The sequence below is a fragment of the Miniopterus schreibersii genome (genome assembly GCF_964146895.1).
Source record: "Miniopterus schreibersii genome assembly, chromosome: 5".
Taxonomy (NCBI): domain Eukaryota; kingdom Metazoa; phylum Chordata; class Mammalia; order Chiroptera; family Miniopteridae; genus Miniopterus; species Miniopterus schreibersii.
The window spans coordinates 90,045,231-90,188,032 of record NC_138106.1 but is presented as its reverse complement, the minus strand read 5'-3'; the positions used below and the strand labels follow the sequence as shown (position 1 = coordinate 90,188,032).

The following is a 142,802-nucleotide window of genomic DNA, read 5'->3' as shown; positions in this document are numbered from 1 at the left end:
CAGTTCACTTTCCCACCTCCAGTTCTGCCCAAACTCCGGGGTTGGCTGCGTTGTTTTTCAGCTGCTCTGTGACAATGACACAGATGCCACTTACCCTGACAGGCTCAGAACTGTGCCCTTCCCATGTCAGGCAGAGCACTGCTTTTTCTTAAAAAGATAGGAAGCAAAGAACAAAAAACACAATCAGCTGTCAAAACAATTTCACAGACAAAACACCGATACATAGTCACCCAGCTGACAAAAAGTGATGATGCTACAGACTCGCACCTCTGGGCTCTTCCCTGCGTCCCAGAGTTCCCGGCCTTCCCGCGGTACGCGCGCACACACGCACACGCGCGCACACACACACACACACACACACACACACACACACACACCCCTCCTCGGGCACCGCAGGCCAGAGCTGAACCCAGAGGGGGAGGCAAAAACGTGCTGGATGAAGAGCAGGTCTTGACGTCACCACACACACGGCTGCTCGGTTTTCTCAGCCTGAGCTAAAGCCTTCCCAACGCGCGTTCCAGGCTGCGAGATAATGATTTGCTGAGCTTGTCAGACGGCTGGGAGGAAGCGTCAGAGAAACCCTCTCGCTCTCTGCGGCTTCTACCATCTGCTAGAAAAGTAGGGCCCGCTCACCCTGCTCCCTGGAGTTGAATACATTTTGACCGAGCAGAGCAAGCCTCAAGAGCATGCTGCCATTCCCGGCTGAGGGACATCCTCCTGGCGCTGGACACTCGGCTTTATCTCGGCTGGGAGAGCAAGAACATTATCTCATGAAATGTGAGCGCAGACCTCCCTCTGCCGCCCCCACAGCCCAGCCGCGGGCCACACACAGTCCCCGCCCTTCGCTAGGCGGTGGGCAAGAAGGAGCGTCGGAGCTCTCGGTCTCAGCTGCAGTGGTCCCAGCCGCTCTGAATAACAACATGGTTCGAGGGCCAGGGCCCTCCCAGGCACAGCCCCTCGTGCCGTCACCTCCAGCCATCCGTCCTCCTGGCTGTCCTCCAGCTTCCCTCCAAACCGGTGCAGCTGTCACGGTTAATGTCACCATAGGCCTGGGAAGAGACTGCCACTGGAAAACTCCCCAGAGTCACCCACTCAGAACTTCAGAAAAATGTCCTCTCTGAGTGACGTGACAGCACTCGAGGGTTGGAGGGCGTGAGGACGCCAGGGAGTCTGCTCCACGGAGCTCTCCTCTGTGGCAGCTGCAGGACGCCATTTACTTCTACCAGAAACTTCAGAGAACCAAAGTCTAGAAGGGATCCTCTGGTTCAGTCCTTGCCCCAGCTCACTGCCACCTCACTGGCCCATGCAGGACAAAAGCCCTGCACGGTGGGCTTCCTCCAGCACTAAAGGCAGGACCCCAGGAGGTTGTCTGGTCACTCCTCAGCATGGTAGGATGAGAGCAGGGGGCCTGCTACCCGAGTCCCACTCCTGGCTCCACCACTGGCCAAGTGGCGAACTCCAGCAAGTCACATAACCTCTCTGAGCTTCAGTTTCCACATCTGTAAAATCAGCGCCCAGACCTGGAGTGGGTGCATCCAGGGTGCCCTCAGCAGGCGTGGCTGTCACGACGGCACCTCTGCCTCCGGGAAACTTGGTTCTCTCTGCTCCTCAGCCTGCCGTGTCCACTAAAGTTCAAGCTAACTCTCTAGAGGAAAACACAGTGGCCCTGATCTGTCCCCCACCTTCACCCACTTAGCAAACATACACTGAACACCTACCATGTGTCTAAACCCCTCATGCGAGGGGCTCTAGCACCATCATTAGAATGCAGCCCACTAAACACTGGAAGTGGATTCTGATGTCACAAACTAGTTAAATAGCCCAACCACCCAAAGGTATTCGATTTCTTCCCTGCTAACTTCCTGTTTTCCCCAAAGCTAAGAGATTCATGATGGCATCTTTCAGGGGTGGTTGAAAGAGCACTTTCTGAGAAAGGGCTTAAATGTCTCTGGGTTGAAAATGCCCATCATGCCCCACAGCCCCACCCCAGGACTGCGTGGGTGAGGTGGTACCAAGATGACTTGTCCCAGCATGAGGCGTGAGCCTGTTCCCTTGCACCTCCCTATCCCCAGCAGGACACTACCTTTCAGGTACGCAGGGCATCCTGTCCAGAGGCAGCAGGGAGCAGAGGACTCCTGTTCCAAGCTGGAGCAGCGAGGTTGCTCAGGAAAAGGAAAGCCAGGCCTAGCTTAGCCGGGCATGCTCCCTGAGCCCTGGCCTATGAGGGACCCTGTCTGCAGACAGCAGGGCCCAATGGTGGGCACGCCAGCACCAAGGGAAAGTGGAGCCGAGTCCCCCAGCAGGAAGTCAGTCTGGCGCTGTGGCCTTGCACTGCCTGTCGCCTTGGTGAGCTCATGCACAATGTTCCTATTTCTCTCAAGGATGGTCAACCCCAACCCCACCCCAACTTCTGGACAGCAGTTCTTCATGGCGCCATGTTCCCCACTCCAAGTCTCCTGCACCAGGCCCCCAGAGGGCTCACCAGGTCGTCAGGAAGTTCACTCACCTCCTGCCTGTGCTCAGGTGGCCCAAAAGAAATGAGAAACTGATTGACAAGCGGAGAGTCTGAAATGCATTAAGCACCTGTGCGCCAGTCTCCTCAATACCCATTATCTTCCCTTAACACTCAGCAAGCATGGGAGACAGCTATGAACATCTCAGTTTTGGGGGAATTTTTAAAAACCTGAGGCGTAGAGAAGAGGCTTGATGATCGCCTGCTGGGAAGCGCCAGGGGGGCCATAAGACCCTAGTTTGTCTGCCGTGGCCCGTTCTCCACGGGGAGTTGTTTCTTCTTTTCCTCTCTTCTCTGCCTTTTCCATGTTTCCATGCCCATCACTAATGCATACAGAAGGCACTTAGTAAAAGCTGCCTATTCTCAGGGGGTGGGTTATCCCATGCTCCTCGGGCATAAAATCACCTTGCCCCATGGATGAGCAGTGGGCACCTCAAGTCCAGGTGTGGGAAAGCAGCCCTCAGCCCACTCCCCCCAGGCTCAGTGACCGGCCCCTAGCCGCCCCCACCAGAGTGCCCTGGAAAGGGAAGGGAAGCAGATGCCGGAAGATGAAGTCTCAGATGACCTGCTAATGTGCCAGTGGTCCAGGGCCAGCAGCACCTGCCTCTTCCAGGAGCTTGTTAGAAGTGCAGGCTCCCCAGCCAGCCCCAGGCCGAGGCCAGAATCTGCATTTCAGTACAACCCCTAGGCACTTGGTGTGTGCATCTCAGTTGAATAAGCTCCCCTGATCCACAACCTGGGTCAGGAACCGAACTGCCACCGTTTCTCTTGAAGGGGTGCTCTAGCTAAGGGAAGCCAGGCTGACACAGAGCTGGGGACAAGTGAAGCCCCGCATCCAAGGCCCGGCCAGGATGCGACACTGAGGCCTCCCCCGGCAGGCAGGGCTCACTGCCTCCCAGAATCTCCCCATCCCCAGACTTGGTCACCAGAGGTGACTTTGACAGGAAAAAGGAATCCATCCCCCTGGACAGTGCTGTGAGGCCCTGGCCAACAGCATGTGTCACATGTCCTATGAAAGCAGGGCTCCCCACCCCTGCCCGGTGTGTCACCTCCCTCAGCTGCCGAACACTTCACCTGCAGCCCCCAGCTTTTCCTTAGGCTGCCTGGGGGATAGGGGCGCAGACCCCTGAAAGTAGCACTAGGTGACCCACGACTACTGTGGAAGGGACCCGGTGATGACGCAGGTCTCAAAGACCCCCGCCAGGGGCAGAGCACAGGAAGGCAGTGGGGAGTCTCTTCTTTCTCAGTGACACCAGCGAGGAGCTATCCACAGGCCGCACTGCTCCTTCCCGGGGTAAAAAGCAGGAAGGGGGGCAGTTAAGGACAGAGCCTGCAGGCTCACCCACACCTTGACCCACCCTCACAACTCTCCTCCTCCGGAGCCCACCAGAGCCCCAGCAGGGTAGGCGGCGGGGACCCTGTCCCATGGCCCGCGTGGTGCAGCCTCTCACGGGCTCTCAGGGGGCCCCACCTGGGCTCCTGGGATCAGGAGCATCCCCCACCCTCTCGGCCAAGCGCATCTGGGGTCAGGGTTAACTGCGGACCACCCCCCGGCCCAACACAGTTCTCCCCTCACCCCCGTCCACTCGGGGCGGTCCCGGAGACACGGGGGGAACGCGCACAGTGCGCGAGCGCAGGACCCACCCGGCATCGCCCGAGCGCCCCGCGCCCCGTCCCCCGCCCAAGACGGGCGCCCAGGCGTCCGCGGGGAGGGGCGCGCACCCGTCTTCGACACCCACGGCCAGTGACCCGGCCGCCCGCCCGCGGGCTGAGGACTTGCGGGGACGCCGGGCCCTCGGACCCGGCAGCCCAGCCCCACCCGGCCCCGGCTTAATCCGGGGTCTGAAATAGCCCCAGGTAATCCCGGGCTGGGTGGGCGGGGTGTTAGCGCGGAGCCTCAGAGGAGGACCTGGCGGCCTCCAGAGCGAGGGTCTCGCGCGTCGGGGGGCCCCGGGGTCGCCTCGCGGGGGGCTGGGTCCTGAGCGCCCCCGGCCCGGGCGGGGGCTCCGCGCCCGCCGCGCCCCCAGCGCGCCCGGTGGGCAGCGCGCGCTCGGCGCCCAGCGCGCCCCGCGGAGGGCCGGCCGCCGGACCCGGGACGCGGGAGCCGAGCCCTCGGCCGTCAGCGGCGCGGAGCCGCCCGGCGGAGCCCTGGGCCGCCCCGGGGCCCTTTCCGAGGGAGGCCAGTGCCTGCCCCAGATGAGCCCGGGCAGGGGCCGGGCCCCAGCTGCGCCCGGCGCTCCGCAGATGGCACCCGCCCGCCGGCCTGGGAGAGGAAGGCGGCCTCGAGGAAGTTCGCGCGGCCCCGACGCGCCCGCCCCCCCCGGGCCCCGCTTACCTGTCGCGGCGGCTGCCGAGCTCCGGGCGGGCGCCGAGGGGCTGCGGGCCGGGGCCGGGGCCGGGGCGGGCGCACGCGGCCAGGTGCCGCCGGTGCCGCTCCAGCAGGCCCGCGTTCTCGCGGCTCAGCCGCGCCACTCGCCGCTCCAGCTCCGCGATGCGCCGCCCCCGGCGCGCCAGCAGCTCCCGCTGCGCCGCGACCACCCGGGTCAGCTCCCGCAGGTCCTCGGCCGCCCGGCCCGGGGGCCCCGCCGCGCCCGCCATGGTGCCCGCCGCGGGCGAGCGGGAGGCGGGGCGGCCACGGCTGCGCGCCCGGCTCGGCGCAGGGCTCGGCCGGGGGCGCGGCGCTCCGACCGGCGCGGCCCCGCCTCGGCCCCCGCCGGCGCCGCCCCCGGCGTCCCGAGCCTCCCGCTCCGCGCTGCGGGCTCCGTGCCCGCGGCCCCACGCCGCGCGGGGACCAGCTGAGCGGCCCCACGGCCGGGGCGCGGAGAGGAGTTTGCAAAGTGCCGGCTGCGAGCCGAGCGGGAGGCCGAGCCCGAGCCCGAGCGGCCGGCGCGGGGGAGGGGGGCGCGGGAGGGCCGGGGAGGGCCGGGGAGGGCCGGGGAGGGGCGCGGGAGGGGCGCGGGAGGGGCGCGGGAGGGGCGGGGGAGGGGCGGGGGGGCGCGGGGGCGGGCCGGGGAGGGCGCCGCCCGCGGGCCCTGGGACCCGCGCCCTGCCGCCTCGCAGGCGTCACTCTCACTGCATCGCCACCACGCCTGGCCCCTTGGATATGTGAATTTAATAAAAAATAACTTAGGCAAAAAATATATCCTCATAATACCATCAGCCTACGATTTGGGTTTGAACAGAAAAATAATAAATTCTTAAGGACTTTGAAGTGTTTAACAGATCTATGTCTACCAAACGAGGGTTTGTTTTGTAGATGTACCCCCCAGGACAAGTTTTCTAGACTGACTCTTCCACATTCTAAGCAGGTGGTGGCCCTGAAGCCTCCAAGATGTCCAGGTGGACCAGCTGCCAAAGCCCAGGCATCGGCCTTCCAAACCTCACCCTCTGTGTCCTGGGAACTGATCAGCTTGTAGCACAAGGACCCACCTCCATACTGGAATTTAGGTCTTCACCAGTTCATTTTGCCTCTGAGCTTCAGCTTCTTCAGCAATAATGTTTTCTATTTCTTAGCTTAAAAAGAAAGTCTTTAAATTGTCTTACTCCAAATTTCTTTGACACTAAATTTGTTTTTCTGCCTTCTTGACTTGCAGAGTTAAGTATTTCCATTGTTTCTTATTTTCTAGCAAATGCATTTTTAAGGCTATAAATTTACCTCTGGGTGAAGCTTTAGCTACATCTCATAAGTTTCTAAAGCTTTGTAATAATGTTTGTTTTGATGGTATAGCTTTTCTTTGTTAAGGCTGGCATTACACTGGCTTGGATGGCACCTGGTATCTCATACCTGTGTTTGTTGATATGCCCTCCACCTCCAGGAGAGGATGAGCCCTGCATGCTGAGACCTCAACCCTGCAGGGGCCCTTAAACCCTTAATGAAAATGCCCTGGGCAGGACCTAGGGGGAAGGAGAGAATGGCAGTGGGGCCATTTAGTGGGGTGCTCAAATTCACCAAGGACTCTCATCAGGATGAGATTAACAAACACCATGCTGAATGAAACAGTTAACACTTAACTTTAAACACTTAACTTTAAACTTCTTAACACTTAACTTTAAACTTCTCGCTCATTACTAGGCCAGTAAAAGTGCTCTAGAAATGAATATTATTTTTATAAGCCCTGTAATTATCTTGTGAGAGCACAATTATATTACACCCTATTTGTGCGTGTGTAAAAGTGTTCGTCACTTCAGTTTGTACATTTAAAATATGCCAACATCTTTGTAAACCAATTCTAATATTTCTTCATGTTATAAATATACCAGGAGCCACTCTAGCCAGTTTGGCTCAGTGGTTAGAGTGTTGGCCCATGAACTGAAGGATCCCGGGTTTGATTCTGGTCAAGGGCACGTACCTGGGTTGCAGGCTTGATCAGGTCGAGATGCGTGCGAGAGGCAACCAATTGATGTGTCTCTCTCACATCGATATTTCTCTCCCTCCCTTCCACTCTTTCTGAAAAGCAATGGAAAAAATATCCTCAGGTGAGGATTAAAATAAATAAATAAATATATATATATATATATACCAGGAGCCTCCCAAAAAGGGATGTGGTACAAACTTCTCTCAACTTTTTGGAGAGACCTGAACCTGGAGTCACACATGGAACCTCTGTCAATATTTGAGAGTGAAAGAAATTCAATCCTAAATCCTGGCCCATGTCAGTGAGGATGGTGGGGAGCAGAGCAGATTGAGCAAGGAGAAGAGTCTGGGCCTCCCCTCCAGGGCCACAGCCCCCACCACAGACACCCCCTTCCAGCTATTCCAGGTTGAAGCCGACCTCACCTTTCCATCTCCACACAGCTTCCTTGCTCTCTGAGATTTGCTACCTCTCCACGCAGCAAAGGGCTCAGCTGGTGTGGGTACTAAAGACCTGGGCAGGGAGGCTTCATCCCTGCCTCCTGAGAGCAGCCAGGCCAGGTCAGGCTAGGGCAGAAAATGGCAATGGGCAGACATGTGCTGTGGCAGCCTCAGGGGAGCTATACCACCTACACCCTAGGACTGGGGGGCCTGCCCTTCAGGGCCTGCCACCCTCCAGTCTCCTGAGCCAAGCTGAGATATCCACAGAGCATTAGTGGAGAACCCCCCAGGTGGCATGAGTGATGGCGAACCTTATGACCCATTTCTCTGTTGCTTCCAGTCCCTAGCATCTTGACAGTGGGAGGGGGGAGGGGAATGAGCCTCCACCAGCTTGCCATCTGCCTCCCGTGTTATTCATTTTCCTTGGCCTCCGTTCCTGGAATTCTGGGGTACTCCAGTTATAGCCAAACCCTTGGACCTGGCAGTTATAACCAAGTCTGCCACCCGAATGAGATCACATACACCAGCCTTCACGACTCACAACTGAGGCACACCCCAGAACAAAAGTTGCCCCCTTCCCCAGAGAAGAGCATCGGCCAGCCACTCGCTGAGCAAATGTGACTGAGCAGCAAGTGGGGCCGGGCTCTGACAGAAAAGGGCCCTGTTCTCTTCGAGTTCTTCTGTGGAGACAGACACTGAAGGACCGTGATGGGAGGGCCGTCTCCCAGAAAGACTTGCTCTTGGGTTAATGTTCTGCTGTCGCCATCTTGATAATTTTTGGACAAGGGGCCCACATATTCATTTACACTGTGCCTCCCAAATCACGAGGCTAGTCCTGGAGGAGTGCAGTGATGTGCTGGTGAGGGCTGAACAGCCAGAAAAACACACCACGTGTAGCATTTGCCACTTTGCAAGGTGTAAATACTTCCACCATGGCTGACATCATGAAACCGCAGTGACTGTGGAGCTGGGCCTAGGTGCACATGGCATATAACCGGTGCTTGGCCTGTTTGAGATTCAGCGTAAACCAAACAGTAACAACAATGGCATCAGCAGAAGAGTTTCACCTTTGGGTCAAAGAAGATGAGAGCTGGGAGCAAACCTTCCCACAGGCTAGAGAGCACTTTCCATGGCAGCATTCACTGGGGGAGGAGGGCACTGACATGCCTACATGCCTCCGTACCCCCAGGCCAGATTCTGGAAGATGGTCCAGCACAGCCTGCCTTTTGCCACACTCTGCTGCCACATACTCGAGTCTCCCTGGCTTTGATCCTGGACCCCAGATGTAGTAACTGACCTCTCTTCTGGACAACTGAACCCTTAGCCACCCAGATATTGCTTATGGTTTCCCCATATGAGCCTGGACAGAACGCGGAGGGCAGAGTGGCAGAGGTGGGCAGGTGGGGGTAAAGCAGGGTGATTTAACACAGCTGACAACCAAATTTAGATGGTCCAACGTAGGCACGTCTCTTCTCTAAGTTCCAGTGTATAATGAAAGAATTGGAACTTTCCAGTGGATGTCGTGTTGGCTGACAGACTCCCACTTAGGAAGATGCTCTCACCCTCCAAGGCCAGGCACATTGGCATCTGACGGCTCACAGGCGACACCGAGTCCCTCTCGGGAAATTGCCCTGTGCCGATGGCATCTGTCTCACCAAATATTATGCCATCCCCTTCCTGGGGCAGCCCTCACCCATGACTGGTCCATGCAGGATCTTGAACAAGATCTGAGCCCCCTTGCCTAAACTTGGACAGCTCTGCAGCAGCATCCCAGCTCTGGAGGTCTTGAGAGGAGCCCTGGAGGCTTCTGTTGAGACTGCACCCTCTGCTCACTCCTGCTTCCCTCCTTCTCTAGTGCTGGTCCCAAGGGCACTCTCCAACAGAGTTCCTGCGTGCCAACCTCCGTCTCACAATGTGTCCCTAGGAAACAGCTGGACGCCCTCTTCTCCTGACACTGTCTTCACACCACTGCTTCCACCGTGCTAGGATTTATGAGTTTACATGCTGCTTTGTAACTCTAGTTAAGGTCTTCCTGCTTTGCATGTAGATAAATTCTAAGCCCTACAAAACCAATAATTGGTTTTTCCAATATTATAATCACATAAATACAAGGCCAAGCTGTTTAAACTGAACTGCAGGGGGGGGGGGGGAGATGTAACTATGATCTCAAAAGAAAATAAAGGTAAAAATTGGAGGAGGAGACAGGGGAAGGAGAAGCATATTATAACCACTTACTAATTTTTACTATTACCGTCCACATCTATCTTCTTAATATTACCATTTGTTGTACAATATTCAATTTTCTTCTTAAAAGCCTTCCTCTGAGAGCTCCTTGACTCACTGTTGGAATTTGAGCTGGCTGCTGCTTTGGCCAACTACACTACTATCAGTGGAGATTCCTTGGCCTTACGTTCAGGTTTGGGCCCATGGTTTCTTGGATCCTATGCATTCTCTTTCTTGGATTCATTTTGCATTTTGCCATGTATATCTTCAGCAGAGACAGTGTGTGGAAAGGTCTTTGAGTCCTGTGTATCTGAAAGAATTTCTTTTTTCCGCACACTTGATGGACAGTTTAGCTGGACATAGATTCTAGGTTAAGAATTAATTTCCTCAGGACCTGGAAGGGTTTGCTTCCTTTTCCTGCCACCTAGTGCCACTCGTGCTAAGAAGAGATTCTCTTTGGGCAGGGAGGGTAGGTACTTCCCCGCCATCAGGGCATTTGGAAATATGGTGAGGGGCATTTTTGATCATCACAGTGACTGGGTATACTCTGGTGTTCAATGGGCAGGGCCTGGGATGCAACGGGCAGGGAAGTCCCACCCAACCAAAACTGTCCCCCTTAAATTGCCAAAAAGAGTAACAAAGTTGGAGGACCCACACTACCTGATTTCAAGACTTAATACAAAGCAAGAGTAATCAAAACAAGTGATACTGGTACAAAGATAGTCATAAAAAGCAATAGAATACAAGAGTGTCCAGAAATAGATCCACACACAGTCAATTGATTTTCAGCAAAAATGCCAAGGCAAGATAAAGAGCGAAAGTATAGTCTTTCAACAAGTGTTGCTGAAAAATCGGAGATCCGCATACAAAAGAATGGACCTTGACCCATGCATCTACACAAATTAACTTGGAATAGATAGTAGACCTAAATGTAGGAGCTAATTAATAAAACCACCCTGGCTGGTGTTGCTCAATGGTTAGAGCATCGGCCTATACACAGGAGGGTCACAGGTTCAATTCCAGGTCAATGGCATGTACCTGGGTTGCAGGTCCGATCCCTGCCTCCAGTCGGGGCAAGTGCGTGGAAGGCAACTGATCAGTGTGATCAGTGTGTCTCTGTCACATCGACTTTTATCTTTCTCGATCTCCCCCTGCCCCATCCCACTCTCTCTAAAAAAATCAATGGAAAAAATATCCTTATTCCTCAGATGAGGGTAAAATAAATAAAAATAAAACTTCTAGGGAAAAAACATAGGAGAAAATCTTAATGGCCTTGAGTTTGGCAAATATTTCTTAAGTATGAAACCAAAAGCATGAATGCTAAAAGAAAAAATCAATGAAGTGGACTTCATCACAATAAAAACTTGGTCTTCAAACAACACTGTTAAGAAAAGAAAAGGCAGTATTGGAGAAAATATTTGCAAAATATATACTCAACAAAGGACTTGTGTGCAAAATATATAAAGAACTCTGAAAAATTAACAAAAAGACAAATAACCCAATTAAAAGTAGGCAAAAGATTCAAACAGGTATTTTAGCAAAGAAGATGTACAAAGGGCAAACAAGGCTTCTGGTCGAGACAGAGGCTTAAGTAACCACAGTACCTGCTGCCTCCCACAACCACATTAAAATTACAACTAAAATACGGAACAACTATCATTCAGAACCACCTGAAATCTAGCTGAACAGAAGTCCTACAACTAGGGAATTAAACAAGAAGCACGTCAAGACAGTAGGAGGGGAGGAATCACGGAACTGGCTGGTCTGACACCAAGGTGCCACGGCTTAAACCTGGGAGGGAATCTCGGCGGTGGAAGTTTCCCTGAGGAGCGAGGAGTCCCAGCCTCACATCAGGCTCCCTAGCCCAGCGTTTCAGTGCTGGGAAGAGAAGTCCCCACAACTTAAGGCTGTAAAAACCAGCCAGGATTGAGGCTGAGAGGCTGCTGGACTCCCAGGCTTTCCTCTTAAAGGGCCCGCACATGGACTCACTCAGATGTGCTCCCTCTGAGCCCCAGCACTACGCAGCAGCTTCAAAGGAACCTGGGACATTCGGGGAGGAACTAACTTGCCTGGAATCAGGTTGAGAGGTGGAGGAGCAACTTTCTCCCAGACAGAAGAGCTGGCAGAGGCCATTGCTCCTTTGAAGAGCTTTCCCCCCACAGAGTTGGCAGGCAGGCACCAGATCTGAACCTGGCTAACACGTTTTGCCCTGCTCTGGTGATTCCCTGAGACCCTTCCCCTGCCAACTTTCAGGCCCATCCAAGCCATTTCCAGTGGCTTTTCTGTGCAAGTAGCGTCTCTTGCCTCATTATTCAGACTTTCCTAAAATCTCTCAAAAAAGCAGCAGCTGGCCTCAGCATGCCTCATACCTCTCAATAAGTGACCCCAGGCATGGCACTAGTGGCAGCCTGCATTGGTTCATAGCTTGGCCTCTTTGGGGCACCTCCAAGCCCAGCACAAGTAGCAGCCATCTAAAGATTGCTATATAGCTCATGCTAGGTGGCCCTGGGCAAGGCACAGGCAGAGGCTGACTTTGCATGCCCTGGGAGGCCCCAGAGACAATGCACCTGGTAGTCAGCTTCAACCATGCTGTATTATAACCCTACCACATCCATGACTGACACACTCAAGGGGCAGACTCGGTCAACACCAAAGCCCCACTGAGGCAAATCCTGCTCCATAGGGGTGTCTTCTGCACAGCAGCTCTCCAGTTATAGTTGCAGCTGGTCCTCACAGCCAATTGGCCAGGGTGTGTGTGTCAATTTCTCCCAGTGATGCCAACAGCAATCAAAGCTCAACTACAACAGGACAGTGCACACGGCCCACACAGGGCACCTAGAAGGCCCAGCTCAGGTGACTGGGGAGGCTGAGCCATTGGTCCCTACAGGACACCTGCTGCAACAAGGCCACTCTACCAATTCCAGGAGACATAGCAGCTCTACCTAATACATAGAAACAAACACAAGCAAGCAGCGAAAATGTGAAGGCAAAGAAACATGTCACAAAGGAAAGAACAGAAGAAATCTCCAGAAAAAGAACTACATGAATAGAGCCAAGCAAGCTACTAGATACAGAGTTCAAAACAATGGTTATAAGGATGCTCAAGGAATTCAATGAAAATTTCAAGGAAATTAGTGAAAACATCAATAACATTAAAAAGAACCAGTCAGAAATGAAGAACAAACTAACTGAAATGAAGAATAATTTACAGGGAATCAACAGTAGAGTAGAGGATTCTGAGAATTAAATCAGCAAGTTGGAACATGAAGAAACAAAAAACACCCAACCAGAAGAGCAAAAAGAAAAAAGAATCCAGAAATATGAAGATAGTATAAGGAGTCTCTGGGACAACTTCAACTGGCCTAACATTTGCATTATGGGAGTGCCAGAAGGAGAAGAAAGAGAGCAAGAAATTGAAAACCTATTTGAAGAAATAATGACAGAAAACTTCCCCTACGTGGGGAAAGAAATAGACTTACAAGTCTAGGAAGCACAAAGAGTCCCAAACAAGAGGAACCCAAAGAGGCCCACAGCAAGACACATCATAATTAAAATGCCAAAGGTTACAGACAAAGAGAGAGTCTTAAAAACAGCAAGAGAAAAGCAGTTAGTTACCTACAAGGGAGCATCCATACAACTGTCAGCTGATGTCTCAACAGAAACTTTGCAGGCCAGGAGGGAGTGGCAAGGAATATTCAAAGTGATGAAAAGCAAGAACCTACAACCAAGATTGCTCTACCCAGCAAAGCTATCATTTAGAACTGAAGGTCAGATAAAGAGCTTCACAGACAAGAAAAAACTGAAGGCGTTCATCACCACCAGACCAGCACTACAGGAAAAGTTGAAGGGTCTTCTTTAAGAAGAAGCTAATGAACAAAAGAATCTGATGAACTAAATAGATCCAGATACATTGACGCATGCAATAGACTGACGTATTTCATTGGGCGGGGTGGTCGGAGATTAACCAAAGAACTTATATTGCATATATGAAAAACCCATGGACACAGATAATGCAGTGAAAGCCTGGGGAGGGGGCAGGAGTGGGGTAGAGAGGGTCACTGGGGAGGAAACGGGGGACATCTGTAGTACTTTCAGCAATAAAGACAATTTTTTTTTTAAAAAGGCATATAAGCACATAAAAAGATGCTCAACATCATTAAGCATTAGGGAAATGCAAATTAAAACCACAATGACTTATAAATGACCCCAAAACCATAAGTAACAAAAGAGAAACTAGATTAGCTGAAATTAAAAATGTTTGTTCTGCCCAGCCAGGCATGGATCAGCAGTTGAGCATCAACCTAGGATCCAGGAGATTGCGGCTCAATTCCCGGTCAGGGCACATGCCCAGGTTGTGGGTTTGATCCCCAGTCAGGGTCCTGCAGGAGGCAGCCGATCAATGACAACACTCTCATCATTGATGTTTCTATCTCTCTCTCTGAAATCAATAAAGATATTTAAAAAAAAAAAAAAAAAAGGTTTGTTCTACAAAGAACATCAATTAAGAAACTGAAAAGTCACCCCACAGAATGGTAAAAAAAAAAAAAAAGTTTTGCTAATCATATATTTGTATAGAGACTTGCATCTAGAATAAATAACTTTTACAACTCAATAATTAAAAACACAAGTAACCCAATGTAAAATGAACTAAGGATCTGATAGACATGTCCCGAAGAAGATAAAAAAAGCACGTGAAACGATGCTCAACATCATTAGCCATCAGGGTAATGCAAATCGAAACCACAGTGAGCCCTGGCTGATATGCTCAGCGGATAGAGGGTTGGCCCATTCACCCAAGGCTTGTGGGTTTGATTCCCTGTCAAGTGCATGTACCTGGGTTGCAGGTTCAATCCCAGGCTCTGGTCGGGGAGCGTGGGGGAGGCAACCAATGTGTCCCTCTCACATCAATGTCTCTCTCTCTCTCTCTCTCTCTCAAAATCAATGGAAAAAATATCCTCAGGTGAGGATTCACAACAACACCACCCCACAGTGAGACATCACTTTACACCACCAGGACAGCTGGAATTAAAAACACAGAAAATGATAAGAACTGGAAAGGATGTAGAGAAACTGGACTGTCATCCATTGCTGGTAGGAATGTAAGTGGGGCAGGGGTTTGGAAAATAGCCTGGCAGTTCCTCAATCATTTAAACATTTGAACTCTATGACCCAGAAATTCTACTCCGAGGTATATAACTAAGAGATTTAAAACCATGCATTCATGCAAAAACTCGTGCACAAATGTTCACAGCAGCATGATTTACAATATCTAAAAAGGGGAAACAAGCCCTAGGCAGTTGTTCAGTGGCTAGAGCATCGGCCCGCGGACTGAAGGGCCCCAGGTTCCATTCTGGCCGCGGGAACCTACCTCGGCTGCGGGCTCATCCCCAGCCCTGGGCGGGGGGTGTGCGGGAGGCCACCAGTCAATGTGTCTCTCTCAAATCCATGTTTCTCTCTTTCTCCTCCCCCCCCGAAAAGCAATTTTTAAAAATCCTCAGATGAGGATTTAAAAAAAAAAAAGAGAGGGAACAACTCAAGTGTCCATCAACTGATCAGTGGATAAAATGTGATATATCCATACAAAGAAAATTATTTTGTAATAAAAAGGAATAAAATACCTATGCCTGCTACAACATGAATGGACCTTGAAAACATTATGCTGAGTGACAGAAGCCCATCAGAAAGGCCCGCATATTCTATGACTTCACGCATGTGGCATGTCCAGAACAGGCAGCCTGTAGACGGAAAGTAGATTAGTGGCTGCTCGAGGCTGGGAGGGTGAGGTAGGATTGGAGGGTGAAAATTTCTTTAAGGGGTAGTGACAATGTTCTGAAATTGGCCATGGTGATAGTTTTAGAACTCTGCGAATATACGAAAGTATGTTAATTATATCTCAATAAAGGTATTTAAAAATCACAGTATCTAGCAGAGTAGCTTCAAGTACAAAGACTGACCATTCTTCTCCCAGAGCCCCCATTAGGGCTCATTGGATGGGGCAATGGGGGTGGGAGGGGAGGGGGTGGTAGCCAGCCTCTCCTGGCTCAGCAGGGAGCCTTTACAGAAGCCTCTTGCAGGGTGGGGCCCAGCTGTACCTGCCCGGGAAGCTGGCCTGCCTCCCACCGTGGTGCTCCTCTCTTCAGCCTCCAGCCCGGCATGGCCTAGACACGCACAGATCATTGCATTTTTGTCAAAAGAAGAGCTGTGTCAATTGTTGCCATGGATGCAGCTGAGACATGGCTCTCAGTTCTCAGGACTGCACTGGACCCCAGGACAAAGGTCGCAAATGGAGTGGCGGCCGTTCCAGCCCAACGTGGGCAGCACAGTAAATAATGGGTGTCAGCTGCCAACATGTGTTTTTTTAATCTATCTTTATTGATTTCAGAGAGAGGAAAGGAGAGGGAGAGAGAGGTAGAAACATCAATGATGAGAGAGTCATTGATCGAGCCCACAACCCAGGCCTGTGCCCTGACCGGGAATCCAACCCCGATCGCCTGGATCCTAGGTCGACGCTCAACCGCTGAGCCACGCCCGGCCGGGCTCAGCTGCCAACATTTTAAGGGTGGGGAATTTAATGCGGAAAATCTAATTTGGGGCTCCTCCTGGACAGGCCTCTCTCGGCTGCAGTTGTCACTGGTGGACGAAGACCACCTCCCCTTCAGAGATTACACACAGCCCCGGCTGCCCCAGGCTAGTCCATCCTCTCCAGGCCTGCGCATTGCTCACTTGCCCCGGGGGCCTCCGAGTTTCCAGTCTGGTTTCCCAAGAACCTGCCAGCCGCTGGTGTTGGGCTCCAGAGCAGTCCTGGCACTCAGCCACTGCTCATTCGGGCGGGAGTGGGCCGCGCAAGGCTCTCTGAGGCCACACGCCACTCCTGTCTGGTCACCAGCCAGCCAGGCGCAAAGGGAGGGTCAGAGACTTCACCGCTGTGTGGAAAGAGCTGCAAAGCCGCGTCGCAAAGGGTGTGAATGTGGGCAGCAGGCAGACGTCAGGGCCAGAGGCCACGTGCTGCGGCAATGGCTGCGTGGCTGTGGTGCCACTTGCCCTCACTCCCTCCCTTGTACGTAGAGGCCCCGCTCGGCAAGCCAGGGCATGGATTGGTGGCGCCTTACAAATGAGGAAGTCGAGACCCCAGCCTGGAGGGACCTGCCCACGGTCGCTCAGGGAGCTAAAGACAGTGGGGACCGTGACCTTGCATCGCAGGCTGTGTGTGTCGTTTCTTCCCTCCCTGCGCCATTTCCGGCGGCTCAGTGACGATTCTGCTCTGGGTGAAGGCCTCTGCCGCACCTACCACGGGGTGCAGGGAGAAATGGGCGTGAGGCACAGCACCAGTGTCCCTCGCTACTGGGCACCCTCGTTCCCTCCGCTCCCGTCACCACTCGGCACCCGTGCCTGGGACACGTCACACGCTCCCATGAATCTGCACTTCTGTGCGTGCTGTTCCTTCTTCCAGATGCTCCCTCCCCACACTCCTGAGACTGGCAAACTCCTACCCACCCTGGTGCGGAAAAAAGACTGAGCCCAGGCCTTCGGTAAAGTTCAGATTTTGTTTTCTAGGCACATGCACGACCTTTTCAAAATATAGCCATAATCAGTGACCTGGAAGAGGACAGGTAACCTCACGGTACTGCGCCCTCTCTGCACCTCTTCCTCTCGCTTCAGCCCGGACTCGGAGGGCTGGGGTCGTGTCTGAGGCCGGACCGCGCCCCCACTCCGCGGCCTGCCTCCAGGAAGGGCTCAGAAAACATCTGATGCGTGAACAAATGAGCGGGAGAATGAACGACTGGGCAGGGCGGTCCTTGAGCTTCTAGTTCAGAACTAACTGAGCACTGAGGGCAGGAGGACAGCCCACCCAGAGCTCCCGGAGGCTCCCAGGCACCCGAACCCTCACTGGCAGGAAGAGCAGAGCCCTCTCCCTCCGGCATCCTTTCTTGTCTTTACTCTCCAGCTTACCTGACCCTTTATTAACGAAGTACAGGCAAACATGGTGGACACTACAAACAGACAGACAGACAGAAAGTGGTGGAAAGAGCCAGGACTCAGACCCTGGCTGGGTGGCTCAGTTGGTTGGAGTGTTGTCCCGTACACCAAGAGGTGCTGGGTTCGATTCCCGGTCAGGGCACATGCCCAGGTTGCAGGCTTGATTCCTGGCCGGCGTCCCCGCCTGCCGCCTCTCCCAGCCCGCCTCGCCTGTCCTGACGCTCCAGGCCCCCAACCCTCAGAGCTGCCGTTGGCCCTTCTCTCTGTACGGCCAAGGAGCACTTTGCAGTCATTCATATGGGGCTGGCTGGTGACGGCAGCCGTCTTGTCAGTCAGCTCCTTTGCAAATCAGAAGGATGCTCATTCCTCAGTTGTCCCACCTTCCATGAAAAGGCAACTGGCTAAGATGTTGCTGTTTTCAGTGACTGAGAGCAGCTGCACACAACCCATGATGGGACTGAAGTCCCTTCTGGTCTCTCACCCCCAGCACTGAACATGGAGCCCATGTGCACAGAGCATAGTATTAGGATTTGGGTCCTTGGTCCACTGTCTCTTAGACCTGTGTGGAAGACTTTGATCTGACCTCCAGAGAAGTAAAAGGACTCTTCAGAGTTAGATTGTTAGCACTGGAGCTTGTCTGGGCCAACAATCCCTTATTACAAATGGGGAGGCCCAGAGAGGGGTAGTAATTTGTCAAGGATACACAGCATGTTAATGGTAGCCCACCCAAATGTAATTCCAAATTTGTTCACTCAAATGCTGCCTTCTTGAACTTTGCCATCACTGGAAACACACTAAACGCATAACCGTTTACTCTTGAGTGTCTCTGGTTTGGGGAAGACAGGATTTACTAGATGGCTGTGAACCGCTGTTTAACTCTCTCAGTTTCCCTGTCCTGCTCCTCCTGGCTTCCTGGCCTGTCTCGTCCTGGCCGCTGGGCGCATGGAGCCGGTACAGCCCTGTTCGGCACAGTGAACGTCTGAAACAACTTTCTCTTCAGACAAGAGGAGAGTAAAGAATTAAGTTGAAATAAAACTGTGTGATGGACAAGCACAGGATGCCTACGAGAAGAAGTGTAGGTGGAAAACAGACGCTCCTCCCCGCAGGTGCTTCCGGCTGGTCTAGTGGTCAGGCAGACATGAGGCAGATCGGCAAGAGGAAACAACCAAATTTAATACATGCGTGCGGGAACCCCGCATGCACGAGCGAGCCAGAGACAGGGAGGGAGCATGGTGCAGAAGACCCTCTCAGCCAGGGGTGAGGTGAGGGGCCTGGGGCTTCCGAGGGGCCTCGCAGGGAGATGAGAAGAGCTGATGCTCGGAAGTAAGTTTGCCCTGCCCCACAGGCGGGTCTAAAAGGCTATTACTGACAATCTCTCACCGTGGGCCAGGCCCCTAGTTCAAGCTCTTTCAGGTAGTTTAAGGGAGGGGCAGAGTTTCTCTTGAGCCTGAAGCTAAAGTTGCCTTTAGCTCAAAACAATCATATATCACAGAGGTGCATCTTGGGGTGACTTGTTCTGAAGTCCCCCAAAAGCAAGATGCTGAATGGAACCACAGTTACGTAAAATCATAAGAGTACACACACAAAAAAAAGTATTATTTTTTGGATGCTTATTAATAATAACAAAACTTGCTTTGGAAGGACATGCTGCAAATTTATAAAAGTAGTTGGCTCTAAGAAGGGAGGGGAAGGGATGGAAGGCAGACGTTAAATGGAACTTCATTCATATTTATAGGTTTGTGTGTGTGTATGTTTTTTAAAAGAACACAGCCAACACAGCCTGGAAGCCTGAAGACCACGCTGATGGTGCCTACACCAAGGGGGAGGCACGGGGGAGGAATTATCTCATTCTTTATACTTTTGCATATTAAATGTTTTTCCTTATGAAAAATGACCCATAAGATAGCCCAAAGCTGAGCCTCTCTGAGGGGAGTGTGTGTAGGCCCTGGCTCCCTGCCCACAAGCCTCCCTCTCCAGGGTATGCCCCCAGCCACCCATTCCAGGTGGGCAGGGGCAAGAACAGGGTGGACAGCAAACCCTGTCACCTGTCTGCGTGAATTCAAATCCTGGTTCTGCCACTTGACAATTGTGTAATACCAGAAGGGTGGCTTGTCCTTGCATACTTCAGTTTCCCTACCTGTAAATAGCTGTATCTACCTCATAGGGCTGAAGTGAGGACAAAGCAAACTAGAGAGTGGAAAGTGCTCAGCAGGTGCCTCATGGAGGAGTGCTGTAAATGTAGCTGCCTCGAGTGCTCACCCTGCTCCCAGGCCTCTCTGGCAGTCCACACTGGCCACCCAGAGCCACAGCTGGCTGAAAGAGGTGCTGGCTACTCTGCTAAGCTGCCTTTGCATGGCCCTGATCCAGATGGCTTCCAAGCCTACAGGCTGTAGGGGGAAGTGGTTTGGGGGAGGCTGGGACAGACTTCTTTGCCCCAGAAGCATTTGGAATGAAGTGAACTTAAGAGCTTCCGCTGCCACCTGCCTCCCTAGGCCCTGCTCTTGTCCTCACTGGTCCAAAGCTCAGGGTGTCCCACAGAACTAGAGCCCCATGAGGGAGGAGGCCTACTATCATTTATTCCTGCATGGAGACCCATTCTGGTATTCATTCAACAAACATCCTTTCTTGTATGGTCCCACCATGAAAGATGCAATGGAGGGTAAGGCTGGGGAGGGGATGATTTTAGTTTGGGTACAGGATCCAATTCGACAGAGCAAGGAGCCTTTCAGAACCACATTTCCATCAACCCTCACAGCAGCCTCAAGCATGCAGCTGACTGTGCCCCTTCCCAAGAAAAAGGGAGTTGGGGCTCAGGGAGAGGAAGACACTGCCCCGGACAGCACTCCTGTGCCCTTTGTCCTCCGAGGAAGCTCCTGCTGGAGTGCCTGGCCTGGCCTCTGAGTACCAGTGCCCTTCCAGCCTCTGATAGGGCCACTGAGGAGTCCCTGTCCCAGCAGACGGACTGAGGAAGCAGTGTGTGGCAGGGCCCAGGAGAGAATAGGCTGAAGGGACAGGCCCACCCTAGGGCCCAACTATGTCAGTCAGACTCTGTGACAAGTGGCAGAAAACTTGCCTTCATGGGTTCAGACAGAAAGGAATCCATGTAACACATTGTCACCTGCTGCCATAATAGCACTGCCAAACCAATCGTCCCCAAAGTCAGAGGTTTTCAACCACCATCGTTTATTCTCACGGACATGGGTCTGTAGGTCAGCTGGTCTGGGATAGGCAGGGATCATTTCAGGCCCCTTTTATGTGTCTTTCCTCCTCCTTGGGCCAACAGTCGCCTGGGCTTTCTTATTCTCAGTGGTAGAAGCACAGAAGGGTGAGTAGAAACTCACGGGGCCTTTTTAAGCATAGGCTCTGAACTGACACGATGGGATTTCCATCCACATTCTATTGGCCAAAGCAAGTGACATGACCACAGCCAGCTTCCATGGCAGGCGAGGTGGGGTGTACCCAGCCTCTAGTGGGAGGCACTGAAAGTCACGTGGGAGAGGATGTGCGTGCAGGGAGGGTGAGGGTGGGGGAGCCAGGCTGGGTGGAAGGAAAGGGAAGATGTTAGGGTGGCCACTTCGCAAATGACAGAACTACTATGGCCCAGATAGGTAAAATGATTTGCATTTTCCATCAGACTAGACCTTTGCCACCCATTCTGGATGCCCCAGGCTCTGGGCTCTCTCCTAGCTGGCATATCATTTTGAGATATAACATTTCCAGAATGTGCCACACACACGCAGAGTGAGAGACAGACACAAAGAGAGAGTTAATTTTTGGCCAAACTTAGGAATTTGGGAGAAGAAAAAATCCATATGCAATACTGTATTTTTAGCACTAAATGGTGCTAAAAGCATTTTTTGGCACCCTTTACAGAGCGAAAGTTGCTTGGTTAGTTTGGGAACAAAAAGCTGAACCCTGCTGTGTGTCACCTCATTTTGTAAATGCACTCACTTCTTTTGGCAGCATGTGCATTGGCCATCCCCAAATATGCTTTACAATGATGGTCACTTCTGGGGGCAAGAAAGCTCAGACCTCACGCCTGTGCACCTGGTTATCCAGCTCTGTCAGGCCCCAGAGTATTCGAGATAGGTAAAGGGGAGAAAACCAACCAGGCAAGTGCTGAGACTGAGGCAGGATGGTAAGAAGCTAGAAAAATTCCTTGACAAGTAGAATGGGGAAACTGAGACAGCTGAACAAACTGGCTGAGCAGTTTACAGCAGATACAGGTCACCTCCCTAGAGATAACATCTAGGACTCAGTTGTATTTCAGCTCCAGGCCCAGAAAAGCAGCAAAGGTGAGCTACGCCAGGACCAGCTGTGATGACTAACGACCCCCTGCCCTGGTACTGACCAATCAGTGGAGACCAGAACCCTGAAAGTGCACACGTGGAAAACTGATGGATATTCTATTGAAATTCTCCCCTGAACTCCCAGCCTTTAAAAACCCTCAAAACAAAGGACCCAGTGAGCACTCTCCCCTGGGAACATGCCTTTGCCTTTCCTTTCCCACTCTCCTTCCCCCACAGGCACACACCTCTCAAACTCTAAGGGACCCCAAAGCTCGCAACCAGTGGAGGAGTGGGCAGTGGCAGCTCCTCCTGGGCTGACCCTCTGAACCTGTCTCCAAGGCCCCCTTCTCTCTCTGATTTCTCAGTGAGCCAAAGCAGGCTCATTTCCCCAGCTCTTTCTAGTTGCACTGTCCCCAGCTTTAATAAATGTTCCCTCATAATCACCTGGACTCTTGCCGTGAAATCTTTCCTGCATGAAGTCAAGAACTCACACACTCCAGGCCAGCCAAGGCAGATCAGCTCAGGGCCAGGTCCCCTTTTCGGTAGCAAGACCTTTCTATTTTTGCTGGAAGAGGTTGAGGGAGTCGATATCCTGACACCCACTCAACCCTGAAGGATTACCACACATGGACATAATCATCCCATCGCCCTCACCTGACATGAAATAGAAATGGCCACGAGTGCCAACCCCAGCCATGTACATGACGGGAGCTGTCTGCTAAGGAGCTTTCCAGGAAAGAAGGCTTTAGTCCTGGGATGGGGACAGGGAGAGCTTGACTTTCTGCTCTTCTTATGAATGCTGCCATGTCTGGATGTGATGTGATGCCTGGCTCCTGGCAACCAACTTGTGTCACTGAGGGGGCCTGTCTGAGGGCAATGCAGACAATTACTGAGTGCTGTATGCTCAGTATGAAATTGTTAAAGATTTTGCTTACCTTGGTTCAGTCATCAATTCAAATGGAGACTGAAGCCAAGAAATAAGCAGAAGGCTGAGACAAGAAAGGGCAACAATAGAAAATTTTAAAAAAGAACACCAAAGCAAAGATGTGTCATTAGAGACCCAGGCTAAGATCATCCACACCCTTGTGTTTTCAATTACTATATATAGACGTGTAAATTGGACAGTGAAGAAGGCTGATAGGGGGAAAAAATGATTCGTTTGAAATATGATGTTAGAGGAGAGCTGTGTGGGATGCCTGGGCCGCCAGGAAGATGGACAAGCAGGTCCTACAGCAAAGTAAGCCTGAAGCATCGCTGGAGGGAAAAACGACAAAACCGAGGCTGTCCTACTTCAGGCACATCGTGAGAAGGCGGGGTTCTTTGGAAAAGACAATAATGCTGGGAACATAAAAGCAGCAGGAAAAGAGCAAGACCAAATATGAGATAGATAGACTTCATGAAAGAAGCCACAGGTATGAGTCGATAGGAGTTGAGCAGGGCTGCTGAAGACAGGGCACTGTGGACTTAGGGTCACTAACTAAGGGTCACCAGGAGGCAAAGCTGACTCAAGGGCACACAACATAACTGTGCACCAGGAAGACCCTGTGCTGAACATAACAGCATTGAATGCTTTCTAGGTCTTCCTGTGCCCCAGGTCTGGGAACATAGTAGAATCAGGCTTGTTCTCACCCTCAAGGAGACCCCAGCTGGGGAGGGTAAGTGGGGTCAGATGATGGCAATTCAGCATGGGAAACAACAGCAGAGGTCCAGGGGGCTGGAGGAGCACCCTCCCTCCTGCTCACCTGTCTGTTCATCTCATCATCATGTGAACAATACTTTCTCCATAGGGCTCCTCACAGGCCCTGTGCCACCTTACCCCACGCTGACAGCAGTACATGTGGACACAGAACCTTCCATCTATTGGCTCATTTTGTCCTCACAGAATCCTCATGAGAAAAGTTACCTCCTATATCCAGTTAGGGAAACCAGGGCAATGACAGTGCCTACAGGGGCTTTTTAGATTCTGCACTTAGCTTCTCAGCATGGGCAGGCCACAACAAGGGCTTAATGTGTTCTAAAGTTATCACTTGTCCCCCACTTGTTACAGGGGATATATGAAACCTTATGCCAATCAACAAAACAATCTTGTTGAATAAATAACATATAATGAACAATGTTTCTCTCCAAATCAGGGAACAGGCTGTATGCCTTAAAACAAAGGCCCAGTTTATCATGCATGCCATAAATTGCTAACAGCCTTTTGAGCATATTACAGGAACTAGCTTTGGGGAAGGAGGCTGACTCCAGGAACCAGATGTTCTCCTTGCTGACTCTCAATGGTAAAAGCTGGACCTCTGCTTGACCAGTTTCAAGATAATCATCGAAATGAACTGTGCTGACTTACACAGACTTTCACTACGCCCCCCCCCCCCCAATTTCTTTGTTCTACTCTCCCTCTCCCTCCTGATAAAAACCTCTGCCAGCACTGAGATGTTAAGATAGGTTTTGGGACAAGAGACCCCATCTCTTCTCAGGTGCTCAGTACTTGAATAAACCTCTTTACTTCCCACTAGCACTTGTCTCAGGAGTTTGGCTTCTGTTGTGGCAGGCAGCCAAATCTGTGTTCAATTACACAATCACTTCTGCATCATCTCCCATTCCCCCAAAGACTTCGGTGCAGGAACTGGCCTCCTCCCTGCCCTGCAGAGCCTTCCATATGGTCCTGAGGCCTCTTTCTCACCTTCTCTCTCTCCTACCCTCCCCGCTGAGAGTCAGATCAGCCGCTTCCTCCAGGAGAGGACACTCCTACTCACTGCCAAAATGGAAGGCCTCACACATGGTACCCTGTTTATTTTTACAGTAACTCTATAGGCACTACTGTGCCCATTTTACAGAGGAGAAAACCAAAGCCCAGAGTGGGTAAGAGACCAGAACAGGACTGTACAGGAAGGAAGGGGTGGATCCATCTCTGTCTGATCTCAAAGCCAGCCTTGTGGGAGGTGTGGGACAGGAGTGGGAGGGGGTTGGGGGTGTAGAAAATGGATTGGGCCTGGAGGGCAATTTCCACCTGCATACAAAGAGCAGAGGTGAAGGGGGCAGAGTCTATTTGGGAAACAACAGTTTACTGGGCGTGTACAAAGGAGCTGGGGCCAGTTAGGCCTGAAGGGGCCACACTCAGGCAGGGCTGTGGTGGGGGTGCAACAGTCAGATATTCCAGCAGCAAGGCAGGGGGGATGGCGACAGCTGAGATGAGGAGAGGCTGAGGCAGGGAGGCCAGTAGGGAGACCATGACCTCATTCCACCGGAGTGTCCTGGACTGAAAAGAGAGCCATGGGAGGCTGGACAAATGAGGAGACGAGATGGATTCATGGGAATTTGGAGACCAGCTGGATGTAGTGAATGGGACAAGGAGGACCTGAGGAGGGGACCTCAGTAGTGCAGGAACAAGTGTGTCCATCCATGATGGCAAAAGAACTCTGGACAGGAGGTAACTGGACATGTGGGTGTGGCCTGCAAGAGTAGGGCACAGAGCAGGGAGGGCTGTGACATATGGGCTTGCATTTGGGTGCTGCCATTGAGTGAGAGGAATTAGGTTTGGCTGTGAATGAAGATCCGCTTGATCGTAAGGCCGGTGAATGTCAAGGGAGGCTATCCTGGGTTGGGATGCAGGCTCCATGGTCACAATGGCCCAGTGACTTTGGTGGCCCGACTGACCTTGCTACGTGGAAACCCCACTTGGTCTGCTCGGCCAGGAAAAGGGACAATGAGGTGGGGACCATTCAGGAGCTGCTCATGTTCTGTGCCCAAACCATAGTGGCATACTGGCTCCTGTGCATGCTGGCTGCTCCTGGCCCTGCTCTTAGGGGTTTGGATCCTAAGGAAAAACGTGAAGTGACATCGGGGACAACTCGTCTCTATCAGAAGAACCTTTGGGTGGCTTGTGACCTTGGGCAGCTACCTCATTTCTCTCAGCACCCATTCCCAAGCCTGTGACCTGCCTCACCGGGCTCTCAGACACCTGTGTGTGCTCTGTAAGGGCAGAAGGGGGCACTAGAGGGGTGAGTGGGGGTGGGGAGGTGGGTGGGGAAGGGCCCAAGAAGACGGGCCCTGAGGGGCTCACCCCCCCTCAGGGTGGAGCAATCCAGCAGGCAGAGAGGGTGAGGGTGTGGGGAGCAAGGTGGAACAGCAGATGAGTTGCCCACAAGGCAGGGAGAGTTAACTGGGAAGTGTCCAGGCTGTAGAGATCAGTGAGAGGACTGGCTGAACAGAGCTGCTGGTCCCTGCGAAGATCAGCCTTACAGGAGAGTGGGGGTGGAAGCCAGAGTGGCAGGGAGAAAGGAAGGGCTGGTAGAGGGAAAGGTGCTAGAGAGGAGGCTGAGCTCAGTGGCATGTGGATGCGTGGGCAGGGCTGCCGTGTGCTCCTGCAGAGAAGGCATCTATGGGGGCCTGGGCTGGAAGCTTGGGAAAACACCATGGCCATGTGTCCTGGCCACTGGCTCGTCCCTCAGAGGTGGGAGGGAGGCCTTGGTGGCCAGCCAGAGGAGGGAGGTGTAGTACAGAAAGCTCAAGGGCAGCAAAACAGACCTTTCCCCCAAATCCACATAACCAGAAGCAAAGTCACAAGGGCCTGGGCCATTTCCAGGGAGGACTCATGCAATTCCAGCAATGATCACGCTCCTCTTAAGAAATTATATTGAGCTTTATTAAATAAACCAAGTAGAAATACGCCTGTTTACATCCAAGCTGTCAGTCTAAGCTCAAGTAATATGCAAGGCACAACTCTTCCTGTCTCCAACTTTACAAAAATAAATCACAGACCAGCCCCAAAGGGCAGAAGTGGATTCACACTGCAGCTCAGTCAAACCAGATCCCACACAGCGTCTACACAAGACTGGTCCTGGGCTGTCTCTGGGTCTCCCCGGCACAGGGCAGAGGGCTGCGCACTGGAGGTCTCAGTTGCTGAGGGAGTGAGGAGCTGGGGAGGGAGGGCTTTTCCCAGCCTCTCAGGGGTCCTGCTGGGCTATAATCCGCAGGGAGCTGCGGGTGAGGGGGGGGCTGCTTAAGGGAGGCAGTTCCCACTGCGGCAGGACAGCGGCTCAGATTTGCTGAGGTATGACTGTCGTACAAAAGGAGGGACATATGACACTGGGCCTTTGTGCTTGGGTGGAACATGGAGGCTTCTGCAAAGGAACAGAAAGATTCCTGCCTCTGGATGTTTTCCTAATGACGATTCCAACATCCACGCATACAGAGCTGGGACGTTCCCACGGTGAGGCTGGGTCCAGATGTCTCCACAGGCTAGGAGACAGAGAAGCACAAAGGCCAGCAATCTATTCACAGTGGCCCAGAGGGGCAAAGGCAGCCTGCTGGCGCTCCCTGCAGCACCTCCGCGTTCCTGCGAGGTGGAGCGGCCAGGCCCTGAGCGTCTTGTGCAGTTACAGATGGGCAGGCAGGGGACCGTCATTCATTCCCCTCATTTTCCAGCAGGAGCCAGATTGGGGAAAAGTAGTTTCCACAGGGGGGAAAAAGCCACAAAAGTAAAAAAGTAATTTAAAAGTCCTTTCCCTGAGACATCTACAGACACTACACAGAGTTCTGCCTGCTCAGTCTTGAAAAGGGAGTGATTTTCGAGACTCCAGGAAAATAGAAGCACTGTCCAGAGACCAAAAATAAAGGAAGTCTTCACCTTTGCAAGACTGAAGTCAAACAAACTCTAAAATATAAGCAGCAGCTAATGAGCACAGTCCAAACTAAAGATCTAGAACAGAGGAACAAAGAGATTGGGCTGGGGCTGGGGGCAATCAGGGGCTTGCTCCAGGCTGGACACGGAGTCACAGGAGTGCAGGGCCTCTGTGGGTGGGCGCTGACTAGCGGGAGTTGTAGGCAGGGCTCCACAGCCCCGAGGGAGGGCTAGCTCTGCGACCAGGAGGCAGCGCACTGAAGGGCATCGGGGAGGAGGCAGCAACATCTAGGGTGAAAAGAGAGACGTGTGAGCGACAGAGCCCAGGTAGTGGCACTTCCTGAGAGTCCCCTAAACAAAGGCCACCAGAGGCTTTCCCAGATATGCCATGGGCTCCTCTGGGCCACAGACCAGAATCCACCGGGTGCTTGCTGAGCTGGCCCTAAGAGGGAAGGAGCAACAGCTGGTCATGCAGAGAGGCCTGGGGTGTGACCCCTGACCTCCCGGAGCTCCAACAGAGTCTCAGGATGGCAGAGTAGCATCCAGTCTGTGGTGCATGCAGGGAGGGGCCATCCACCTGGATAGCAACAGCCTCCAGGGCAGAGAAAGGTACATGAACAGACTCCAGGGTGAGCAGAGGGTCTGGAGTGTTGGGGAGACAGTGCAAAGGCCCTGATGTGACTCCAACACACAGGGAAGGAGAGCGGGGAGGTGTGCGTAGCCAGGGTGAGTGCCCTGTGGCAACAGCTGGTTAGCTGTCCGAGTTATAAAGCAAACAAGCTGTTGACCACCCCATGCCTTTCATGGGCATTGGTTTGCAGGCCTAAGAGGAGCCTAGTAGGAGACTACGACTCTGGGGCCCAGCATGCATGTGGGAACTGGTTGCCTAGAAATGCACCTACATACAAAACTATGCCCTCTGTCAAAAAACTCACACCCACCCTGAGAAGCCTGGACCTGGTCAGTAGACACCAGTCCAAGGATTTCTTATATGTGGGGCAGGGAACCCGGAACGGAGAGCAGGGCTGCTGTGTACAGCTGTGCAGACTGGGCACTGCACAGAGGTGCTCCCTGGGGCTGTGCGGAGTCCCCATGGCCTTGGGGCCACCAGAGACCACAGGGCTGTTAAGGGGAATGGGTTCTGGCATTGTTGCCCACCTGGGAAATCCCTTATCAGGACTGCCCGGAATCCTTGTCCTGGGTCAGCCAGCCCAGGCCCAGCTTAAGAGTCCACTTGCAGTGGCCCGGCAGATGGGAGCCAGGCCCGGTGTGCACACCTACAGACAGAGCTCCCTGCCGCCAGCCCCTCCACCCTGCCCAGCTCTGCCTGAAAAAGCTCCCTGATGCAGCACCCAGCACCCAGGACCAGCATTGGAGCCCACAGCTCCCTCTGATGAGCTCCCGGATCTGCCCCTGGGCCTCATGCCAGGCTGCTCCTTGGTGCTCAGCACCAGGCCTGCTGAGACATGGGATTGAGGGCTTCAACTGCCACTTTTCCTAGGACCCCTCCCCTTCATCCCAGTTCTGTCTGGCTGTGCTTGCAGGGTGGCTACTCACAGTGGGAGCTGTGCCAAGGGCTGGCTTGGTGGGAAAGGGCTGGTCGTGGGGTGAGTTCCTGGGGGACGCAGATGGCGTGGTATGCTGCAAGACCCAATACGTGGCTGGTTAGAGCAAGGTGGGGGAGGGGAAGCAATCCAAGGGACAAAAGTAGCCTGCCTCACCTATGACCATGCCCGCGGTCCCTGCCAGCAGGGCGAAGAGGGTGAAGAACATGGCTTGGTAGGAATCCAAGAAGTGCTGGAAGAGGCTGGCTCCGTCTGCAATCAATGAAAGGCAACTTACCAAACTGCTATGTGGAACTCTCTTGTGTCCGTGTGCACTGTCAGAGGGCGGGATGGCCTGCACCAGGCCAGGGGCAGTGTCTGGTCCCATGGGGTTGGCACCCCAGTGCTGTCCCCTTCCCCTGGGCTGCCTGATCCCACCCTGCTCCTCCACACAGCCGCCCTCCTTGGAGGAAACGGCCTGTTCATGGAGAGATGCAACACCACTCCTCAGGGAGGCCTGAGGGTAGGACAGGCCCCTTGGGGGAGTCAGGGAGGTGTGGGCTGCCAGGGACCAGCCACATGCTGAAATGCTATGGCGTGAGCCAGAGCCATGGCAGCAGAGGTCGGGGCAAAGGCACAGAGCAGGGACTCCGCGGCTCTCAGAGCAAGGCTGAGTGCACCACAGGCCCAGCACCTTCTGCCCCAAAGCCGCTCCTCCTCTGGGGCCCAACTCAGCACGGCCCAGGCCTCATCCCCAACCCTGTCAAGGACCCTCCCTCCACCTCAATGAGCTGTCCTGAGCTTGGCAAGAATAAGGCAGTGGCCTCAAGTGTCCCTGACAATGGTCCTACCCCTTTAGTCCACTCCCAAACAGGCCAGACCAGGTCACTTCCCTGCCCTCAGAAGAAAGCCCAAGCCCCTGGGAGCATTCCAGGCTCCTTCCAGCTCCTCTGGCCCAGCCCCTCGCCCTGCACAGCACCCAGGGTCTGTCTGGCCACACCGCCCGGCCCCTGGCCACTCCTCCTTCCAGATCCAGCTGCAGCAGCCCCGTTGAACTGCAGCCCCTCCCAGCTGAGGGGAGACTGCCCGCCTGCTGCCCACATCCTCAGCCACATCTCTGGGCTCACTCCTCTCCTTCGGGGGCTGTGACCCCTGTCTCCCTACTGGGGAATGGGGGCCGGGGAAGCGCTCCTCAGGCACCTGCCCAGCACAGGGTCTGGGACACGGCATGTAGAGAATACGTACCTTCGTTACCGCCCTAACTGTACGTGAGGGAGGCCCTGCTCTAATGCTGTCCTCGTGCCCCTGACTTCTATCTGGGAAGACAGGCAGAAACCGCACCCCTCAGTGGGATTAGCGACCGTGCAGGTGGTCACTGAGGAAACACAGGGGAAGGGTGCCTGGACTGACGTTTGGATTTTCAGCTTCTAGGAGAAGGTAACGTTTGAGGAAAGCTTTAGAGGAGGTGGGAGTTTCGGCCAAGGGACTACCTGGGGAAAAACATCCCGGGCAAGGGAACAGCAGATGCCAAGTGCTCTAGCTGGGATCTGCACACATTCTAAAAACTGGAAGGAGGCCAGTCTGGGTGGAGCAGGGAGCACAGGGGAAACGAGTCACAAATGGGTCAAGAGGGCAGGCCATGTGGGGCCCTTTGGGGACCTTGGAGAGACTTGGGCTTTATCTCCCAAGGAGGCTGGAGCCATGGCAGAATGCTGAGCACAGGAGGGGTACAATCCAGCCAGTTTCACAGGCTCCCTCTGGCTGCCTGTCAAGAATGGACTATGGGAAGCAATGTGTGCGGGGCTGCCCTAACGGGTAGCTTTCATTTCGTGGGACATTCTGCATTTCTGACTCCTCCAGTTCCCACTCTTCCAGGTTCCCACTAAAACCCAGGGCCACTCCAGTCTGTCTCTCCATACCCAGGTCCATCCCAGCTGGTGCCCCGCCCATGACTCACAGGGACCAGGCCCTCGGCGGTCCATCACAAAGGCCACAGTTACTGGGATGGTGATGGCTTGGCCCGTTGCAGGACTGGAGAAGGTCAGGGTGGTAGACACAGGCCCCTGGCTGCCAGCTGCAGGGTCCGAGATGCCAACTGTGTATGTGATAAAGCTGGGCAGCCCCAAAGACTTCTCCTTCTCGAAGGCCAGTACAGCTGGGGATCCCGATTTCACCTGGGAGAAAGGCCAGGTTGGAGGGAAGCACCCACCGCCACCTGACGTGCTGTGTCCCTCCCTGAGAGCCAGCAGTGCTGGGCACGCTTCACTGCCAGCACACCGTCTGCAACCCTGGGGGGGCACACCGCCTATGCTTCAACTGTTTTTAAGCAAAGGACAAGTCAGCATCACTGAATTCTAACCACGTGCTCCTTTAAAAACGCTAAACTGACATGAACTGTCACCAAACACCAGATTTCAAGGCAAGCAGCCTGGCACTCTGTTAATGGTGGCTCGGTCGCAGCCCAAACCCAGGGCCTGGCGGACCTGCCGTCACCAAGCACTGCACTGAGACGAGAGGAGGAGGCGGAGCGGAGCCAACAACCCCACACATCAGCCCTGGTCCCTTCCCACGTGCTGGACTCCAGGACATCACTCGCCCACCATTCGGCAGATGGGGAAACTGAGGCTAGAGACAGAGACTTGTCCCCAGTTGTGCATGAGTCAGTGACAGGCTATGGGCTGGGCACTTCTTCCTGCCCCATGTCAGCAGCATCCAGGCACTGAACACACTCATTCAATCATTAAATGTTCACTGAGCACCGACTCTGTGTTCAGGGCCCTGCACCAAGTGCAGCCCTTGCATTCTTAGCTTCTAGTTGGGGGAGATCAGCAGAAGTCACAACAATTAATACAATTAATAGGCTAATAGAGACCAATAGTGCTATGGGGAAAAGAGTGAGAGTGTTAATTATTTTTATATTTTATTTTAAAAAGAGGGGATCTAGGATCTCCATGTTCCACCAAGCCCTCTCTGCCTCCTGGTCCTTCCTCATGCCCTAGGCTTGTGTGTCGATGCCACTTACCTCCAGGTTCTCCAGAACCTCCATGGCACCGAAGACCTTGACCTCGGAGCTGGTGTAGTGGTTGCTCAAAAGGATTTCAGCCTGGTCGGCATACAGCCCTGGGCTGAAGGGCACCTCAGCCCCGACCTGTTCTCCAGAGAAGCGGCTGCCCAGGAGGTTGGCTGTGACCAGCAGCGTGGTCTTCCTCATGCTCAGGTGTTTCAGCTGCTTGTCTGTCAGTCTGTGCATCACGACTGAGCACAGGTACCGACCTGTGGAGACGAGGGTGCTCCACTTTGTCCCTTTTCCCACCCGTGCCCTAACGCTATTCCTCTTTTCCGCTTTTTTAACTGGAGAACTCCTACTTATCCTTCAGAGCCCAGGTGAGGCGTCACCTCCTCCAGGGGTCTCCTAGGAAGTCCTTTGTCAGTATCTTCAGCCCAAACACCCTTTTAATAACCAGCACTCTCCTTCACTGCCTCAGAATCCTCTACTGCCCCGGTCCCCACTGGACGGATGCTCTCTGGGGCAGGAGCATCTGGCCCAGCTCTGCAGCTAGGGCCCAGCCAGCCTGGCTCAGAGCAAGGGTGACTAAACGGTGACCAGCAGGCCCCGTGACCACTGCAGGGCGGCAGGTCAAGCTGCAGCTGGCTCAGGGTATGCCGAGGCCCAGGTGCAGTCAGAAGTTCTGTAAAGGCCCGAGTGGGGCTATTCTGGAGTCTCACGTCCTCTGTGCCTGACTCAGAGCAGATCAGTGAGCTGAACAACCAACCTTGGAAAGCTCCCTAACCCTAAAACCCAGATGCCTGATTTAGAGTCCCTTCTATGCCCATGCCTGCCAAGGACCCCTAGAGGAGTCCCCTCCACGCCTGTGCCAGCTAAGCTCCCCTAGGCATGTCAGCTTCCTTGGTGTCCCTGTTTCTCTTGTTCAGATGCAGAGAACATCACTCCCCCTGGAACTGCGTCTTTGAGCAGCCAGGCCCGGGGTCACTGGGTGCCGACTCTGTGCTAAGCCCTGAGCGTGGCCCCCACGCATGCGCCCTCATGATGCATCTCCCGTTCTCAGACAGTGGCCTCGGTACCGAAGATGATTTGGTGCTGCTGCCAGAGGGAGAGAGATGCAGGGTGAGCCCTGGGCCACTGGCACTGCCAACTGGGCTCAGGCTCTGTCAACTTCTCCCAGTTAAGACTAGGCTGCATATTCTTAGAAAGAACTAAAAATGCTCACTGACTGTCACCAGTCATCACAACACGGCAGCTGCCACTGAGGACGCAGGACACACGCTGCTCCGCGTGGCGTCACAGAATCACCCCGAGCCCCCAGGTTGAGGTGGAAGCACACCATCCTGCCAGGCAGGCGCTCTATGATGCTGGCCTCAGCTCCACAGCCCTAGTTCCTGGCATGCTGCATGGCCCTCGACTATTTAATAAGGACCTTCCATCCCTCTCCGAGCCTGACCTGCAGGTAGAGCAAGGTGCCACCTCATTTCACAGAGAAACGCAGTCTTAACACCTGCAGGCTCGGAGCTAGGGAGAGCGAGTGGTCGAGCTCAGAGTTTCCACCTCTGAACCATGTCCTTCCTGCTGGGTAGGTGGCTGCTGAAGATGTCGACGCCCCACCCAGGAACACCCGCCTCGCGCAGAAGACACAATGCGCCCCAGAGCCAGTGACAGCGCCAACGCCCAGCTAGGCTCCTGACAGACAGCCCCTCTGGACAGCCAGCCACTGCAAGTCAAATGCACTGAAGGCAAACCCTCCATGCAAGTCAGTTTCCACTTTCAAACCCCTGGAGACTTACCCATAGCAGCATCAAACACTGGCTCTGCAGCAAAAATGTCACATGCCGGGAAATCAAAGACGTCTTGCTTGAACTGGACCTGGCAGCTGAGGAGGGATTCTGGATGCAGGTTTTTGATGACTTCCACCTGGGCCAGGGAGCACTCACCTAGAGATGGGGAGAGGGGGAGAGGGCGTGGGCCAGGCCTCTACACCTGCCTGAAGAGCCCCAAGGTAAGGAGCAGGGACAGGCCACATGGAAGCTGGCCGGGCCACAAAATGGCAACTGCACCCCAAATTCCTCCCACATGAGGCCCCCAAGATTGCCTAAAGCTTCATGATGGTACCATGGTTTATAAAAGCTAAGGACAAATTTTACAGAGGAGGGGATCATCCTGAACCCCAGGCAACTTCAGATCAGAATTTCAGCATGTGTTCTAGAGGTTGGGTCTAGGGTGTGGTAGGCAGGTGGGTCGGGCTCCTGTTAGGGGGAAATGGGCAATTTATTTCTGGACAGCAGGAGAGCAACAGCCCCATTAATTCACTGGCTGTCTTTTCTGCAGCAGCACTGTCTTGCTCACTGGCCTGAGGTAGGAAAAGGGAGGTGACCATGATGCAACAGAGCTGCTCATTAATCAGAACAAAAATGGTTCTGATTAATTCCACCGGTTGAGTCTCTTTTTAAAAAAGCCTGAATTGATGTATTTATTTCTGGCAGCTGCTTGTCCAGGCCTGTCATGGGCAGGGGATGGGACTGAATGTTCTATGTATGACCTGGGTGAGGCAATTACAAAACCCAAGGTCAGTGACGAGGCTAAGCCATTCTTCTCTGGGGTTAGTGGTGGTCAGCTGTGGCTTTCTTTACTCTGCTGCCACAGTACTGAAGCTGCATTCCCAGCTAAGGAATGACAGTTTCTGGGTGGCAGGCCCTTTTAGGAAGATTCCTTTCATGGCTTCTGCTTGTGGATCGCTCGAATTTCTAAAAAGCTGGAAGGAGAAGGCCAGTGGGGCTTCAATGTCCTCTTTGGAGCTGGCATGAGTTTGAGTAGGAAAAGCACACAAAACCCCAGTGGAAGGGCACACTCCCTGGGCCTGGCTGGGCCCCTACGCAGACTGCCCAAGCCCCACTCACTCTCTACCTCTCAGGTTAGAGCTTGTGTCTCCCATGGTGACCATCACTTTGGACGTCGTGACCTCCTCGAAGCTGGTATGGACAGGGCGGATATGACGGGCTATGATCCTCTGAGGGATGCCAATCACTATCTGGAAGGAAGGCAAGGGAACCTCACTGAGTGCTGTGTGCGTGCTGGCCAATGTGGCCTGGGATGCAGGGACTGCCCATTTCACAGGTGATAAAACTAAGGTTCAAAGCCTAAATGATGTGCTAGAACATGGCAGAGCTGGGGTTAGACCCGTGATGGTCGGACTCCACAGCCCAGTGGCTCTCCCACTGAACAGGTGCAGGAAGCTGAAGAGCAGGCCTGAATTCATCCATCAGCCTGGGGTGCACTGGACACTGGCTCCTGTGACAGGTATCATCACTTCTCTGTTCAATTTGATTAATCTTTCAGCAAAGAGAAAAGAATCTACTTTATTCTACCGCCGTTTATTCAAAATAAAGCAACCTGGCCTGAATGCAAACTCACCAGCCCTCAGTCAAGGGCCCTCAGTCTTCCCAGATCTCCCCTGCTCATCCCTTCGCCCTTCTTGCAACCCAGCTGCAGGCCCCCACCTCCTCTGCAGAGCCTGTCCGCCCTGTAGTCCAGCAGGCCCAGCTCCAAAGCAGCCTTCTCCAGCTGGAAGGCTACCTGCCCACTCTGGGCAGGCACTGAGCACTTCCTGCCTCTTCCAGATGTGAATTCTACCAGAACTTGGTCTCCTTGAGTGTGGGGATGGGTCCAACTCTCCTAGAAGTGCTCCCAGCCATGGCCGATGCAGGGCCATAGGCAGGCCCCAGGTCCGGCAGTGGTGACCTGCACCCCTGTGCTGGCACCTCCCACCCTCCCCAGTCTTCTACTCCTGTCTGTCATACTCCGCTCTCTCCCTGCTTCCTCTGTCCTCCACATTCTGGAGAGAGGGCCCAGGCCCTGTCCCCACTCCCCTCTTGCTGTGGTGTACCTTGCACTTTCCCACCCACTCCCAGGTCTTCAGGAACCATCTCTGTGCTGTAAACCCCCACCGTCATCTCCGGCCTTTTGTCCAGGAGCTCCAGGCACACCCACCCAGCTGCATCCCCACCAGCCCCACCTGGAGGAGCTCACGCCCACCATGCCTCAAAGACACTCATCACCTTCCCCCAATCTGGCCTCCCCTTCTGTGCTCCCTCTAGCAGCAAAGGACCAGCATTCACCTCGTCACCCAGGCCAGACCCCAGGGAGTCCTCTCCAAGGCCACCTTCTCTCTCATCCCCCACTTCTAAATAGTCACCAAGCTTTGCTGACCCTTCCTCCTGAATCTCTCCTAAACTCACCCTCAGTTTCCGCCCACCCAATGGTGCCAGCCGAGGGCCATCCCTGGTCTCTTGGCTGCTTCCTTTGCAGCCACTCCTCCTCTCTTGGGCTCTTAGGCTCTGCTGGGCACCAGGTGATTATTCCAAAACTTACCTTTGATCCATGCCAGTCTGATAAAAAAAAAAAAAACGGATGAACCTCTACTGCATCTAGCATAAGCTTCAGCCTCTTTGCCCCGGAACAGTGAGAGTACAGCTAATCCTACTGAGCACTTGCTGTGCGCTGAGCACCATTCTCGGAGCTTCCCACACGCTAACTCATTATGCTCCGCAGCACCACCACCCCCATGTTACAGGTCAGAAAACTGAGGCACAGGGAGACTAAATAACTTATCCAGATCACACAGCCTCTCAGCTGGGTGGTCCAGCTGGGTTTAAACTCAGGCAGCCTGGCCCCAGAGCCTCCATACTTAACCACTCCATGGAACTACCTACCCATAAATTAAAGCAGTTATGACTGATCACAAAGCAGGCTCCCTTTCCCCACACCTTATATTCCAGCCACCAGGACTGGGCTCTTGAACCCTGCACACCTCTGCCCATGCCACGCTCCCTCTGTCAGCATCCCTCCCCAGGTCCCTGCCCCTCACACCCCAAGTAGCTCATTCCAGGAGAGCATGGCTGTATTAGGCACGAAGTGTCTCTCTGCCACTGGCTACCCGACTGCAGAGCTGCACAGTCAATGTGCAGGCTCCGGGTGGCCCTGCGGGATTCGATACCAGCAGGCTGGCTCTGGAAACGAGGCACATGGGTGCAGCCAGACGTGCTCATCGATTCATTCTCAGCCGAAGATAATTAGGAGAGAGCAGTTTTGTTCGCCTCCAGAAAGACTCAAAGGCTGCTGGAGGAGGTTTACCTTTGCCAGCGATGCCAAATCGCTGTGCTGGCCTGCCCACAGCACAACTCCTGAGAAACGCCCACACAGGACACCCTGCCCTTCCAGGCACAGCTTGAGTCGAGTGGGAGATGGGATCAACCCTAGGAGATGACCTCTCATCATCACACCATTTGAACATGGGGAGACAGAGGCTGCAAATAAAAGGGCACTTGTCCCAATCCCAAAGGTAAGTGGGCGGCAGACCCCAGACTCATCACTCCCAGATCCTGGCTGCCTCCGAAGGCACTGACACTTATTTCTTAAAGAAAAGGGAATCATTCAGTTCAAATACTGAAAGTTTCACCCCAAGAAGTTCAGCCATGCCTCTCGGGCCACTGAGCCATGTGTCCTGAAGCCCACCTCCTTGTAGGTCCTCAGGTGCCCCGCAACCTCGTAGTAAACCATCACGGATCCCGCATCCCGGGCCACGGCCACTCCTGTCTTGGGGTCTATGTGGAGGACGTTGTTGTCTGAGGAGCTCCAGGTCCCGGAGACACCTGGGAGAGAACGCCCCCGATGTCAACCATCTTTCCCACATCTGACGCCTGCCAAACCCCACCTCGCCCGGTGACAGTGCCAGCCTTCATGCTGCCCCGCCCCGTCCCGCAGGACGGCCCACGGAAGCTCACTCACCCTCCTCAGGGTAGAACCGACGCTCTGCCTGCTCTGCCGCCTGGCGCGGCTGGCTGCACCCCGCACACTCCTGGCTGCAGCCGCCTGAACCACCTGCAGCTCTACCGCACCTGCTTACCGCACAGCTGCACCCTGCCAAGAACCAGCCCCCTCCCACCCCCAGCACCTCCCTGCTTGTCCTCTGTCACTCCCGTCCCAAGATGACCTGGGTCCTGGCCCTCCAGGCCACCCTCTGCATGCCCTTCCCCATTACTTATCAGTCCCTTTTTACCAAGCAAAGCAGGTGTCAGGCTCAGAGCTGTCACTAGACAGCATTTCATTAAAAGCCAATCACATTATACAATAAATACAATAAAAACTCAACAATCATGTTCTATTTATGGCAACTTATATTTGCTTTTCTTTAAATGCAGTGTTACTTTTCTTTTACTTAACTAAAAAAAAATAGGGAGCCAATTTGAAAAAAATTAAATAGATGGTTGTACATGTAGCACATGGGTGTACAGGTGGCCTGGGAAGGACTGGACTTTGTAAGCACTGAATCGGCTCCATGCTATTCTCTGTTTCAGTTTCCTTCCAGAGGCATGGTGTCCGACTGGGCGCTGCTGGGCACAAAGCTCAGTGAACACACATTCAGTTTCTCAGCTGCACGAGTCACATTTCAGCTATGCACCACCAGTGGCCACTGCGTCAGGTAGGCACAGGACACGTCCACAGGGGCAGGGCTCTACTGGACAGGGGTTGGCACAGGGTCACGTGGTGGGGGCTGTGTGTGCCCTAAGGTCTCCGATGCCACCATCCAGCCTGGCAGTCAGGTGAAAGTGGCTACCGACAAGTAAATGAACGGGTGTTGCTGAGTTCCAATAAACTTTTATTTGCAAAAATGAGGCAGCAGGCTGGCTGTGAACCAGGGTGGCAGCCTCCTGACTGCTGTTCAAAACACCATCCAAATTCTACTGGCACACCTCCTACAGCAGGAAGCTAAGCACCTCCCCAGGGACGCCCTTTCTGTCTTTTTGAGGGTTCCTCTGGCCAGCACCCCTTACCTTCCAGGCTAACCAGAACGGTAGCCAGACAGAGGACGTCCCCCACCACCACCGCTCCAGACAGCTCCGGGGAGATGGCATGTAGGACGGGCAGTGGGATGAAGTCAAAGAGGCCCGCGTGCGCCGTGTCCCACACGCTGAGCAGCGTCAGGCCCACGCTGAGGGTGCGCACAGTGCAGGTGTCCTCGGTCACGCCCTTCCCGAGCTGCACAAACTCCCCTCTAGGCACAGAAGTGGTTGGGGGCTCTCAGTCTCAGGAAGGAGGCCCGGACTCCAGAGGGAGAAACGCAGGCCAGTCCTGCGCCAGGCAACACCTTTTCCTGACTGCCGCCCAGACGTCGCTCTGGCTCTTGGCCACCCAGTGGTTGCTCCAGCTAAGAAAGCACCACAGGCCTAACAGGCCTGCCCTCACCTCATCCTCTGGAGGAACCTGGGCCTCTGCCACCCCCACACTGCAGAGGGGGCGCGGAGGCCAGAGAGAAAAGCGACCCGCGAGTGCTGTCCACAAGGAGCAAGCGCATCCCGGGGAGGCACCCCTGCCCTCTGCCGTGTCACCAGAATAAGCAAAGCCTCCGCCCAGGCCCTCACCTGTGAGACAAGTGTAAGAATGACCCCTCTTCACAGGCTCGCTGTGAGCACTGCGCCAGTCAGCTGTAAGTGCCCGGACTAGAGCTCTGCCCACACCAGCGGGCTGTCAGGTGAGGCTAGGACTGGGCAGGCCACGGTGGGGTCCCTGGCTTCAGACTTCCCTCCACCACACCTTCTGACTCCTGAGCCCCGACCAGTCCCTTGGAGAAAGGCTCCTCTCACAAAAGGGCCAGTGTGACTTCTGCAGGGTAGCCGAGGGGCTGCAACAACCCAGCTCCGGCTCTCCTAGGGCAGCCTACAATCCCGGACAGACGGCCAGGACTGTGCACAGAACTCCACGGCTGGCAGAGGCACTCACACCCACGGCCTCAGGTGATGACTTTTGGGACTAGGCCACGTTCCCATCCTGAGAGGTGTAAAACAGAAGTCTGGAAAGGTCTGACTTGCCCAAGTTCACAGGCCCCATAAAGAGCAGAGCTGGGCTTGAACCAGGTCTCACTCTAAACCCAGGTTCCTCTGCCAGGCCAGCCCCCCATGCCTGGCCTTGACTATTTCAGCAATAGGGGGTTCATCTGTCACAGGGCCCCTGGGAGGGCCAGGTTGCTATGGGCACTAGCACCTGGGCACAGTCTTCCATGCCCCCACCCCAGTGCTGCCTAGAACGACTCCCCAAGCCCTACTGCATCCTCCTGGTCTGGTGCCTCTCTCTCCTCTGGGCGGGGTAGTGGTTCTCAACCTTTAGAGTCTCGTGGAAGCCTCACTAAAATACAGGTTGTTGGGCCCCGTGAGCATACACTTCTAAGAGTCCCCAGTGATGTGGATGATGCTGGTCTGGGGACGACACTTGAGAACCACCTCTCTAGTGGACTCAGAAGCTTCAGCAGGCCAACTGAGGCCATGGTGCTCTCCTCTGCCCTGGAGACCACCCCTCGCCCCTCACATTAGGCCTGAGGCTGCAGCTGCATTTCAGAGGGAGTCATCCAAAAAGAACTGCACTTGCAGCCGGTGGGACCTGGTATTCAGCCTTCTCTTCCAGGCTATGGCCCTAGACCAGAGGCTGCAGTCAAGAGCGAGACATTACACAGAGGGGCCCCACAAAGCCTGCGGTCAGTGAGCACTGAGCACTGGAAGGTGAGTGCCTTGCTCTGACCAACTTTTGTGATCCTATAATTGGGGGTTCACACCCACGGGTGACAGGGCCAGGACCATGGCCAAGGTTGTCAGCACCTCCTCTGCCATCCAGCTTTCAAAGGTACAAAAAAATCTTAGTATAAACCATCCAACTGCAACCCCCCACATGTGTTTTGCTTCCTGACCATCAGGGGACATCCCCACCCAATAACATCCCACCACGGAGCAAACAGAGGCTCCCAGCCACACTCCCTCCTCCTCCTGCCTCTGGACCAGGCCTGCTGCTTCCCCTGGTGACTGGGCAGTGGTGTGCCCCTCCTCCTAGAAACCCTAAGTAACAAAACTTTCCTTTCATTGGCATTAGCATCTTCATGTGGTCACCAGCCACCTCTATAGATTAATGTAGGTACAACTGAGGCATCCTTCACAGGAGGGACGAGCAGCACCCAACCCTACCTGTTAGTTGCAAAGTTGAGGACGGAATTGTGAGCATGGAAGACATCTCCAGAGTTGTCGTGGAAATGGACAGTGAAGGTCACAGTCATTCCCAAGGGCAGGGCCACCAGGGCCTCGTTGTTCTGGGTGTGCAGGGCAGGGCTCATGGAGAGCCTCAGGTAAGACACCGGAGCCACCTGAAGGACAATGAACACGTATGGCAGCGACTGTGTTGGGAAATGGCTGCCCCAAAACCCACCTCCCAAGGAGATGCTTGCCTCCAGTTGGTCCCCATCTCAGGAAGGACTAGGGCTGGACCAACAAAGGGCAAAGGCCCTGCCCCCAACAGTATCCCAACCTAGCGACAAGGTTCCCACCTCCCTGCACAGTGAGCCAATCTAACCCACAAGAGTAAAAATCCATGACTGCAAAATTAGATTATTCACATTGCAAAGATATCCTGGGCTGTGACCGCTCAGTCCTCAGAAGCCCTGGCTCTCTGGCATTTAAAGCAGGAGCACTGCCTGCTTGGACTGTAGAGGCAACACTGCCCACACGCCTGCAGCTGCTCCATGAGAAGAGCGGATGGGGAAGGAGAGAGTGATGGGAGCCCGTGCATTCAGTGGAGCTTATCGTGGTCCAGGTATCAGCTGGCCGGTCAGGACCCTGGGGTGCAAGTTCCAGCAAATCATGGACCTTGCTAGACCTCAGTTTTCCGAACTATGACCAAGGTCATTGCATTCTATAATCTCCAAAGACCTTTGGCTCCACAGCCAGGTGCTGTAGCTTTTCATCTAGGACCTTTGCCCCTGGCCTTTCCAAAGTAAATTCTTACATGGGATTTCTCAGCTGAAAATACTCACTCATACACCTGAAAAGGGAGAAGTATTACCCCAGCACTCCTGCCTTTACTGCTCTAAAAACAACAACGGGCTCCCACCTTTACTGCAACGACGATGGTCTGGTTGGCCCCGAACGGCTCTTGGGCAGTCACTTCAACAGTAGAAGTCCCAGTCGTGGGCCCCGACACCAGGAAGCCTTTCTCATTAACATGCACGACAGGAACCTCCTCGGACCCGTTCAGGACACGGTAGCTCAGAGATGCTGTGCCATCCCTTTGGAAAACAAAGCAGAGCTGTTTATGTGTGGGTGGTCTGCCTCTCCAGTCACTGACAGGAAGCCTATTTGGGAAATCCAAGGTTCCCAGGAAAGCATCTCTTCTCACTGTCCCAAGAGCAGCACTTGACGTGGCTGGTGGGTGGGGAGGGAAAGACCATGAGGGCTGATTTTCTCTCATCACTGCATGTGGCATTTACTGTAAAACACCGTTTTGAAGCAAATTGTTTTCAATTTACTGAAATAAGGCAGCCTGGTGTAGCAGAAACAAGACAGGGGCTTTGAGTCAGACCGAACCTCCAGGCAGTCCCAACGCCTGGGAACAGCTGTGTGCCTTTAGCACATTGCGTCCCCCTGTGGTCTCCTGAGCGTGAAGGGGAAGCAATGCCCTTTTTCCAAGGGCGGTAACAGGGTGAAATGAGCTACCTGCTCTGACAGCGATCTGCACAGCCACGGGCACTATGCACCGGATGAAGACAAATCATGCAGCATCGTGTTTCTTACACACTTGTCAGCATCATGAAGAAAAGCATGGCTTGGTGCCCTAGCCCCACAGACCCTCCTTAGTGCACTTGCAACAAACATTAGTTTCTCTGCCTCAACTTTCAACCTCCTCTTCTCCTTTAACCTGCGAGTACTCCTATGCATCCTTCAAAACCCAGCTCCAGCATCTCTCTGTGACATGTCTTCCCTGACTCCACTGGAAGGCCCTTCTCTGAGCTGGGGCTTGAACATCACACTTCTTTTCATTATGGCTCCTATCGTGCTGCCTCCCCTTTCCCCACCAGGTGCCTTAAGGGCACGGTGTGTTTTCCACCTCTGTTCCTGGGGCCTGGCACACAGCCCAGCATGTAAGCAATCTGGTTGAATGAACGCCATGTGTATGTTTCAGGGAACATGTAAGTGCTCCTGTGGTCCTCACTGCCCCCATCTTGCAACAGCAGGCCCCATGCAGGTCACTGTCACCACAGGCATCCCCTTGGAAGGCAAGGTAGGAATCGCGTTTGCAGACACGCTTTAAAAGGGTGCTTCTCAACAGTCACTGTGCATGCCCATTGCCAGCAGATCCTGTCCCATTCAAGCCAGGTCTCAGGTGGGGCCCAAGGTTTGCATTTTCTTTCTCTATTGATTTTTAGAGAGCGTGGGGGAGGCGGGGGAGAAAGAAACACTGATGTGAGACACATCAATTGGCTGCTTCCCACATGTGCCCCAACTGGGGCCAGGGATCAAGCCTGCAACCCAGGCACATGTCCGTGACTGGGAACTGAACCACCACCCTGTGGTGCTCGGGCTGACACTCTAACCTGACCCACACCGGCCAGAGCCCAAGATGTGCATTTTCACATGCTCCCAGGTGATGCCCATGTAGGTTTGTGGACTACACTTTGAGTGGCAAGTCGAAGACCACACGGGCATTTGGAGAATTTAACACTTGCAAGTTGGTACTTTCCCCTCTAAAGTACTGGATTCAGCAGCAGGCATCAAACAGCGTCTAGGATACAGGGCTTCGTGATGAAGGAGAGTGGGGTGTCCACACAAAGAGAAGGAGAAATGAGAGGCCACACCAGTGCAACGCCAAGAAAGATGCCCAGAGCACCAAAACAGCCACAGCTGCAGACGACTCTGACAAATGAGTTGCTGGACCAAGTGCGGATTCCTGACCTTGCTAAACACCAGGTCGCGTACCTGTTTGTCCGAAGTTTTATAAACGAGTTGGGTGACATTAGTATTTGTTCTGCTTCTATTTCAGGGTTCAGCAGCAACAGCTCTTCAAATACCTGAAACAGAGGCACATTTCATTTCCTGCAATACACTGGAGTCACGTCAGGCATCTGCTTCTCTCTCAGTAGGGAGAGCCAGGAGGGGCCCACAGATAAGAAACTTGCGTGCAAGCACCTGTCGGGTAGCTGGTGCTGTGCTGGGAAGGGCTAACCGTAAGAGAGGCCAAAGGTGTGATGAGGAAAACCAGGCAGGTGCACACTGTGTGCAGCATGGGCCTCTGCTGTACCCAGGGGTGGGGGAGCACCAGGATGTGTGCACAACAGGCAGCGCGCAGGACTTCAGGGCCCAAGGTCTTGCTCAGCCAGAACCAAGCCTGGAGACAGCACCATCTAAATTCTCCGTTCTCTCAGCAAGACACCCTGAACTCACCATGACCATCTCAGAGCCACACCCCCCCGACCCCTCTATCCCGCCAGGCTCTCTCTGGACCCACACAGAGTGGGAGTGGATGTGGGGGCATGTTGGTGACCTCAGGCCAGCAAAGGAAAATAAACCTGATCTGATAATGTTGGGTAGAATCTGATCCTGTCACTCCCTAGGGGCCCTGGGGCCCTCGATGGCTGCAGGGTTTCCAAGAGGAAACCGACCTGACCCCTCCCTTCCAGCACCATGTTCTGACCATATAATAGTTAAGCCTACATTTTTTTGTGTGTAAAATGGGTTTAAAACTAATACTTCTTGCCATACTGGTCTCAAGAGCCCTGGGATCCCCTTGCACAACATGTGTGGCAGCGCTTCCTAAATGGGGAGCAACAGCCCTTGACAGCTGCCTGGGACCTGATGTCAGCAGAGCCCTTCTGCCTCACGGACAGACCGGACAGGCCTGCTGTGCAGGAAATGCATGAGTGTTTCCCTCTTTATTCTTAAGCATGCGTTTTTGTTGTTCTCTTTAGGTGGGGCTGAAGGTACAAGATATCTCACTTTCCTGTTAAGTGAACTATAAGAAAAGCAACAGTGCAAGGCACCATGGTAAATGGCAACGGGCACTTGGCCTCACTCTCAGGGAGACAGCAGAGAGTGGTGGGGCCTATGGCAAACTGGAGAGCACAGCTCTATTGAAGGGGTGGCTGCCTCTCATCTCCTGCTGTGCTGCCATATGGCAAATGCATGTCTTCAGGACAAGCTGCAAAATGGATTTTTATACAAAATCTATTTTTAAATGTTTGCAACAAAGAAAAATTGTTTCAAAGTACTAAGTGAGCCAAATGAAACACATCTGTGGACTGGATCCATCTTCTCTGAGTTTCTGATGTACTCAAAATTCCACCTGCTGTGAGCTAGGGAAACCAAGGCAAGGGGACATTAAATGACCTACTGCAGTCAGAGTTTGGAAGCTGCGATGCCCTGTCTTTACTTCCACGGCAGGTGCTAAAACTTAATTTTAACCAGAAAAAGCATGTGCTTGTGTGTTTATGCATGTCTATGTGCACACACATGCACGTCTGTGTCTGTGCACATGCGTGTGTCGGTGCCTGTGCACAATGTTCATGGGAGGCAGAGCTGCGGGGCTGGCTAACAGGCATTTCCTTCTTTGAACATCTGCTTCTTTACCCCTACTGGGGTAAGAGAAGGTTCATTTCCTCTTGCAGAGGAGCTTGAACCCATTTCTTTTCTCAAAATAGTTGAGGGTGTGTTTAGTTTTTCTTTGCAATTTAGGAGGACCAAGGGGTCCTGAGTCCCCGGTCAGCAGAACAGGGTCCCTGCAGCTAAAAATGCTTGTCAGAGCAACTTGTCAACTCCTCGTTTTGCTTGTTTGTTTTTAATATATCTTTACTGGTTTCAGGGAGAGGAAGGGAGAGGGAGAGAGACAGAAATATCAGTGATGAGAGAGTCATTGATCGGCTGCCTCCTGCACGCCCCAGATTGGGGATCGAGCCCGCAGCCCGGGCATGTGCCCTGACCGGGAATCGAGCTACGATCTCCTGGATCCTAGGTTGATGCTCAACCGCTGAGCCATGCCCGACTGGGCAACTCCCCGTTTTGACAGAGGGGCCCAGCGGGGCCAAAGAGGCAGGAGGGTTGGCTGGAGAGATGCGGGAAGCTGAGCCCTGGGCAGAGGACTGCTGAGCTCAGAGTCCTAAGTGGGTAGTGCGTGCCCCAAGGGCTGTGAGCAGGCCACCCCCTCTCTGAGGCTTGGTCTCCATCTGTGAAGTGATGGCCACACTGTCTGCCAGGCCAGGCCCCCACAGGGCCCACCACCCACTGACCGGGAACTGGAAGGGCCAACACCCGTCCCTTCCACCCCGCCCTCAGGCCTCAAGGGGCACTGGGAAATGGGGAGATGTGTCTGCCCATTAGGTCCTCTAAGAGTATTCGTAAAATAAATTCAGACAATTACGTTAACAGCCAGCTCAGACTATTTCCCAGCCTCTTCTTCCCACGAGAGCACTGAGACTCCAGGCTCAGAATGACTTTCTATTTTGGGAACACCTGCCCTTCCCTCGCCTGGCCTGCCAGACAACTCCTCCCTCCTGAAATGCCGTTCCACTGTGCAGCACTCAGTCAGCCAATCTCTGGACTCCAACAGCATCTTACACCCCGGCCTAGCCCCAGCAGACTGAGAGGCCCTGTGGCAGAGGAGGAGGGGTGGCCCTGAGAGGGGAAGGGCACTGGGCCAGCACTCTCTCTCCTCTTACAACTGCTTTCTGCCCACCTGTCCTTTACCTGGATTTGGATCTCATCAGAGAGCTCTTTGGCAAAGCCATGCAGCTGCCCAGCTGTGGGGTCCAGAGCCCTGACCACCACCTTCAGCCCGGTCTGGCCTCTCACCCGGCCGTGTACAGTCATGGCAAAGTTGTACTGCGACGGGAGTCGAAGTGACGCCTGGGACAGAAACCAAATATGTTTTTAGGGAGAGCCCTGGGGCACCCAGTCCCTTCTCCCCACTGGCTCACTGAGAACCCTGGGTGAGTCCCTTCCACGTATGAGCTGCAATTAATACAGAGGTTTAAGTAAGTTATTTCTAACACTTGCCAGCTCTGAGATCTAAGGAGGGGCAGAGGTCTCCCCAGTGGAGGCCTAAGGGGGTTTGGGCTGGGATAAGCCAGGAGAAACCCCAGGGCTGCCAGGCATCATCTGAGACAGTGGGTGGAAGTTACAGATTAGGGACCCTGACCAAGACCCTGTGACATCCAGAACTTTTGTGCCTCCCCCATCAGCCTGTCATTTTTGCTGCCTTCTGTTCGTGGGTTAACAATAACCTCCTCCAGAGTGATTAGCAAGAACTGCTTAAAATGAAGAGGGCTGCAGACAGTCCTTAAGCACTATGAGAAGGATCACTGGGAGACCGTATTTCCAGACACAGGACTCAGTTGAGGAAGGACACGGGGCAGTGTTTGGGAGAAGGTGTCCCGAAGAGCCAAAAGGACAGAGCAGAAAGGGGCTAGGACTGGCCTAGTGTGAAGGTGCAGACCTCCTGTGCAGATCTGGGGAGAACCTCCCCGCCCAGACTCTGGCCTGGGATGGAGGGGAGGCTCTGGGCAGGTGGTTACCTCATGGTGCCGTCCCCGGATGTCCAGGACGTCCCGCTTGGTGACAGACCAATGGAAGGTCAGGCCAGGCACAGCGTTGCCAAAGGAGAAAGGGTTCTGGCTGTTGGTGACTCCAGTGATGTAAACAGGCATCTGGGGGGAGTCAGCCTGTGACCACAGTGGCACTGCCAGGAGCGCCCTTGGAAGGCTGGGCCACTGCCCCAGCTGCCTCTCCACTGCCCAGGGGCTTTCGTGTCTCCTTTGTGCAGGAGGAGCCCCTCTCCACCCCATCCTCGTATTTCACCTTGGCCAAGAGACTCCATGCCTGAAAGGACCCCTAGAGCTCCAGGACTCCTGCAGCCCCGCAGTGCAGCACACCGTCCGCACCACCTGTGCTTCGTCCACTAGGGCCCCGCACACAGGATGGGCACGGGTGGGATTACGGGCTCCTCAGCCTGCACTTCCTGAGTGTCCACCAGTGGGCACAGGTGGAGGCCACGCAGCAGAGGCCAGAACAGACTCCCAGCCAGCTGCTGAGCGGTCCAGCTCCATGGCTCACTAGCTGTGTGACTTCCTGGTGTGCGGCATGGAGACGACACTGGTCTCACAGGGTTGCTATAAACACCAAGTGAATTAATACACAGGAAGCGCCCAGTAGAGTCCATGCTGCACAACAGCTAGCTCTGGGCGTGGGAAGGTGGCAGGCGCTTGGGCGTCACTCCGTGAGGGCACCAGCACGGGGCTGGGAGGGAGGGATGCACGCAGCGCAAAGGGAGCTGGTGCCGGGGTGGTGTGGAGCAGAGCCCGCAGGGCAAGAGGTTATGAGGGTGACCGGGATGAAGTGCTCCAGTGGAAGGTCATGACCTAGCAGGGGCTCCCCTAAGCTCATCCTGAACCAGAACTCAGCACAGAAAGGAGGGGCTGAAAGGGGTCCGCCTCACCTGGGTCCCTGTCCTCATGCGAGTGATGGGGGCTCGGATCCTCACCGCCTGGAGAAGCAGCACCTCCACCTCCACGAGATCCTAGGAAGAGAACGTTGCAGCTCAGGTTGTCTAGAGCGTGGGACTGTGCTGGCAACAGGGCTGTCGGGAAGGCAACCACAAGGTCAGAGGCTTCTGCGGAGGCCACTCAGTCACGTGGCTAGACCCAAGGGAGGTCTAGCTCTTCCAGAGGTGGCTTGGCTCTGGGGGTGGGTCCCCTCACACGGACCTGGTCACTGGCAGGGGGGAGCGGTAGCCTGGCCCTCTGAGCTACAGGCCTGTCTGATCCAGGTGCTCCAGGTCAGCACTGCAGAGACTTGGGGGCAGTGATTGGGGGCTGGAAAGCCCTGACAGGACAGGTCCCTAGACCCTCCCAACCCCAAATCCAGCCTGCTGATCTCTCTGACTGAGCAGAGTAGATGGACAAATGCAGGAGCCAGGTAGAGTCTGATTAGAGCAGACTTTTTACACCCTCCTTCATTCTGACCTCTATATTCCTATAAACCTGACCAAAGACTAACTTGATTGGCTCCTTCACAGTGCTGCTGACTCATGCTGAACATAAGCTGGTGAGACGCCTAAGCCCTCGCGATGAGCCCATCTCCTGTGTCTTGTGAGCTGGGCTAACGCATGGCACATAGTCGGTCCTCAATAAGCAATTATTCTCTTCGTTTCCTTTAGCCTTCTCACTGCTCGGTCTCCTCCTGTCAGTATTGGTCCACCCCCTGACCTTGGGTGCTGATTCTTGGACAGACAGAACTGGAAGCTTCTGGCCAGAATCACATACCCTCATGGACACGTGGCCCTCAGGCTGAGCTCCTGCCCGCCTGGGCCCCAAATACCTTTCAGATGGAGCTGGTCATGCAGCCTCTCCCTCTGCCAAGGGGCACCAGGACCTTCTCCCAGCACCTCCCCCAACCTGCCAGGTGGGAGATGCAGACAGAGAGGCGGCCCAGTGAGCAGCAACAGCCAGAAGGGAAATACAGCCTGGGGGCCTCTCTGGCCAAACTTCCAGTCAGCTGCCATTTCAGCCACTTGGGCCCCTAAGAGGGGAAAGTAAACCAGTTCCTACGGCTGAAATGCTCTCTCTAGAGAGAAAAAGAAGGGCAGTGCCTCCTTGTTCCTTAATTTTATTCTCCGAGACCTCTATCTGAACTCTGGTGCATGCCCCAGGACAGACTTTCCCTTTCCCAATGCCTCCTTGTCTTTAGAAAAATGGGGGGCAGAATCCGTGTCCACCTCCACAATTCAAAGGGCTGCACAGTTCAACTAGGACACATGGAGAGACACAAACTGCTGGAGAAAGGAGCAGACCCAAGAGCTCAAAGTCAGCTCGAAGTTAGCCTCGGGGAAGCTGGATGCGCCAGCCTCCCCTGCCTGGGGCACACAGGCACCAGTTCCCGGGCACTGTCTTCCAGGGTCCCAGTTCTGGGCTCTGAAAAGGCTCTTGTCCACAGTCACATTACACAAAATAAAATGCTCTCCTTAAGCACAGATTCCCATCAAGGCCGTAAACATGAGGCCACTGCCCTGAGATGCTTCTGCAGGTGTCGGGGAGTCTGAGAGCCCTGAGCCCTTCTCAGGAGGTGGAAACAGTCTCCCATCTCCTTTCCAGGGACTCAAAGAGGTACCCACCCCCTGGAAAGAAGGGAAATTATCAGATTTGGGGACACCAACTTTCACATGCGTGGAGTCAGTCCCACCGACAGGGAGAGTGGGGCTCTCCTGCAGAGAGGACTGCACTAGCCAGGCTGTCCAGCATTTTGTTGGCCCAAAAAAGCAAATTAAAAATGTCCCCCACTCTGCACAGAGGCTTGGAAGAGAACTGCTAGTGGAGCCAAAGATATTACTGGCCAATTCAGGTTTCCTGTTTCTCCTGGGAATACAAATCCAGGCCCAAAATACAGTGGTGTCCAATCATTTATGCTTATGGCAGCCAGGCCAGTGCACACCTCGAAACTCACACTGTAATCACGTGTGACAGAGTCAACAGCCCCCTCTTCTCTCAAAACACCCCAGCCCTTCTCGAAGAGAATGGACAGAAGCAAGGAAAGCTCTGCTGTCGGCAGCCCTACAACTGCTGCAGAGTGACTGGGCCACCAGTAGGTCCCCTGACCCCTCACCGAGAAATGGGGAGAGCAGCAAACTCCCAGGCCCGGAGGGCCAAGGGAGGGGTGCACAGCGCTCTGGGCAGAGCTGGCCATCACAGCTGCCACCAGCACCAGGGCCGGGGGCCGGAGACACCATCCCTTAAAAAGAAGCTGTGGAAACTCAGTCTGGAGAAGAGTCTAGGTGTCCCAAATTTGGCAGGGCCAGCCCAGGTGACAGGCAGGGGCTAGAGATTCAGAGGGCAGAGCCGAAACCCAGCACCCAGGGCTTCCTCCCCTTCAAGAGCCAACCACCCAGCAGGGTGGATTCAGAAAACACCTGTCTCTGATGGAGCCCAGGCCTGTTACCTGAGACACGGTGACGAGCTTGCCGGTCTCAGCATCCACGGCCTGGACGACCCCTGACACGGTGCCATTGCCAACAGCGAGCGCCCGCACCAGCCCAGCGCAGCTCACCGAGGCCAGGCTCTCATTGCTGACGGAGAAGAGGATGTTGGACTGAGGCTGGGGGCCCCCCTCAGAGGTGACCTGGAGTGGGGAGACAGCAGGCCGTGAGCCACTACCCTCCCGGCCAGCCCAGCCTCATCCTTGGGCGACAAGGGTGCCACCCCGCCAACGCCCCAGAGCATTCGATCTTAGCCAGTCTGATGCCCGTGCTGGGGCCTGGCCATGAACGGGGCGGAACAAGGATGTGGCCTTTGGCTCCTACCTGCATCATGGCCCCGATAATCAGCGTCACCTTCCTGGGTATCAGCCTGAAGGGGGGAAAGACCTGGGTGTGGAGACAAAACAGAGGGAGGGGCCACTGTACTCTAAGCTCAGGCCACTGGGCACGACTCACACTTCACAGTCTCAGGGAGGGGAACAGGGTACGTGGACATCACTCCTCTGTGAAGGCACCAGTGAGAGCCTTGGGGTCAACTCGGGGGGAGCCGAGTCGCCCCCACAGGGCCCAGGACTCTGGTCAGAGGTGCGTCCTGCTGCTTGTGAACGTCTCCTGGGAACCAGCAGATGTACCTTCTCCAGCCCAGACCTGTGATCTGGGTCTTAACAAGTCCTCCCGGAGATTCTGAAGCGTGTTAGCACCCCATCCACCGCCTTTCAGATCCCCCCAACTCCTCTTTGGAAAGTTGCCTCTCTCATGAAATTTCTCTAAATTTCTACTGACAAATTGCCTTAGAGGTTCTCTACTTCAATGTCTTTTAGAAAGTGGGTTCCAGGGGTAGGGAGGAAGATGCCTCATCTCTGCAGCAGAGCGGAGCCCCACATCCTCCTCTTGCACCCCCACCCCACCTGGCAAGAGCATAAGGAGAGCATAAGGCTGAGCCAAAGCCCCAGTCGGCCAAGGGGCAACTTTGTGCGTGAGGACTCGTCTTGGCTGTGCTATCTGTAGGCAGAAATTATCCCGCTTCACAAGGGGACAGTGCACTTCCACGGAGGCACGGTCTACCCACTGGCTTCAGAACACAGACGCGCTGCACAGAGCCCGCCAGCCCTGGTCACACGGTTCAGTGGTTACAGCGCCAGCCTGCGCACCAGAGGACCGCAGGTTCAATTCCGGGTAACGGGCACGTACCTGGGTTCCAGATCTGATTAGCAGGGTGAGTATGGGAGGCAACAAACTGATGTGTCCCTCTCACATCAATGTTTCTCTAGCTCTCTCCCCCCCTCCCCCTCCCTTCCACTCTCTCTACAGTCAATGGAAAAAAATATCCTCACTCCTTGGGTGAGGATTACACACACACACACACACACACACACACACACACAGCCCGCCAGCCCACGTGTGGCCGAGGCCCTTGGAGGATGCCAGCAGGAGCCAAACATCTTAACGCTGCCGAGATGATGCTAGGGAACCTCAGAGCTCCCATGTCCAGGAACTGCTGGCTCCAGGTGCTCCCGTTCCGAAAGCTGACCCCTCTAAGCGCCGTTCTAAGGGTCAGAGTGACTGTGAAGGAGCCTCCATGCGCTGGCCCACAGGGTCTGCAGCTGCTGCCCACCCACTGCCTCCTGCTACTCCCCTGCCGAGAGAGAGGTGGCTTCCCTGCTCTCAGTCACACCAACACCCCCTATGTCTCAGAGGGAGGTTCAGTAACTCAGCACTTCCTCTGGGGCTGCCCCATGCCCTGAGGCTGGTAACCAGAGGGCACAGTAGGGCACAGACTCTGAAAGGACCTCTCCCCATGGCTTCCTGGACTTTCCTGGAAATCTCCACCTGTGTGCCAGTAGGGGCTAGGCTGACCCCAGCAGCATGCAGAGGAGCAGCTTTACCTCGATCTGTTGTGGGGCTGAGTTGATCCTCTGTCCAGCTTTATCGGTCACAACGGCAGTGAGACTGGTCTGGCCAATGGCCACGCCATGGACATGGAACGTGGCAGTGTAGTTGTCAAGGGCCTCATCAAGGGAGCTGGAACAGAGGGAAGGGCTGGGACTTCTCCCCCAGACAGGCCTGTCAGCACCACCCGAGATGCCCTGTTCCGATCCCTAAGGACTCACACCAACATGACGATCTGGGAGGCTGCTTGGAGCTTCAGGTCCATGAAAGCAAAGTATTTGGCCAGGAAAGGCTTCCTGTGCGAGTCCAACACACGGACATATGCCTTGACTGTCTTCCCAATCTCCACCTGCATCACAGGGGACAGGCTCAGGGGACTGGGAATGACCAACTCCACCACCTACGGCAACCTACAGTCTCCTGAGAAACACCACTAGCCTCACACCCACAGACGTGGACAGTGGAGACAGGTCACCTGGGATGACCTCCGGACCACTAGCCAAACAACAAATGAAAATCAATTGAGTAAATGCTGTATACAAGGAGCCTTGGAAATACTTAGATGCATAAGTTACACTCTCCAGTCTTAAAGAATTAACAATCAAGTTAGATAAGGCACAGCTTAGAATGGCAGAGATATACAGTAGAGTTCAATACGTGCACAATGACTGAATTTCTCACACTTGGCAGCATATAATACATACAGTAAGAACTTTAGGAGCTGGGAGTCAGAAATGCTGTGAAGTCTGGTCAGCAAATTACCAGTGGAAATGATACCACAGGAGAAATATTTGAGGCTGTGTAAGAGAATATTGGCTTTTTAAGTTATCTAAGCTGCTTGAACAGTCCCCTTTAATTAACCACTCTTCCCACTGAGAAAAATAGGAACCGACAGTACCTCTCTGTAAGCCCAGCCAGTTACTTTAGGTATTTGGAATATAAACATTTCCTATTCATATTAAAGACAAGCCTAAATCTATTATGCATTTACTTTGCAAAAGACTTGGGTGGCATCAGTGGGCTTCACTCATTTGCCACTGGAATTCCTGAGGATCCAAAACCTACATAGTGGGGAGAAAAATTTGTGTTCAGCAAGGTGTGCACCCGGCTGGTGAGAGGACAGGGACTCCCTAGTCAAGGCTGGCATGGAGACAACCCCAAGTGGGATTTACAGCCAAGATTTACTGATGTCAACTGAGCTGAAGAAATACCACCTCAGAGGTTATTCCATGGGGCAGCAGAGGTGAGAGACAGCAGAGCAAGCTCGCAGCAACTCAGGAGGGACACAGAAACCAGGAGAAAAAGCAAAGAACATGAAAAAAAGATCTCCTGTGGCCGCATCTTTCTGGTTGCTGTGAATCAGCAGAGAGGGGCCACATCAGGAAGCTGACACCAACCTTGTCTACCACCCGGACGTACAGCTCCTGAATGTCCGAGACATGAACGTCCACCTTTGCCGGGGCTGGGAAGGTGAGGCACAAGTCGTGGATCATGATGGTTGACGTGCCCGGGAACAAAGGGTACACCTGCAGGGTCAGAGGTGGGCTTGGTTACAGCTGTTCCCAGCAGCAGACTATCCTTCATGGAACACCATCTCACAGAGACCTCTGGGGTGGGGGCAGAAGTAGTTAACAGAAAAAATCCTAACCCAAATGTTGCCCTGCCCACCCGTCACCATGAGCCCCCACTGCCAGCTAGGGGATATAAAATACAAAATATATTGAAATATAAAACAAAGGGTTGGGATGTATCTCAGAGAACATTTATCTCCTTTGTACATTTTACAAAGAGGAAAACTGAAGTTGCTCAAAGGGGGTTAATTAGTGGTCTTAGGCATGTAGCAACTTGTAGATAGAATGACTTAAACCTAGGAACCTAGGATTCTGTATTTCCTGTCCAGGAAAACACATGACCCTGCTGCTCCCATAATACAAAAGCATCTGGCCAGTCAGGCTGGAAGGGCATGCGACAGCTGCCTCTCACTTAGAAGTCTCAGCCTGAACTCACAGAATCAGAGCCTGGGAACAGACCGTGGAGGCCTCCATGGTCCTAAGTATAAGCTCTTTGAGTCTCAATCATCTCTACATTCATTTCTCCTACAGCTCTGTCTGAATCAGAGACCTCGTAAAATGTTCTGAGTGCATGAACACATCTGAGCTATTGTTTTCCGTTCTTTCACTGCTAAAGATGCCCCCTTCTTAAGCCTTCTCTCTCTATCCACTTCCATGGGTCCCACCTCAAAAGAACCTCTCCCCAAACTACATCCTAATGCTGCAGATAGATGTGCAGGACCTTGTCATATTGCTTAGGTGTGTATCTCAACTGGGTGGTCTAGGAGGCTGGACAGGCAGAGACAACTCATGGAGCTAGTAGGTGAGCCACGTGGGCTTTCTCCCACCTCTATCTGGCCCTTGCTTTGTTGCCTTTGCTTTGCTGTCTTATATTTATTGGGGGGTAATGTGTACACTGAGTGTTTACAAAGTTAGAATTTCAATATCAAGAACTTGTAGGGGGGGAGAATCAGGTTTCTGACCCTAAGGAGACAACCCAATATGATTATATCACACCTAGGTTAAAACCCTTCAAGGTCTGCCCAGAGAGTGAGTCCAAATCCTTAACACATCCGGTAAGAGCTGGACACAATCTGGCCCCTGCACATAGCTCTAATTCCACTGCAAACCACACGCCCCCAGTACCACCACACGCAGCCACACTGATCTCTTTTCCTCAAAGCTGGCCAGCACCCGCCTTCCGGCCTCAGACCTTCCTAAATAAAGATTTGGGGTTCTTCTCCCACGTCTTCACCTACTGGCCACACTCATGTTTCAGGTCCCTCTTTAAGCGTCCTTTCAGGAAAGTCTTCCCTGACCCCAGACAGGTCAGATTCCTTTCACTTTTACTCACTCCCAGTGCAGTTACACCACCTATAATTCAGTCTTGGCATAGACCAGGGGTGGGGAACATCCAGAAATCATTTGATCTGGCCCTACCAAGGCAACCACAGGTGGGACTCAAAATTCACTAAACCTAGGAGCTTTTTTCATGGCTAATTTTTAAGTTGATAATTTTGTATGGCCTGAGAATGATGTTATAAATACCCAAGTGGCCCTTGGCAGAAAAAAGGTTCCCCACCGTTGGCATAGACCCTGTTGTGTCCATCCTTCCCTTCCAGGCTGTCTTCTCGCGTATTGTAGCTTCAGGACTGAGCCTAATGTCTGGTACAGACTATCCCCCAACAAACTTGTCTTCATTAGATCGAGATCCACAGGCACAGCTTGCTGAGTCACTCAGTTAATACACAGATACTGGGTGCTCTGGCCTACTTGCCCAACTTTACTTTTAGCTTTAAGACTTGGAAATTCTGGGAGAAAGTCTGCAAGCCCATGTATACTCATGCATTTGGGAAGGGCTGTTTCTAGTCCAACCCTTCAATGTACATATGGGGAAACTGAGGCTCACAGAGGCTGAGAGCATAGCCCTGAAGGGGCAGCACTGGGGCGGGAATCCAAGCCTGGGCTCCCTTATATGGCTCCTTCTACCACACTCTGCCCTCCAGAGCTGACGCCTGCAGGAACTAGATAGACTTTTGGGCAGGGGAGAGTGGGGCCAGCAGGAAAAGGCTGAAGCTGAGACAGGCCCAAACCCACAGTTAGGTGGGGGCATGAGGATTAGCAAGCTTGGCTAAAGGAAAACCTCTGCCAGTATCACTAAGCTCAAGAGCATATCAACACAGATGAAGCGTGCCTGGGTTACTCCACACAATGACTTAATGTTGATTAATAATGACCCCCAAGTGCAAACCAGACTTGTACTCTAAAGTGATGGTGTGTAACCTGAGCCGTCCGTGCCAGCTTGGTATTAACAACAGGCGAGGAGGGGTCTGGGAGCACTGGTCTCCAGCTCCACAGAGGACAATTCCCCCTGGCTGATTACATCTCCCCAGAGAGAAATCATTTAAACACTGGAGAGAGTAACAAAGGCTTTCTTTGAGAACCTAATGCAAGTATCTGCTGTCACCCTTCTGAAAAAGTTCCTGCCATCAGGAGCTGGCACGTCCTTCACGGTGTGAAGAAATCACACATCAGACTGCTGACGGCCCCACACAGGAGACTGCAGAGAAGGCTTTCTTTTCCCATTTCTTTTTCCTTCAAAAGGACCATTTTGCACATTTTAAACACAGACAAAACAGCGGTGGGAAAATCAACTCCTCTTCCACTTGATTTCCCAGAGGCGGGATGTCGAGCCACCTTTCAGATACAAGGGGGCTCTGCAGCCTGGCTGCCGTCGCCTGACAGAGCAGCTTACTTCACACCCACTGGGACAGTGCTTTAAAGAAACTGCTCTTGGGGAAGTGAGAGGACTTGCCAGCCAGCTGGTGGCAAAGTGGGGACCCACCCCCACTCCTAACTTGATGGACACACAGGGGGGGTGTGAGGAAGAGGAGGTGGGGAAATCCTTGCCCAGAATGGACTCTAATGTCTAAGTGTTGAGAGCTTCAGCAAACATTAAGCGGAGGAGAAAGTCTGCAGAGATGATGGATGTGTTGTTGCTCATTCAGATGCTGCAGGTGGGCCCGGAGGCAACTTTGCACATATGTGGGTGGGAGCTATGATGTGCATGTGTGCCTACCACCCTAAGCACCTCAGCTCCTTGCTCTCCTTGGCCCCATCAGGCTTCAGACAGTCCCTTCACAGGCATTTGCAGACAAGTAAGGACCCTGCAAATCTCTCTCATGTCACTGGGGCCAATAGCTCCTGTTTCCTATACTGAGCCCATCACTGTCATGTGGCGGCCAGGCAGTGCCACCAAGAGTGTCGGGGTCCATGCCCCTGAGCAGATGCCTTCGAGTCTTGGGGGAATGACCAAGATCACATAAGTGTCACAGGCACTGAGAAGGTCCTGGCTTAGACACTGGGTGAAATTTCATGCAGGGCCCCTGGCCAGCTATGAACTGCCCACAGGGCCAGGGCTGGGGACAGGCACCTCTTTCCAGAGGTCATCTTCAGGGGAAAAGCAGAACACACCCAAGTCCAAGCCCTGCAGTTGTCACTACTACCAACCTCATCTCAAGTACGGATGTACAATGTCACCATGATGGGCTACGCGTCACAGGACTAGGGTGGAGACGTCACAGCGGCTCCTGAGAGCCATGCCTCCGTCTGCCTTGTTCACACTGAGCCCACGTGCCGGGACCAGGGCCTGGACAGGACGGGCCCCAGCATTTGCTGAATGGCTGCATTAATGCAGGCGTGAGGTACTCAGCCCACAGTAGGATCCTTTTTCCCCTCTTATAATCCATGGGTTCTGCTCAGAGGACTTACTTTGGAATGTAAAGAATTGTTGAAAAGAAAACCTAAGTTTAAATCAGGTAATCACTCCAATGTGCAAGCCAGTCAAAAACGAAACAAAGGCCCCTTGCAGAGAGTTCTGGGGCTGTGAGAGAATGGAGCACAGCCCCGCCCGGCTGGGGCACTGTGTGGGCACAGCAGCCTCCACAGGGCACTAGCACCTGAGCTCCCCAGCCCCTTCCACACCCAGGAGCCATTCTTGTGTCCCAAATGTGAGTCAACAGGGGAAGAAAGAAATACTTTCTGAAGAACTACTAACTGAAGAACTACTGTGGGCATCTGTTCTTGTCTCTGTGATTAACACATTGTTTGCGGGTAGTTTTTATCGTGCACTCTACTACCAGTCAACGTAAAACGTATAAATACGTTTCCCGCATACAATGTATTAAGGGAAATAAGAATGCTACTAATTAACAGCTGGAAAATGCTGAAGAGATGTACAAATGTCCTTCAGAAATAACCACTTGAGAGTAGCTGCTAGGACCTGTCGCAGATTTTCAACACTCCATGAAAAATTCTCCTGCAGGTTACAGAAGAGGCAAAGGAAACCAGAATACAGTTTGCACCTAGAATTGCAATGGTCTCTGCACAGGTCCAAGATGAGGGGGAGCAGAGACCCCAGTGGTCGAGGTGTCCCCAGGATACCTTCTTGGGCGAAAGCAATCCTTGTAGGGCCTGCACGTGGGTGCTGCTGGCACTCCCAGTGCTAGACTTGTTACCAGTTCTACACAAAGACTTCCAAAAATTAGAAGAGAACACTTCTAAATCATCCCAGGATACTGATATTATACTCACACCCAAACCGGACAAATACATCACAGAAAAAACCCCACCACAGACCAATACATCTTATGAATATGAACATAAACTCTTCAACAAAATACTAGCAAACTGAATCCAGTTACATGTAAAAGGAGTTATATATCATGATCAAGTAGCAGTTATCCTAGGAATGCAAGGGTGGTTTAGCATCTGAAAGGCAATGTAAGACATCAAATCAACAAAATAAAGAATAAAAAACCACATGATCGTCTCAAGAGATACAGAAAAGCATCTGAGAGAAGCCAACACCCGCATGTGTGTGTGTGTGTGTGTGCGCGCGCACAAGTAGAGGTGACAGCTAAAATGCATGGGGCTTCTTTCTGAAGTGATGAAAATACTCTAAAACTGATGATGCTATTAAGATTGTATGTTTCTTTTTGACTGTACGAATATGCTAAAAACCACCAAAGTGTATACTTCATTATTTTTTAAATCTTATTTTATTTTTTCCATCACCTTTTATCCCCTCTATGCCCTCTACCACTTCCACCCCCTGCACCCCCACAATCACCAGTGTTGTCCACGTCTGCGAGTTCTCTTTTTTCTTTTTTGCTCAATCCCTCCATCCCACACCCCCGCCAGCCAACACCCCATGTCCCTAGGGCTGTCTGGCTGCTCTCTATCTATGAGTCTGTTTCTATTTTGCTTGGTAGTTCAATTTGTTCATTAAATTCCACATCGGAGTGAAATAATATGTCTTTCTCTGACTGGCTTATTTCACTTATAACGTTCTCTAGGTGCATGCATGCTATTGCAAAGGGTAAAATTTTCTTCCTTTTTACGGCAGAGTAGTGTTCTATGCTGTAAATGTCCCACAGCTGTTTTATCCACTCATCTACTGATGGGCACTCAGGCTGCTTCTAAATCTAGGCTATTGTAAATAACTCTGCTACGAACACAGGGGTGCATACATTCTTTCGAATTAGTGTTTTGGGTTTCTTCAGATAAATTCCCAGAAGAGGAATTACTAGGTCTTAAGGTAACTCCACACTCCTTTCCACAGTGGCTGCACCAGTCTGCATTCCCACCAATTCCCTGTTCTCCACACCCTCCCCAACACTTGCTGTTTGTTGATTTATTTACTTTTTAATATGTCTTTATTGATTTCAGAGAGAGGAAGAGAGAGGGAGAGAGAGATAGATCAGTGATGAAAGTGTCATTGATCAGCTGCCTCCTGCACACCCCTGACTGGGGGTTGAGCCCACAACCCGGGCATGTGCCCTGACTGGGAATCACACCGAGACCTCCTGGATCCTAGGTCGATGCTCCACTGCTGAGACACACCAGCCGGGCTGTTTGTTGATTTATTGATGATAACCATTCTGACAGATGTCAGGTGGTATCTCACTGTGGTTCGAATTTCCATTTCTCTGATGATTAATGATGTTGAGCATTTTTTCATATGTCTCTTGGCCATCTGTATATCTATTTAGATCCATTGCCCACTTTTTAATTGGATTGTCTGGTTTTCTGGTGTTGAGCTGTGTAAGTTCTTTATATATTTGGATATTAACCCCATATCAGAAATACAATTAGTGAATATGTTCTCCCATGCAGTGGGCTGTCATTTCATTTTGTTGATGGTTTCCTTTGCTGTGCAAAAACATTTTAGTTTGATGTAGTCCCATTACTTTATTCTTTTGTTCCCTTGCCTGAGAAGATATATCAGAAAAATATTGCTACGAGAAGTGTCCAAGATTTTACTGTTTTCTTCTAGGATTTTTATGGTTTCACAACTTATATTTTATTCTTGTGTATGGTGTAAGTTGGTGGTCTAGTTTCACTTTTTTGCACGTATCTGCCCAATTTTCCCAGCACCATTTATTGAAGACTGTCTTTACCCCACTGTATGTTTGTGCCTCCTTGTCAGATAGTGACTATGAAGGTGTGAGTTTATTTCTGGGTTCTCTATTCTGTTCCATTGATTTCTGTGTCTGTTCTTATGCTAGTACCATGCTGTATTGCTAAATTGCACACTTTAAATGGGTTAATTGTATGGTATTTGAATTATACCTCAATAAAGCTGTTATTAAAAATGACACAGAAAGTGAGCTGTAGATGCCTAGTGGCTGTGCTTAGAACGGCCTGTGCTATCCATCTGCCACAGTCCCCACCACTGCCTGTCACTCCCCAGCAGGAGCTCAGCATCAGGTGGCATTTTAGCACAGCGCTCCCCACACATGCTCCTCACACCCTGCTCCTTTCCCTCACTTACTTTACACCTGTCCCACCTCAGAGGCAACTGATTCTGTGACTCAGGAGTCAAGGCAGTCAGTGGATGCAAACAGATAAATAGACCTGCAGGAAGTCACGGCTGGAATTGCCCTGCAGGACTGGGGTGACATGTATTTGATTTCTGACTGGGCCACGAACTTACTGTACAATCATGGGCAAGAGAGCTTGGCTGTATTTCGGAAAGACTTGGGGACTAGGTCTCTGTGAAGGTTAATTCTGATTTTAGCCTTCCCTGGAATTAGAGAGTCTGTTCCATGCTGTGCTAGCCTGCGAGGCCTCATCTCCAGAAACGAGCAATGCTAAGGTCAGCTGGGCATCAGGACAGCAGGCGACTCACGGTCAGGGTGAGGCCCTAACCCACCCTCCCTCACTGCACTATCTGCACTGTCCCCACCACATGCCAAACCCTGACTCAATCTGGCCCCTTTGGAGTCCAGGAAAAAGCCTTGTTTGGTGCTGGGACAAGCATGACACTCCTCACACGCTCGGCAATCACCCCTTAACAAAGGGAAGGCAGGTCTTAGGCTCAGAGCAGCCCAACGGCAAGAAAAGAGCTGCAGTTTAATAACACTGCTTTGGTGTCATCGCTGCTTTCTGGTCTTGGCTGCCTGCATTTATGACTTCTGGTTGTGAGTGGTCTGACACACTCAGTAGTAAGTTTCCTTTCATGACTGTGTAACGACTCATTGTATAGCTATGCAGGCACTGCAGATACTGATATGTGTTTTCATTCTATATAACCATAGGGCTATTTTTTAAAAAAGATCTAAACTACCAAAATGCTCTGCACGGAGAAAATGGCTGAGCACCAATGGCTACACATAAGTAACCAGCCAGCCTAACAGCAATGCAGGAAGACGTAGGATAGCACAGCAGAGGAAGTGAAGGCTGGACTCTTCCACGCCATGCACAAAGCTGTCAAATGTGCGAGAACAGGGAGAGGGTCGAGAAAGGACGGTGGGAATAAAGAACACTGGCACATCTCTTAAAAGCAATGTTATGGCTCCAAAGTGGTGCGTATGTGACGATACTTTAACCCTAATACAGACCGAAGGAAGGCACTAGCTAACGAATAGTGTGGGCAATTCGTGGAAATGGAAGTAAAAACCATAAAGGTAGCAGGCAAATGGCTAAAGCTGGACAGTGACCCAGAGAATCAAAAGGCCTCGCAAACTACAGCTGCTCCAATTCAGTGCCAGCTTCTGAAGTAATCATATCAGGGGCCCTGCCACCCGAGGTGGAGACAGGCCCACACTCACCACAGCACTGCCCCTGGCCTCCTGGTAGGCCACCCTGACGACGTCTGCGGTGCTGGTGTTGAGGAAGAAGTAGCCGGAACCTTCTCTGACATGCAGCTCTGCCTGCAAGGAGGGTCAGGCTCAGAGGCGGAACTGCCGAGCCGATGGGCCACATCTACGCAGCGAGGCGGCAGGGAGAGGGCTGTACCTGTACGCCAGGGTGGTTGTAGATGGTCACCTCTTTCGGACTCACCCTCACATCCTCTACCAGGATGAGTTCTACGGAGGCCGACACAGGCACAAGAGGGTCGTGCTGCAGGGGTAAGGCAAGCACCGTCAGATCCGGGAGGCAACAGGCCAACCCCACAGCCCACAGGCCTCCCACCCACCCCTCGCCCCCTGGGAAGAGCAGGCCTGGAGACCGCAGGTCCTGGTGTCACCCCAGGGCATTCATTAGCATTCATTATGTCTGGGGCACAAGCCCTGAGGAGCCCATCCCTTTGAGGCATCTCATAATCCTGCCAAGGCAAGTGCCCATCCTACCTTCCAGGCGCCACCTGGTGGGCAATTCACACACACCATGGGGAGTAGGGGGCACACAGCAGCCAGCCAGCTAGGGCACCATGGGGGAGGGGCGGGTGCTGGGCAAACAGCAAGGGTCCTGACCAGCCTAAACATGGGGGTCCTATGCAGGCATCCTCAAAGCCCACTCACAAGAGGACCAGCTGGCCCTCGCCCCTGGGGCCATGTGCATATTTGAGGATCTTTCTTTCCTGCAACGTCATTCCAGGCTCTGACCCACCCATACAGTCACGCATTTGAGCACCGACTGTGTGCCAGGCACTGCACTAGGCACTGTTAGGCACTTAGGGACAGTAACCACCCTCAGGAGATGTATTCTAATGCAAGGATTGAAGAGAAAGAAAATGACAGGAAGATGTGAGCGTGGTGGCGGCTGAAGGGGCCGAGACAGGTCTAAGAGGGAGACTCTCAGATGTGCCTCTCAGGCGAGCAGAGACTCAGGAAGTGAAGGTGTGAGTGATGTCAACAAATTGCAAAAAGCCCACAGGGCGAAGAGTATAAGAGCAGAGGCCCTGAGGGGAAACCTGCTTGGGTGTTTGCAGCCCAGAAGGCGGCCCATGAGGCCACCACCAGCTGAGGGGACCCTGGTGCCAGTGGGATGACTGGGCAGCTCAGCCACCAGGGACAGTGTGCTCCTCAGGGCCACCTCCCTCCAGGCCAGCCTCCTAGTGCTGCTCCCACTGGGATCACACCCTCTTCAAAAGTATCCCTGTTCCCCATACCCAGGAGACAATTCAAGCTCCTCATCCGAGCATGCAGAGTCCCTCTGAGTTGGACCCACCTTCCCTTCACAGCCATCACCTGCGGCCTCCACCCCATGCAAATCCAAGCTGACTGCCACCCTCTTCCACGACGGGTGGGTGTCATCCAGGCAGCGCCATTCTGGAGGAACCCTTCCCACTCGCCTCATCGGTACCCATCTGCTACCCACTGCCTGGGCCCCCGTGAGAGGCTGGATGGAGAAGTGTGCCCAGTGGATGGCCCACGCGTGTGTGCGGATGGCGGTGACAGTGTATGTGTGTGGGGTCTGCACAGTGACAGCGGGAAGCACGGGGACTCTGAGCCCTGGGGCGGCAGCAGCTGCTCTGTGTGGGGAGCTCAGGGCCCTCTCCACAGGGGCTGGTCCTGTGGATTGGACTAAAAGAGCAGGAGGCGGCCTGGTAGAGGAGAGAAAAAGGAGGGAGGGACCGGCATTCCAGGCAGCTGAAATATGGGTTCAAGGCATGGCCGCCTCAACCACCAGGGCATTGGGGGGACAGCCTATAAGTCAGGACCATCGGGGAGAAGGGCTGGGTGGGCAAGCCCCCGCTGAGGATGAGGAGAGCTCCAGCCTGAAGGTCTGAGGGCCCCAAAGCTGTGTGCGTAGCCAAAAGGGCACTGGGTCCCTCCCATCACCTGAGTGCAGGGCGTGGGGCGTGGGGGAGACAGGAGGCCGGCAAGGAGGCTCACCCGACTCAGGGAGGGGGAGTGAACTGAGGGTGCAGCCCAGTGAGGGGGCTCAGGACACTAGGACATGAGAAGAACGGGGGCGGAGAGGACGATCCCCCCACCAGTGTGCCCTGGGAGATACCGGCTGCTTCACGCTGGCTGCACGCAGATGGGACTGCTGGTAGCCGGTCACGGTAGCAGAGATGGCTGTGGTCCCCGATGCCTTGTGGACCGAGACGGCCTGCAAACCTGAGTCCAGGAAGAGGAAGACCCACGTCTTCTTTTGCCCATTGCTGCCTGTGAAACAGCCCCTCCCTCCTTCTGACTTGCAGTTTTAAATCTTCCCTAGTCCTGAAAGTAGGCAGCTGAGTTTGTTGAAACTTTATGTACCATAAGGGCTGACACAGACGGTGGCCTGAGGCACTTAGACACGCTGGAAAAGACAGGCTCAACCCCAGGCTGTGGAAGCCAGGCTGTCCTGCGATGTAACCTGGGACTGAGGGTTGCGAGGGATGTGCCCCAGCCTGTTCCCTGCCCCTCAAATAGGACGTAAGTATTAAAGGACAGTAGTGAGCTCACAATGCTCCCTAAGCATCCCAGATAAAAGGGAGACCCAAACAACAGCTCCAGCAGCCACCAGCACTCCTCAGATGCCTCTTGCCGGTGGGTTTCACTGCTCTCTCTCTCCTGTCCTGGGGCAGGGGCTCACCACCCCAGCTCACCATGCAACTTCTGACCACTCCCATCATCCCGGGACACCAGCTGCATGGGCAGGTCAAGCTCGATGCTGGCCAGCAGCGGCCTCGTGGACTCCCACTGGATGCTCAGAGAGCTGAAGTTGTTGAATCTGAGGCCCTGCTGGTCATAGGCAGCCAAGTCCAGGAGGGGGTTGCGGTGGCTGGAGACAGGAACCTGCAAGAAGCCAAGGTCAGGTGCCCTGGCCATGCCTAGACCACACTGGGCACAATGTTCCGAGTGAAGATGGTATACTCTGAACCCAGCTGGTTGCCTTATGGCCTCATGAGGGGCGTGTCACTAACCAGTCCTCACTGCTGCCACGGACCTGGCCAACCTGGCATCTCACTCTAGCTCACGGTCCTCAGCAGAGGCAAAGGGGTTTGATGATGCCTAAAAGCTCTTTGGATTATAAACTGCAGGGGGTGCAAATGGCACCCAGGGATAGAGTCAGGGGTGCTGCTGAATGCCCTGCAGTGCACAGGACAGTCCCACAAGAGGAAGAATCCCGTCCAGACATCCACAGAGCCAAGTTGGGAGACCCTGCCTGAGACCCCTCACCCCAGCCAGGCTGCTGCCCTCCTCTCAGCCCCCACCTTTGCAAATCCTTACAGCCTCCCCTCTGCCCCCACACACTCCACCCCTCCAGGATGTGTCTCTTGGTGGTTTAACAGGAATGCCAATTCCAAACCCAAAATCTCCCAGAGCCACCTAGTTTGCAAGGGTCTTGCAAAGCTCCTTGCTCCTGACATATCCCAGTGACGTGGGAGCTGCCATCCCCACACCGAGGGTGAGGAAGCACAGTCCCAGGGGAGGGAAGGAGCAAAGAGGCTCAGGGGCTGCGTGGCAGACCTACAGGGTTCAGTCCAACCTGGATTCTACCCCCTACTCTCCCTCTTGCCCCTGAGCAAACCACCACCTTAGAAGTCCACTAGATGAGCCTCACCCCCACCCCAGGGCCTGGCTCGTCCCTCCCCTCCCTGCCCAAACAGCACGGGGCAGTGGGGTGAGCAGCAAAGCAGGGACCCTAAGCCACTGGACTTCTGGGTCCCAGAGCTTGGACTCGAGCCCCAGGTCTGCCCCTTTCCGCCCAGGCCAGCTGCCGACTCCCTGGAGCCTTGGTTTCAACAACTGAAATGGGAATCACAACACCCACCTCCCAGGACTCTGTTATGAAAGGGTTGTGTGCGATCATTTTAAAGAGCCTGGCTTGCTGTAATTAGCAGGCAAGCAGGGAAACAGGACAGTCCTGTCAGGCACAGGTCCAGGAGGAAGGACTCTATTTCTCTGGCCCCTGTGGTTAGGAGTGACCACTTCATTTACTTTGGCCAGTGAAATGTGACAGGTGACTTGACACAACTCCAGGAGGTACAAGCTTTAATAGTCAGAACATGATCTACATGGTCTCCTCGTCTCACAGTGCCACCTGGCAACACTCACACCTAAGTCTTAGAAGGAAGATCACGGTGACACTCAGCAGGGCCCCCAGCCCACCCAACCCACAGGCAGTGTGAGCAGAAGTAAACCTGTGTGTGTGAGGCCGCTGGGACCTGGGGCTGCTTGTCACTGCAGCCTCACCTCATCTGCCCTGACAGACGCAGCCCACAAACCCTCCCATGGCTCCTCCCCCAGCCCTAGCTCTCGCCCCCAGAGAACACTGAAGTGAAGCACGCTGCAAACGGTAAGTGCAGGTCAGCACAACCACCTGAGGGGGCAAGGATTTTATAAGTATTCTGGACGCAAATTGGGAGCCATGGCTATGAGTAGGAACAAAGGCCGTGTTCTGGGTGCCCCAGTCCTTCCCCCAGACGCAGTCCTGGATGAACATTACTGTTCCTCCCTTCCTCCTACTCTCTCAGCAAGAAGCCAACTCCCAAATCTCGAAGGCTGCCAGGGTGGGAGAGGCTGCTGACATAAAGAGCTTCAGAAAGGTTCCCTTAGGCGAGGAAGAGCCACACTGAGGGCTCTCTGGAAAACTGCAGAGAGCTGAGAGGACCCCATGCCCCAGAGGCAGCGGGACCAGGGCTGGGGTTGGGAGAGGAGCAGCTCCAGGGGCCACTGAGGAGGCATTGAGCTTGGAGCTGGGCAGATCTAGGTTCTGCCTTTGGGACCCTGCCCAGCTCTGAGCCTCGTGGGCAAATCTGTGAAGGGATGCCAGGACTCTGGTCCCACAGACAGTCCTGGTGAGAGGCAGTGGGCACGGAGGTGAAAGCTCCTAGCAAAGGACTTTTCTGATTATCATGCGGGCACAGGGACACCCTCACATACTGTTCCACCTGCCCAAGGCACCCTACTTCAGCTCTTCTCAGCCCCACGTGGGGCCGACATGGCACGTGCCCTCTGCTCTGAGGCCTTGCTGGCTCCATCCGAAGGGGCCCCCGCCAGCAGCTACCTCACACTCTACTTCGCTTCCTCCACAGCACTCCCATCCTCTGACCCACCTGTCTATCTGTGGGCCTCCTGCCTGCCACCTCTGTGGGGAAGATGCCTCACCTGCCCCGGCTGCCCGCATTCCAGGACCCGGAGCGGCGCCTGGCCCAGAGGAGCTGCTCAGCCGGCAGCTATCAAGGGCCAAGTGAAAAGAAGCCTAGTCTCCGCCTCTGAGACGGGCGAGGCCAGCGGTGGCCCTGCTGTCGAGTGACCCCAAGTGACATGCTACCCTCTGCCCACATTACGTCCGAAACGCAGTCCCTGGAGAACACACCGGCCGGGCACCTGTCCTCTCAGCCCTCGCTCTGACCACACACGCACGGCCACCGACACAGGCCCACCTTAACACTCTCCAGTCACGAAAAAAAGATTCTTACAAACTGCCAAATGCCCTGCAGAGAGAAGCAGCTGCATCTGGGGCCAGAGGTTCTACTGGCACCTGGCACCGCCTCTAGCTGCCGGGACTGCTGAGTCTTGTTACTTCTCCAGGTCTTGGGACCCCTGCACGTACAGTCAGACAGAGTGCCCACCGCGCAGGGCTGGCCGATGCCCCGCGGCCGCACCGCCCAGCAGTGCCACTCACCACCGGTGTGTTTTGCTGCAGCAGTGGGCAGGACAAGCCCAGCTGGGGGCTGGCGTAGACGGGCGTCAGGGCGATCCTGGAGGGGGGGGCACACACCAACTTCACCACGGCAGGCTCCAGCGCAGGGAAGGGGTTGGTGACGCTTGGCTTGTTCCCCACAGAGAGGGCAATGACCTGGGGGGCAGAAGCAGTCAGGACCAGCGTGAGGACCAGCTCACTGTGTCCTCGTCTCGTCACCCAGCTCCATGGACTCAGTGTGCTTTTCTGCAGAATGGGAATGATGATGACATCCACATGGGGGGCGGGGGGCTTACAAAGGTCCGATGACCTGTGCATGGGAGATGGGAGCCCTGGTGCCCTCTAGAGGTCAGCCGGAACCACTGCCTGCTCTTGGCAGAAAGAGGTGATGGGAGCACCCTGTGGCTTTCCAGCACCGCATGAAAGCCCCAGGCCACAGGAGCAAATTCCCTTTAAATGCCTTTGTCAGGATGAGGTGCAGGTGTGAGGGAGGGAGTGCTATGGACTGGGGCCTGCGAGGGGTGGGCAGGGAAGGGAGTCCTGGCCCCTCAGGGACACACACTTTCTGCAGGAAGGAATGGCCTGGTCCAGAGCCCCTCACCCTTCCTGACCTTGAGGCAGGGCAAAGGGCAGTTTCCATGCTGACCTGCAGGGTTTCTGCCTCCAGCCTGACACCCCAGGAAGTAATACATAGACCAATGGAGTAGGGGGGTTTTGAGGGGTCCACCTCCAACAGCCTGGGAGGAAAACGGGCGACCACGCTAAGCCAGGGGTAAGAAACACCTCTAACGTACTTCTTGGCTAAATTTATTCTACCCTGGTACTATTTATTATGTATTTATTTTTCTTATTCTTTGTGGATCACTATGCATGCTTTCTGCTCACACCCAGGCAGTCTCAGTGGCTGACTTCACAAGGGTGCCTTGGGTGGTGTGTGTGCATGTGTATGCACTATCAACCGTGCAAGGGTATTCTTCACTTCCCCAAAGAAATGCGCTCTGCCCTTTCTTCCATGACTCAGCCGGCCTCCACCTTGCTCTCTGTTTCCCGCTCTAGGGCACAGCCCCACTGTCTGTGAGCCAATTCAGTGCAGGGCCCTGAGGCGAGGGGCCAAACAGCAAGCTGCCCTCGATCTAGGCGATTCCAGCCCTAAGGGATTCGGTCACAGACACGTTTTGCTCAGTCTACCAGTCTCCTAATTTCCTGGTTTTCAGCATTAAGAAAAGAGATTTCACAGAAAGAAATATTAGGGTTCACAGATTATCCTGAAACACCAAAAAGACCTACCAAGCATGGCCCTGTGACTTCCCTCTTTACAAGATCTGCTGCCCCTAGAGGCATCTGACTGTCCCTGGTCTCGCTCACCCTGACCTGGTGGTGGGGTCACCAGGTTGTTGAAAGGGAGCCAGGACTCACTAGCTCCATCAGAGCAGCACTGCCGGGAGGGTCCCCCTGCTCACCCTGCAGCTCTGCTCACGTGCACTGAGCATTCGCCTTGCAGCCCCGCCTCCCGCCTGGGAGATGGCGCAGCAGCTGCAGCCTCTCTCGGAGCTACTTTGAAGATTAAATAAAACAACGCTGTGAGGACAGCAGGTACTGAAGGGACGTGACTTTCCACCCTCCCTCTGGGCAAAGTGGGTCTGGGGGTGGCTGTCCTCTCACCTGTTCGCCCAAGGCCTGGCAGGTCACGAAGACCCAGTGTTGCTGATAATTACGGGAAGCAGGGGGCCCAAAGAGAGCCAGACTGATGCTGTGCGTGTCCTCGGAGGTGACGTTTCGGGAGAACTTGGATGGCTCAAGGACCCAGGGTCTGGGACCTCCTTCGAACAGCATCTTCAGTGAGGAACCGAGGGTCACCAAGGCAACAGAGGAGGGGTCCACAGCCTGTGGGGAGGAAAGGAGAAGAGTGTCAGCCCTTCTGGGAGGCACACGCGGGAGCCAGGCCCTGCCCCCTGCGGAGGCCACACAGCTGCTGCTCCTGTGCTCATCAGCAACATGCCCGGGGTTGGTGCAAAAGTGCCGTGGGGAGAACTCTGTCCCCCTGACATACCGCTGGGAGGAAGAAGGCAGGAACTGATCTGCTGCTTTTGTACAACAATCCAGTAAAAGCCTTAAAAATACCCACTGCCCTTGACACAGGCACTTCCCATCTGGAATCTAACCTACAGACAGGCCAGGAAGGACAGACACACGTTCCCGCAGAGATGTTCACACACGGTTGTTTCCTGCAGCAAATCATAGGCAACAGTCTGCAGTCCCCGGGAGGGGCCGTGTGGGTCCCTAAGGCAGTGCTCACAGAGCTGGTACAGAGCTGACTACAGTCTACAGTGCCCGGGCCAGGGCATTATGCTGTGAAATAAGTCAGACAGAGAAAGATACATAGTGTATGATCTCTTACATGTGGAATCAAAAACAAACGAAAAACTCATACGTACAGAACACAGGCTGATAACTGCAAGGTTGGGGGAGGGTTGGAGGAGGAATGGTAAAGGGAGTCTAAAGGTACCAACTTCCAGCACAAAGTCAGTGAGCATTAGCTCTGGGGACAGGACGTACAGCATGGTGATGGTGGGTAACAATACTGTACTGCACGTTTTGAACTGCTAAGAGTTGAGCTTAAAAGCTCTCATCACAAAAACAATTTTAACTATGGGGGGTGACAGATGGCAACTAGACTTATTGTGGTGATCATTTCCCAATACATACAAACACTGAATCACTATGTTGTATACCTGAAACTAACACCCTGTTACATGTCAATTATACCTCAATTTTAAAAAACACCTTTGGTTGTGGTCTCTCTGTATCAGACACTATGCCCAGGGCCAGGGCTCTGAGATGAAGTATGCTAATGTTACTGAGCTTTCTTTAATGGGTAACAGTCACATGCCAAGGGGACCAGAGCTGTCCCAGAGGCTGCCGCTGAGTGTCAGGGAAATGCAGGCACTGGCTGGCCCAGCAGGGAGGCTGGGGGCAGGCCGCGCAGGCCACGCCTTCAGCCCTCCCCTAACGGAGGAGCCACCTTACCCTCTCCAGGTCTCCCATGTGAGCAGCACAGTTCAAAGTAAGACATGATCATGTTCACGATCCTTCTGTGAGGCAGCTATTGTGTGAAACCTGCACAACTATCCTTGGAGGAAGGTCCAGTTCTCTTTTATTCGTATTTTAACAACTAACACTCACTCACCCCTCACTACCTCCCAGGCACTGTTTTAAGCCCACTTTGCTCATCCCTCAGCAAATTCTCACCACAACCCTATGAAGCAGGTACTATATTAGCCCCATTTTACAGGCAGAGAAACTGAGGCCCAGAGAAATTAAATTAGCCAGACTCACAGAGTTGGTGAGTTCAAACTCAGAGCTGGTGTCAAACCTGAAGCAGTGTGCTGTGACCTCAAGTGCTGTGACTGCTTCCCTGGGACTCAGATGCTTGATGGTCACCTGACATCAGGCAGGGAGAGAATCCAAACCTGTGCCAGGTTCCTGAGGCCCCAGAATTGCACCCACAAGCCAGGGCCGTTGTCCCCATTCTAGGGTTCTGTGGAGACCCTGCAGGGTAACTCTGGAGTTCACCAGGATCGGCCCCTCAGTCTTAATCTCTGGAGGCCCAGAGAGGGTACCATTTCATCCGATGGGTATCAGCAGTCACCATCCACCACCAGGGAGGCTCTGCTCCTTCTACATGCTTCCTAATGTCAGCTCGAAAATCACAGAAAGAAATCACTGTTCTAAAAGCTATTCTGAATAATCAGGGTTTTAACACAAATTCACCAGAACAAATGAATAATTCCCATCAGGGAAGCAGTGGAGAGCAGGAGCCCCGGGCTCACCTTGAGGGGCAGGTAGGCGGCGATGGTGATCTGGGCACTCAGGTGGATGTGGCCATGTTTGTAGCTCACCAGGAGCGCAGTGTGCCCCTGGGCCTGGGCTCTCACCCTGACGCCACCGCAGTGCTCAGCCCCCGGCTGCAGCCTCCCTGCAGGAAGACAAGCAGACAGTCACCGTGAACACACCTCGCTGGCCACACGGCGGGAGGACAGTCCCTCATCCTGGGCTAGACACACAGCCTAATTTTCTATCGTAAAATCATAATTCCCATACAAGTTACGCTTGTCAGAAACACACAGTTCACTACGATTTTCCCCATAAACTGAGCACACCCTGTACCCAGGACCTGTACCTTGGAATTTCCCACAGACCTTTCCGGTCACTGGCTCCCCCCCAAAGGAGCAGCACTGTTCTGCCTTGTTTGCCAGCTTCTATATTTTATATGAAGGGAGTCGCTTTTACACTCCTTTGTGTCTGCCCTCTTCAACTCGGTGTTAATGGTGAGATCCCTCATTATGTTTTGCATGTTGTAGATCTTTTATCCACATTTGTATATGTTATTCTGCTGTGTGAAGTGTCTGCCACCGAGTCCTCCATGCCATGCAAACACCGGGGCTGTTCCCAGCACAGGGCAATGGTGCCCGGTGCTGCTGAGAACATTTCTTTCGGTGCCCGCTTCTGGTGGACAGATTTCGGCCTCTCCGTTGGATGTCCCCTAAGAGCGCTGTGTGTACCCCTAGTCCCAACTGCCTAGGGGCATGCGTATGTTCTGCTCTCAACTGCCTAGTATCTTTCCCAAAATGGTCACAACAAGTTATACTCTTTCTAATGGCTACGCTACATCCCTGCCAATACTTGGTAATTTCCACCCTTTTTTAAAGAGGCCATTCTAGTGGGGGTGCAGCAGAATTTTGTTTTCTTTCCAGACATTTAGAAAAAGGTATGTTGTGAAATTCCACATTCCCACCCCCAGATGCTACAATTACAATGACCAGTTTGCTTTATTTCTCGTATCTATCCATCCCCTACCCATATTTTATGCACTTAAAAGTAAGTTGCAAGTGTCAGAACACTTCATTCTAAATACTTTATGAACACAATTATCTACAGCTCAATACTTCTTTATGGCTGTTTTTCTTAAGGTCAAATCTACACACAGTGAGATGCACAGACCATGCCATGAGTTCTGGCTGCCGGGAAACCCCAACCCACCAGGGTGCAGAACAGCAACCCCCACCTCCCACCCCAGGCCCCTCACGAGGTTTCCCGGGCAATCCCCAGCCACTCCTCCGCTGGAGGACATCTCTATACCATTCTGATTTCCCCACTGTAGTTTAGTTTTACTGAAATATAACTCACATAATGCAGAATCACCCATTTAAAATGCACATGCAATTTGGTGGTTTGAACACATTTCGAGTTGTGCAACTACCGCCACTAATTTTAGAACATTTCACCCCCAACAAGAAAACCCACACCCATGAGCTGCCCCTCCTTCCCCAGCCCTGGTCCCTGGCAGCCACTGCTCTGCACTCAGTCCCAGCAGGGACCAGTTTCCTCACACTGCACATGGACAAACTGTGCTCTTCACATCTGGCTGGTCTACACAGCGTATTTCTGAAACTCAGCCAGGCTGCTGCATGGTCTATGGCTGCTTCCTTTGCATTGCTGAGAAGTCCCAGTGTCAGGGTGTCCCACAATTTGCTTGTCCATTCACCAGTTCATGGGTAATTTGGGTTGTTTCCAGTTTGGGGCGATTAGTCAGAGCTGCTGTGGACACCTGAAAACAACCTCCTCCGCGCTCTTAGGACACACTGCAATGCATGCCATTTCACCAAGGCCACTGCCGGTCCCCGGGTAGAAGGCCCCATGTGGCCAAGGGTAGGCCAGAGCCACAGGCAAAGCCCAGGTGCTCCTGAACATGGAAGCTGCCCAACAGGCCATGTGTGTCCAGAATTACAGACAAAAGGAACAGGGAAATGACGGGTGATGGACCCTGCCGTCGTCCTGTCGGGAACAGGGAGCCCGTACAAATGCTTATCTGGACACGACCCTGGATTACAAGAAGGGAGGTGGGCCCTTTGTACAGGTGGGAAGAGATGCTGAAGAACGGAGCCCTGGGGGGCACACTCTGGCTCCACAGGCCCTGCCCTGGAAACTGGAGGCCCACTGGCGCCCACCCAGCAGGAGCTGAGGCGCACCACGTCCTTGCGGGTCACTAGGCAGACACACTCTTCCTGCTCCTCCAAATACTCTTCCCCGTTTCCTCCCAGTCCCATCCTTCAGTTACTACCTCCTCTGAACAGCCACCCCACACCTCCAAACTGGCAGAGGCACTGTCTTCAGCACATTTCTTCTGGGGAACATGTTTGGGCATTTCGGTGGGTTCACACCCAGGACTGAAACAGCTCCCAGGACTCGTGCTCCCCACAGGCACAGTCCCAGCACCACCCCTGCCTGCGGAGCCTCCTGTCTTACCAGATGGTAAGGGCTGTGAAGGTGAGACTACACCTCTGTTTACTGGGGGACCCCCAGGGCACAGCACTTAGGAGGAGCTCAGTGAACGGGGGTTGAGGGGGCTGAAGATCAGCCTGGGCTGAGCATGGAGAAAGGGCGAGGGTGGAACAAGGTCTGAGGCACAGCCACTCCCAGGGGTGAGCCTGGCCAAGCCGGATCCTGAGGGCTCCATGGAGAAGTTCACAGTATGCCCACAACTCAAGGGGATTTTAAGGGGCTTCAACAATGAGGACAACGCAGAAATGGGATTCCAGTGGCCAAGTCCAGTAGGAAGAGGGTGAGGCCCCAAACTGACCCAAAAGGTGCTGGCAGGGGTGGTGCCTGGACCGCAGCTGCCCAGAGGACCTGGTGTAGCCCCTTTCCAAGAACCATCATGTGTGCTCCTCACTTGGTGAAGACGACAGATGTGCCCTTAGAGGGAGACAGAGATATAGCAGCAGCCCGTCAGCCTAACTGGGATCACAGCTGCCCTCACGTTTCTATCCCATGAGCCTCCTGTGGCCTGGGGCAGGTGTCACTCAGTCTACTGACCCCATCTGCTCTAGAGTCCCATGGACTTCCACGATGCCTGTCTCTCTACCCTGACTAGGACTTTTCATATAACCTGGGCCCTACCACAAACCTTCACAAAGCCACATATGCTCTACATTGGGGGACAGACACTTAAGGAGCTTTCTAAGGGAAATTCTGATGCCACAGGATTTGTCTCAGCTGCATTCTTCATGAACAAACCCCAGCCCTGGGTTGAGGGACATTCGTTTGTAACCCTCACAGCAGGCAAGGGGCCGGTGTCCCCACTTTATACATGAAGAACCCAAGGCTCTGAGAGGTTGGGCAACTTGCCTAACATCATACAGCCAATATGTTGAAGGGGTACTCAGACCCAGGAGTGTGGAATTCCAATGCCTGTCCTTTATTCCTGGGACCTCTTGGATGCTGACCTGGTGCCTGGGCTGAGCCTGCAAACTCCCTACCAGGACACCTGTGGGGCAGTGCTGGGGAAGTAGGTTCCTCTCCTGCCGTCAGTGGGACTCTCTCCCATGCATAATGTCTTCCTCCATCCTAAACTGTTGCCTCACCGAGGACACTTAAGATCTCACATAACTAGATTCTCCTGGATGGTCAGAGAAGACACAGCAGCCCCTCCAGAGAAGGACATAGCATGTCTGCTCAGTGGTGTCTCAGAGACATGGCCCCCTGCCTCTGCACAGCTCCTCGTGACACGGCTCCAAGAATAACCACAACTGCAGCGGTCACATGGAAGCTGCTCAGCACCTCAGGCCCTCCTACAAATCTCTCTGCCAATTCCACTTCCTAAACCTGCCAGGATCACGCATCACTCCTCTGCTCACAAACCATGAGGGGCTTCCCACTGCCTGGACACTGAGGTTTAGGGTCCAAGCCCTCCAGCGCCCTTCACAATTCAGGATTCAACAGGTTCAGCCATTCCAGGTCCATTGTGTGAGCCCGTGTCCCCAGATAGCCCACCTCAGGGCCCAGGCTCAGGAGCCCACCCACTGAACACTGTTCCTGTTTCCCTGTTACTTCTACCCTCTGCCCAGACCTCACTCTTCCCTCAATGGCTCAGCAGTCCTTGCTTTTCTTCATCTGCAAACTGGAGAGGAAGCCCTTGACTGCCCCTGAGCCAACTTCCCTGGGAGGCCCCATTTTTCAGAGGACTGAGGCTTCAGATCAGCATCCCAGGCATACTCTGATCTGTACACCATCATGCCCTGTGCCCCTGTGTGACCCTGGATGGCTACGCAGCCTCAGTCTTTATCGCACACATGACCCGACCACAGTTCCTCCTCCCACAATGGTTGTGAAGTCTCAGGAGGTCACACACACACAAGGCGCTTACTTACCCTGTGCAGGGCAAGGTTGGCACTCTATACACCAACTTCCACTGCCCCCAGCGCCGCTGACATCACCACCCAAACCCTGCAGGGGGTGCTAAAGAGGAAAGGATCCTGTGCGCGGCTAGGATGGCTCTGGAGGGCTGGGCCTGACAAGTCTCAAAGGTATCACGATTCTGTCACTGACCAGATCCCCTATTAACAGTGCATTCTGAGCACTGATGCACTCCAGGCACTGAAACGGGCACAGTGACGCAATTCTGTTTAGGATGACACCCATTTGAGAGATGTGGAAACTGAAGCTGAGAGAGCACAGTGACATGACAGGTCACGTGGCATGTAAGGTCCAAACAACACCACTGCTGATGGAGGACAAGACAAATGCCATTTCCTGTGACCCCTGCTGCCTCGAGCCCCCTATTTAGGAGCCTGAGGCAGCCCATGTTGAACACTAGGTGTCAGTCCCGCTGCTATCTGGTGCTCGCTCATCAGTGCTAGTTTACCTGGAAGCGGCTGGAACACGCCCTGGTTCTCCACCTCGACCTCCAAGTCAAAGTGGGAGCAGTCGTTAAGGGTAACCACCTCACTGGCCCCGCCAGGCATCAGGCCATTGATCCTTAGGGGCAGCTCCAGAGTCTGGCCCACGCGTGCCTCCACTTGGCATGGGGCGAACTCCATGCCTCTGGGCTCGATCACATACACCTAGAAGACAAGGCATGGACCAGGGTCATCAGGCTCCAAGGGAGAGGCAGGGCCTGTTGCTGGGATTTACTCAAAGGATTGTGTGCTGAGCACTGGGGTGGCGTTCAGGGATAGAGCTGTCAGGGAAGACCTCTCTGAGGTGATGCAGGTTAGATCTGAGAGCCATATCAGAGGAAACCAGACAAAAGTCTAGAGGAAAGGCATTCTGGGAAGAGATCTCAGCATGCTGGAGAAACGTAAAGAAGACAGTGTAGAGGGTGAGAGAGAGCCATCATCAATAACAGTGAGTACTTGTACAAACAAAACTTGGCAAAACTTAGCAGACTCCAGGTTCAGTGAGAATATGCTAACTCACTGATTCCTCTCAGACCCCTTGCTAAGAAGGTTCTATTACCAACCTCATGACTTGAGGAAGACACTGGCCTGAGAGGCAAGAGTGCCTGTTTGTGCTGGAGCCTGGTGGCCTGAGAGGTGAGAGGCTGTTTGTGCTGGAGCCTAGTGGCCCAGGAGGTAAGAGAGCCTGTCTGAGCTGGACTGTAGTGGTATCTGACCCAGGCAGTCCAACCCTAACCATGGACCTTCGATTTCTGCCTAAATGATGTAATAAAAGGGGGTGAGGTCAGGGTCAGGCAGAAAGGAAGGAGGTGTGGTCAGGCCACCAGGCTCAGCTGCAGATGACCACTCCCACCTGTGGCCTTTGCTGAATTGATCCCACATCACTTGGGGTCAAAAGCCAGGTGTGAAGCCAGGTGTAGAGCCAGGAAGGGGCCAGGGCCGGGTGTCATGGAGTCTTGGGCCTTCCCTTCCCTGTGAACTTACAACACTCAGTGACCCTTCCAATTTGGAAAGTCGTATCTTAAGTCTGGTGAGTTTTCTAGAGTGACTTGTTCGATTATCTCACGTCTTCTGTGTTCTTTGGTCTCCACTCCAGAAACTCCTGCTATGCTGACCCTGGCCCTCCTGGCCCCATCCCCCACCTGGTGTGGGTTCGGCTCCATCTCCTGATGCAGCTGTGACTTCCCGAGGTAGGGCAGGGGCCTGGCCCACCACCACCCCACCTGCTGCCAACACTAAGACCAAGCGCTGGAGGGTGGTTCTCAAGCCTGAGGGCTGGACACCACCCCAGGGCTGTGCGGGCCCCTGAGGTCTCACCTTCATCTCCCCGAAATGGAGTGGGTTCCGAACATCCTGCGCCTGGATCACACTGAGTCCTGCGTCACTGCCTGTGGTCATCACGCCCTTGACGGTGACTGTGGCAACCATGGAGCTTGACGAAGACCAAGTGAAGTTCCCACTCCCGCCGTGGGCCTAGGGGGGAGATCATCCAATCAGCCCCCCTGCTGGTCTCTCTCTGCCTCACACACACCCACTCACATTCACTCGCTCTTATATCTAGTCACACTCATCTTCCCACACACACAGGTCGGCGTCCCCCAATGCAAGGAAAACCACGGCATCAAGCCCACGCCTGACTGGAGGCTGCCTCCACCCTCGCTCTCCCCTCTTCCTCGGTCTGGTCCACACAGTCTCGGAACCCTGTGGCTCACACACACACACACATGCACACATGTCCATGACAGTGGCCCCAGAACCTCCCAGAGCTCAGGCTGGAATGGAAAGACTCTAGGCCATGGAGCCAGGTGCAGGATGCTGCCCCTGACCAGACACACGCTCCCTCCTGGCACACCCCTGCCCACTCCTAGTCCCCTGCCATGAAGTAAACGACAATCCGGCAGCTTCTAAAAGCAGGGCCACCACCCCAGAACCCAAGAGGGGCCAGGAAGGTGACCCACCTGGCAGTGGGTACCTGTGCACAGACAGGGCACCTGTCATCACCGCCAGGGAAACACGCCTGACAGGAACTGTGCTGCCACAAGGGCTCAAGCCCCGGAGGAGCCAGTCCATGCTGACAAATGCCCAAGAACACTTGTAAGTGGCAGGGTTGGGGGTTGGAGACATTTTCCCTTGAATTTCAATTTTTCTCTCTAAGAAGGTTTACACTGCTTTGGGAAAACAATTTTTTACAAAAACAAATGCATGTGGCCCTGGCCAGGTAGCTCAGTTGGTTAGAGCATTGTCTCAACACAACAAGGTTGCAGGTTTGATCCCGGGTCAGGGTACATACAAGAATTAACTGATGAATGCATAAGTAAGTGGAACAAGAAATCCATGTCTCTCTCTCTGCTTCCCTTCCTCCGTCCCTTTTTCTCTCTCTGAAAGCAATAAATTTTAAAACACGAAAACAAAAAAAACAAATGCATATAGAAGTTACATCTGCATTCCACATTTTCTTTATTTTGCTTTATTTTCTGTTTTTCAGGGATTTTTTCTGATTATCAAAATACATGGCTGTGATAGAAACCTCAGAAAATTAGAAAGCATACTCTCTGATTTTAAATCCTCTCCAGCCCCTAGAAGATAATATTAGAAAAAACAGAATGGCCAAAAGCCCAGTCCCATGGAAACACCCACAGGCGTGCAGCCAGGCGTGGGGGCTCCCACTTACCTTGATCGTGTACTGATAGGCGCCTGTCTTTGGTTGCCACGGAAATGTCAAGAGGCTGGGATAGAGGGTGATGGGGACGTGAATTTCCACCTCCTGCTGGCTCCACACAGGTACTGGTAACATGTGGACCCCTCCATCCTACAAGGGGTGAGGGTGCCCACATCACCATGACAACCAGGCTCTCAGCAGCTTTCCCAGTCAAGCAGACCCCTGCCCCTCCCTGGGGATCAGTCACAAAGGTAGATGTTGTGATTGCGGGGGAGCCTGTAGGAAGATGCCAGATAACCTGGAGCCTCTCCATCTCCACGGAGACAGCTCTGTGTGGCTCTGTAATGGCCACTGTAGTAAATGCTGCCTGACTTCATCCCCGGGGACCCCGACAGGACGGATGTGGGTATCCCCACTTTACGGTGGGAAAACTGAGGTGGTATGCTAAAGCACCTCGCCCAAAGCCCCAGAGCGGAAGCGCAGGCTTGCTGGGAACAGCATGCGGTCCACAGGCCACTTCTCTCTGCTGCCTCTTGCAGGTGGCGCAGGGCAGGCAGATGAGGACATGCCACTGTTCCACCCGGTGAGGAGCTGCCCCCACCTAACACTGGCTGCCCTTTTACAGGGAGAAATGAAAAGATTCTGAAAGGAGGGGTGGGTGGGGAGAGACTAACCTAAGAACTTACATGCATATATGCATAACCCAGGGACACAGACAATAGTGTGGGGAAGGCCGGGGTGGGGGGCAAGTGCAGGGTAGAGGGGTCAATGGGGAAACAAGGGGAACATCTGTAATACTTTCAACAAGAAATTAATATATACATATATATACATACACACACACGTGTGTGTGTGTGTGTGTAAAAACTTTAAAAAAAAAGACGACTGTGAAAGACTCATAGCAAAAACAGCCAAAGGGATGCTGGTGGCTCCTGGCTGGTGCACACCTGGACACAGGGAGCCCGACACTGCCCCTCAACAAGAGTTCCAGACGTCACCCAAAGGTGCAGGCTCACTTTTTCAGGGGCTGGCAGAGGAAGAGGGGCTCTGGCCTGGTGTGGGCACAGGTGACAGGAAGAGACCAAAGCCACACTTCCCCCAGTCATCCCTCAGCCCGAGAGAGGGGCCCTCACTGCACCTGAGAAACACGCAGGCCAAGCTTGGGGCCCTGATCCCTGGGCTCACACTCAGCCTGGGTGAACCGGGGGCCCAGGAGGTGGATGAGGGAGGTGCCCACTTGCCTGGTCCACCACCGACGTGAGGGCTGCCTTGATAGCCGTTTGACCTCCCTTTCTTGCCCTGACGTGATGGGCCGACCCATTCTGGGAAGAAGAGAGCACCTCAAAGAACTCGGAGGGAAGCAGAGTCTCGATGCGGATGTTCTGGAAGGTGAGGCAGGATGGGTGAGGGCACTTCTCAGAGAGCAGGAAAGTCAAGGTGCAGGAGAGAAGCCACTTGGCCCAAAGCAGCAGTCAGGCAGGGCCGAGGGGCTGCCAAGGCTCACAGGCCTTCAAAAGCCAGCATACAAGCTGGACAAAGCCTGCTCTGGCCTTTGACCCCTCCCAGGCTCCCCTCGCTGCATGACCCAATGACCCGGTGCTCCTGCTGTAGTTACCCATGTGGGGCTCATGGGGGCTGGAAGTCTAGTCAGCTTTCATAGGCCCTAAGGTCCCAACCAGGAAACCAAATACAGTCAAGGACATGGAAACCCTTACAGCTATTTCCAGCTAGCAGACATCACTTTGCCATCACCGCCCCCAGACGCTGCAGCCTCCTCTCCCACCCCCAGCCCTGGAGGGAGCAGGCCTGTGGGGTGCAGATGCACAGGTGCACTGGTTCAAGATGCCCCAGGGATCCCACAACAGTTTCTCTCATGGACCCAGCAGCACCACTAGGAAGGTTCTGGACTTGGTTTGCCTGCATGGGGACCCCAGTTCCTTTGGGGGCAGCTTACTGAACAGCTATTCCAGGAGTCACATCCCATCTCTCCACCCCCCAAGACCCTAGGAAGGCACTCACATCAGAGGGGTAGACCTTGTTGCCAGACTTGTCAAGCACATCAATAGTAATTTCATACAGGCGTCCAGTCTCAAGCACCCACCTGTCACCAGGGTGGACTGTGAACCCTGTAGGAAGGCAAGGGGCAGCCCCTGACGTCAGGTCACAGGGGCATACAAGATAGGACCAAGCACCATTAGCACAAGGGCCCACACTGCTTACCTGGAGGCCCCGCAATCACCTACCTGGAAGGGCCCCAGACCACTTATCAGAAGAGACATACAGCTGCTCAACTTAAAGGTACCTATAACCACTCACCTGGAAGACCGACAACTACTCACCTAGAGGGCCCCAAAATCACCTGGAAGGGCTCAGACCACTCACCTGGAGAGACCTATAACTGCTCACCACAAGGGCCTCATAATTGCTCATCTAGACAGCCCACAACTGCTCACCTGTATTCCTCTGAGGAAAAAGACCAGCTGTTCATGACTGTGAGATCTGAAGCAGGCCATCTGCACTGAGCCCTAAAAACCTGAGCTGATCTCTAAGATTCCCCAGGGCAATCCCACATTGACTGCTCAAGGCTCAAACGGGATCCTGTCCATCACAGGTCTGGGCTCAAAATCCACACTGGTATACACTCTAGTACACTCTAGTACAGTGGGCCGCTCTGAGTCCATGAGTCTACACTCGGATTCCAAAGTGGGTCTATGCTTTGATCCAGGGTAGGTCTATGTTCTGAATCCACAGTAGGTCTGCATTCTGAATCCACAAGGGTCTACCCTATGAACCACAATGGGTCTGGGCCCTGAGTCCACAGTGGGCCTGCGACCTGAGTCTACCCTAGGGCTACACTCTGAACCCACATTGTGTCTACATTCTGAATGCACAGTAGGTGTATGTGTGAGGCCTGGCACTGAGCATGCTCCCTGTGTGAGCCTGCACTGGCTCCAGGCCTCTTGCCTGCCTGATGCCCCCTCATATGCTCTCTCATGTCCACACCATTATCCAAGCTGTTCCCTGGGCCACCAGCGAAAGAGCAGCTGCCTAGGAAAGGCCTGCCTCGATTGGCATCTCTGGGCCCCTCTCTGCATTCACATGTACTAACCTTCCCACTGTCCGGTCACCGCCAGAGGTGCTGGTCTCTCCCCACAAAACCAAGCACCAAGGATCCTGTCTTCCTTCTCCTGGAACGCCAGTGCCCAGCACAGACCAGAGCCGGAGGTACCAAGGGAGCATTTCTAAGTGGAGCTTCTCAGACACGCAGGGCCATCCTGCCTGGTGTGACCACATCGTCCACGGGGGTCTGCACCACACAGCAATCTGACCTTGGGGGCTGCTGCACACCCAATGTTCTCTTCCCTGAACCACGCCAGTGCACTCAACTGGTGAGCAAGCTCAGAGCAGAAGCGCTGAGCTGGTGACCCGGAGTGTGTCCGGACACCTCTCGGGTGGTCATCTGTTGTGGCAGCTCCTGGGCACTGGCTGTACCCCTCTAAGTCCTCCGTGGCTGTGGGTGCCTCCCCTCCTCTCTCAGACAAAAGCCTCCCCTACCTCCCCAAGGAGACATCTCCCAGCTGTCATGTTACCTCAGGGGCCCCTCTAACCGAGTAGGCCCCAACTTCCAAACGTCCATGGATGTGGTCAGCTGCGGACAGAGCCCTGGTATAAAAACCCTTCCCCACTCTACCCTACCCCATTTCTCTCCCTGACAAGCCAGCCACCTGCCTGGCTCTGTCTGGCCTCTGATAGTTTCTGGGTTCGGACTGGAGGCAGCAGCCCTGGCAAGGGCAAGTGGGCGAAGATGGCCCCAGCCTCCCAGCTGGTAGAGCCGTCCAGAGTGAAGCATTCTCTGAGGAGCTGTTACTTTTATTTTTCTAACTCCTGTAATCAAAAAAGAGCAACATCCAGGACCCAGGATGCCCACACTCACCCAGGTATCCGGGTTCCACTACGTAGACGGTGCTGTTCGGTAACCTGGAAGCACCCTGCATACGGATACCTGATTTCTTCATTAAGGAACAAAACACAAGACAGCTAATAAATAGCTGGCAGGCTCAGCATGGGTAGGGCAGTGCCCGTCACCCACCACACAAAGGAGGGAGGGAACGGCCTTGCCTCGTGTCAACTCGGGCAGAGCTGTCTCCAGGATCAGAGCCACCCCTTGCTCCCTATACCAGCACCGGGGGGGGGGGGGGTCTCTGCAGGGGACACTGGAGGCACACAGGGCACACCAGCAAGTATGAGACAAGGGACAACCCACCCACCAGCATGGAAACAGCTTCAGCCACCCCTCAAAAGAGACAGCAGGCGCCAGGGGTTCTGCGGGCGGGAGTGAGGCTCCAGGCCACCACCACCTCCCATCCTGGAGCCTCTCCAGTAAGTCACCAACAGAGGTGAGCAGGCTTTCTGACTTTCAGACCTTGAGGAAAAACAGAACTTTATTTAGCCTAGCCCAGCATCCAGGGAGAAAAGGACTGGACCTCCAAACACAGCTCTCCTGCACACAGGACACACACCTGGGTGCGCAGGACATGCCTGCCCGAGAAAAGGATACTCCTGTGGCCGAGGACCAAGTTGCTCTGTCCCAGCTGAACCGCGGTGACCGTCGACGTGTCCTGAGCCAAGACAGTCACGGGCCTGCCCGGATCTCCCATGTGGCCCTGGATGTGGTTCTGAAGCTGCAGCTCATACTGATCTGAGGGCATGGAGAGCTCTGGCCACCCAAAACCAGAGAGCCAGGGGGAGGGAGGGAGCAAGAAGATAGGAGTCGTCAGGAGCCAGGTGTTCACTGCACCCTCAATCCCTGCTTCCAGAACAGCCGCATCATATTTTTTTGCTTAATTTTTTTCAACACTTTGAATTTTAATATTATTTTCCATGGCTGTGCAACAAGCTGACTCCCCAGGAATCTTCAGAGGCAATCTGCTTTTTGTGGCTGCTGTCTGCTGCTTTCTAAAATTAAGTGCAGCCTCTGTGAAAGGCCTGCTTGCAGAGATCAGCAGACCCCCGTGCCCACCCAGATATGCACTCGGCTTCGCACTGGGGGCCCGATGGGGGTCCCTGGGCCGTGCATCCTCTGGGAGTTTCCAGAGAAGGCCCTTGCTGTCCCACACAGTCTGGGAGCTGAGTCTAGAATACGTAAGAATCTTCTCTGCTGCTATCCTGACCATCGCCGATGCTTCCACTCGTGAGCTCGGTATCGTGTTGTGGAGAGAACCCGCTCAGCCAGGCCAGGATGAACAGCAACTTCCCTGGGAAATAATAGCCGACAGAACCCGCCACCTGTCAATCCCTCGCACAAGCACTTTTGATCTAAGTGGCTGCTGCTGACCAGGAAACAAGTTGGGGGGCTGTGCTAATGTTCCATGGGCACAGTGCCCCATTCTGTCCCTCAGCAACCCTTGAAAAGGGTAGTCCTGATGCCCACATCTCGAGATGGGAGACTGTGGACATGAAAATAAAAGCTTATAGGTGGTCCCACAGAGGGGGAACAGCAGAGCTGGGACTCGGACCTAGAGCCAGCCACTCTGACACGCCCTCTCCCCAGCGTTTCCTGTCAAGCCCACGGGAGTGGCCACAGCCCAGCCTCCAGCAGGAGAGGAAAGAGGACTGGTGAACAACTGACCACTTCCCTGCTCAGCCAGAAGCTGCCCCTGGAGCAGCTTCCAGACGCCCAGGAATTCTGAAAGGAGTTCTGAAACGGCAGCAACTTGCCCATTTCCTGCCCTGGGGCATCTCTTGTGGGTCCTGATTAGTCCCAGGAATCTGCCCCTGAGCAGAGGGTGCTCAACATGTGCTCCCTGGACAAGAAGCCTTACCTGGGAGCTGCACACTGTTGGCCCTACCCCAGACCTGCTGAAGCAAACTCAGGGGGTGGGCCCAGCCCTGTGACAGGCCCTCCAGGTGACTCTGCACCCTAGGGCTGAGAGCCACTGAAAGGGCGTACACTGCTCCTTTCCTGGTCGCTAACCAAGTCCAGCCAGCCAAGTGGGCTGCGGTTCTTGCAGATTATGTGCCCATGTCCAGTGTGGCGCGGTGCACCGAGGACGCATCCCAGCGAGAGGCGGAGATGGTGACGGCCCAGAAAAGCAGCTCTGCTTTACGAAGAGCTTCCTCCCTACAGTCCTCCAAATGAACAAGGACTCTCGAGGGATCTTGCACAACTCGGATGTAACCATGCAGGTGAGGCAAAGTAGGTTATAGTTGTAAGTATTTGAAACACAGAGTTCATTCTTGTATTTATTTATTTTATTTAACTTTATTTTTATTGTTGACACTACTGCAGATGTCCCCATCTCCTGCGCCTTTGCCCACCTCCTCCCCACCACCCGATGCCTGCCCTTCCCTCTGGCCAGCACCACACTGTGGTCTGTGCCTATGGGTTATGCATATATGTCTTTTGGCTAATCCCTTCGCCTTCTTTCACCCAGTCCCCCCTTTCCCCTCCCCTCCATTCTTGTATTATTATTAATCATTGTATTATTGCCATACGAACAACGATAAACCTGCTTTTGCCCCACCTTGTATATACAAAACCCTAAAACAATAAAAAGTCCAGAGCTTGACTCCTGAAATACCTCCAGTAATGCAGAACTCACTACCTGTCAAAGGCACTGAATATGGAAGGCTTTGCAGATGTTAAGGGTCACTGTCCACACACAGGGAAGGCTGCTCCTGGGGTCCCAGACCAGCCACCTGCAGAGAGTGGATGGCCATCCCCAAGGCTGCCCTTAGGTTCTTTAGGAGACATGGTCTCTGGCCCCTCCAGATCCTGGCTGGCTCACCAGATGTGCTTCTAATTGTCAGAGTCCCCTGCCCCCTGCCCCATGTAGGGTACAGGATGGCCATGGAGCTGTTGGCATGGTGGGCCTGAGCCCAGGATGGCAGGGAGCTCACTCCCTGCCTCTGACCCCAGCCCCTGCTCACGCAGCCCACTGAGCTTTAGTTCTGAGCAGCATGGTTCAAGGGTTACTGGGTTAGCTCTAAATCCCTTCCACACCCGGGTTTTTGACACAGGAATTCCGGCCGACATCCATCCATGCAGTTGGTTTTCCAAACCGCAGTACAGTTATGTCAGTCATTTCCAGCATCCAATCACTCAAGCTCTTTTCAGACACCAATTCCATCAGCCAGCGTGTCCCTCCCACATTTGGTTCTGTCTAATGACTTGGTTACTGTGCCCAGTGTGACAATGCAAATGCCAACAGGACTAAAAACTGAGAAGAAAGACCTGTGGTACCCACTAGAAACATCACCCTGCAAGCAACACAGACACCGTTGCTATAGGCTCCAGGAGCCCCTCTCCGCCTCACTTACTTGTGGAGATGTCTGCAGGGTCACTGCACCGACGCTGTCCTCCCGCACTGGGGAGCGCACTCCAGGAAGGCAGGGACCTGGCAGCCCTGCTGGCCACTGCACACTCAGCCCCCAGCAGAGTGCTGGCACAGTTAGGTGCTCAGTAAATAGACTTGCAAGAAAGCAAGCTGCCACATGAAGGAAGGCAGACATAAGGGAAGTAAAAATGTGGAAGGAAAAAAGAAAAATGACATTTTCAAGGGAAGCAAATGGAAATGAAAGAAACTATAAAGGATTAATTCGGGGTTATAATTATCTGCATGCTAACAAGTCCATGTACCTGTCCTCTAACCTATAACTTTCTTCTGCAGGTTGCTGTAAGGCAGGGCTTTGCTGAAATTCATGTCCCTTACTATGGTATCATTCCTCTGACTTCCCTGGCTAGTAAGCCTGTTAAAAATGGCAGTGACTACACGGCTGGCATGGCCCAGTGGCTGAGCAGCATCCCATGCACCAAGGTCGCCAGTTCGATTCCCTGTCAGGGCACATGCCTGGGTTGCGGGCTTGATCCCGTCAGGGCATGCAGGAGGCAGCCAATCGATGATGTTTCTCATCGATGTTTCTCTCTCTCTCTCTCCCTCTCCCTTCCTCTCTAAAATCAATTTTTAAAAATGACAATGATGTAAATTTTATCTCAATTAAAAAAACCCAAATCCATCCAAAAAAAATAGGACACTGAGTTTCCATTTGTATGTCTTGCTCACATGGACCTTTGCTGGCTCAGCCCTGTGCCCACCAGCACCACCAAGCATACAGCTGTGCTCACTCCTGGAGGAATTTTCCATCCCATTACCCCACTGATGAGAGAGTGGCCACTGTCCACTTCCTGCCAGGGATCTTTCATGTGTTCCAACTCTTTGACTTGTACAGTAGGTCAGTGACCAAACCCACAACTTTTCTGGGTACCTTGGCAAGTGTTGTTCCTCTGGGCCATGATCCCTGATTATAACCCAATTTAAGCTCCTAAGAGACTTCATTAAGTCATTCCCACTCTCGGGCGGGGCACAGGACTCAGCCCTCATCTACCCCGCACAGGGGACCATCCCGAGCTGCCCCTGGAAAACTGCAAAGCCCTGCGTCACCCTTAGTAGCCGCTCTCCTTTTCCGGGGGGGGGGGGGGGGGGGGGTGCGGTGCAGGGCCAGACTCCTTGTGACCTTCAGAGGTTCTATGCCTCGGTTTCCTCATCTAAAAAACGGGATGTTAACAGAACCCACCTCCTAGCGTTGTTGGGTTTTGAGGAAAGGCACAGCATGGGACAACACTGTCACAGCCAGACGTCAGCAGTGACGGGGTCTCCCACACGGCCTTCCTCCTGCTGCAGTGCCACTTCTTGTCAGCATTCAGGTGTAAGTTATGTTTCCATTTCCAGGACCACCTCCTGTTGGTGGCCTCTGGCCTTTCTACATGTGCCCACTGCCTCCTCCTCAGGGCATGGGGGTCAGAGTCCTGAGGACTTGCCTTCCCTTTAGAGTCTCAGAAAGCCAAGTTCAGGACCATCCCTGTACTTTTAGACTCTGCTTCCCTAAAGTCTGGAGTAAATCCTGGGCTCTGGCCAGGTCTGCCAGCCTAGCTTTACACGTCCCACTTTAAACACTGATGCAGTGCAGAGGAGCTGGGGGCTACCTGCCCAGCACATGCGGACACCCAGGAACCACCCATCTGCTGCCCTCTGACCAGTGCGCCCCTTGTCGGCGAGGACCGCCCCAGAGGCAGGAGGCCTGTTCCTGGCTTCTGTAGCCTTCTAAGGGGCGAGGTGCTGTGCCACATGGTAATACTGTCCATGCCACTCCTCTCAGCAGAGCTGGTTGAAAGCTGAAGCTCACGGCTCCTAAAACAATACCAGGCATCCCAGGCATGCAGCCCTCCAGCCTGGGGTAGGCACCTGCCCAGACACGGGTCCAGGCCCTCAACTGATGGTCCCCGAGTGCGACACTTGTTCCAGAGACCCTTGACACCCTGCCCTGACCACAAAATGTGTAAACTTTAAACAAAATGATAATAATAATAGTTCTTAATAGGCTTGGTGCCGCATTAAGAACACTCACCGTATGAAATGTATCACATGTACACAGCATTTTAGAATTTCCAGAACAAATCTAGGTCCATTCATTCAGTTTGCCCTCACAGCATAGAAAGAACAGCCTCAAGGGCTCTGGTGGAAAAACGAGCCCCAAAAGGGGGGCATGGCTTGCAAAGGCTGCTAAGCAATCGGTGGCAAAACAGGGATAGAACCCAGTGCAATGTGAAGTTCACAGCTCCTTACATTCTGAAAACAACAGGATACATACCCAAAGAGTTGAAAGGTCTCAAAGGAAAATTTGCACACCCATGTCCACAGCAGCACCATTCACAACAGCCACGAGGTGGGAGCAACCCAACCATCCACTGGTGGGTGATGGATAGACAAACTGCGGTCCATCCACACTAGGGAATATTACTCAGCCTTAAAAAAAAAATTCTGACACACTCTACACCATGGGCGAACCTAGAGAACATTACACTACATGAAATAAGCCTGTCACAAAACGACCAAGCTGCATGATTCCACTTATTCAAAGTACTCAGAGTCAAAGTCACAGAGACAGAAACTAGAATGGTGACTGCAGGGACGGGGGGGGGGGCTTAGTGTTTGACGGGGACAGTTTCAGTTTTACAAGATGAGAAGAGTTCCTGTGGTGATGGTTACTCAACAGTGTGAGTGGACTTCACGCTGCGGAACTGTGAAAAAAAAAGTGGCCAATGTTATATTACGTATATTTTCAGTGAGCCAGTGACTCACCTGTAATCTTTCCTTGCCTGATCTTCTGCACCCTGTAGCGAATGGAGGTCCCCACCATCAGGTAAACATCGAAAGCTGGGTTCAGAAGGATGTTTTCCAAAATCAGCAGCCTGACCTCTGCGGGGCGGACGTTCTTGGCATAAAGAAGAGTGTGGGAAGGTGAGGTGGGGTCAGGACAGGAGTGGGGGTGGGGAGAGAAAGGAAACCTTTAGAACTTTTCAGGATGTACGTGTGGGGAAAGGGAAGGTCGAGGTGAGAAAACGAGGCAACACCTTCAGATCCCGAAGGCCCAGAACGGTGCATGCACGGCCGGCAAGCACTCAGCGCTCACTCTGGGTTACAGCTCCGTTCACAGCAATAATAATTAAACAGAAAGAGGAGCCGGGAGTGACACCTGTGGATTCTGTGCTCACCAGGGGCTCAGGACTCTCCCCACAGAAGCCCTGAAGGCCAGCAAGGTTGGGAAACCTCAGGCCAGCCTGGAAGGGGGAGGCGTATGTCCCTGAGAGCGCTCAGACCCTGCTCCTGGCCCCTCCCTGCCCACCACTCAGTCCCCACCTCCACGTCCTCATTGGCGAATCTGAGGGGAAAAAGATGCCTGCAGGGACTAGTGCACCGCAGTGTAGGGCACCTCACCTTCCATCGCCACCTGCCTGGCAACTCTGCAAGCTGGAGAAAACAGGCTTCCTGGTTTAACAATATATTAAGTAATATCTTTGACTCGTTGAAAAAAAGAAAAATATACAGAGGCCCCACCTTGGGCCTGGCGCTGTGGTGGGTCCCTTCCAGCAAGGCAGGCAGGGAAGCCATTTACAACACAGGCAGGACGAGGGGCCTCTCCAGCTCAGCTGCAGGCCAGCCCCTGACCTGCCCGGACACCACACAGGGCCCAGAATCCTAAAAGGCAAATGGTCTCCAAATCCTAAGAGCGGAGTGTTGTAGGTTCAGCCCTGTGACATGTCTCCAAAACCCCCAGCACTCCCAAACTACTGGTTGATTCACCAAAGAGACCAAATCTGGGAGGGTTCTTTCATCTGTCACTTTATAGAGTAAAAAGGAGATGAAGTGCCAGGAGCTAGGCCAACAAAAGAAGAGCCCAGGTCTGCTGTTCATAGAAGGCACAGCGGGACTGGGAAAGAGCAGGACCATGACTAAAGCCACCCTTTTCTTGTGGCACCCCTCTCAAAACGGCACCGACAGGAAAGCAGGTGCTGGCAAGGCCGGGGCAGTGCTGGGGGTGGGGGAGGGCGAGGGGCACCTGCCCTCCACAAATGGACCACTAGTCTCGGGCTAATGTTGGGCACAGGAGCACAGCATGGAGTGCACCTCAGGACTGTTCACAGAGCCCCAATGCTTGGATGTAGCCCTATACTAGGACAGGGGGCACTATTGAAAATAAGCTAATTAAGGAAAATTCCAGTGCTCCTGACCTCCCTCAAAACTGAGAATGGAGCAAGTGCTTTGTGACTCCAGGTGGTACTCTCTGGGCTCCAACCACCTCTTGCTAAGCTGTGGCCCCGGAAAACCAAACCAAACTGACAAAAACATGGAATCACACCCTGAAGTTCCCTCACGAACAGTAAAACTTTCAGGACAGGACATCTTTCCACTACTGAATGTGAGCCCAGGGTGAACAGTCGGCCGGCTCCCCACCCCACCCCACCCCACCCCACCCCCAGGAAGCCCACACCTTCCTCGCCCGGGGCCCACCTGGTACACCGCCTCCTGGATGCGCGCCCTGAGCCTGGAGCTCCCAGTCCTCGTCCCAGACACCAGGACGGTGTCCCCCTGCTTGGCCACCTTCTCCATCTCTGATATGTAGGAAGGAGGGATGTATGTAGACTCCAAGAATGGGAGGATTCTGGAAAAGCACATGTCGTCAGACCTGATGTGCGGAGCCACAGGACCTCCTGGCAGGTGTCAGATGCTGATATCAGTAGTGTTGCCCTAGTCAGTGCTTAGCAATGTGTCCCTGAAACTTCCTACATCAAAACTGTCAGCACCCTGTGACAACGCAGATTTTTGGCCCCTGGTCCAGGCTTTTGTTTGCATGAAGCCTGGTGGCCTGCATTTTATCAATATCTACATGTGATTATGGCAAACACTGAAATCTGAGAATCATGCCCTTAGTAGAAATGCTTCCCTTTCACAGATGTGAAAGGTGAGAGCCATGGAAACCAAGAAGCAGGCTCCAGACCTCAGATCCAGCTGGGTTGGTGTCAAAACTGTCCATCAGGCTCCCTAGGGTAACCTGCCACATTTCGGCACACCCCTGGGTGAGCTCCTGCCTCTGGGAAATGAGCCTCAATGACCCCCCTCAAGCATCAGGGCTTGGAAATCATATCCCATCTTCTCCTTCCTGGGACCAGGCTGTGGGGAGAAGCCCGGGTGGGGCGAGATGTGTGGGGCCTCCCCAGAGCGTGGGCTGCAGGTGCAGCTGGTGGGAAGGGTGCTCTGAAATAGTCTCTAACTTATAGCCTGGGATTTACAAATGAGCCCACCCTTCTGCCTGAAGAAGAGCCATGCTCTGGACATGCCTTCATTCTCCCAAGGTCAATGGGTGCTGTACTGACCCATAACCCACCTCCTTGTTCAGTCTTACTAGGTGCCACGTGCTGAGTTTAATGAAAACCCAGAACATTGGCCCCAACAAGCCTTAGCGCCTGGGGTTTCGGTTAACAGCCAACTCAGACAAGGGGTGACTGGAAGCTCGGGGGCCTGTCATGTTAGTAAACAGGCCTGATGGCACAGAACAGGGCCGGGAACCAGCATCCCCTGAATATCTCGTGTGCACCAGGCCCAGAAGGGGCTCTGGACACGGTCACCGTGCTGACCCACACGGCCACCCTCAGAGGGAAGCTGATGCTCAGATGGGTTACATTCCTTCCCTAGGGCCCAAGGCAAGAGTGACAGACTGGAACTGGAACCCAGATCTCTTTGACCACAAAGCCCATGTCCCAGCTTTATGAGACACCAGCAATTCCAGAGCTCTCCCAGGGCACACAGACTGACGGTCCGAGCCCCTGGCTCTGGAAGATCCAGGGCAGGACGGGGGTGTCTGCCATGGAGATGCTCTGGGCTAAGCCTGGGTATTTCCTAAAGCCCTAAGCCAGGCTTTTAAAGGGATAAAAAAAATTTAAAAAATTAAAAAAAACTCCCCACAAAATACTTACAAATTGCAAGGGGGTAAGACTTCATCACCCCCAGCAAACACCCCACCCAAGTGCTGACAGTGATGGACGACTACATTGTCATATGATGCAATTAGAAGAACATGGAATCCCACCTTTTTAATATTCCTGCCAAAGATGCAACGCTCTGAGCTAATCCGGAGCAAATATCAGATAAACCCCAAATGAGAGACCTTCTGCAAAATAACTGGACTGTAGCCTTCACAAGTGTCCAGGTCTTGAAAGTCAAGACCATGAAATGGTCCGAGGCCGATGGAGAGACTAAGCAACAGGACAACATGCAGGGACTCTGGGCTGGGTTTTGCCACAGACGATGAAACTGGGATAAATGGCAAAATGTGAATGAGGACTTGAGAGCATCAGTGTTCATCCGGCCGTGTGTGGGGTGAGGAAGTGCCTCCGGGGGAGGGAACGCACGTGAAAGCCATCACGTGACAGTGACGGGCTGGCCACCTGCCCTCAGGTGGGTGTGGGCAGCAACTTCCAACCTTCTGCGGGACATCAAAAAAGATGTTATAATTTTTGCCGATCTGACCAAAAAAAAATAGGTATAATTTTGATTCATTCACACCAGACGGCTACTGATGTTGGCTGTTGTCACTTTTTCACTTGACAGTCTAAGGGAAAAGAGGTCAGTGCTCCTGACTAAGTGGTCAGGTAGTGCATGTTTTAACAAGTCCTGCAGCACACAGTTGAAAACCACTGGTTTAGGGACCTTTTGTACTGTACTTGCAACTTTTCCATAGGCTGAAAATGACTGCAAAATTTTTTTAAAATTAAGGTTCCCTCCCCCCAGAGGAACTATACTCTTTTAAACATATTTCATAAAGCAGGAGGCAATGCAGAATAGCCGGGGTGGAACCAGGCCTGGACTGCGGAAGCAGCAGACGTGCTGCCAACTGCTGTCCACAGGCGACACCACGGGCCCCGCCGTGATGAGTGCTGCAAGCAGCTCATGCTCCTCCGGCACTGGGCTCCTGGTCCTGCCCAACTTAAACCCAAATAGCCAGGATGAGGGAGCAGTCTCTGCATTACATAGTGAGGATTTATACAGATCCGAGTTCAAATTCTACCTCTGCCATTTACTAATATGAGACAAATGGTTTCAAACTCTCAGTTCCTGTCTGAAAAATGGAGAAAAGAGTGGTCCATAAGCCACATGGCTGTCAGGAGGAGTGACTGAGTCAAGATAGGTGAGGAATCTGTCTGTTCCTCATGCTGGGGACACAGCCTCTCGCACCCATGAAAAGCTGTCACTTCTGGAATGTCCTCGTAGCCGAAACCTGTCTCCCATTACTGACCCCCAAAAGGAGGCTGCCCTCTGGGGCCACACGGCACCCTTCCCCTGCCCCCACCACCTGGGATAAGCTTTCTCTTCTGCAGCTGGACACCCAGCCTCCTTGGCAGCTTCTGCAGAACACACCCAGCAGGCTGCAGAAGCATCAAACTTCCTGCACCACCGTGTGGCTCGAATGCACTTCCCTAAGTCTCCCATGAGGCTGGCTGGCATGCTGGAGACTGCGGCCCCAGTGGCAAGGGCCACGAGGAGGCCTGGCCACTCAGAGCCAGTGACGTCCCTGCCCCATGTCCCGACACAGGGGAGGGAGCTCTCACCGCAATGCATTGTGGGAGTCTGAGAACCCGCCGGCCTCGGTGTCCTTCACAATTGTCCAGTCAAAGACCAGCCCGGCCAGGGTGCTGAACGTGTTCCCTGTAAGACAGATGGGGCAGGGGTAGGAAATTCGTGAGTTACCTCCCTGGGGCCAAGGGAAGGGGAAGTCGAGGCTTAAAGGATCAGGGTGACGTGACCGTGACTGTGACCGTGACTGCGACTGTGACTGTGACTGCGATGGGCTGCACTAGGCTGTGAACCCAGGCCAGACTCAGCTGACCGCAGTGTGGTGCATAACACCATCACCCCTGGCGTCTGTAAGTACCTTACGGTTTAGGCAGCAGCTCCTGAGACCTGATTCACGCATTCCTCCTACCACCTCTCTACTCAGGGAACAAAACCTCAGACAAGGGGGCAGAATCCCCAGCCATCTGGCTTCAAGTGACTGTCTTGTCTCTGCACCTTGACACTGAGACCCCAGGGCTCCAGGGTGGAGCAGATGCAAAGCGTGCACGGCTGGCCTTGCTCTTGAAAAGTCTGCAGATCTGAGCTCCCTCTTGTGACCAGGGGCTAGCTAGCTCAGCTCCAGAAGAGTCATGGTCTCAGGCGTGTCCCATTCCCCACCCCCACCTACCCCCATCACCTATATTCCCTGCCTGACCAGCCCCCAAAACAGGGCATCTGGAGCCTAGAAAAGTTTTTTACAGCACACAGGGCACGGCATTTAGAGTGAGACAGGCCTGGGGTCGTTCCCCCCACACCTCCTGTGAGATCTGAGACCAAATTAAAGTCCTTAGCAAAATCTCCACAAAATTGTCACTGTCGTTACTTTTCAAGGCATCTATTATGAAGGGAGACCATTTCTTACAATTCCCTAGATGTCTTTCCATCGACTTTGGCAACTCATCAGAGGGAAGAAAAACCCCACTCACAATGCACGCAAGCTCGGAGAGGTTTTTTTCTCAGAGCTCCAAGGGAGGGCCCAAAATACCCAGCTGCTGTGAAAACTCACCCAATTCCTCCTATGCAGACAATGAATAACATGTAAGGTGCAAAAGGGAACAGGGCAGGGCAGACGCCAAGGGGGCAGCTCCCCAGTGGGCAGGAGGGCCATGCCCTCAAGTGCCCACACACAGCCCTCTGCTACACATAGTGTGCTCAGCTGTCCAAGTGCTATCACTTAACTGGAGCTCAGGAAGCCGGGGACTGTCCCACTTATTTCTGTGGTGCCTTGGCAGGGCCTGACACACATAGGAGATGCTCAATAAATGACTCTGAGCAAATAAAAGGCCTGTGATTTCTTAAACCTCAAAGCATTCTGACCATCACACCCTGTCTTCCCACTATCTGGGCATTAGGTAAGAAGCCAAGTGAAGCCTGCTGGCTGCAGGAGTCCAGCCCAAGGACACCACTCCCTGCCGCAGGCCACACACCTTTCCTGTTCACCCAGAGATGGGCAGCTCACTGCCTCCCAATACAATCCATTCCTCTGTTTAACGGTTCTGACTGTAAGAACCTTCTTCTGCCCATTAAACCAAAATGGGGTGCCTAAAGCAGAGCCAGCCCAAACTCCCACCTTCTGGTGGCAGAGCCAAGCATCTGACTGTGCGGCCCACTCAGTTGGGGTAAGAATGGATTTCCCTGTCATCAAGGCAGATTGTCAAAGAGTGACCAGAGTTCAATACACAAGCTTTCTTGACACGTCCATTCAAACATCGCGAAAGTGTACTAAACACCTACCCAGATCACCTCCAAGCACCACTTTTCTCATCTGTAAAATAGGAACAAAAACACCAATGCACAGGGTTGCTGGGAAGATCAAATGGAGAAAGGGTCCCAGTGAGGTGCCAGGGCAGCGCTGGCCAGCCCCCAGGAGCAAGTAGTATTCACAACAGCCCTCTGAGGACAAGACTGAGGCTGGGGGAGGCTGGCTGGGGTCTCTTAAAACGGAAAATGACAACAGGAAATCCGTCTTCATACAGTTCAGGCTTTGCTGCCCCACCCCAGCCTCCCCTGCATGTCCACCATGTTCAAATGTGAGAGGACAGAGGAACATGGGTCCCTCTCTGATGGGCATGTTCGGCAGGAATTTTTGGCGTTGCCTAAAGTTTTGCTTTTTCCATTCAAAAGCTAGCTATTAGCACCTACTATGTGGGACAGACAGAGCCTGTGACCTTGCAGCCTCATGGCCAAATGTTAATACTGAGGAGGACAATCCAGGGTCCAGTCTCTGGAGGCTGCACCTCCCCTATTCTGGTCCAAGGACAGCAGAAACACATTCAGCAATTCAACTTAACAAACATCTGTCAAATGCCTGCTGGGCCCCAAGTCCAGTGTCAAATGCAGGAGAGTCCAGAAGAATGAAGGCACCCCTGTTCTGCACTCTAGGTGCTGCACTTGAGTAAAAATGCGCCACACCCATGAACTTCAGAAGGGACCAGATTCCTCCCTGGAGGTCAGGGAGAGGACCCTGGAGGAGAGAATGTCTGAAGGGAATGCCCAGGGGCACCAGGGCTCCTGAGAGCAGAAATAGGAAGAGAGGCGGCAGGGGGTCTGAGCAGAACTTGCAGCCTAAGGAAAGGGGAAGGAAGGGGAAAGAGGGGCATCTCTGGTATCCCCAAGCTAGCCCAGTTCTGCCAGGCATGAGGTGTGGGGGCTGGAAGACACTGTGGAAAATGTTAGCTTGAGGCAGGCACTCTGCAGATGGCTTCAGGCCCAAAGGATGGACCCAAGCCCTGTGCAGGGCCCCCTGCCCAGGAAAAGCACTGCAGCAGGAAACAGGTGACGTGCCCTGGGGAACAAGAGCTGAAGCAGCAAAGTCAGACATCCCGAGCTGCAACCCATCCTCTGCCACCCATGAGCTGTGTGACCTTGGGCCTCAGCTTCCTTGTCTATGCAATGGGCATTACCCATTGGGAGTAAATGACTGCCCTTGTAAAGGGCCTGGAACAGGGCATGGTACACAGAGGGCACCTAACAATGCTTCTTGAGCACAAGCAGAGTCTTTCTGACAAACACCCACCAGTCTAGATAAGATGTGTCCCTTCTGAGGCTGCAAGGGCCTCAAAGCTTACAAAGGTCAAGCTCACCTTGACGAAGGAGACACTGCCCTGCAAAGAGGACACAGGCTCAGGGAAAAGAAAGAAGAGAGAAGGGAGGTTCTAACCCAAGGGTTTCTGGGGAAGGATAACCAACTAGAAAGTGTGACTCCCTCACGGCGAACACTGAGGAAGAAGTGAACCCCTGCCTGCTGCAGACGGGGCCCTTGATCCGGGCGATTAATGAATGATCCGGTGTTCGTAGGCCAGCTCGCCACCAACTGACCTCATGTGCCACCGAAACCTTAGCAGCGGGAAAGGTGGCTATCAAGGGCCATGGGGCACCTGTCCTGCAGGAGTAGACCAGGAGCAACCACCTTCCCACTCCTGGCACTGCCACTGACCACCTGAGGGAAAAGGGAACACACCCAGCAGAGAAAGAGAAGTGACTCAAAATGACTTCACTATAACAAAGAAGATGAACAATAACAAGTGTTGCTGAGGATGTGGAGACACTGGCAGCCTCGGCATTGCTGGTGAGCGTGTAAAACAGTAAAGCTGCTGTGGAAGAAGTCTGGCAATTCGTGAAAAAAAATTATTTCTGCTCCTGGGTCCATACCCAAGAGACACATGCTACTCCAAGGATGAGCCTTAAACACATGATGCTCAATAAAAGCGAGTCACATAAGGTCACACACTGTCTGATTTTATCTATATGAAATGCTCACAACAGGCAAATCTATATACACAGAAGGTAGGTGGGTGGTTGCCACGGGCTGCAGAGAAGAAAGAATGAGAGGTGACTAATGAGTATGGGGTTTCTTTTCGTAGCGATGAAAATGTTCTACAACTAGTGATCATGGTTGCACTATTTTGTGAATATATTAACAACCAATGAATTATACAACTTAAATAGGTGAATTTCATGATATATAATATCAATAAAAATGGACAAATCTTTTTAAAACCTGTGACTTTAAAAAAAGTAACTTGCTCCCAGCCAGAGTGGTTTAGTGGTTAAGCATCAACCTATGATCCAGGAAATCTCAGTAAGATTCCCTGTCAGGACATATGCCCAGGGTGCAGGCTCCATCCCCAGCAGGGGGCATGCAGAAGGCAGCGACCAATGACTCTCATCATTGATGATTCCATCTCTCTCTCCCTCTCCCTTCTCTCTCTGAAATCAATAAGATATATTTTAAAAAAGAAGTACCTTTCCCTAGCCGGTTTGGCTCAGTGGTTAGAGCAGTGGTCCGCGGGCTGAAGGGCCCTGGGTTCGATTCCGGCCAAGGGCACGAACCTGGGTTGCAGGATCATCCCTGACAGAAGGCAGCCAATCGATGTGTCTCTCTCACATTGATGTTTCTCTCTCTCTCTCCCCCTTCCACTCTCTCTGAAAAGCAATGGAAAAAATAACCTCCAGTGAGGATGAAAAAAGAAAAAATATCCTCGGGTGAGAATTAAAAAAAAAAATTAATAAAAAAAGGGCACGGCCCAGCCGGGCGTAGCTCAGCAGTTGAGCGTCAACCTGGGATCCAGGCGATCGGGGTTCGATTCCCGGTCAGGGCACATGCCCGGGTTGCGGGCTCTATCCATGACTCTCTCATCATTGATGCTTCTATCTCTCCCTCTCCTTTCCTCTCTCTGAAATCAATAAAAAGATATATTTAAAAAAAAAAAAAAAGGGCACGTACCTCAGTTGCAGGCTCAATCCCCTGCCCCAGTTGGGGTGTGTGCAGGAGGCAACCAATCAATGTGTCTCTCTCACATCTATGTTCCTCTCTCTCTCTCCCCCACCCCCAAAGAGCAATGTAAAAATATTCTCAGGTGAGGATTTAAAAAGTGACTTGAGATGGGAAATAGAACAACGTGGCCAAGAGCATGGATGGGTAAACTAAATACGGCCCAGGACAAATCTGGCTCACTGCCAGTTTTTCTAAAGTTTTATTACAAGACAGCTCCGCCCATTCATTTACTGGCCAAGACTGCCCAAGAGGAACAACAGCACAGCTGAGTAATTACAGCAGACACTGTAGAGCAAAGCCTACAACGTTCACTCTCTGGCCTCTCACAAAATTTCCTAACCCCTGGGCAAGAGAGTGAGCTCTGGGACCAGCTGGAGCTGACTCTGGCTCTGTCACACACCAGCCACAGGTGTGTGTGCATGCGTGTTCACTCTCTGTGCCAGTCTCATCACCTGGGCCTGACATGAGTTGGAAAATATAAAGTGTCCAGAGGAGTGTCCGGCACCTGTGTGGCCTCAAACTTTGGTCTTTTGTTGCCAAGAAGAGCAAGTGACGCCCCCGCCCCAAGTCCTGCAGGTGAGCTCCCACCACGTTACTGCCAGACCCTTCCTCAGCTCCCTCTGTTCTAAGGCCAAGGGCAATCCCCATATCTGACACACAAGACCCTTTACATCATGCAGCCCATCTGTCTGAGCTTCAGTCTCTTCAAGAGTAAAATGCCTTCCCCGCTTGGCAGACCCCATGTCCTCAAGGCTTAGGCGACCACCACATCTTTTTAGAAACTGTGCTGACCTCTGGCCTCCACACCCCACCTCTACCTTCCCAGGGGTTGGCTCCTCCCAGCTCTGTGGTCCATTCACAGTTTGCATCTAATTTGACTCTCAACAGCACCTACTGAGAGCATCTCAAGCATTGTGGGCATTTATTTATACAGGGACCTTCCCCAAAGCCAGAGATTCTGGGAGCAGAGGCCAGGCCCGTCCAGGACCTGGAAGAGTGCCCAGTAGGTAGAAAGTGCTCAGACGCTACAGGGCTGAGTACCCCCTATATGCCATGCAGAGCTAAACCCTTTACACACTTCTTACCAAGTCCTTCCAACCCCCTATCTTACTTTCACAGATGAGAAAACAGAGAAGTTACGCAGCTTATCTGATGGGTGAACACACAGAGAGGAAGGATTAAGCAGATGCTCTAGAACAGTAATTTTGCCCCCTTCCAAGGGACATCTGGCACTGGCTAAAGATACGTTTGGTTGTCACAACTTGGGAAGTTCTGCTGGCATCTGGTGGGTAGAGGCCAGGAATGCTGCTAAACACCCTATGACGCATTAGACAGCCTTTCACCACAAAGAATTATCTTCCCCCAAATGCCAACGCGACCTATGCTGACAAACCCCGATCTAGGAAAAGTTTTTAAAAAGCAGGGGTTGGGGTAGGCTAGAGTGGTCAGGAAAGATTTCAAAGACAAGGTGGGACTTGAAGTTTTAGGAGATTCTTCATCTTAAAAAGGTATCTTGTGCCTGACTTTCTTCAACAAGATTCTTAACCTACATACTAGACTCATCAGGGTGATCACTTCATAAGGTATATAAATGTCTAATCACTATGTTGTACACCTGAAACTAATATTTTTAAATTTCTTTTAAAAATAGTTTTTCCATTTTCAATTACAGTTAACATATATTATTATATTAGTTTCAGATGCACAGCACAGTGATTAGACATTACAAAACTTACTACGTGAGCATCCCAATAAATCTCGTACCCATCTGGCACCATCCATTGTTGTTACAATATTACTGACTATATTCCCTGTGTTGTACTTTACATCCCATGACTGTTCTGTAACTACCAATCTATACTTCTTAAATCTGTCACCTTTTTCACCCATCCGCCCAACCTCCCTCTCATCTGGCAACCGTCAAAACATTCTCACCTGGCCCAGCATGGCTCAGCGGTTGAGCATCGACCTAGGATCCAGGAGATTGCAGTACAATTCCCAGTCAGGGCACCGGCCCAGGCTGCGGGCTCGATCCCCAGCTGGAGGCGTGCAGGAGGCAGCCAATCAATGCTCGCTCTCTCTCTCTCTCTCTCTCTCCCTTCCTCTCTCTGAAATCAATATACATTTATAAAAATAAATGAATAAACATTCTCTGTATCTATGAGTCTCTTTCTGCTCTGCTTGTTCATTTTTTTAGATTCAATTGTTGATAGACATGTATTTATTGCCATTTTATTGTTCATATTTTTATCTTGTTTTTTTCCCCTACTTCTGAAAGAAGACACTTCAACATTTCATACAATGCCGGTTAGGTGGTGTGAACTCCTTTGGCTTTTTCTTGTTTGGGAAACTTTATCTGACATTCGATTCCAAATGATAGCTTTGCTGGGTAGAGCAATCTTGAATATAGGTCCTTGCTTTTCGTCACTTTGAATATTTCTTGCCACTCCCTTCTGGCCTGCAAAGTTTCTGCTGAGAAATCAGCTGACAGTGTTATGGGAGCTCCCTTGTAGGTAACTAACTGCTTTTCTCTTGCTGCTTTTAAGATTCTCTCTTTATCTTTAACCTTTGGCATTTTAATTATGATGTGTCTTGCTGTGGGCCTCTTTGGGTTCCTCTTGTTTGGGACTCTCTGTGCTTCTAGGACGTGTGTGTCTATTTCTTTCACCAGGTAGGGGAAGCTTTCTGTCATCATTTTTTCAAATAGCTTTTCAAGTTCCTGCTCCCTCTCTTCTCCATTTGTCATCCCCATGATGAGAATGTTGGCACACTGGAAGTTGTCCCAGAGGCTCCTTACACTATCATCATTTTTTGGATTCTTTTTTTCTTTTTGTTCTTCTGATTGGGTTTTTTTGCTTCCTTATATCCCAAATCGCAGATTTGATTCTTGGCTTCACATACTCTACTGTTGATTCTCTATGAATCATCATTCATTTCAGTGAGTGTACCTTCATTTCTGACCGGTTCTTTTTATGCTGTTGAAGTTCTAAGTTCCTTGGGCATCCCTGTAACCAGTGTCCTGAACTCCACATCTGGTAGGTGGCTCGTCTCCATTTTGTTTAGTTCTTTTTCTGGAGTCTTTTTCTGTTCTTACATGTGGGACATGTTTCTTTGTCTCCTTGTATTGGCAGCCTCCCTGTGTTTGTTTCTGTGTATTAGGTAGAGCTGCTGCATCTCCCGGGCTTCGTAGAGTGGCCTAATGTAGTAGGTGGTCCCCTCTCCTTCTTGCCCCCCCCCACTCCATGTGGGCTGTGTACACCTCCCTCTTGTAGTTGAGCCTTGATTGCTGTTGGCACATCAATGGGAGGGATTTACCCCCTGGCAGATCAGCTACAAGGACTGGCTACAACCACTGACTACCAACCTCCAACCACTGTGAAGGATCAGCTATGCAGGGGCCCACCACACAGAATGGGACTTATTTCAGCAAGCCTAAGGTGCCCGCTGAGTCCACCCCTTGAGTGTGTTGCTTGTGGAGGTGGTCGGGTGGTGGTGCTTCGACATGGTCTGAAGCTCTCCAATGGGTGTGCTGGCTCTGGGGCCTCCTGGGATGTGCAAGCCAAGTCAGCCATCAATCGTGTTCTGCCCAGGTCGGCACAGTATGAGATACAAAGTGATCTGCAGGTGGTTGCTACCTGTGCTGGACTTGGAGGTGCCCAGACTAGGCCCAGCTGTGAACTAAGGCCAGCTACTGCTGGTGTCAGGTCTGGGGCCATTTAGAGAGGTGTATGGGGCTTGCTGTGGCTAGATGCTGCTTGTTTGAGAGATTTTAGAAAAGTCTGAAGCATGAGCCAAGACAGGCCATTAGTATGGAAAAGCCACTGGAGCCAACTTGGGTGAGCCTGGAAGCTGGCTGGGGCGGGGCGTCCGAGAATCACCAGGGTGAGACAAACAGTGGCTCCAGCCTGTTTGCTCTGTGGGAGAGGGTTCATCTAAGGCACAATGGCCTGCGCCAGCACTTCTGTCTTGAGAAAGCTGCCCTGCCCATAGCTCTTGCCCTGATGCTGAACAATTCCATTCCTCCCTGTACAGCTCTGGCGCCTTTGGAGCTGCTGCCCCAGTGCTAGAGCTCAGGGGGAGGGAGTGTGCGCAAGCCCAGGTCAGGCCTGTGTCTGTTTTGTTTGTTTATCTCTACACTCCATCCTTGTCCCAGGGAGTGCTTACCGGGTGAGAGAAGCGGGGGCGTGGACAGGCTGTCTTCCCGCAGGGCCCTGCCAGGGCGTCGAGCCCGCCACCTAAGTGTGAGTCCTGGCAGGGAACTGAGCCCACAGCCTTTCAGTGTACAGGACAATGCTCCAACCGACTGATCCACACAGGCCAGAGCTGTGGGAGCCTGATAAGAAAAACCTCCTGGGGCTCCAGCAGCCCCCCCTTCCCTTTCCCTCAGTCTCAGTCCCCGCTGGTCTTTCCAGCCAGAAGTTATGGGGATTTTTCTTCCTGGCACTGGAACCCTGAGCTAGGGAGCCCAGTATGGGGCATGGACCCCGCTCCTCAGGGGGACCTCTGCAGCTAAGATATCCCTCTGTATTTTTATCTGCCATGTGAGTGTGGGAGCAGTCCATTCCAAACCTTTGCCCCTCCAACCAACCTTGATGGGGCTGCTTCTCCAAACCCCTAGTGGTAGGACTTTCATCTGACTCCACTTCAGGTGATCCTGAATGATGACTATTAGCTGTAATTTTGATGTGGTTGTGGGAGGAGGCGAGTACCATGTTTACCTATGCTGCCATCTTGACTGGAAGTCTAATTTCATTTTTCAGTTACAGTTTACATTCAATATTATTCTATATTAGTTTTAGGTGTACAGTGTAGTGCCTAGACAATCATATACTTACAAAGGGATCCCCCTCTTCCCAATATTTCAAGTACCCACCAGGCACTATACACAGTTATTACAATATTATTGACTATATCCTCTGTGCTGTCTTTACATCCCTACGACTATTCTGTAACTGCCAATCTGTACTTTTTAATCCCTTCACCTTTTTTACCTAGCCCTCAAACTCCCTCCACCTGAAACTAATATAGTATCACGTCAACTGCAATTGAGAAATAAATTTTAAAAATAAATTTAAAAGGAAAACAAAAAGAATCTAACCTACAAACCTTCCCTTTGTTCCTTTACCACAGTCTGCCCACTGCCAGAACAGACCTTCTCAGAAGAGTCCCCACCCACAACATCTCGGTATTCAACTCGGATTCAGTGAAGAAGTGAAGGTCTGTGTGCAGGGCCAGCAGCACAGATGTGTCCCAGCCACACCGGCGCACACGCACACACACACACTCACACAATCTGCAGTCTGGACCAGGAAGCCATACCTGCACTCAAAGTCAAGCAGGAAGAATGTCTCCCACTGTTTATAACCTGGTGACCCAGGAGCCTCTCCTAGCTTCCCATTACTCACAGGTCACTTCCCAAGCAGGTACCTTTACCAAACACAATCCCTGTGAACAGGCCTGGAGTTGGCCTCCAGGGACTACAAAAGCTCTCACCTCACCGGCCCTACTGTAGAGACGAATATGCACGAGTGGCCATGGCCTCCCTGCCACCAAGGGCCTGGGGTCCACCTCAAAGGTGGCCCAGAGCTCTTTAAGCTCCCTCCCCTCCCCCCAGCACCAACCTCACTTTCCCAGCTGGAGCAGCCTTCTGTGGGGAACAGTAGGGCTGGACACAGGGAAGAAAGGAACAGAGACTGCCAAGAGGACATCCTCACCTTCAGAGTCCAGAGCCTGGACCTTCAGCTCCAGGGGCGAGTCCTCCAGGTAGAGCTCACGGGTTGTTGAGACGATCTGAATGCCGTGGATGAGGTCAACGATGGCATCACAGCGCAGGACCTGGCCTGTGGCTGAAGGGACAGGACCCAGGGGTCAGACAGAAGGCAATGCCATGACTGCCACCCCACCTCCAGGGCCTTGTGGGTCAGATGGTCTTATACTTTGGCAAAAACTAGAGCAGCCAACAAAGCAAGCACCACAAAATAGGGCTAGACGAACCAAATTAAGCCTCCAGAAGCCAAGCAGCTGACCGGTACACACCCTCCTGAAAGTTAGCATGGACTTCCAGAACCTCAGGGGTATGTTCATGGCCCACCTTGCGCCTTTCCCACACGAGCGCCTGCATTAAAGCTGAGTGCAAAACACTCCTCTAAGCCTCACTCTGTTCAGGGTACAGCCACAAAGATACATGAGAACGGCCAATGTACACTGAGTAGTATCCAAAAAGACAGTGCTGTTCCGATGCCTGTCCCTACCCTGAGGCGAGGAACTGCCCCCCCCGGCAGTGTCTATCGTCTACACTGGTGTTTTCACATAAGACTACCAACCTCATCACCAAAGAAAAGGGCTGTGTTCCCATGCGCGTATATGCTTTACTTGCTCCACAAATAAGACACACAAATCCACTACCTGGAGAACTCCCTAGTGCAAGAGTAGCAGCACGTGACTCAGAGCCACTCTGACCATTCTCCAGGCACCATGTAACGCTTCTCATGCAGTTAATGTACTTTGCTAGAAATCCATGCAGCACCACTTATCAAAAACCTTAAAAATATTCACATGCTGTGTTACCCAGTAAAACTTGGACTCTATCATTAGTTAGAAATGGCCTGAAAGAAGCCAAAATAATTATCTGAATAAGAATTTTTATTTTCTGTATAACACTGACATAAACATCTAAAAACAGCATAAATGTCCAACATAAGGAATGCTTGCTAAGACTATTACTCAGCCTTTAAAAATAATTCTATAAGGAGATGGAAAACTTTTCATATCACATAAGCTGGGAGAAAAGCATGACAGAAGATTACATAACTTTCTAAACATCTTACAACTATAATATGCTAAATTAAATACGGGGAAGTGAATGGATTGCAACAACTTTCTTCATTTTGATTCAATGCTCACTATAAGTTGTTTGCATAATAAATACTGAGAAATGTAAGCCAGCCTCTGCGACAAGGAAAACAGTACAAAGTGCTGTCAGGAGGGAACAGGGTGGGTGTTGCTTGCTCGGGGCCCCTGGCCTGCCTGGGTGTGCTCGGAACCAACAGGAGGCAGAAAGCACCTCAAAGGGCTCTGGTGGCATCTATGGCTGGGCTGTCAGTGGGGTGTTTTCCATATCGCCCCCCCGAGGGACCACACAGGCACTCAAAGCCCTTACTGATATCCTCTGCAATGATGATGCTTGTCAGGCGGGCGGGCTGGGACAGACGGGCCTGTACCACCGCCTTCTGGGAGCACTGCTGCTCATCCAGGCCCAGCGGCTCGATGCTGGCCACCTCTGGCCGGGTCGATGACCTGTGGTAAGAAGAGAAGAATTTACTCTCTGAAGCCACCCCACAAAGCACAGCTGGCACCCGAAGCCAAAGCCACAGCCCCATCTGAGGCTCTGTCCCAGACTCAAACACAGAATAAAGGTGGCAACTTCAAATCCAGAGGAGAAACGGGGCCCAGCCAAGACCCCTCTAATAGGAGAACGGCAGCTTGTGGAGCTGGGACATCTGCACACACTCCCCAATGAATAATCCAACAGGGGACCACCAACTGGGAAGCCACTTCCATGTCCGACAGAAGGTTGCTTCACGAGACTGCTCTATGGAGTGGGAAATAACTGCACCAGGAGAAAAGCTGCCTCTGGGCTCTGGTGAGGAAAAGCTCGGTGTGCCTGGCACACAGCAGGCTCCAACATTAGCTTCCATCTCCAAGTAGGTTCCACCAAAGCTGAAGATGACCAACCATAATGACCACAATGACTTAGAAGTCCCTCTGTGATGGAGCCGACATCATGGCGACGTGGTAAGTAAGGCAGATCAACAAACAAATGAATCAGCCAAATGTTGAGGCGGCTTCCCAGGGAGATGGGCCTCCAGGACAGGGGGATGAAGGGGCAGCACGACTCTGGTAGGCATCCAGGGTCAGCGTCATGGCTTCTCCCCTACAGCACGTGAAACAGCCGTTCCGAGTCAAGGTGAGACGGGCGCGAGGGGTGTGGGCACAGTGCACACAGCGCACAGGGCAGATGAGCGCTGCCCTCAGCTGTCTGCAGACAGCTCGGGAAGTCTCTCTGAAGTGGCCGCTCAGTGACACCACCCAGACACTGGTGCGTCAGGCAGGGGCCCTGAGGCTGAAAGCAGCGAGGCCTGCTCCAAGAATGAAAGGGCTCCAGAAGATAAGGGGTGCTGAGCTAGAGCGGACAGGCAGCTGCTGAGGTCAGGGGTTGGGGTCAAGGACACAGGAGGTGTTGAGGCCTGGAGCCACTGAAGGCCGCAGTAAGGAGCTTAGACTTACTCACTGGGGGTCTGAAGCAGGTGAACATTCCAGCCTGATGTACATTTATAGAGCAGAGAATAAAGAGCTGCCCTCAGTAAACTTGCAGGGGGACGGGGGACCCAGAGAAGGGGCACCCATTGTGCAGAGGGTCCGAGGCTCCTTCCCAGGGCTTCACTCAGCACAGCACCCAGCAGAACAGACACTGCTTCCTTCCCGCCCTCTGCTCAAACTCACTGAAACATCGATTGGCTGGGATATTCAGAAGGAAACTTATAAAAACTGCCTGGTATTAAAAAGCAGTGATGTGAAACACACCCAAACAGACATCTCCAAGTCCTCCTGTTTGATGCCAAGTGTCTCTCCCAGAGCCAAGTCGACACAGCAGTGACTGCAAACACACCTAAGGGTGCTCCGATTGCACAGAGGTCACAGGTACCCGAGCCGCTGGCAGGGAGCCTGAGGTGGGCCCACACCTCTCCAGAAAGTACTCTGCAAATAACCTCACCCACAGTTAGGGAAAGAGTGTAAGCCCTGAGGAAATGCATCTGTCGTCCCCTCAGTGAGGGACTTCTGAGAAGAGAGCTTCAGAGACTAAGGACAGACAACAAAATAGACAAGAGCACATAAGAACTGAAGGAAGACCTGTAGCAAGATGCTCACACCATGTTAGAAACACACCCATTTAACCGGTCGCAGCTCTGGAGCTCTAAGAGCATTTTCAAAGGACGTTAAACCTTCCATACATGTGTGCACACACACGCATGTACGCACACACCACACTTACTGTGGAAACAAGACCAAATTAGAAAGCTCACACCGATCAGAGGAGACAGGACAAATAAGTGCAACGCAGACCCTGGGCTGGATCTGGGAACAGAGAAAGAACCTTAGTGGGAAACTGGTTAAATCCAAACAGCCTAGAGTTTAGTGAATTGTGGTGTGCCAATGTCAATTTCTTCATTTTGACAAGCGTTCCTGGTTAGGGAAGACGTTAACATTGGGAGAAGCTGGGTAAAGGGTTTGCAGGAACTCGGAATTATCTTTGTAACTTTCCTGTAAATCTAAAATTATTCCAAATTTAAACTTTTTTTAAAAAGACTGGAAAGGGAAGGATGAATAGGCAGAATATAGAGGACCTTTAGGGTAGTGAAACTATTCTATATGAGACTATAACACAGGTCATTACCCATTGTCCCAACCTACAGGATGTACAACCAAGTACAAACTATAACATAAACTATGGACTATGGACAGTAATGTGTCAGTGTAGGTTCCTCAGTTGTAATACATGCACCACTCTAGGGCAGGATATTGATCATGGGGGATGCTGAAGGGAGGGATGCTATATGGAAAATCCATAATTTGGCTCAATTTTTTTATGAACCCACAACTGCTCTGAAAAATAAAGTCTATTGGGAAAAAATAAATACAATTCACCATTGCCTGCTTTACCTTGAAAAACAGTGTGGTTTGTCTTAACGGCTCCTGGGGGCTAGAGATCTGGATTCCCCGTCTGGGATCTAAGTTCCACTCCCCCTCAATCTCAAGAACAAACTAGGGGCAACACCTCTTCTATCACTCCCTCACAGCAGTGACTTACACTCAGGCAGAGCCCCAATGTATAATCAATACAGATAAGAACAGAGCTATCCCAGTTCAAGTTGAAGAGGCAGGAAACCCTCTGTCCAGCAGCCCAGCCCCTCCCAGGGCTGCCCGCAGACGCCCAGGCAGCTGTGCAGCCTGGCCGGGAACCAAGCACCTTTCCTTGTGTGCCTGCTGTTTGCAGGGCTTTGTTCCTACACGTGAGGTCCCTAACGCAGCCCTGTCCAGTGGAAACATGAGGAGAATCATATTCAAAATGTTCTGACTTATGAAAAAGTAACCATTAAAATTAACCTAATAGACTATTTTTTAGAGTAGTTCTAGGTTCGCAGCAACACTGAGTGGAAAGTACAGAGACTTCCCTATGCCCCAGCCTGCCCTGTGCACAGCCCAACTACCCGCCTGCCCCACAGGCGGTGCATCTGTCAGAGCTGATGAGCCTGCAGGGACACTTCATCGCCCACAGTCCACAGTTTGCACTGGGCTCACTCCTGGTGCCGTACATTCCATGAGTACTGTGGTATCCTACAAATCCTCTCTGCCAAGTCATCCCTATTTTTTTTTTTTAAAACATATTAAAGAAAAATAACAGGTGAAATTAAATGTTTTTAATCCTCCTCTGAGGATATGTTTTCATTGCTTTTTAGAGAGAGAGAGACATCAATGTGAGAGAAACATCCATCGCTTGCCTCCCGTACGTGCCCTGACTTGGGATCAAACCTGCAACCTAGGTATGTGCCCTCACCGGGAATCAAACCCACCACCTCAGCTCCAACAAACAGCCACCCAGCCAGGGCAACCAGTGACGTTAGTTTTAATAATACATGTTACTTAACCCAACACATCCCAAACATCATATGGCCCCAGTGAAATGTCAAGCACTCCCAAGAGTGGTGAGTGACCATGGGACCGGACAGCCAGCTCTGAGGACTGGCCTTCATGAAGGTGGTCTTCATGATCTCTGCCAAGGGCTGGCTGAGGGTGGCAGGAGCTGAGCGCTCCTACAACCTTTTAAAGGCTCTTCGTACTTAAGGCTGATGATGCTAGGACAGTCAGCGCAGCCTGGAAATGAGACCAAGCAGCCTTACCTCCAGCGGCCTGGGGAAAGGCACCAGGGGGCTGTCCCAGCCCGAAGACAGCCAGATCCTAGAGGTCCTACGCAGGAAAGGAGCCCCACATGGGCCCAGAATGGTCTGGAATCCCTGTACCCACTCAACCTGGGCTGAGCTCAGTGCAGTGGGAGCCAGACTGGTCCTCACAGGGCTGCTGGGAGGGTGGAAACTTTCTAATAAATGCTAAAGTGCTGAGAAAAGTCAGTAGCAGACATAGCAAACTCCCAGGGTGTGGACAGCCACATCCCCCGCTCCCACTTTCACTTGGGAATTTTCTCCGGGCTCCAGAACACTCTGTCTGAAGCTGGAAGGGCTCACCCCGACCGTTGGCAGAGGTCTATGACAGCTTAGGGTAGCGCTTCTGTTACCAGCAGAACATTCTTTAGTTATCTGACTCTTTCCAGGACATTCTGAAGCCATTTGTTTTGGCTGTACTTTTAAGAGGCACAAAAAACACAGAACCGAGCAATGACGTGTCCTTGGCTTCAGGGAGGCTCCAGTGGACCCACACTGTGACCTGCCCCCACTGAAGCATGGCCCCTGCTCCAACAGCGCAGTTCACTTGGATGCAGCATCACGTTCTGCCAGAGAAACAGGTCCTGGCTCTTTTGGCTTTCCTGCTGAAGAGCCTTCTTCTGCCCCTAGTTTAAAGTAACCAGCACTCTACACAGAGGATGCCGACTGCTCCAGCTGGCACATTCCTGGCTCCTCCGTGCATCTCAGCTGCTGATGGGCATGTCTGTCCCACCTCCCACACTCCCAAGCCCACACAGAAGTGTTAAGGTATTTCTCTGGGCCCCCAGATGTTTGGATAAGATTAACATTTAAACCTGCAGACTGAGTAAAGCAGATTGGCCTCTCTAAGGTGGATGAGGGTTGTGGTAGGTGGCACTCAGTGATGGCAACATGGCCTTGCTCAGTCTCTGTCTGTTGGTATCTGCTGGAAGGTGAAGTCCTAAGACAGCAGGGTGCTGCCACTCACCAGCTGTGTGACCCTGAGCAAACTACTTAACCTCTTTGGACCTCCACTTCCTCTTCTATACAATGGGAATAAAAATAGTACCAGCTGTAAAGGGCGGAGTGGTTTAGCACAATAATAAAGCTCTCATCACAGGGCCTAGCATACAGTAAGCTCTCAAGTTCAGAAAACAGGAGGAGGCTCCCAAAAAGGGGCATGTGGCCCTGCAGTGTTTGGCATGATTCTGAGCACAAGAGCTCTGCTTTTTAAAGAAATAGAGAAAAGGTGGGGCCTTCCATATTGTGACCATGTATGCTTGACCCTGTATGTCCTTCTCTCAGTGAAGCCTGGCCCCGATCCCTGTTGTCAGGGCCCCAACAGCGGCCTCCTCAACGCCCCCACCCCACCATCCTCAGAGCCAGAAGCAAAAATTCAGGCTCAAGAGCAGGTTCCTGGCCCACGGAGAACTTCTGACTTCAAGTCTAACCTCTGCTGAGAAGTCTCTTCCTCCCTCCCAGCTTCCCACCTCCCCGCCTCCATTCCTTTGCTTATGCTGTTCACGCCATCTCCCGCGCCTTCCCACCCACCTCACGCTGCCCACTTTCATGGCTCACAGCCAAGGGCGAGTCTTCCATGGACCCACCCTGGCCCTCTTCACCTACCCTCCTCTCGGTTCCCACAGCACCACTGATCCCTCTTGGGGCCCCTAATTCATTCATTCATTCATTCATTGAAACCACATTTCCTAGGTTATGTGCCATGTCCCAGGTACTGTTCTAAGTGCTGGGGATACAACAAAGTACTAAACACACACTAGTCCTCACCTTCACAGAGCTTACGTTCAGTGGGCAGAGAACAAGAATTAACAAGATGAGTGAATGTGGGATCTCAGAAAACAGGGCCATGGAAACATAAAGCAGGGCAGGGAAAGGCTGTAATTTTCAGTAGCATGGTGAGAGCAAGCCTCACAGGGAGGGTGCTGTGGGAGCAGAGACCCACGTGTCTGTAGAGGGCAGGTGTGAACCTCGGACAGCTGGAGGACAGTGTCTGGGGAAACAGGTCAGCAAGTCCCAAGGCCCCAAAACAACGGCTCGGCAACGGTGCTTTCCCTCAGGCACTGAGTGGGAAAACACAGCTCGCAGCTTGTTCATTTCTTGCCCCACTGCACTAGCATGTGACTCTGGCACATGTGTCTGTAGATGCCCTTTACTGGGTTATGAACAGATTCTCTTCTATTCCTAGTTTGCTGCAAATTTTCATCATGAATGGCTGTTGAGTTCTCTGCACCTATGGGGACCATTACATGGCTTTCCTTCTTCACTCTGCTGATGTGGTGAATCACTGCTGCTTTTGGGACTGTTCAACCAACCCTGCGTTCCTGGCATTTACCCCAGTTGTTCCTGACATAATACCTTTTTATGTTTCTTGGCATTGATTTGCTACTGTTTTGTTAAAGAATTTTGTGGTTTTGGTATATGGATTTCTTTTACTTGTAATGTTTTTATCTGGTTTGCAAATCAGTGTAATGTTAGCCTTATAAAAATGATCTCAGAAATGATCATTCCTCCTCTTTCCTGAAAGAGTTCATAACGAACTTGTACTATTTCTTCAAAAATGTTCAAAGAATTTACAGGTAAGGCCACCTGGAATTAGAGTTTTCTTTATGGGAAGGTTTGTAATTATAAAGTTACACAGAGCACCAGCGGCTCTCTACCTTTCCAAGTGTTTTCAGAACCATCCCCTAAATCCTGCACAGGAGGTGGGTCCAGCGCACCCACCTGAAAGCTGGGGAGTTGCCTCCTTTCCTCTCAGCGTTCTCACTGATCCCCTATGACCTCCTCCCAGACCACAGCAGCTCTCCTGAAGCACCCCAGGTGAGCCCCAGGTATAGCTGCCCTCTCAGCACACACACCCACACACACACACACACACACACATACACACACACACCAAACAGCTCATAACAGGTAAGTGAGGCCAACGCACACACATGGGTGTCATTCCTGTAGGGGACCTGTGCTGGGTTTGGGTGGCCCAGCCTCCACCACCTCTTTCAGGAACAGCATCCAGCTTTTCTGTGGGTACCATCTCTTCTCCAGTCTCAGACCATGAGCTCCAGAGTGCTCATACTCCTCTGGACACTGGGAAGCCAGTGACCAGGAACAGGCAAATTGGCTGTGTGTTCCCCTTGCTTGACGGGGTTCAGACCTGAGCACGTGCCCCACTAGACTTGACTCTCGGGGCTACAGGGCTACCCCTGGGGAGCATCTGGCCAAAGTCAAGACCTGAGGACGGAGAGGACAAGCCCCTGCAGCACAGATGCCCAACACAGATTCTGCCTGGCTTTTAGGGTTATGAGCCAGAATAATACGCCATTGTTTTATTTAAACTGTTGTGGTTGGAGTTTCCTGTCGCAGACAGTCAAAAGAATCTAGACAAAGGAAATCCCCGACTGAATTCTTTTAAGGCTTGCTGCCTTATTTCATTCAAACTACTGGTACTATTTTTTTTTAAAAGAAAAAATGCTTTCATTTATTATGTGCTTAATTATGTGTCAGGCACAGAATGAAACACATCACAAATATTTCATTTGCATCCCAACAATTCTATTAAAACCCCCATTTGGTACGCGAGGAAACCTCTGCATGATGCTAAGTAACCTGCCCACGTTCACACTCTGAGGAAATGACAGTCCAGCCTGGCTCCAGACCCTGGTCCGGACTGTCCTACACCCTGTGCCCGAGGCACACAGACGATTCAGAACAAGGACAGAGGCTCCCACCACCGCCTGGGGCTGCCTGTGGGGAGGGGCCGAGCCCCAGGCCTGGGCAGATGGCCTCAACCTCCTCCTCACACAGTCCACTACCCACGTGTACCCTTGACCCTGCTTCTGAAGTGACGCTAACTTTTCTAAAGCCGCTTGGAGGAATCAGGTAAACCAACCATTAGCTGAGAAGTGCTGGCTCATTTCCTCTCTCACCTCCCGGGTCAGAGCTGGCTCTAGAGCCAGTGACCTGGTTTTGAAAGTGGCTCTGCCACTAACTGCCTCTGAGGCCCCAGGTCCCCGGCTCCCCCGTGCAGCGGCAGCTTTGTTTCCAGGGTTACATGGAGAGTACATGCAAAGGGATTAGCAGGGAAGCGGTTCTGCTATCTTGGCTCCTCTGCCACACCCCTCCCTACAATAATCCAAGCCCCTGCCTCTGGCGACAGGGGCAGCTGCCGGACACCTGCCCCTCTGCAGGCCCTTCCCCGTCTTTGGGCCTCTCGCTGTACGCGGCCCGCCCGGATCCGGTCACACCCAGGTAACCCTGATATCCCTTCCGCATTTCTTCCTTCCAACTGATTCTTCTTTATGGAAGTAATACTTGAAAGGAAACCTGTATCACTACTGTAAATAGAAAGCCCTGTCACTTGCCTACATCTGCAGGCAAAACAAAGATGAATCAAAACAATGTTAGTAGATTCTGGGAAGCAGGGGGGGTGCGTGGGGGGCACTGCTGCCTGCCAAGGTTCTAAGCCATCGGCCTGCTCCCTCTGAAGACAGACAGCCTTACAGGCTATTAAGGACAGAATGGCGGCTGCAGGGGCTGGAAGGAGGGCATGAGGGCTCAACATCTGATGGGTACAGAGTTTCAACGGGCATTCGTGAAAGAGCCTGGAGACGGATGGCAGTGATGGCTGCACAGCAGGGAATGAATTAACGCCACTGAGCCGGTCACTTAAAAATGCTTAAGAGGATAATTTTACAATATATATATTTTACTTCAATTTTTAAAGAAAAAGTGTAAACAACACATTGGAACCAGAAATGCACTCTTATTTTGAGGAACTTTAAAGGACTGAACCGGGAAACAGTAAAGTTCTCCCAATCTTAACGTCACATGGGGCCCCCAACACTGAATGTGTCTGGTGCTCTAGGAGGCACTGGTTTTGAGGGAGCTGCTCCCCACTCTTCACAACATGGGAACAGGACCTGAGCAGGGGAGCCCCAGGACAGGTGAGGCTCAGGCCAGAAAGTGACAGTGAAAAAAAGAACTGAGAGTAGTGCAAAGACTGGGGCTGGGTGGGCCGGTGGAAGTGGCAGCCCACCCTCTCCCCACCTGCAGGTGCACCCCCTCCCACCCCCACCCCCCACCCCCGGGCAGAGTTGGGGCCTGCAGGCCGGAAGATGAGAACAGGGAACCCAGAAAGAAAGCAGGAAGTAAACAACCCAGGCACCAGGTCAACTGAAGGCAACACCCACTTCCAGGCACCTCCATCTGTGGGTCTCAAGAAAAGAGGTGAGCAAGGCCCCACCAGTCCTGCAGGAACGAAAGCTGCAGGCCGCCCAGCAGGCCGGATGCGGAGGGGAGAGCAAGGCTCAGAGAACCAGTCCCAGGCTAATGCCACCCAACTCCTGAACCTGACAACCCCTTCCTGTCTCCTAACCACAGGCCACAAGGTCCCACAGGCCGGCCCCTGCCAACCTCTCTAACCCTGTCTCCTAACACCCTCCCCCTCACCAAACCTGCCCTGTTTGTGCTCTTCCAACAAGCTCAGTCCTCCCCAGGCCTCTGTACCTGCTGCTCCCTCCAGCTGGTCCTGCTCAGGTCCCAGTTCAGCTCCAGAGGCCTCTCCTGACCCGACCGCCCCCTCCTTACTGCCCTCGCCTCGGAAGCGCTCATCACAGCACACTGCTCATGTCCTCACAGACCTCTCACCCTAAGAACTGTGGCCCTGTACTTCATCTTAGTTTAGTCTTGAACTCCCACAATCAACTACATGCTCCAGAAAACCCATCCTGGGTTTGTGGTCTCAGCTCATGCTTGGAGGGCCAGGTGGGGGGAGGGGGTACTGTTTTGCAAAGTCCTGTTAATCAGGTATGTTATCTCAGATGCAAAAAAACAGGCTTAATTAAGGTGAAGGCTAGCTTTTGTCAGGGAAAAATGCTGCCTTAGGACGTGGCTACACACCAAAAGCTGCTTTTAGATTTTAAAAGTTTTAATTTCAGACCACCTTCTGCAGTTATTTAGGTCTCCGAGTTTGCAGGCCTCCCCTGAGCTAGTCAGGTTAGCATGTGGCCCATTTTTGTCCACAAAATCAAGAAACAGGAAGACTAAACTGTTCCTTCGCTCAGGCATGTGATTTCAGTAAATTTGGAGCTTGACCTCGAATTCAAAGGATGAGCAGAAACAACCAAGGTTCTGTTGGGGTCAGGAGTATTAATCATGCTCTGTTGACCATGATTGTTAGCTATAGTTATAAGAAATATTAATCATGTTCTGTTAACTCCAGTTGTTCTGTTCTGATTAGGAAAAAGCACTTTCTAACCTGGCTGGGAGTTGTACGCCCCTGGACATGGGAGTTCACCTTGAAACGCGGCCCATACTTCTTTTATCATCATGGGAAGATTAACAGCTTTGTTCCTGAGAAAATGGCCTGTCCTTTGAGACCGACCCCCGGCCCACACTGCTTGTAACCTATAACCATTACACCTTGCCTACTTCCCCACACCAGTAATTCCTGCTTTCCCATGTAATCTTTGTCCTTCTACCCAGTATAAGCAGCTGGCTTATGGGGGAGAGAGAGCAGATTTTCATGGATGACCCCCTGCTCTACCATACTGCCCAAATTACTGGAATAAACAATCACAGAGGATACAACCCTGTCTCTGCTTAATTGGCTCAAGTGGTGACAGGCAGCCAGGACCCATTGTCGTCCAGTTTCAGTTGAGGAGAGTTTACACTTTGAACTTAACCATGAGCTCCTTGGATGAAGAGGACATGTCCCTCCCAGGTCTAGATTACTGCAGGCACACAGCTTGTCCGCATGCCAACTAAACCACGGTTTTCAACCGTGAGCCACAAGAATTTTTAAAACATGCACTACCTGACTATTTAGTCAGGGGTAATGACTTCTTTTCCCTTAGATTGTCAAATAAAAAACTGACAACAGCCAACACAATAGCCATCCGATATGAATCAAAATTATACCTATATTTTTGTGAGATCAGCAAAAACTACATTTTTTGGTGTGCTACAAAATTTTTGTAATTAGTTTGTGTGTGTGCTGTGAGATGAAAAGGTTGAAAATCACTGAACTATAACAACAGATGATGAAACTAGGAACAGTGCTACTAAAAATAAAGAAAACAGCTGAGCATCGACCTAGGATGCAGGAGATCACAATTCGATCCTGGTCAGGGCACATGCAGGGTGAGGGCTTGATCCCCAGTGGGGGGCGTGCAGGAGGCAGCCGATCAATGACTCTCTCATCATTGATGTTTCTATCTCTCTCTCCCTCTCCCTTCCTCTCTGAAATAAAGATACATTTTAAAAGAATAAAATAAAAAATAAAAATAAAGAAAACATTTTCAGTACTAATTGATGGAAGATTTTTCTGTAAAGTTAAGGGAGAAAATCACAACCACTAAACACCTCTGAGAAGTAGGATGAGCGCTCACACACTTCCAATAAAAACTATGGGTCAGATGCAAAACAAGTTATAATGCACTTAATGCTTCTCTGATGCACCAGAGACTAAGAATGTTGTTTTCTCCCTCTCTCTTAAGAAGCTGTATGTTAGATGGGCCAGATACAGAAACCCAGGTACAAAAAACTCAGATACAGAAACCCACCAGGGCAGAAAGCCCCAGATGCCTAGCAAGGGACAAAACTGGGAAAACAAGAACCTTGTCTCCAGGGGAACCTATTCTCCCCCAGCGTATTGCTGGTCATGAGGTTTAGACCCCGAGTGTTTCCTCCCTGAAGATAACATACAGGCCTCAGCTGTATTTCAGCTCCGGTTCCAGAAAAGCAGCAAAACCGGACAAGTGGCCCTGTGGCTGCCTCAGGACCAGCTACATTGACTAATGACCCTGAAAGAGCACCCCTGGAAAGCTGATGAATATTCTATTAAGACACTCCTCTGAGACCTCCCCTAAGCTTTCCACCTGCAAGAAAGAGACAAATAACTTTGCCTACGAAAAGGGGCCACATGCTAACTTGAAAAGCTCAGGGCAGGCCTGCGTGGCAGCCTTGAAAACTCAGACCTAAAACAACCACAAAGGATCATCTGAAATTAAAACTTTCTAACTAAAAGCAGTTCATGGCTGGTAGTAATGTCCTAGGGCTGGTATTTTTCCCTAACAAAGGTTAATTTTCACCTTAACCAGGCCTCTCTGTTGTCTTTCTGCATCTGAGATAACCAGATTAACATGCCTTTGCAGAACAAGGTAATTTTCCTCTTTCCAGACCCTTCAAACCCTTCAAAGCACAGGCACCACCCTGCAGAGACCACAAATCCCCAGATTGTTATCATGTTAGTTGTTGACTATTAACTATCCTGCACCCACCTAAGTAAGTAAAAGATGTATGTGTCCATCACTTTACTTTTTATCCAGTTCCAGAGGTCCCACCACCTTTGCTTTCTCCCACCTCCCTAATCTATCACCAATGGATTTCAGGTGATCTCCTCCTTTGATTGTAATGTACTGCTTCTCAATATGTGTCAACAGTTTGGCTCAAACACAAAAATTTTTCACAGGTTTGAATGTTCTCTTACATTAACAACACTCAGAACAAAGGACCCAGCTCGTTCTCCCCACCTGGGGAGCGCACCTGTGCCACCTCCTTCCCCCTTCTTCCCTCTGAGGCAACCCAGGAGACTTGCAACTGGGGGAGCAGCTCGTCCCAGGCTCACCCCCTGAACCTGTCCCAAGGCCCCCTCTCTCTGACTTCTCAGTGGCCAGAGCAGCCCAGCCTGGGCTCTCCTGTTGCCTCTTCCATGCACCTTCCTCGTCTCACTGTCCCAAGTCTATTTTGCTGCCATCATGGACCCAGTGCCCTTTGGCTCAGTGTTGTGTAGCCTTCCCTTTGGATATCCCATCCCCCATCCCATTTCCTTAAATAAATTCTATTTTTCTTTATTCTCCATCTGAGATGGCTATTTAGCTGCCCGAGCACCACTCACCTTAACCTTTCACTATACAAGTAAATTAAAATACCCCTAGTCTACCAGCTCCTTTCAGAAGAAAATACAGTTGGAAAAAAAAAAAAAAGATTGTTACTTGAAGGGGGGAAAAAGGACAGCTATAGAATCTCAGAGGGAGTAGCACACAAATACATCCAAAGGGACTCATATGAAGCAAGATGTTTTTAATAACCAGCTTCCTCTTTCTTGCCAATAAATTAAGGGAATAGACAACTGCAACCAGAGAGTGAGCATGCATCTCCTGCAAAGCATGGACTAACAGCTAATCTTCTCACACAAGACAAGGCCCTGGGCAGGAATAGAGAAAACTTAGAGGTAAAGATCAGCCTCTGACAGCCAGCCAGAAACAAGACCCTGCAGGCACAGAAGACACTAAACCCACGACGCAGTTGGCTGACACAGCATGTCCTTGCAGAAAACCAAGTGCAAGTAAGGAGGCACGCTGCCCTGGGCGCCACCCGCGCAGGATGACACTCACTCACACTTCTCTGTAATGGGACCCCACAACACTGGCCCAGGTTCGCAAGGGTGTATCGTGGGGGGCGGTGTCCAGGTGTCAGGGGCAGAAATATTAATCATGCTCTGTTAACCAGGATTGTTAGCTGTAGTTACGAGACATGTTAATCATATTGTTAACTATGTTCTGTTCTGATTAGAAAAAACACATTCGAACCTGGCTGAGAGCTGTACGCCCCAGGACATTTGGAATGCAATCTATTCTCCTTAACTGCCTAGGACCATGGAAAGATTAACAACCTTGTGGCCAGAAAAAAGGGATCCTAGAGGCCCCCACCTTTCTGCAAAGCCCCAGCCCACATCCCCTCCACCCAGAGATGCCCCACCCTTTGCAACCCCCAGGCCGCATTTCCTGTAACCCGTAAACCACTATACCATCCTTACTCCTCCTGCCCACTTCCCCATGTGGTCTCGTCCTTCCACCGAGTACACGCAGCTGCTTGTGGAGCGGGAGCCCAGCGCCTTGACGCCCGTGCCCTTCTGCTCGCCCGCGCTGCCGGCATCATTGGAATAAACGCTCATAAATGACCCGCTCCTGTCTCTGCTCAATTGGCTGAAGGAGCATCAGGTGGCAGGGACCCTCGCGCCCAGCTTCGCGGGCGAGCCCACCGGGGGCAGCGCTCCGGCCGGGCCGCACCGCCAGTCTCCCGGGGGGCGGGGACCCGAGCTCTCCAGGCCCGTCTGTACCTGGGGCTCAGACCTCACCCCCACGAGTGTGGGGTCCCCAAGTCCCTCGGACGCCGGGGATAGAGAAAGGGCTGTGGGGGCGTCGGGGCTTGTCCGCTCTGGAAGCCCGGGGGCGAATCCCCAACCACCCGGGTCGCGCTCCCCACGCCGAGCGGATCCCCGGCGTCCCCTCCGAAGGACCTCTCCTCGCAGGGCTTGCCCCCCGGGATGCTGCGGGGACACCATCTGACTCGCGCGCCTTCCCACTTCCCCACCAACCCGACTCCCACGCCCCGGCGGCGCCACTAGGCAAGCTGGGGACACCAGGGCCTGTCCCCTGCTCCGGGCACCGGGCAAGCGGCCTGCGGGCCCCGCCTCTCCCCGGGGCCTCCCGAGGGCCCGCCCCGGGCACCCTGCGCAGGAGCGGCGACCGCGCGCCGGGTCACGCTGGCCCCGCGCCCGCGGCACCTGCCCGCGGAGCCCGGCCGGCGCCTCACCAGCGGTAGCAGCCCTCCGAGGCCTCCAGCGTGAAGTTCACGCGCGTGCTCCGCGTGAAGGGCAGCAGCACCTTGGGGATGTTGAGCTTGGCCGCCGCGGCGGGGGCGCCCTGCGCCAGCAGCACCGAGAGCGCGAGCAGCAGCCGCAGCGGGCCCGGCACGCGCGCCGCCATCCTCCCGCTTCACCTCTCGCGACCCGGCGGCCCGCGCGCCCCGCCCACGCGGCCGGCAGATGACCCGCGGGAGCGAGGGGCGGGGCGAGGGCCGCGCCGGGCGTAGGGAGGGGCGGGCGCCCCGGGACGGGCGGCGGGAGGCGCGGCGCGTGCCCGAGCCCCCGGGGGCAGAGCCCGAGCGCGCCTGCGGGGCGCCGTGGGGGACGCGGGAGGCGCCCAGCGGTTCTCCGGCTCCCACGCCCGCACCGTGCTTCCGGGCTGCGGCGGGCTGCGGGCGGGGCCCCCGGGCGTCCCGGGGCGGGGGCTGCGGGCGGGGCCCCCCCGGGCGTCCCGGGGCGGGGGCTGCGGGCGGGGCCCCCCCGGGCGTCCCGGGGCGGGGGCTGCGGGCGGGGCCCCCCCGGGCGTCCCGGGGCGGGGGCTGCGGGCGGGGCCCCCCCGGCCGGCCCGGCGCGCGCAGGTCGGACCCAGGAGGCGGGAGCGGAGGGCGAAGGGCCCGCGCGGGGCCCGCGCTTCCCGAGGAGGGACCCGGCTCCGCGAGGGGCACCGGCCGAGCCCAGGGCGCCGTGGCGCCTCCTCCCCGCGCGGCCTCGCCGGGCGCCCGCGGCGCTGACCTCCCGCGGCCCGCGGGTCCGAAGCCCTCGTGGCGCCGCGCCCCCGCCTCCCGGCAGCTGCAGGGAGGTTGCCCGCAGGGCAGATGGGGGCGTGGGCACCCCGGAGCAGACCTGCCCCGGGGACTGAGGCCAGCGCCCCGCGCCCACCGCGGAAGCCCCGGCCTCACGGTCGCCGTCGGCCCGGGAGCTGTGCGGGCGGGTCCCGCGGGCCGGGCGCGGGCGTCTGTAAAACGCCGACCCGCTGCGGGGGGACGCGGCGGGAACAGGGTGAGCCAGGCCCGCGTGTGAACAGCACCCAGAAGTGTGCGCAGAATGGTGACCAGGAAGGCACAGGGACGCCCCCGACAGGGAGAAGCTGGATTGAACCGCGCCCGGAAGGCTTCGTGGAGGAGGTGGCCCCTGGGCTGGGCCTAGGCGGGTCTGAGCCTGCCCCTCAGGAGTCCTGGGCTTTGGCATGGTGATGAGGGGCGTCTTGGGGTCACTCTCAAAGCCAGAAGCCCCGGGCCAGGGAATGTGTGGGTTGGGGGAACCTCTAGGTACCCCGGAGCTGGGAAGTCGTCGCGGGGTGGAGCCAGTGCTCTGGGAGGGGGAGCTCCAATGGGTTATTTTCTCCGAAGAAACAGAAGAGCTGTGTGGAAAAGCAGCCAGCCCAGAGGGGCATCTGTGAGGAAACCTGTGTTCTTGTTTGTACATTTTATTGATTTATTTTACAGTCGGGTGACTTAAATGAGAAAGGCTCAGAAGGGCTCAGGGTGAAAGCGATTCCCCGGCTGTCCCGTCACCCAGCGCCTTCTGGAGAGCAGTGTCTTCTGCTTGAGTAGCTTCCAGAGGAAGTTTATGCGCATACAAGCCTGTACATTTAAAAATCAAGGTGTAACTCATTATGTTCCCGTTCTGCCCGGTTAAATTGGCAAACCAGGAGCCTCAACAGGCAGGTAAATAAATGAAAGAGACTAGGCAGGGCATTGGGAGACGCTGGCCCACTAGGATCATGAGCCTGTGACCCCTCTTTCCAGATCTTCTGATTATTCAGGAAAAATCAGGAACATGTGTTTTTGTAAGTGAAACATCCTGATTGCAAGTGAATGAGATTAACTTATTTAAAACAGCCTTGGCTGCTTTGCCTCAGTGGTTAGAGCATCAGCCTGAGGACTGAAGGATCCCAGGTTCGATTCCGGCCAAGGGTACGTACCTCAGCTGCAGCCTCGGTCCCCGGTCCCAGTCAGGTCAGGGCTTGTGCGGGAGGCAACCAATTGGTGTCTCTCTCACAACAGTTTCTCTTTCTCCCTCTCTTCCTTCCACTCTCTCTGAAAAGCAATGGAAAAAATATCCTCAGTTGAGAATTTAAAAAATAAATAAAACGTACACACTGTTGGACATTTACTCCAGAAAAATGAAAACTCATGTTCACTCAAAGACCCATATGTGAAATGTTCATAGCAGCTTTAGTCATAATATCCCAAAGCTGGAAACAGCACAGAGGTCCTGCAGTGGGTCCGTTCACACCATGGAATATTGCTCAGCACAAAGCAAGCAGCTGGTGGTGATACAACAGCTCTGATGAACCTCCAGGGAGGATGCTTAGTGAAAAAGCCAGCCCCAAAGCTTATGCACTGTATAATTCCGTTCATGTAACATTCTTGAAATGGCAAAATTATAGAAATGGGGAGCAGATGAGAGTGTGATGGGGGAAGGCCAGGCCTGTGGAGGCAGAGAGGGATGTTGCTATAAAGAGGACAACCTGAGAAATCCTGTGGAGGTGGGATGCTCTGTGCCGTGACGACACTGATGTCAGTGTCCTGGTTGCGATTTTGTCATGTGTTTTTTGCAAGATACTACCATTGGCGGAACCTGGATAAGAGGCGTATGGGATCCTTCTGTATTATTTCTTACAAGTGCATGTGAATCTACAAAAATAAAGTTTAATCACACAAACAAAAAGCCAACACACAAACAGGCCTAACAAAATAATCTGGGTGGACACCGCTTGCTTACCACCTGTGTGCTTAATTTAAGGCAGGCAGGAAATTTCCCCAACAAAAAACAACCAATGGGAAACAACAAAACGATGGACAAACATTTTCCCACTTGAGATTTGCCCCTTTATATTGCCTTAAATATGTCCCTCTTACCCTGTTTCAGTTGCCTGTGAACTGACAAGGGATGGTGTCTGGGTCATAGCCAGGGGACACCCCCCTTCTCTATGTGGTGTTTCCAGTCCCTGCCATTGACCTTATCTGGATATCAAATGCTGAGGCAGCAGGCAGTGGCCGGAGCAGACCACCCCCCCAAGCACAGAGGCCCTCAGGGATGGAAGAGACCCAGATTTGTGTGAGATGGTTGTCTACCTGATAAATAAAATGAGACAAGAAAATGTTTCCTGTGACTTGTATCAGTGCCTCCAAATTGTTCCTACCACCCTAAAACCTCTCACAGGATCTGAGTACTGGCTGCACTGTCATCTCCTATTTGTCTTTAAATCAAAATGTTTACATATATTTATTTCAGAAGAAAACTTTGTCACTTCTGTAAATGGAAAAACAGCATCAGTTGCCAATAGAAGTAACCATAAAGTAAATCCAACGAAACAAAGGAATGCCATCAAGCTAAGGAGTAGACCCTGTTTCCTGCCAAAGGCTTGGAGCCCAAGGCCTGCTCTCACTGTTCCACCAGGAGATGACCAAGCACCAGATGATATCAAGACATGACCACCCCAACCTGGGTCTTTCTCAAATGTATGAGGGTTGAGAGAGAATTTAAAAGGCAAATGAGTTTTTCTTAGTGGAATGTTGTCACACCAGAGCCTATCCACCGCCTTTTTATTTATTTATTTTTTAAATATATCTTTATTGATTTCAGAGAGAGGAAAGGAGAGGGAGAGAGAAACATCAATGATGAGAGACTCACTGATTGGCTGCCTCCTGCACACCCCCGACTGGGGATCGAGCCCGCAACCCGGGCATGTGCCCTGACCGGGAATCGAACCCCGATCGCCTGGATCCTAGGCCGACACTCAACCACTGAGCCACACCCAGCCGGGCTCCACCACCTTTTATTTTTAATTTTACAATGGAGAATCTCAAACATTCAGAATAGTAGATTAGTATAATGAAGCCCTTGACCATCCAGGCTTGTGACCACAGTCCATGGCCAGTCCAGCTCCTTTTGTAACCGACCCCAGCGGGTATCATTTTGGAACAAATCCAAAACATCCTTTCTGGCGTATTTCAGTGATACACACCTCTAAAAAAGATAAGGACCCTTTTAAAGGACCCTCTAAAACAGGTGGGGAACGCCTGGCGCTCGGCCACATATGGCCCTCAAAATCATTTGGTCTGGCCCTGCCAAGGAAACCACAGGCAGGACTCAAAATTCAATAAATCTAGGAGCTTTTTCATAGATAATTTTTAAGTTGATAATTTTGAATGGCCCGAGAATGATGTTATAAATATCCAAATGGCCCGGCCAGGCATGGCTCAGGGGTTGAGCGTCGACCTAGAATCCAGGCGATCGGGGTTCGATTCCCAGTCAGGGCACATGCCCAGGTTGCGGGCTCGATCAATGACTCTCTAATCATTGATGTTTCTCTCTCTCTCTCTCCCTCTCCTTTCCTCTCTCTGAAATCAGTAAAGATATATTTAATAAATAAATAAATAAATAAATAAATAAATATCCAAATGGCTCTTGGCAGAAAAAAGTTTCCTCATTCCTGCTCTAAAAGATAAGGGTTCTATAACCACAATACTAATATCACATCTAAAAAATTAACAATAATTCCTCAGTCATAAAAGAGCCAATCTAAATTCAAATCTCCAACTGTCCCTAAACATTATAATTTTTTTCACAGATTGTATTTTAAGAATCAGGATCAAGTAAAGGTCGCACACTGCAATTGGTTGAAATGAGCTTTTAATCTATAGATTCCCCTCCATCTCTCTCCCCTGCACTTTCTGCGCTCCCCCTTTCCTTTTGGTTGGCGCCCACTCCTGCCGAATCCTGTCTCCCGTGCCCAGGTTTGTGCACACTGCCACAGCAGCAGCGCCTGCCCTGGCCCGTCAGTCTGCCACTAAGCTTTGGTCATGGTCCCTGGGAACTTTGGAAAGAACCATGAACCTTCAGCACCATCTGAGGCAGAAACATCCATGTTTGGGAAAATTTTAAAAATGAATAAAAGACTGGGAGCATTGGAATGGCTTCAGTCCTTGCAAAATATTTTCAAACACTTCATCGTGTGTAAGATAAGGGTGCCATTTAATAACAGACATTGCTGGTTCTCTCCAATGCCCAGACATGCTGCCTGCTTTTAGGATGAGCTTCTGTTTGTGTGCTTAATCTAGGGTCGGTTTCCTCCCCTCCCACGTTCATCCTCTGCCAGGATCAGTGACGGCTTCTGTTAGCTTCCCGTGGGCTGCTGAACCCCCTCATGCTCACCCGATTGCTGTGCGAGAATGGCTGCAGAATAAACCGATCGCCACTTCACACTGTCAGGTCCCCCTCGGAAGCTCAGGCACAGGTGTGTCACCCAGCTGGCTAAGCCCGACACCGGCTCCGTGACTGGACACACAAGGGAGTATTTGGGCATCTCCAGGTCACCAAAACGAGAGGAGGGCTGTTCTTATTCCTGGTTTCCCAGAACTACCCCAGCCTACCAGGTAGCTCCACAGTGGTGGCAGAGTGGTCACACAGATCATAGCACACACCCATCTGGCTGGCCCGCTAGAGGCTCCCAGATGCCTTTGGCAAAGACTCCAAACTCCTTCCCATGATCCTTAGGCCTTCCAGGGTGTCCCTGCTTACTGCACAGCGTCACCTCTTCACTCAGCCTCCTACACCCCCGGACACACCTGGACACTCCATACCTCCAGGAGCACACCTACTGTACCTGAACCCCTCCCACTACCCAATGAAGATCATTTTTTTAAATCCTCACCTGAGGATACGTTTTTATTGATTTCAGAGAGAGGGGAAATGGGAGAGAGAAACATTGATGTAACAAAGAAACATCAATCAGTTGCCTACTGTACACACCCTGACCAGGGATTGAACCTGCAAACCGGGTATGTGCCCTGACTAGGAATTAAACCTGCAAAATTTGTTGTGTGGGATGATTCTCCAACAAACTGAGTCACCCAGCCAGGGCAGAGGATCATTTTTTAACATTCCTCCTTTATAAGACAAAGTTACTTTCAGTAATAAAACATTAAATGTGACATAAGAATGGCTGGGAAAAATAACTTTATTCACATTTTCATTGAGCTTTGCATATATAAACAACCCAACAAAAACAACTTTTTAAAAAAAATTTATCTTTATTGTTGAGAGTGTTACAGGGGTCCCATTTTTCCCCCTAGTTGACCCCCTCCACTTCGCTCCCACCCCCTCCCGAGGCCTTCACCCCATTATTAACTGTGTCCATGGGTTATGCCTATATGCATATAACTTCTTTGGTTAATCTCTTCCCACCCTCCACCCCCCTTCCCTTTTTCCTCTGAAATATGATCGTCTGTTGCATGTGTCAATGTCTCTGGATCTATTTAGTTCATCAGATTCTTTTGTTCATTAGCTGCTTCTTAAAGAAGACCCTTCAACTTTTCCTGTAGTGCTGGTCTGGTGGTGATGAACCCCTTTAGCTTTTCCTTATCTCTGAAGCTCTTTATCTGACCTTCAATTCTAAATGATAGCTTTGCTGGGTAGAGCAATTTTGGTTGTAGTTCCATGTGTTTCATCACTTTGAATATTTCTTGCTACTCCCTTCTGGCCTGCAAAGTTTTTATTGAGAAATCAGCTGACAGTTGTAAAGGAGCTCCCTTGTAGGTAACTGCTTTTCTCTTGCTGCTTTTAAGATTCTCTTTGTCTTTAACCTTTGGCATTTTAATTATGATGTGTCCTGCTGTGGGCCTCTTTGGGTTCCTCTTCTTTGGGACCCTCTGTGCTTCCTGGACTTGAAAGTCGATTTCTTTCCCCAGGTGGGGGAAGTTTTCTGTCATTTTTTCAAATAGGTTTTCAATTTCTTGCCCTTTCTTCCCCTTCTGGCACCCCAATAATACAAATGTTGGGCCTCTTGAAGTTGTCCCAGAGGCTCCTTATACTATCTTCATATTTCTGGATTCTTTTTTCTTTTTGCTCTTCTGGTTGGTGTTTTTTGTTTGCTCATGTTCCAAATTGCTGATTTGATTCTCAGCATCCTCTCCTCTACTGTTGATTTCCTGTAAATTATTCTTCATTTCAGTTCCTGTAGTCTTCATTTCAAATTGGTACATTATTATGTTATCGATTTTCTCAGTTATTTCCCTAATAGTCTGCTTAAACATCCTTATAAACAAAATTCTAAATTCTGTATCTGTTAGCTTGCTTGGATCTATTTCATTTAGTTCCTCTTCTAGAGATTTCTTCTGTTCTTTCCTTTGTGACATGTTTCTTTGCCTTCTCATTTTGGCAGCTTCCAGGTGTTTGTTTCTATGTATTAGGTAGAGCTGCTGTCTCCTGGAATTGGTAGAGTGGCTGTGTAGTAGGTGTCCTGTAGCATCAGTGGCTCAGCCTCTCCAGTCACCTGAACTGGGCCTTCTAGGTGCTCCCGTGTGGGCTGTGTGCACTGTCCTGTTGTAGTTGAGACTTGGTTGCTGTTGGCATCACTGGGAGGAACTGACCCCCAGGCCAACCAGCTGTGAGGACCAGCTGCAACTACAGCCAAAGAGCTGCTGTGCTGGAGACACCCCTATGGGGCAGGATTTACTTCAGTGGAGCTTTGGTGTTCACCAAGTGCGCCCCTTGAGTGAGTCACTCGTGGATGTGGTGGGGTTGTGATCCAGCGTGGTCGAGTCTGAGCACCAGGTGCACTGTCTCTGGGGCCTCCTGGGAGGTGCAAAGTCAGCCTGTGCCAGTGCCTTGCCCAGGGCCACCCAGCATGAGCTACCAACTACAGCAAACCGTAGTTGGCTGCTACTTGTGCTGGGCTTGGAGGTGCCCAGGAGAGGCCAAGCTATGAGCCAGTGCAGCTGCCGCTAGTGCCAGGCCTGGGGCTGCTTATCAAGCTTTATGGGGCATGCTGCTGCTTGTTTGAGAGATTTTAGGAAAGTCCCAAGCATGAGGCTGGAGAGGCCACTTGCACAGAAAAGCCGCTGGAAACAGCCTGGATGAGCTGCAGGTGGGGAGGGGCGGGGCCTCCGGGAATCACGGGGTGGGGCCAAAGGTGCGAGTCAGGGGCTGGGGATTCAAACATGGCCCCTGCCTGCCGGCTGTGCGGGGAGGACTCGCCAAAGGAGCCATGGCCTCTGCCAGCTCTTCTGCCTGGGAGGAAGCCGCCCCTCCAGCTCTCGCCCTGACTTCAGGCAGGTTAGTTCCTCCTCGAGTGTCCTAGGTCCTTTCAAGCTGCTGCCCGGGGCTGGGCTCAGAGGGAGCGTCCGAGTGAGTCCCTGCCGGGCCCTTTGAGAGGAGCTGCTGGGGCTCCTGCAGGCTCCGCGACCCTCAGGGACAGTCCCCGCTGGTTTTCACAGCCCGGAGTTGTGGGGACGTCTCTTCCCGGCCCTGGAGCCCTGGGCTGGGGGCCTGCTGGGGGGCTGGGACCCCTGCTCCTCCGGGAAACCCCCACCGCCGAGATTCCCTCCCGGGTTTAAACCGGGGCGCCAGGGTTGGGCCCAAGGCGAGTCTCCGATTCAGCCCCAATCCACCCACATCTCCGCCCCTCCTACCACTCTCTGTGCTGCCTCAGTTCCCTGGTTGTGGGGCTTCTGTTCAGCCAGATTTCAGGAGGTTCTGAGTGATGGTTCTGTATTTTAGTTGTAATTTTGATGTGGTTGTGGGAGGCGGCAGGTACAGCTGTTACCTGTGCCGCCATCTTGTTTCTCTGTCCAAAAACAACTTTTTAATAAAAAAATAAATATTACAACTAAAAGGAAAAAGTAATGGATTAATCATGTTAATTACATTAATGTACTTATTTGGTTTTCCCATTTTTAAATCATTTTTATTTTTTACTTACAGTTGACATACATTATTATATTAGTCTCAGGTGGACAGTATAGTGATTAGATGTTACATAACTTACTAAGTGATCATCCTGATAAGTCGTGCACCCACCTGACACCATACATAGTTGTTACAATATTCTGACTATATTCCTATGCTGTACTTTACATCCCATGACTGTCTGTAACTACCAATCTGTACTTCTTAATCCCTTCCCCTTTTTCACCTACTCTCCGGAACCCCCCTCCCATTTGGCAACCGTCAAAACATTCTCTGTATCTATGAGTCTCTTTCTGTTCTGCTTGTTCATTTCGTCTGTTTTTTTAGATTCAATTGTTGCTAGACATGTATTTATTGTCATTTTATTGTTCATATTTTTTGTCTTGTTTTTTCTTCTTCTGAAAGAGGAGCCTTTAACATTTCATATCATAGTGATTAGGTGGTGTGAACTCATTTAGTTTTTTCTTATCTGGAAAACTGTTTATCAGTTCTTTGATTCTAACTGATACCTTTGTTGGGTAGAGTCATCTTGGTTGCAGGTCCTTGTTTTTCATCACTTTGAATATTTCTTGCCACTCCCTTCTGGCCTGCAAAGTTTCTGCTGAGAAATCAGCTGACAGTGTTATGGGAGCTCCCTTGTAGGTAACTAACTGCTTTTCTCTTGCTGCTTTTAAGATTCTCTCTTTGTCTTTAACCTTTGGCATTTTAATTATGATGTGTCTTGCTGTGGGCCTCTTTGGGTTCCTCTTGTTTGGGACTCTCTGTGCTTCTAGTACTTGTGGGTCTTTTTCTTTCACCAGGTAGGGAAAGCTTTCTGTCATCATTTTTCAAATAGCTTTTCAAGTTCCTGCTCCCTCTCTTCTCCATTTGTCATCCCCATGATGAGAATGTTGGCACACTGGAAGTTGTCCCAGAGGCTCCTTACACTATCATCATTTTTTGGATTCTTTTTTCTCTTTGCTCTTCTGATTGGATTTTTTTGCTTCCTTATATCCCAAATGGCTGATTTGATTCTTGGCTTCACATACTCTACTGTTGATTCTCTATGAATCATCATTCATTTCAGTGAGTGTACCTTCATTTCTGACCGGTTCTTTTTAGGCTGTTGAAGTTCTAAGTTCCTGGATCATCCCTGTAACCAGTGTCCTGAACTCCACATCTGGTAGGTGGCTCGTCTCCATTTTGTTTAGTTCTTTTTCTGGAGTCTTTTTCTGTTCTTACATGTGGGACATGTTTCTTTGTCTCCTTGTATTTGCAGCCTCCCTGTGTTTGTTTCTGTGTATTAGGTAGAGCTGCTGCTGCATCTCCTGGGCTTCGTAGAGTGGCCTAATGTAGTAGGTGGTCCCCTCTCCTTCTTGCCCCGCCCCCACTCTGTGTGGGCTGTGTACACCTCCCTCTTGTAGTTGAGCCTTGATTGCTGTTGGCACATCAATGGGAGGGATTTACCCCCTGGCAGATCAGCTACAAGGACTGGCTACAACCACTGACTACCAACCTCCAACCACTGTGAAGGATCAGCTATGCAGGGGCCCACCACACAGAATGGGACTTACTTCAGCAAGCCTAAGGTGCCCGCTGAGTCCACCCCTTGAGTGTGTTGCTTGTAGAGGTGGTCGGGGGTTCAGTGTTTTGATATGGTCTGAAGCTCTCCAATGGGTGTGCTGGCTCTGGGGCCTCCTGGGAGGTGCAAGCCAAGTCAGCCATCAACCGTGTTCTACCCAGGTCGGCACAGCATGAGATGCAAAGTGATCTGCAGATTTTTGCTACCTGTGCTGGACTTGGAGGTGCCCAGACTAGGCCCAGCTGTGAACTAAGGCCAGCTACTGCTGGTGTCAGGTCTGGGGCCATTTGGAGAGGTGTATGGGGCTTGCTGTGGCTAGATGCTGCTTGTTTGAGAGATTTTAGAAAAGTCTGAAGCATGAGCCAAGACAGGCCATTAGTATGGAAAAGCCACTGGAAACAGCTTGGATGAGCCTGGAAGCTGGCTGGGGCGGGGACTTCGGGAACCACCAGGGCTAGGGAACAGTGTTAGCTAGGTTGATGGAGACTCTGATATGGCACCCACCTGCCTGTCAGCTGTGTGTGTGTGTGTGTGTGTGTGTGTGTGTGTGTACGCGTGTAGTTGGGGGGTGGGGAGCTCAGCAAAGGAACAGTGGCATCTGCCAGCACTTCTGTCTGGGAGACAGTTGCCCGCCTCCTCAGCTCTTGTCCTGATGGTGGACAATTCAGTTCTTCCATGTATGTCCCTGGTGCCTTTCAAGCTGCTGCATGTATGCTGTAGTTCAGGAGGAGCGAGTCCCAGTAAGTCCATTTGCGGCCCTTTAAGCGGAATGCCAGGGACTCCAGCAGCCTCCATTTCCCTCAGCCTCAATCCCCACTGGCTTTTACTGCCAGAAGTTATGGAATTTCTCTTACCAGCACTGGAACCCTGGACTGGGTGTGCCTGGGACCCCTGGCTACTCAGGGGGAACTTCTGCATATGAGATACCCCTCCCAATATTTATCCACCACATGTGCGTGTGGGACCAACCTGTTTTGCTTTTCTGCCCCTCCTACCAGTCTCCATGTGGCTTCTTTGATTCCCTAGTTGTAGGACTTCTGTTCAGCCAGATTTGAGGCTTTTCTGAGTGATGGTTGTTCTGTAGTTTAGTTGTAATTTTGATGTGGTTGTGGGAGGCGGCCAGTACTGTGTTTACCTACACCGACATCCTGACCAGAACTTCAACATTAATGTATTTTGAGTGTTTTGGGCCATTTAGTAAATGAGAACAATAAGAAAGAAGAAAATTCCATTTTTAACTTTATATGCAAATTCAGTGAAATAGTTCATGTAGAAGGTAAGATTTGCACTAACAATCAAAATACTACCCCTTGTAGTTTGCACTCTTTCGCTGTTTTAAAATTTCCACCAAATAAGAACTATAATGGTCACACAGGATGGCTGAAACGCAGTAACTCAAATTGGTTTTCTTTGTGTGTTTTTTTCAAAATGTGTTGTTTCAATGGCTCAATAAATTAAGGATAAGGCAGAAATATGAGTGCTTTATTATACATACTGCTTTAGGAACGTGAAGTCTGTGTTCATAACACTAAATTTACCTGATTATTCTGTAGCCAAAGAGAATACTTGCTAATGTTAAAATGCTTCAAATAGGCAGGACGCTAACAGGGTTATCACTTCTGATGTACAGATACGAGAAATCTTTCAGTCAACTTGGGAGAATTTTTGTGATCAATAGACAGCCTCAGCCTTGCTGGGTGGCTCATGTAGGTCATCTCCCCAGTCCTCACGCCATCCTCGCCCGCAGCTCCATTCCCTGCACCCTCCTGATCCTTCTAATGTGGTCTGTCTTGGTCTCCATGGTGCAGGGGGTGCTTCCCCCTCAGCCCTGTGTCCTAGGATTCTCTCAGGGGTGCTTGTTCATGAATAGTTAGTTGTGAGCTGTTCTTACAGGGAGAGGGAAGTCAGGAGTGACCTGTGTTGCCATCTTGGTGACGTCACTCCCAAGACACATTGACATGCTCATGTCCTCACTCCACAAGCTGCTTCAGGCCAACGTTCTTCAGCCTTCTTGCCCTGCTTGGTGCATGTCTTTCCTCAAGACTACATTTCAGATTTCGAGAGCATGTTTTAGCAACATTGATTCCTGCGTAACCTTTTGTTCCGTATCCAGCACAAGCCCTCAGAGGTCTAGAAATAACTGCTGCTGGGTGGTGGTGCCCGGGAGCACTGGCAGACACTCTGTGCCTGGCACCGGTGCCCTAGGGGCCCTTTCTGAGGCCAGACTACACCCAGTCTGCAATCCAAGGTAGCCTTGTGGTAGTCAGCTCCCTTGCTGTGGCATATACGCCTCTTGTTTTCCTTTGTCGTCACAATCACTGGGCTACCATTGTCTACCTTGAATCTATGGTTTAAACACAGGAATGTGTAATACCATAGGGCTTGAAGACAAGAACTATCCATGGAGCCAATTCAAATGATTCTAAAAAGTTACAAATGTACTCTGGAACTAAAGCCATGTTTTGAGGTGGCAGACATGGAACTGGAAGTTTTCTGAATTAATACACTGTTTATTAAGGCATAAGCTTTTAAAATGTGATACTTGAAAGTTTATATGTTATTAAAATTTAACAGTGCACAGGGAACAAAAGTAAAAATTGATAAATTGGACTACATCAAACTGAAAAACTTCTATGCCTCAAAGCATGAAATCATCAGCTTGAAAAGGCAGGCTACAGAATGGGAGAAAATATTTGCAAATCATATATCTGATAAAGGGTTACAATCCAGCATATTTAAAGAACGCCTAAACTAAAAAATACCTGATTAAAAATGGACAATGGACTCGAATAGGCATTTCTACAAAGAAGAAATACAAATGGCCAACAAGCACATGAAGGCATGTTCAATATCATTAATCTTTAGGGAAATGCAAAGGGGAAACCACGGCAATATATCACCTCACACCCATCAGGATGGCTACTATCCAAAAACAAGCAAATAAAAACAAAAATGGAAAACAACAGCTGTTGATGAAGATGTGGAGAAATCGGAACCCTTGTGCAGTGTTGTAGGAGTGTAAAATGATACAGCCACTGTGAAAAACAATATGACATTCCCCAAAAAGTTAAAAATAGAATTACCATACATCCAACAATTTCACTTCCAGACAGATACCCAAAACAATTGAAAGCAGGGTCTTAAATAGATATTTGCACACCCATGATTATAGCAGCACTGTTTACAACAGCCGAAATGTGGAAGCTACCCAAACATGTACCCATGGATAAATGGATAAACAAAATGTGGTATAAACATACGATGGAATATTATTCAACTTTGAAAAAGGAAATTCTGACACATGCTGCAACAGGGATGAACCTTGAGGATATTATGCTCAGTGAAATAAGCCTGTCACAAAAAGTCAGATACCTTATGATTATATTTACCTGAGGTCCATAGAGGAGTCAAATTCACAGAGACAGAGAGTAGGGTGGTGGCTGCCAGGGCCTGGGGAAGAGAGAATGAATGGAAGCAGTTGTTTAATGGGTATAGAGCGTAAGATTTGGAAGATGAGAAGTCTGGAGATTGGTTGCAAAACTATGTGAATACACTTAAACCACTGAAAATGGTTAAGGTGGTAGCCTGGCCGGTGTGGCCCAGTGGTTGAACATTGACCTGGGATCCAGGAGACTGAGGTTCGATTCCCAGTCAGGGCACCTGCCCCGGGTGCGGGCTCGTCCCAGTGGGGGGCGTGCAGGAGGCAGCCGGTCAGTGACTCTCTCATCATTGATGTTTCTCTGCCTCTCCTTTCCGCTTTCTGAAATCAATAAAGACATATTTTTTTAAAAAAAAAAGGTTAAGATGGTAAACCTTATGCTCTCTTTACCACAGTAAAAAAGTATTTTGAAAACTTCCACAGGAGTCACAGCAATTCTTAGAACTTAGAACTACAGAAGTTTTTTCAGAAATTTGTGTATTTTATCACTGTGATAAATAAAAATACAGTTTAATATTGCCTTGCATGGTAATAATAAAAAACAAATAATCTTTTGTCTATTTTATTACCCTTTTAAAATTCTGTACATAGATCATACTGCTCCCGCCACCCACCCTCGGGCATTCCCCACCAGGAGAGCACACTCGCACCGCCTCCATCCCTCCGAGGGGACCCCACGAGACTTGCAAAAGGGAGCAATGGGCAGCCGCAGTTCATCTGGGGCTCGCCCCTGAACCTGCCCCAAGGCCCCCTCTCTCTGACCTCTCGGTGGCCAGAGCCGCCAGCCTGGGCTCTCCTGCTGCCTCTTCCACGCGCCGTCCCTGCCTCACTGTCCCGAGTCTATCTGCTGCCCTCATGGACCCAGTGCCCTTCGGCTCAGCGCTGTGCAGCCTTCCCTTTGGATATCCCCATCCCCCCCTTTTTTTTTAAATTATGGATGTTTTCCTTTTTTTTTTTTAAACATATCTTTATTGATTTCAGAGAGAGGAAAGGAGGGGGTGAGAGAGGTAGAAACATCAATGGTGAGAGTCATTGATCGGCTGCCTAGCCTGCAACCCGGGCATGTGCCCTGACCGGGAATCGAACCCCAATTGCCTGGATCTAGGTTGATGCTCAACCGCTGAGCCACGCCCAGCCAGGCTCCCCATCCCCTTTTAATACATTTAATTTTTCTTTATGCACCTGCCTGAGATGGCTATTTAGCTGCCCACACACCACCACTAACCATTAACATTTTAATCTGGATTTATAATTTTTCTTGAAAAATTGGAAGCTCTGGCAATACTGGGCCCATATTCCCAAATGGCAGTAATATACTGGAGATCAGTGGCAGTCACCTTTGAAAAGAAGGATTTGTGACCTCTCCAGTTTTCCACAGTCCCCACCACTCCCTATTGCTACTCCCAGCCAGCTCCAGCTACCTGCCAGTTTCCATTACCTGTCAGACCTGTAGGCCTTCCAGTGTATGGTCCTGTCCAGGACCCAGCCTTGCCCCTTAGTTGAATTAAATAAAAATCACTTCTCTGAGAGTCTGGCTTTTCTGGACTGATAAATGGGACTGACAATTTCCACTTCACAGAGGGTGAATGAAAATATCAAAGCGTAAGGACAGCAAAGTCCTCTCCTTTTCTTTGCTGGGACTTCCACAGTATATGAGAAGCACCTGGGCAGAGACTGCTGGCTCCCCTGCTTCGAGCTGCCTCTTATTGAACCCGTGGGGGGATCAGGGCTGTGTGAAAGGATGCACTGCCCCCCACCCCTCCTCCCTGCGGTTTTAACAACTCCAGGGTAATTTGCACCAAAGTCTCTGGTTAGTAGAAGGTTCCCTTCCCTCTCCCCTTCAAACCCAAGCCTCCCCCTTTCAAATTCTGTGTAACTTCCGCTCTAAGCATGTTTCACAGGCTGCAAGATCCTGATAACACCACCTCCCTAGGACATCTGCCAGACTGTCTCCTGGAAAGCAAACAAACTCACTTCTAAAGACACCCTCGGGACCTGGCAAAGTTCAGTGTGAACCCCCACCCTTCTCTATTGGTTTGCCCCAGTCACCCTTGACTCCTTAAAACCCCAATACAAGAGCAACGCACTCTATGTTTGGCGCCTTGTGCTGCCTGAGGGGACCTGACCCTTTCCACCCTTGGAAAGTAAAGTAAATCTCCTCTCTGCATCTCTTAGTTGTGAATTCTTTCACAGTCCACATCACAGGCCAAACCCTAACACAAAGGGCATATTTAATATAAAAGCATTTGGTAACAGCTAAGGATACTTCAAATTTAAACGATTATTTATTCCGATTAAGATGAGACCAGAACACACACCCCATTACATTTTGAGTGTAGTTCTTTCATTCAGAATGAGTGGTTCATGTAGCCAACAGAATATACATTAGACATAAATAAAAATTCCCATCCAGGCAACAAAATACGTGTTAGGAAACTTTCATTTTATGTACAACCTCACCAACACAGTGATCAGGAGGAATGCCGGGTGTCACTGAAGAGGGATCCCCAGTTCCCCCGGCCACCGGGGCAGCAGCCTTGGGGGCCTCCAGGGGGCCTTCCTGTGGAGGGAGGTGGCTTCTCAGGGAGGCTCCGGGCTCCCAGCGGCAAGGGGAGCGGGCTTGCTTTGGTTAATCAGTTAAGTGGTCAGCCAGGTCCATTTAGCTAAACCGCAGACAATATCTCAATATTGACATTACAAAGGTACACATTAGACTGTAGCAAAACGTAGAGTCCTTTAAGTCCTTACTAGCTTGACTGGATAACTTAGGCTTCCTGGTTTTGCATCTATTAGAAACCTTAATGAGCTCAGAATTTAATTAGTTGAGGGTGCTACAGGGAAACCCCAGGGGGGCTCGGTCTCCTGTCGCTGTGCCCAGTTCACCGGGGGCTGGGCCCAATCATCCCAGGCGTTTACTCAGAAGCCGGCCGGCCGAGAAGACGGGGAGCCTACGAGCATCCACAACCTGTCCTACCGAGTGGGCTGGGGGTTCGGGTTCTGTGGGGCAAACTGAGGCAGGGAACGGACTGCAGCTGCTGCAGCCCTGGAGGTCATTCTTTTGACCTTGGTCGCCTGGCGATGTCTCCATAAGGTGATATCTTGACTCATTGCTCACGGCTGCGCCACCTCCGTAAGTGCTTCAGTCCTGGGCCAAGCGGAGCGCAGGGTGCAAAGGCCTAGGAGAAAGAAGCTTAAGGAAAAAAACTTAAATCCCTGCTCAGGTAAGTATACGTGTTCTACAATTTTATAAGTAATATAATTGTATTTCAGATTAATTCAGGTCTCAACCTTTGAAAATCATGAGTGCCCCTGTCAAGGGGAGAGGGAGAGAAACCTTTTCTGCCATTTTTACACTGAGCCGTGAGTGCTGCTTATGTCAAGAAAGGCAGAAATCATCTTCATTTGAAATGCCTTAGTTTCTCTCCTACCTTTATTATCTCAGAGAAAGAAGATGAATTTGTGAGAACAAATCCAAATTCTCCACCTGCTGAAAATTAGAATTACTTGAATATGGTGTTGGAGTCAGTTTGTGGAAAACTAAAGAAATAATTCAGAAAAGACAGACAGACATATCAACAGACAGCTCCCAGAAGAAATCCAAATGGCCAATGCACATCAGAAAATCCGTTTATTCTCTTCAGTAACCAGGAACATGCAAATGACAGTAACAAGCTATCTTTTTTTCACTGATCAGATTGGCAAAACCTTTAAAGTCTGACCAAATCAAATCTGGGGAAATGGGGAGATGAGCTCTCACTCTGCTGTTGGAGGTGTAACTTGGATCAGCCAATTTGGAGAATTTTTTGGTCCACATGTCTGAAAGCTCTTATTGAAAATTTTTGAGACTTTGTGTGCTTTAGACTTTTGATTGTTTGAAAGATAAAAGAGGGAGAGACCATTTTGACATTACCACTCCCAATAAGTTCAGGAACAGAATCCTACTGTCAAAACATTGATTTTTTTTTCTGCAATGAAATATGAATATTTACACTATATGGGCTAAATATTGACCTGAAATAGCCTTAGCTCATTTTAGATCAGTTTTCACTGCCAAAGGACTTTGTTGCAAACTTATGTGAAAAGTAGTTTTAGAGTGTTTTTGGTTTTTCTTGGATTTCAGAACTGTGGAGAGAAATCTTGGATCCGTGTGTAGTAAAGTTGAATATGGGAATGCTCTATGACCCAGCATTTCATCTCCTAAGACCATCCCTTAGCATGCTGTTGCTGTTTTATCGTTATTACAGATGTCCTCTCCCACCCCATTGACCCCTCCCAGACCTTCCCTGCACCGCACAGCGTACTCTAAAATAAAAAAGGAAACAGTGGAGAAGTCAGCCAATTGTTTATTCATTTGTAGATCTCAGCTGAGCGCCCTGGGTCGCACTTCAATCACGGCGTCGGGACGACAGTGATGAATGACGTGGTGTCTCGGGTTGTTCACTGTGCGACATCATTACATACAACAATATATACTTGATCATTCGGATGACCAAATATATTTCTCATCTGTATTTTGTCTTTGTCCACAGTTTCTGGTTCAGAGCTCCCAAACCCTTGGAATTTCCTGAGTGATAAGAGCAATGGGAGCATCTCTTGTTATAATATTTGGCCTCTTGTCCTCAGTTCCTGAAAACGCAGTCATAAAGGTCGGGGTCCTGTCGCACACAGCAAGGCCCTCCCACCGCAGCCGGTTTATACCGGCCGGGGCCAGTTGCAGGGAAACCAGCCGTGCACAGGGCCGAGGGGGGCGCAGGGGCTGGAGGTGGACTGGATCACCAACGGCCAGGAGTTAACCCCCCAGGAAATGAAGCCTCCACAACCCAGATGGATGTGGTCAGAGCTTCCTCGCTGGCGGGCCAGGCGGCTCCCACGTGGCGTCCTGCACGGCCCCCAACTCCCCAGGGACAGAGGCTCCTCTGCACGGGGCCTCTTCCTAGGCATCTCTTCTCCTGGCTGCTGGTTCATAGCCTTTAGTACCCTTTGTAATAAACCTGCAACCTAGTCAGTAAACGGGTTTCCTGACTCCTGAGAGCTGCTCTAGCAAATGAATCAAACCCAAGGAGGGGTCGTGGGGACCTCTGATTTAGAGCCATTCCGGCAGAAACACAGGTGGCAACCTGGACTTGGGATTGGTGTGGAAGTGGGGGTGAGGCACACCCGCAGACATTTTAGGAGGATTCCCCATCTCAGGTCTCAGATTACCCACCTGAATGTATATGTGACCTTATCTGACCTCTGTAACCCTGCCCACTATTTTCACACCAAAAGCAGGCCTGACCTCCCACCCTATAAAGCTGACCCAAGCCCTTTGTTCAGGGCCCAGAATTTGGAGATGCCTCCTCTGGGACCGCAAGCGTTAATAAAGGTCTCCTTTCGCCTCCTCCGGGGTACAGCCTGAGTCTTTTCCACTACATTTTGGTTCCCTGACCGGGAAAGACTCACGTGTGCAGGCGCTTTGCCACCGGTGAGGGACCCGCGGGGGGTCTGCAGAGCTCAGAGGCGGGAGGGAAGCCTGCGCCCCGGTCTTTCCGGGTCCCGGCCCGTCTGGAGCCCCGCGGACGGCCACTCGCGGAGTCCACCCACCCGGGCTGCCGGGGGAGGACGAACGGATCTGGACACGGGACGAGATCTCTTCGGAACCGGTGAGTGTCCGGGGACCAGGAGCCCGAGACCAGGCCCACCCTAGGGTGGAAGGAGAGATTGATCACCTCTCTTGGCCCTTTGGCCACAGGCAGGGACATCCTATCGGGCGGGGATGTCTAGACTCACTTGACTGGAGCGTGCGGGTGAGTGAGTTAATGTCTGCGGCCCCACGGGCGCTCGCCCACGGAGTCTGAGTGGGCCCCAACCTGCGGTTCCGTGGTGCACCTCATACGGCTCAGAGCGGCGTCAGGCTCTGGGGGACCCCGTCCCTCCCTGCGAGTCTGATCCAGGTCAGGGGTTTATACTGACCTGCCAAAGCTAAGAGGCACCTAAATTCCTGCGAGGGGAGCGGCCAGGCGAGCGACCCGAATACCCCTCCCTTGTTTGTCTGCGCCGACGTGGGAAGGAAGAGCTCTGGGGGGACCTCGTCAACGGTATTAGGTTGTATGCTTAGGAACTTTGACCGGTTCAGGGGACAGGACCCCTCGGTGACCCCGGATCAGCTCGACACTTTCTGCTCGGACGAGTGGCCGTCATTTGGGGTAGGCTGGGCCCCTGAGGGAACTCTTAATCTGGGGATCGTCCGGGCAGTACACCCAGTAGTGACAGGGAAGCCAGGACATCCCGACCAGTACACATACATAGACAGGTGGCAGGAACTAGCCCGGGAGCTGCCGAGTTGGCTTCGCCAGGGCCAGAAACAGATGCGCCGAATCGTCGGGGTCGCCGGGGCCAAGAAGAAGGCTTCCCGGATACTAGTGGCCCGCCCTAGGGAAGGCCGGCACCCGCCAATCTACAGGAGTGACCCAGAGGAAGAGCCGCCATTTAGCACGTCCCCGCCTTACGCCCCAGAGCCGAGAGCCCCGGAACCGAACGCTCCGGAACCAAAGGCCCTGGAGCTAGAAACCCCCCCACCGTCAGTTTCATCACGGTGTCAGGCAGAAGCAGTCCCAGCCTTACCAACGGCACCCAGACGCAGTCCCAAGCTGGCCCTACAGCTACCCTTAAGGGAGACCCAAGGGCCCCCGCAAGTCGGGCCCGATGGGCCTGAGCTACCAGGGCGTACGATAGTCTGCTACCAGCCTTTCACTACCCCAGATCTCCTCAACTGGAAGCATCACACTCCCTCGTACTCTGAAAAACCGCGGGCCTTAATCAGCCTTATGGAGTCGATTATGCAAACTCACCGGCCCACGTGGTGTGACTGCCGGCAGCTACTCCTCACCCTATTCAATACAGAGGAGCGCCGGCGCATACTCCAGGGGGCCTCCAATACCTGGAAACCACGGCGCCAGTGGGGACACTAGACCCGGCGCAGTGGGCCAGAACGGCTGCGCCTGAAGTCCGGCCAGAATGGGACCACCACCCCAAAGAGGGCAGGGTGGCGTCCGAGCAGGAGCCAGAAGGCCCACCAATATGTCTAAAGTCGCCAATGTGACCCAACGACCAGATGAATGCCCGGGAGATTTCTACGAGCGACTGTGTGAGGCATACTGAATTTATACGCCATTTGACCCCGAGGGGCCACTGGAAAAGGGCGTGCCCAACAGGAAGAGGCAGATCCAGGGCGCTCCTCAGCCTCAGACTCCTGCCCCAACTGTCCTCAGCCTGGCGGGCATGGACTCGGACTAGGACAGACGGGGATCCCTGAATCTTGGCCCCCACGAGCCCATGGTCAAGTTAACTGTGGGGGGCCAAACTCTCCCTTTCATGGTAGACACAGGAGCTGAGCACTCCGTGGTAACCACTGCCATAGCCCCGTCGGGGCGTGAGATCTCCGTTGTAGGGGCAACCGGACTATCGAGTGGCCCGAAGAGGTTCTGCCAAGCCCAAACAGTAGAATTAGGGGGCCATCAAGTGAGACATGAATTCCTGTACCTCCCAGAGTGCCCAGTCCCACTCCTGGGATGGGACCTGCTGGCCAAACTAGGGGCCCAGCTCTCCTTTCAGCCATCGGGGGAAGCCCACTTACAGGTCGGGGCACCGTGTGATGGCAGTCCTCACTCCCAGGGGAGAGGAGCACCGCCCCTACGAGAAACTAGAAAGAAACACTAGAGGCAAAACCCCTACCAGCCGGGTGGTCGGCGCGGAGGGCAGAACTGTGGGCATTACACAGATTCCCGGGATGCCTCCGCCACTGCACACATCCACGGCACCATCTACCGGGAGAGAGGACTACTTACCGCCGAGGGGAAGGACATTAAAAATAGGGCTGAAGTACTTAGGCCGCTAGAGGCAGCATGGGCTCCGGCCAAGGTGGCAGTAATCCATTGCCCAGGGCACCAGAGGGAAGGAACAGAAACAGCAAAAGGAAACTGGCGGGCAGATCGAGCGGCTAAGGAAGCAGCCCAGGGTGCAGGTGCCCCAGCCGCCGCTCCAGCTCTAGAAGGAGCCGTGTTAGATCTCAGCCCTACGCAATCGGACTATACTTCTGAGGAACAAAAGTGGGCGATCCAGACGGGGTGTGCTCAGACTACGACTGGCATCTGGGAACCGCCAGATGGGCGGCTGCGTGTGCCCCAGACCCAGGCGAGCAATCAAGTGAGGCAACGCCACACCCTGACTCATCTAGGGAAACGTCCCTGGAGGCCTTG

The 142,802-nt window shown here is 52.4% G+C and overlaps 1 protein-coding gene across 2 annotated transcripts; it reads right to left on the bottom strand.

Annotated features, from left to right (window-relative positions):
• Positions 1 to 26,414: 26,414 nt before the first annotated feature.
• Positions 26,415 to 121,020, bottom strand: NUP210 (nucleoporin 210). Of its 2 annotated transcripts, XM_081138598.1 has the most exons (40): positions 120,817 to 121,020; positions 106,386 to 106,522; positions 104,941 to 105,072; positions 94,446 to 94,542; positions 91,351 to 91,501; positions 89,641 to 89,773; positions 84,060 to 84,218; positions 83,436 to 83,504; positions 81,521 to 81,627; positions 80,743 to 80,883; positions 79,514 to 79,651; positions 78,160 to 78,315; positions 76,809 to 77,007; positions 71,935 to 72,080; positions 69,767 to 69,988; positions 68,087 to 68,260; positions 65,061 to 65,250; positions 64,481 to 64,587; positions 62,537 to 62,641; positions 62,350 to 62,451; positions 54,083 to 54,211; positions 52,907 to 53,034; positions 52,682 to 52,817; positions 51,120 to 51,182; positions 50,759 to 50,938; positions 48,264 to 48,344; positions 47,344 to 47,475; positions 46,517 to 46,675; positions 43,757 to 43,848; positions 41,895 to 42,069; positions 40,976 to 41,151; positions 38,801 to 39,021; positions 37,482 to 37,618; positions 34,875 to 34,998; positions 33,758 to 33,904; positions 31,980 to 32,230; positions 30,915 to 31,131; positions 29,135 to 29,230; positions 28,971 to 29,054; positions 26,415 to 27,701 (listed from the first exon to the last, which is right to left on the bottom strand). In XM_081138598.1, exons 1-40 carry the CDS (start codon positions 120,987 to 120,989, stop codon positions 27,601 to 27,603), a joined length of 5,667 nt encoding a protein of 1,888 aa, XP_080994724.1. In that variant the 5' UTR covers positions 120,990 to 121,020; the 3' UTR covers positions 26,415 to 27,600. The 2 variants fall into 2 exon arrangements, with proteins under 2 accessions (XP_080994724.1, XP_080994723.1); XM_081138597.1 differs by lacking the exon at positions 28,971 to 29,054 and having other exon boundaries at positions 26,416 to 27,701; positions 120,817 to 121,006.
• Positions 121,021 to 142,802: the final 21,782 nt, after the last annotated feature.

What these genes read in the sequence shown, in the direction of transcription:
- NUP210 (XM_081138598.1), bottom strand. Translation starts at nt 120,989, where the DNA reads ATGGCGGCGCGCGTGCCGGGCCCGCTGCGGCTGCTGCTCGCGCTCTCG. An exon ending in CAGGCAAGGAAAGATTACAG is followed by an intron (nt 84,219 to 89,640) that starts GTGAGTCACTGG and finishes TTGGGTGGCCAG; the next exon opens with AGCTCTCCATGCCCTCAGAT. An exon ending in ACGTCCGGGTGGTAGACAAG is followed by an intron (nt 53,035 to 54,082) that starts GTTGGTGTCAGC and finishes CCTGTGATGCAG; the next exon opens with GTGGAGATTGGGAAGACAGT.